At 38.8% G+C, this 144,179-nt stretch overlaps 2 protein-coding genes across 2 annotated transcripts in view; both read left to right on the plus strand.

Moving 5' to 3' along the window:
- The window catches only part of ccdc107 (coiled-coil domain containing 107), a 13,666-nt gene extending 2,216 nt beyond the window's left edge, over positions 1-11,450 (plus strand). Inside the window, exons 2-6 of the mRNA XM_036576965.1 lie at positions 1-121; positions 3,158-3,230; positions 4,586-4,676; positions 7,508-7,617; positions 9,114-11,450. The exon at positions 1-121 is cut by the window's left edge and continues 85 nt beyond it. Of these exons, the coding sequence (XP_036432858.1) occupies positions 1-121; positions 3,158-3,230; positions 4,586-4,676; positions 7,508-7,617; positions 9,114-9,469 (751 nt within the window). The 3' untranslated portion in view covers positions 9,470-11,450. The remainder of the gene's footprint in view (positions 122-3,157; positions 3,231-4,585; positions 4,677-7,507; positions 7,618-9,113) is intronic.
- A 20,465-nt stretch (positions 11,451-31,915) lies between these two features.
- Positions 31,916-81,983, plus strand: kcnc2 (potassium voltage-gated channel, Shaw-related subfamily, member 2). The gene is made up of 5 exons (XM_036576966.1): positions 31,916-32,638; positions 74,838-75,747; positions 77,895-78,067; positions 79,782-79,791; positions 81,753-81,983. Exons 1-5 carry the CDS (start codon positions 31,916-31,918, stop codon positions 81,884-81,886), a joined length of 1,950 nt encoding a protein of 649 aa, XP_036432859.1. The 3' UTR covers positions 81,887-81,983.
- The last annotated feature ends 62,196 nt before the right edge of the window (positions 81,984-144,179 follow it).

The raw sequence follows: 144,179 nt of genomic DNA on the forward strand, positions 1-144,179 counted from the left end.
GCTGATGGAGCAAGAACTGCGTGGTGATAAATATAAATCCAACAACAAAGGATACGTTTTTACCTTAATGCCCCTCTACGCAATCGGGGTGGGTATATTTGCTGCTTACAAATTCCTCAAGGTAAGGGCTTGTTTCTGTTTGTTTTGTTTTAAACAATTATCCTGTCATTTGTAAAGTGATTAATTTAGTGAAATTCTTAATTAGCCATTTTCCCCCTTGCAGTTACTCACAAAACTAATAATTTGGTTTTATATGATATGACAGCGTCTCTCGTTTTTTAGTACAGCAAAGTAACGAGTTCCAAAATCTGCCTTATGTTAATGTTTTTGTTTTCAGTTTCCTAGAAATTCCAATATTATAGAAGTACATTCTTAGGGACTTACAGTGAAGTTACAGCAAAGTTTAATCTGATCCGTTCAGGTTTCTTACCTGAAATACTAACACTACACAGAAGCCGATCCATGATGTGCTGGGATGACTAAATAGCCCCAATCTAAGTCACAAACTAAAATGTTAGTTCTAACTTAATGTGTTAGTCAGAGGCTAATATGTTAACCCCAGTCTAGCTCATAAGCTTATATGTTGCTCTTAGCTAATGCACTCCAAGTTAATATGGTAGCCCTAGCCTAACACACTAGACAAGATGCAGAGATATGGTACCACATGATTTGATTCGATGCACTATGTTGTATTGTTACTACTTTTTATCCTTTCGTCTTTTATTCTGAATATAGTTGATTATCCATTATGTTTGGTGTCTGATATTTGCTTCTTTAATTTTGCTCAAACCGAGTCACCAATGGACAAAATTCAGGCTTCAATATGGCTGCTACTGTTTTTAGCTATGCTAATGTACTGTTGTCCATAGATAACAGTATGTCATGCGGTGTCAGAAACCGCATAAGCAAGTCTCTTTGAGATTACTGAACTCAGCACAGTTTAAGACAAGTGTGTGGTGATTAGGCACTCAGTTAGCACTATCCCAGATAGTAAGTACACATTGGTCTGCTGGCTTGGTCCACCCTCACATCATCCAGATTATTGTTCTTTGTACAAGCTCTAACTAGTTTTCAATCTCCTCAAACAGAATTTAAATGCAAATAGCCTTTTATTTTGGAAAATAAACAAAGACAAATATTACAAGCTACTGAGAGGAAAAAAAGATGACTATGCCAAATATAAAATTATTTTGTTGAAAATATTGTTGCTGGATTGTTTACAGCTATATAAGCAGCTTTATTTATGATGTTGCTGCAAGATTATTTCCTAAACTAATTTACAAGTGATAAAGAAAGAAAGAAATGAAGAACAAATATATAAAATGGACTTTAAGTGGAAAATACGACTAAAAATGGTGTTTAGTCTAACGCACTGCTTAACCACCATTGGGTCACCTGGAAAATGCTGAGCAAAAAGTCAGTGGGTGGCCAGCTTTGCCATCAGTGGGCCATCAGTGGTAGGGGTGGGAATCTCTAGGCACTTCATGATTCGATTCGATTACGATTCAGAGGGCTGCGATGCAATTATAAAACGAATATCGATGCATCTTGATGCATCTTTTTTTTCTATACAGAATTTTGTCACACAGAAGTACTTTCAAAGCAAAGTATTTGTAATGATCTATAATGAATTTACTTTCAATATCTTTTATTAATAAATCAAACGGAAGTGATGTGGCAAGTGAACTGGAAGGCTCTCATTCACTGCTCTTGTTTGGAGCACATGAGATGCAGACTGCCTCTCATCTGTGATAAAATGAAAATTATGGTGAAATAAGATCCTGTGGCAATGGGTGACCACGCAGCAGATTACAGCTGTTCTACCCGTTTTCTTCAGTGATTTCATAACTTTGTTTTGGTCTCGTTGTAGAGAGTCGGGGGGGTCACTGTGTCAGTAAAATATTTTCGAGACTGGACGCTGTATCTCGGCTCCAAAGTGTGCAACATGGCGCGAAAGCCCTGGTTCTCAGCGACTGAGAACGGATGCAAATCCCTGGCAATAAAAGTTGCGATAGAGTTTGTAATTCGCTTCGCCCTTTCTGAGTTGGGTGAGAGCTTTGACATCGCTTGCTCAATGGTCTGCTGGTTGACAGCAACTAGACCAGACAGAAAACGGGTGGAAACATGTAATATGGTTTCTCATATTTGTCGTTTCCAAAATATTTTAGTGTGACACAACTTGTATATAGTGTGGTTCCTGTCCAGGTCCCTTTTCCCTTCAACTTCATAGAAACCAAAGTCCTTCCATACGCCAGCTCAGGGGTTGGAAACATACCTAGCTAGTAGTTAGCGACAAGACAAAGTTGACGATTTAAGGTGAACATCGATAATTTGGAGACGAATGGTCGTATTAGCCTTTATAAGCACTCAGCTGGTTTCCTGGTACGTTTAGTCTGCAATGAGAAATTGTCAAATGCTAGTCGCTTGCTCGAATTGTCCCGTTCCACCTTAAATGGTGCAGCAGTTACATTCAGGCGTCTCAGGCACCATTTAAGGTGAAACGGGAAAATTCGAACAAGAGGCTGGCAAATGAGAAGCAACTTCAGCCTCGTAAAAAATTGAATGTTGAGAGACATTTTACAAGAAACTATTCTACTTTTGACGAAACGTTTCCTGCTGGGGATGCGAGAATAGCGTCTATAAGTCTGCGGTTTCGTTTAACATTAACGTTAGATTTTTAGTCTATACTAGCACATCAACACATACTGAGATATATTTACAGCCACAATGGTAAAAGGGACATGAAATGTTGTGGCTCCCAATGTGGTTTGATGTTTGCAGAAAGGACAAATGGCTCTTCTTAATATTTGGGTTTCCCACTCCTGCTATAGCTTCTAATGCAGAGGGCACACGTCAGATTTCTCTCTCATCCATTCATGTTTTTGTTATGTGCTGCACTCCCGCAGTTCCGACTTTTGCATTCCGTCAGCATTATGTTATTAATTAAAATTAGAAAATCGAATTTTGACATTAGTGAATCGATTCAGAATCGCCCACGTCCGCATCGCGATGTGTCTAAGAATCGATTTTTTCCCCCCACCCCTAATTAGTGGTTCACTATCCTTTTGCTATCTGGGATGTTAATTGGTGGGGTATGAGCTTCCATTACCTGTTAGCTACATTAGTGCTGATTTTTCTTTCATTCTGTTGTGAACAGATAAAATCTGCAGAGGACACTCGGATTCAGAAGGAGAAAACAGCTCGAGGAATCAAGAAGTCTGAAGAGACAGGTGTGTGTGTGTGTATTGTAGAGTTTAATGCAGTTTAGTCTCTCTCTCTCTATTGTCTAGTCAGCACTCGGTTGTTCCGACTGTTATTATTTCTCTGTATTCACTGTGTTATACTGATTATACTATTATACTGATAGAATGTTAGTAAGATTGCTTTCTTGCTAGAGCAGTAGTACTAACTAAGCAGGGCTAATAATTAAAGCTATACCGATTTCAGTATAGTATTGTATACGCCCCTCACTCTCTTCAGAGCGTCTCTCGTTTACCATCTTTCATTAAAACCATTGTCAGTGATCAGAACTAGGCATCTGGATGCAGCCTAACGGAGTAAAGTGGGTGGGAGGGGGTGGGGTTTATGCTATAGACACTCACGCGCACTGAATTTGCAGTGCATTTTATCTGAAATGCTTATAAATTCGAAATGTCGTGATTTTTGGGGTTTTATTATTTAGAGTGCAGCATGGAAGGTGCTGAGTTTTATTAGAGAACTTTTATTTATCTGATCTAGGCCTGTGCTGGTAAAAGAGCCCTTGTATTTGGCTAACCATGTCGAAAATGACCATGGTAAGCAGTGAAACTGGGTTGCACATGGGGTGTTTTTTTTTGTTTGTGTTTTTGTTTTTGTTTGTTTCGCTTTACTGTTTTGTCCTGTAATTTTCCAACAGTCCCACATACTGAAGCGGACACAGGAGAAAAGACAGTGGTACCGTGTGAGCTGAGTCTTAATGTCTGTCAAATCTGAGATTGTAATAAAGCGCAGTTCAGTAAAAGTTGTGGTTCTAGTATATTAATATCAGAGAGTTTATTGCAGCTTAGCTTAGCCCTTTGCTTTCTTCTCTGAAGCCATTTCATATAAGGACATTTAAAACATTCTGTTTCACCATAATTAATGACAGCTGAGATATGTTTTTACTCATGTTTGTCTGTGATGGTATGGGGTTGCATTAGTGCAAATGGTTGCCTTGCACATCTGGGATGGCTGAACAATACATACAGGTTTTGGAGCAACGTATGCTGCCATCCAGATGACATCTTTTTCAGGAATGGCCTTGATTATTTCAGCAAGACAGTGCCAAACCACATTCAGCATGTCCTGCTATCGTTTGGACAAAATAAATCAATAAAGAAATGTTCCTTTTTTAACTGTCAATAAATGAGGTTTTTACCATCATGGGGACTGTTACCATGGCACCTTGATTAACCCTCACCTGAGACACATCATACAAAGCAATCTGTGAAGAATAGAATTAAAGTCAAGAATATTTTAATACAGAAATGTTAAAAATCAAAGCAAACGTGTGTGTGTGTGTGTTTATGTTTGTATGTATGTATGTATGTGTCTGTGTGTGTTTTAGAGAATCAACTGAACGAGTTGGAGCAGCGTTTGGCTCAGACAGAGAAGATGCTCAATTCCATACTGGCCCAACTGGACCCACTGACCAACTGGTGAGATCACACACAAACACACGGCAACCCCATCTGATCTTCACACAGCTGATCTGGTGGGAGGGACCAAGTGAAGGAAGAGCAATATTCAAGATTCAGTTTTATTACTAATAGGGTTGGGATGATAAGGAATTATGAAATCAATAAGTCTGGACACATTTTCACAGGTATTTTACAATAAAATATCCAGTTATCTGAAAGTCTGAGACGGTTCCCATTTGTGCTAGAGAAGTGACAAAGTCTCAAGGCTTTTTTGCATTGAATCTGAGTTCTATGGAAAAAATTAATAGTGTGTTACATTTTGGAAAGATATATAAATATATAATGAACAGTAAATACTGAAGTAGAACCAAGGCTGGGGATAGAGGATCAGAGCACAAAACACATAATTATACAAAATGGGAAGAAACAAAATTGTACATTGTCTTTTGATTTCAGGGTTGTTAACAGTAATTAACAATAAATTGGTAAGTGGTCCCAGCTCTAATTGCCCGTTGTTTGTCATATTAGTTTCCTCAGCATTTTCTAAATTGTACATCCTGTATTCTATAATTTTTCTTGTGTTGGATGTTTTCTCTGAGATTAGCTCTTCTTGTGTTCCTTATGTATTTTTTACATGACCATGTCTCTTTGTCCCTTAAACAGGCTGCGTATTTGTTAGTGTGCCTTTATAGCTGATGTATGTAAATGAACTCTGTTCTGATTGGCTGCCTCATTCAAAAAGCACTCTGGGCTGAAACAGGTTGGATATAGCAGGGCTGAACAGCTGGAGGCTGGAAGGGGTGGGGCTGAATGGGTGGGCATGAATGGCTATAGGCTGAATGGTTAGTGCAAAACTGCTGCAGGCTGAATGATTAGGTCTAACCTGCTATAGACTGAATAGTTCGGCTGAACTGCTGCAGGCTGAATGGTTAGGGCTAACCTGCTATAGGCTCAATAGTTGGGGCTAAACTGCTGCAGGCTGAATGATTAGGGCTAACCTACTGTAAACTAAATAGTTAGGAATAACCTGCTATAGACTGAATGGTTAGGGCTAAACTGCTGCAGGCTGAATCGTTAGGGCTAACCTGCTATAGACTAAATACTTGGGCTAAACTTCTATAGGCTGAATAGTTAGGGCTAACCTGCTATAGACTAAATACTTGGGCTAAACTTCTATAGGCTGAATAGTTAGGGCTAACCTGCTATAGACTGAATAGTTAGGGCTAAACTGCTGCAGGCTGACTGGTTAGGGCTAAACTGCTGCAGGCTGACTGGTTAGAGCTAAACTGCTGCAGGCTGACTGGTTAGAGCTAAAGTGCTGTAGTCTGACTGGTTAGGGCTAAACTGCTGCAGGCTGACTGGTTAGAGCTAAACTGCTGCAGGCTGACTGGTTAGGGCTAAACTGCTGTAGGCTGACTGGTTAGAGCTAAACTGCTGCAGTCTGACTGGTTAGGACTAAACTGCTGTAGGCTGACTGGTTAGGGCTAAACTGCTGCAGGCTGACTGGTTAGGGCTAAACTGCTGTAGTCTGACTGGTTAGAGCTAAACTGCTGCAGGCTGACTGGTTAGGGCTAAACTGCTGTAGGCTGACTGGTTAGGGCTAAACTGCTGCAGGCTGACTGGTTAGGGCTAAACTGCTGTAGTCTGACTGGTTAGAGCTAAACTGCTGCAGGCTGACTGGTTAGGGCTAAACTGCTGTAGTCTGACTGGTTAGAGCTAAACTGCTGCAGGATGACTGGTTAGGACTAAACTGCTGCAGTCTGACTGGTTAGAGCTAAACTGCTGCAGGCTGACTGGTTAGGACTAAACTGCTGCAGGCTGAATGGTTAGGACTAAACTGCTGCAGGCTGACTGGTTAGGACTAAACTGCTGCAGGCTGAATGGTTAGGGCTAACCTGCTATAGAATGAATACTTGGGCTAAACTGCTATAGACTGAATAGTTAGGGCTAACCTGCTATAGACTGAATAGTTGGGGCTAAACTGCTGTAGGCTGACTGGTTAGGACTAAACTGCTGTAGGCTGACTGGTTAGGACTAAACTGCTGCAGGCTGACTAGTTAGAGCTAAACTGCTGCAGGCTGACTGGTTAGGACTAAACTGCTGTAGGCTGAATGGTTAGAGCTAAACTGCTGCAGGCTGACTGGTTAGGACTAAACCGCTGTAGGCTGACTGGTTAGGGCTAAACTGCTGTAGGCTGACTGGTTAGGGCTAAACTGCTACAGGCTGACTGGTTAGAGCTAAACTGCTGCAGGCTGACTGGTTAGAGCTAAACTGCTGCAGGCTGACTGGTTAGGACTAAACTGCTGCAGGCTGACTGGTTAGGACTAAACTGCTGCAGGCTGACTAGTTAGAGCTAAACTGCTGTAGGCTGACTGGTTAGAGCTAAACTGCTGCAGGCTGACTGGTTAGAGCTAAACTGCTGCAGGCTGACTGGTTAGGACTAAACTGCTGTAGGCTGACTGGTTAGAGCTAAACTGCTGCAGGCTGACTGGTTAGAGCTAAACTGCTGTAGGCTGACTGGTTAGGACTAAACTGCTGCAGGCTGACTGGTTAGGGCTAAACTGCTGCAGGCTGACTGGTTAGGGCTAAACTGCTGCAGGCTGACTGGTTAGGACTAAACTGCTGCAGGCTGACTGGTTAGGACTAAACTGCTGTAGGCTGACTGGTTAGGACTAAACTGCTGCAGGCTGACTGGGAGGATCTACACTACTATAGGCTGAATGGGTGGGGCTCAAATGAAAATTCATTTTTAATGAAATGGGCCCTTAAAAATTGCAGTGTTAAGTGTAAATTGAGTATGTTTTGGAATGAGAATGTTTGTTGCTGAAGTTTTTTTCTGTTTGTGACAGTGTGAAATCTGTTGCTATGGAGCAGAAGAATGAGATAATGTCCCAGCTGCAGTGTATCCGAGACCTGATGAAGAAAAGAGGCATGCAGTGTCCACCCATCAACACAGCAGGTACACACATACTCGTGCAGAGTGAAAGCATTAAGAAAATGTCCAAATAAGTTGGTGCACAGGTCCACTTGCATTTGCTGTCTCCCCATGATGAAGAGCCATGATGAAGAGCTTAGCTCAGTCTTGCCCAACTGAGTACATGCAACCATTTTCAAATATGAACCATATTTAACAGCCATCTCTTAGCTTCTTATTTCCATTCCACCTTAAATGGAGCAACATTTACATTCTGGGACATGTGTGGGTGTCTGAATGTAATTGCTGCAACATTTCAGGTGGAATGGGAAATTTAAATACACTTCAGCTTCGTTGAATTTCTCAAGTCATTTGTCTCATTTGTGCTTTCCATATACTCTCCCATATACTATGCCTCTGACCCTCAAACATTGCTGTAATTAGGAAAATATTAGTCTTTCACAAGTGTGTATCAGCAAGCTGGTACACAGCTTGTTGCACGCACCAACTCGAGAATGTTGTCTGATGCAGCTGATTGAATCAGGTGGCTTTTTTTAGGGGGTATGAGAGTAAACGGAAAGGTAGAATGTTTGGCTAAAGCCAATCTCAAAAGACCAGCTTTCTTTACGTCCGCTGCCTTGAAAACAAGGTGGACTACTACAGATTCAATAGATGAGGCAGCATAAGGTGATTACGGGTCTGTTGTGTTCATTTTCATTTGAAATGTGACTGAAACATTTGCATAGCTGTTTAGCCACTTGGATAACATGTACTGTGGTTTGCACTGTTGAAATGTTGCCTTATTTGCCATTGTTTGCAGGATAGCAGAATAATGGTTCTGAGGAAGCTCATACCTGAGGAAGAATTTATTTTTATGGTATACCGGATGAACCAATATTTCACCCGCTACATCCTTACAAGTGTAAAAAGGCAGGAGTAAACTGCTTAAGGCTGAATGGGAGGGGCCAAGGAGCTGTAGGCTGAATGGTTATGTCAAACTGCCAAAGGCTGAATGGGTGGATGTATGGAAATATGTTATGAGAAAGAAATGTATGTAAATGTGTTTCTATCAGGCTTTGTTTCTTACTGTAAGAGAGATCAGTAGGAGAATTTAAAATATGCAGTATCATCATGTTAACACAGTCGTGGTTCTTCAGGACCCCCAGACAGTCCACACTTTTGCTCCAACCTAACTCGCAACACATCTGTGTGTCCCTGTGGACCGGATTGAGAACCACTGCAATAAACTAATTGCTGCTGATTCATACATTAAAATTCATGATTTGAATTTTATTCAAAGGTTGCTTAAAATATTCATAATAAGCCAGCAATAGTAACTATAACAGCTTTAAATTAAATAACGATGGGATCTCTATAATTGTATGGCTGTTCATGCACTTGTAATAAGTGATACTTTTGCTGCAGATGTTTTTCGTTGCTAAGGGACATATGAGTAAGTGTGAGTGGATTTTGTTTTTAAGTGTTAAGAGGGTCAAGCAATTCTGATTGGTTGATGCCACTTCCTGGTTTTGTTTTGGCAGATGCATCGTGTGAACGTAACCTTGACAACCTTATTGAGTCACTGACCGCGATGGAAACACTGGGGGATACGAAAGCACAAATGCACCGCAGTGGAAAAACACACCTTTACACACCTCACACACTTCACACCCAGATGGAGAGAGAGGAGGAGGAAGAGGAAAGTGGAAAGAAAGATAAAGAGGAGGATGAAGAAAGAGAAACGAAAGAGGAAGATGAAGAGAGGGATGAAGAAGCAGATGCATGTGAGAGTGACTCCAGCATGCCGTCTCTGGAGGAGCTGGAGGAAGTAGGCACGACTCCAACAGCTCCAGAAGAGTTGGGGGCGGGGTTACGCAGACGGAACCGGCCTGACTGAGTGAGAGGCGGCTTTTGAAGCGACAGTTCAGTGATGAATCAAATTTACTCAGTGTTCCCTTCTTACCCCTAATGTAAGATCAGTTAAAACATGCTTTGTGTCTGAAGTTTGCTTTAGACCAATCATGATGTCACGTCTTGTTAAAGTCATGCATGCCAATGTGAACTGTAAAATCCTGTTTAAGGGTTGCTTGTTAGAATGATGCAAAGCCCAAACATAACCTGTAAAGGTAAGACAGTCATGTACCAGGTTCTTAGTGTGAAAACACTGAAGATTTAACAACATGGGTAGAATGCTTTTTAACCAGTTGCTTTGTGGGCTGAGCTAACTTGTATAAAGCAGTGGTTCTCAAACTGGTCCTCAGAGGCCCTCAGACAGTCCACATTTTTGTTATAATTATATGTGGGAGTTAATGAAGCAAAAATGCAGGCCATCTGGGGGACCATCCCTTAGGACCAGTCTGAGAATTAAGTAGTTTAACCATAGAGAATGTGGTGACACAAGCAGCTGATGTTAGTCATGATGAATGGGGAAACTGAACATATTTTCCTTCTGTAATGCTATCTGAGCATTTTCTCTCGTAGATTAATCACAAAATTAATCTAAAACACAAAATTAAATCGCCCCAACCATCAGGTATGGCTTACCACTTATGTCAGCTGCATGCAATAAATGAAGGCTGAATGGTCCAAGTACTTCCTCGTTGAGTTAGTTGGATGCTATTGATTAAAAATGTGTTTTTAAAAATGTATTGAAATAGCAAAATGAGTAAAAGAATCAAGTTTGAAAATCAAGTTCACACAATTTTCTATTTTCCACTTTCCACCCAGATGTAGTCGATCAACAAAGACATGTTTGGAGTTTAAATTTTGCTTCTTTATTTTAGAACTAGAGCTAACACTAGAGCACACACTAGAACTCAACAGTCACCCAAATAGCACAATTCACTTCTGTAAGATTACATCACCAGAACTTCAGCCCACTCAGGTCTCCATTAAGGCCATGCAGACTTGTCAGTGTGGTTTAGAGCACAGTTTGACTTACTGTGAGCTACAAAACAAAACTATGAACAAGCTCTCTCTTTTGAACAAAAGAAGCACTTTGGACTACGTCTTGGCTGATTTACTCCATTTGGGGTAAGTGGAAAAATTGGGTAAATTTGATTTTTTTTTTCTTTAACTGTTTCTTTAAGATGCCCAGCAAGTGATAAAAGCTACTTACCAATTAGCATGGTGCTAACTGCATGTCTAAATCATCACACGCTTGCCTCAAACTGTGTGTTATTAAGCATCTCTAACAGTTGCATATGTGGTGATGTCACTGTATGACACTGTTGTCTATAAACATGGACTAAATTAAGGACAAAATTCAGACTTAAAGATGGATGCCACTCATGTATAGCATTAGCAGTATTAGATATGCAGCATAGTTTTGTTCTTGTATCGCCAGTGCTAAAACTAAAGAAGCAGACGTGAGACACCAAACATTTCTAGGCTGATCAAGTACATTTGTGGTATTCGGGGACGACTACTATAAATTTGTTATTTAGCAAAACTGTCACTTTAAATATCAACAGTCAGCCTTATTTATTTATTTATTTATTTGTTATCTACAATTTTATAGTCAGCAGTACACACTAATGAAGTTTTATGCCATGTTAATTTGTACATTTCTACACATTTTATTGTTTATTATTTTAAATTGTTTCTTTTTTTTATCATAGCTTTAGTATATGCATTGTATGCAATATTTCTTCTAAAAGCTAAATAAACACGTAAACATACTGTTAACAAATGGCTAAAGACGTTATAAAAACTGTTTCTCTAAGCATGTGTGGTTTGTGCTATGCATGTGTGCTTTGATAGTTTGGGGAAATGTTTTAATTGTTGGACTGTTTGCATGTTGTTGGTGTGTAATTGAATGACAATCATGAAATTTCTTTTCTGACTGTAGGCTACCTCATTAAAGTCTTTCTATTAAAGTTTTGAGTTAAAGTGCATGCTGATCTGTCCAGAGCAGTAAAAACTTGTTGCTAAATCCTCTACTGTACATAGCTGTTAATGTGCTTATTTGAAATGATCAGTTATGTATTTACTTTTGTAAAAATATTTAAATTTTTTTAACTGTGTGTTCTGCATAGCTCTCTATATAATGCAGCGTAGATATAGATGTATTTTCTCTTTTGCAGGTTCTAATGGTTTCAATCACAGTTTAATATTTGGTCATATTTTCTAAAAAATGCAAAATTCAAATGGCTATGGATTTACTCTATGGCACAGTTTGAGCTTTTAATACACCGTTTATTGATATCACAAAAATGCTGGTAAAAAAAGACCGATGCCAAAATTCTACTTTTATTAGTTAACATGTAACATTTAAATCGAAAATTATTTTTTAATCTAAAGAAAATTTGAATCTAATAATGTTGAAATTATTACATTATTATAAGTTTGAATTCTTACTAGTGAAATCTGAATTGTAAAAAAAATATTCAAAATAAACCAAATTCTCAAATGGAATTTCTGAAATTTGTAAATGTAAAATTTCTTTTTTTAATCAACACTTTTACTGTTCTGTTACTGTTACTGATTCAGAAGTTGGTTTAAAAAGCTAAAACTACTTGCTGTACTACTCCACCTTTGATGCTTTATATTTTAAATATATATTGTTTTATTGAGAAATGAAATGCTATAGTTTATGAGTCTGCTGACAAAACTATATTCTTCCATAGTTTAGCTGGATGTGGTAACCATTTATTCTTATCTTTGTTATTTCAGTTATGTCTGTTATTGGTCTGACTTTATTTTCACCTTATTGTCAAAGGAACAGAGCTTTATCAGTTCAGTGAATTCATGTCCAAATGGGTGTGATTAAAGCGATAGTTTGTTGAAAAATGTAAACTCACAGTCCCCCCCACCCCAAATGTAGTTGATCAGCTGAGACATGGTTGGTGTCAGGTTTGCTTATTTAGTTTTACACTAGAGCTTCGAAGCTAATGTAGCTAACGGGTTACATAAGCTAATTAACTTCATTTAGCATAGTGCTAACTGCATGCCTAAATCAAAACTCTGGCCTCTAACTGTGTGAAGTTGTTAAATGATCTCAAAAAGACCCCCGAGTAATTAGCATCATGTTAACAACCTGCCTCAAAGTTGAGAGAACTCATTGCTAACGGAGGATCCTAAATTTCTGTTATGTTAGCTTTAGCTACATTAGCCTTGTAGGACTAATGTAAAACTAAGCAAACTTCAAACAAAGCATGCAACTACATTTGGGATTAGGGTACATTTGATTTTTGGCTGAACTAGCACTTTAAGATCATAGCATTTTTATAGAGAAGCTATGGGGGATTCGCACTGAAGACAAAAAAAATTGTCTTGCTAGTGCAATCTCCTATTGATCAATTGGTTGTGGAAATGAAATGATAAATTAGTGGGACTACAGCAGTTCAGCTGTGCTTAAGTTTATTCCTGATTGCTGGATTTATCACTGAAACTGCAGTTGTTTAATATATAGATGCATGTCAGGTTTGGTTTCAGCGGAAAGTCATACAGGCTTTTATAGACCATTACCGCTCCTTTACTGCTGTTTAAAGGCGTTCCTTGCACTGTCTGTCCTCTTCTTTGACTTTTTATTTTAGCGTGTCTTTATGTTGAACCGTTATTAAGAGAGCTGGAACAGAAGCAGCGCTCGATGCCTTAAATGAAATAAATCAAATATAAATCTGAGTGTTGTTCATGTTGTGCAGTGTATTTCCTATGACTTTACTTCCAAATAGATGTCTTTATTACAGAATGTCTATATTTATAGACAATAGGATGTTATACTAAAGCAGTCAGGAGGGGCATGTTTTGCTGCGATTATATCACAGGAAGGATAAAATTGCAGTAACACGCGGCCTCAAGTGGCTTATTGCTTTTATAAAACTAGCGGGCAACATAAAATATGATAAAACACATTTTTTTATAAAATAATTTATTATTAATAATAATTGACATAAGCAAGTATTCTGCCATGCAATGTAGCTCTTTTAGAGTATGGTTTTGTTGCAACCATGGACCGCTGACGGCAGAGAACGTTAAGTCTCCCATCACTGTATACTGTAGTCATTAACTTTTTAACTTTTTGTCGTGTAACAATGAACATATGATAACACAGCACTGTTTAATACATAAACTTTCACTTCATAAGTACTTTTTGGTCACCAAATTAGCACCACGAGTCTTATATAGCACCAGTTTATCAGCACCCCTCTCCTTGTGCTATGGCTGAATCTCCAATGGCGCACTGCTCCCTACTTGGTGCCCTATGTAAGAATTTAAATACTGGCTTGTGTACCCCAAAAGTGCATAATGTAGCTAAAAATTAGGCATCAAAAGTAGTCATAAAAATCATTCGTGATTCAGCCACATCCATACTCCACAAATAGCGCACTACTTGGCTGTAGAAGCTCAAAAGCTCCATAGCTTGCACACTATTCAGGGAGTATGTAAAGTGTTTGGGATTCAACCTGAGATTGGGGCTTCTAACTGAAACTGATTCTGGTGACATTCTTCTAACTGATTCAGGTGACATTCTTTATATTGCAGTTTTAGAGCAAATCATATCATAAAAACTTTAATTCAAGCCTGTGATAATAATTGTGGAGTTGTTTAGGCTGTTTGCTATCTTTTACCCTGTTAGCTAGCTGACAGCCCAGTTTTAGTTAAGAAAATAAGTTGTTACCCCCTCTCTGTTTCAGAGCAACTGCATAAGGTGATGGAATGTATTCCACGACAACCCGTGTCTGAATTGTGAGGAGGAGAGTGTGGCTGTGAAATAGGCAGAACCAGGCACATAATTTCAAAGATTACAGATTTTTTCTCTGTCCCAAAAAGATTCCAGGTTATATTAACGTTAAATAGCCAAATCCTCTTACAGAAATCCTGAAAAATTATTAACATCTAAGACCTACCAACTTCATAAATAGTGTGTTTTTTGTCTGGTTAAGGTTTGCGGTGGTGTAGTCACAGACTAATATAAAAGCATTTAAACAGAGCTAAAATTCTGTATGTGTGGTGTAGCCCTGTTGACTGCAGCTGCTCACACCAAGCAGTCTGTTTCTTTGTACAACATGCTAGCGATTTCTGTAATATTTATGTTTTAAAATGAAAGCAGATCTTGTACATGCAGTGTGAATTTGATAGGCTTCATTTATATTTAGCTAGCTATGCTAGAAGCCATTGCTAACAGTGGCTGTTATCCCAAACTGTTTTCTGGCTAACATACAGGAGCTTTATACATAACACTTACCAGCAATTTTTGCACTCATGTTTTTAAAAAGCTGCAGGCAATAAACTGTCAACAATATAAATTTTCATACTTCAGCTTGGTATGAACAACTAACATACCTGGCAAGTTTTGTCAGACATTACATGGCTCTCCCACACCACAAATTTATGTCAAATAACCACATAACCACAATGATAAGATAGAAGCTAAGAGTTAAGTTTTCCAGTGAGCAGTAAAAGGTGGCTATTACTGAAGTGACAGTTCAAAAATTGCAGTGAAACTGATGCTGTGTGGCAGTAGCTAGCATAGCCAGCCTGCTAATTTTTGCTACTCATATGAAGCCGGTGTCATAGAAATTGTAGAGAGGAGAATTACCACTCTGCAATGTCTTCCGGTTTTCTCAAACGCTAGAGGGCGCTCCCGAGTGAGTCCAAAATGAATGGGTTGATATGGAGAATTTGAGCAAAATCATGGTTTATAAATGCTTAAACATTTTTAATGTAAAAGAATGCGATCACTGCCTGAACACAGAACAGCATAAAACATTTTAACACCGCTGTTATATTTTTACGAGCTTTTAAACTCGAGCTATAAGAGTTTAAAACTGCACCCCATGTATGTTCATGACGTCAGTGAGCGCGAACAGCCAATGAGCTGCTCCGCTCGCAAATCAATCATCACGCTCTAGCGGTAAAGCCCGCCTTCTGCTGCCCAAAACCCGTTTGCTGTAGAAAAAAGGGAATATATAGGTAAGATTTCTTTGTTTTTTAGTGAAATACATCCTTCTACTTTCTAAAATTAAAGAAACATTCTGGGCGAGTGATTAGAAACTATTTAAACTTTTCGTTTTTAGCCGTTGAGCGCCATTTACTCCCATTCATTGAGGACTCACTCACAAGCGCCCTCTGCTGTTTAGCAGTCCTGTTTTTGACATAACGGGGGGAATAGGAAGTGGTCTGCTAATGGTAGGCTATCTAATTAGTGTTTGTAGCCTACTAGCCTACCATTTTTAGCTACAAGAGAGCTCAAACAAAGTCTGTCAAATAGACTTTACATATAAAAATTTGGTTTCCTTTTGTAAAGCTATGGCCACACAGACTGCTGCTCCATGTTAGCCAGAAGCTAATGAAAGCCAGCTAACATTACCCTGCTTGGGAATAAAGCAACTGTTAGCACTTACAGATAGTGTAAGTTAGTCAGTTAGCTAAATATAAACAAGGACTATTAAATGTATACTACAAAAAAGTTCTGCTTTCATTTTAAAACATAAATATTACAGAAATCACTGGCATGTTGTACAAAGACACAGACTGCTTGAACGTGAGCAGCTGCAGCAGCAGTAAACAGAGCTACACACATACAGCATCTTAGCTCTGTTTAAGGTAAATCAGTGTTTGAGCGTTGATAACATTTGAGGTGTATTTAAAAAGAGTAACTTTATAGAAGAAGGCAAAAACACTCTTATAAGTTGCCAGTATAAGTTGAGGTCTGAAGCTCTGTGTGCTCTGTTTTTGCAGGGGATTGGAATGTTTAAATTAAGGGGCCCCCTGGTCCAAAGGCCCATAGGGAGTAGGTCTCTCACTTCCTCCATTCTTCTCTTAGTTCTAAATAGATGAGATCATTTTAAAAAGAACCATATGTTCTGTCTTCTGTTTCAACAACAAGAACCATATATAAGCAGCTGGAATATTCTGTTCTAGGGGGGGACACTTAGAATTGGCACGGATCCTCTCTCAGGTACTTCATAGTGCTTGATATGATACTGCTTTACCTTGTAATAAACATCTTTTGCAAGCATGACAGTGTCAGCAGAGTTTTCCTTCATCATCTTCACATCATCGCCACTTAATAAACAACATTTTTGGTGTCACGAACTTTGGACGTGTTGTGGCTGACTGCGTCGCCAACAGCCTTGGCGCACTTACTTCCGCACCTAGCCGGCAATTCAGGTGAGCGCTGGTTTTTTCGTTGAGGATGTTGGATGTTTGCTGTCTGGTCGCACCGTAAAGAATCATGTGTGTGTGAGCCATGCTGTGTTGATGTTTGGAGTGCTTCTCCGTTCTAAATTGGGGTTTATTGCGTTGTGCATGCCGCAATAAAAAGGGGGAGTATAATAGAGAAAAGGAAAGCTGATGTAAAAGTGTAGTATAGCCCTAATTAGTAACGATAAGGTGAGCTAAATAACACCATGCGAGATTAATGAAGGTCGGGCCCTTATCTTCTTAACAGTAAGACGTGTATATTAGTCACTGCGTCAAAGTTGGCTTAGAGAAATAGTCAGATCAGGTTAAAAAGGAAAAAAAGTGAAAAGTAACAGTCCAGGGCCCTGGGAAATTAGATTAATTGGAAAAATAAGAGGCAAGAATAAGAGAAGTTAAAGAAAATAGAAAAGAGAAGAGGTAAAGAGAATAAGAGAAGAAAGAAAATAGAGAGGAGAAGAGTTAAAGACAAATAAGAGAAGTTAAAGAGAATAGAGATGATATGAGTTAAAAGAGAAAAGGAGCCGCAGATTTGGACCAAAGCCCTCTGGGAGGCAGTTTTAGACGGGCCTAAAATCCTGGAAAATCACTAGGTGAATTTCGGGTTAGTTCTAAGGAACTGGAGGTGTGGAAGGGAAAATTCAATTGTAAAGTTCCCACTCGAACACTAGCTGACGAACAGTGTCTGAAGCAGCTTTTCATTGAATATTCACACCTCATAAAGGTAGCAAAAATTTAGAAGGAAAAGAGAAAAAGGAGCGGCAGGAAAAAGCATGCTATAGGATTAAATGTTATTTGTGTCTTCTGTGTTTTCTGAGCTCGCTGTGTGTTTCTGTGTGAGGGGGATTGCCCCCCACCCTTACTGTGTGTGTGTGTGCGCAGACCTGGGTTCTGTGTGCGAGTCGCTTGTTTTGGCTGTGTTCCAGCTGTGTGACTGGCTTTAATGTTTAAATGATAATATGTAAAAAAAAAAAATAAATATGAGCCTCTTCGAGAGGATGTTTCTTTGATTTTGTTAATATCATGAGCTTTCTTGGGGGACATTTTTAGATTTGTTAAGATTTATGAGCCTCAGAAAAAGAGGACTTTCATAATTTTACATAATATTCATGAGCCTCGTTCAGGGGACTTAATAATACTGAGCTTAATGAAGGAAGAAGGACCCAAGAAGGACGTTTATGATTTTGGAGAGGAGTGGAGAGACCAGTGAGGATGTTTGTGTGCATGGGTAAAGAAAAATTTAATAAGTATTATTAATAATGTGCTAAGGTGTTTTTAGAGTGAAATAAACTGAAATTTCTTTATTGATGATAATTTAGTATTTAAAGGAGTAAAACATTTGGTACAGGTAGAAATGAAGTGTTGGCAGATAAAGGGTGTAAATCATATTGAATTGCTTATTGTGTGGTTAAAAATACCTAGTGAGTTTATTTGATATTTAATTCTGATTTGTTTCTTCCTTTATCCACCTATGGGGTGTGTGAGAATTGGAGAGGAGAAAGAGGGAGAAAAAAAATAGAGAGAGAAGAAGAAACATAAAAGAGAAGAATAACAGAAAGAGGGGAAAAAATAGAGAGAAGGAAAGAAAGACAGGAAGAGAGAAAAGAGAGAAAAGTGTATGTGTAGAGAGAGAGAGAGAGAGAGAGAGAAAGAGAGAGGGAGAGAGAGAGAGAGGATGCAGCAGGCCAGTGCTGACACAGAGTGAGGTCTGATGATTTAGGAGGCAAAGGGGTCAGCTCATGTTGCAAGGGGGGAAGTTAGGAAAAAGATTACAGAGGAATAAGTTGCTGAATGTAAAGAAGAAAGGAGATGTTGAAGGCTCAAGAGAGCCAGAAGAGAATGTGTGGAGAGAGGGTTATAGAACTCGTAAGGTAGTAGTTATGATAGAAGATTTGAGTTCTTCTGGAGTTTTCATGGTTGCTACAAGAGTTCAGGAACGATTCACCACAGCAACCACTCCAAGGGTGAATATTGCATTAATGAGGCTATTACTTTAGCTATGACTTTGAAGGGGAAGAAGGCTACTACAGGGAAGGCGCCAATTTCTACTTTTGTTACTTCAGGAAATATTACAAGTGAGGTTAGGCTAAGGGCAACCTTTGTTAATAAAACAGTGACGACATCTCTGTCGCCTAGGAAATTTGTAAATGTGACACAGACACCTGATATGATATCTTTGAACTTTAAAGAAGGAGTAAATATAACCCAAAAACCTATGTTAAAAATAGAGCTTAGTGTGAATTGTAGTGATGAGATTTTTGAACCTAGAGAACAGATGGTGGAAGAACATGATGCAGATTCATCTGTGACAGCTCAGAGGACTATTTTAGATGTAAAAGAGGAGTTTTTTGACTTTGACTGGACACCAGAAGACATGACTGACCATTATCGTGCATTACAGAAGAGAGAAACTAAGTGGAAGGCATGTGGATTTGATTTCTAGGTGTTATAGATCACAGACCCAGGGGCAGGTAGGGACTTATGGTTCCAGCAGTTAACTCATTCTGTAAGATCGGTTAGGAAGCGGAATTGTCCATGTGTGGTGAAAGTTCCAACATCAGGCACATGGCCTTCAATTTTAGAGAGGTACCAGAACCATTAAGTGCTAAATGTCAATCTTATGCATTATAGTGGCTGTTATATTAGCAGCAATCAGCAGAAGATAAGGTAATGGCTCTGTCAGTGCATCTGTTTAGACCTAAACATAATTGTTCTTGGTTGGGAGAGTTACCATATGTGAATTTACTTGATCAGTGTAACATGACAGAACCACTCAGACGCTCGCGGATAGAGAGACCGAGGAGGTTTTACTGTTTGAATCATCAGTCAAAATTGTTGTCAGGAAACAGGCACAGGTCAAATCCAGAAAGGGCAGCAAGTAAAGAAACACAAACATAACAACAGGCAAAAACAATCCAAAAGGGGTCAGGCAAACGGGTGAGTCAAAATACAGATGAATAGTCAAAACTAGAAAACACAACACAGGAAATAAACGCTCAGTAGCTCTAGAAAGAAGCAATACCTCGCACTGAACTGTTCTAAAAGCCCAGGCTTTATACTGAAGCTGGTGAGAGGTCACAGGTGTAACAGATCTGTACTCAGGAGAGAGAGACCGGTGATAGGAGCATGGTGGAGGGTCAGGAGTCATGTGATCTCCCAGAGGATTCTGGGAGATGGAGTCCAGGGAAACCTCTGAGCCATGGGGATGCATGACAATCAGTATGAAAATATGATAACAGCGATCCCTGATCCATTGGAAGTGGAATCTGGGGGTTTGTGGTGATAAGGCATATATATTTCTACCGTATGGGTGGATAGGATGCTGTTACATGGCAACGTTGAAGCTGCCACATGAGGTTTTTACTGTCTAGAAGGGAAAAGTATCTGATGAGATTCAATCTGATGCTATTTCTGGAAGTAGGAAGAAAAGGGAACTAGCACAATTTCATAAGCTGGAGTCCTATCATTGGAGGATAAGTCTAGGAGAGAAGTGGGGTATAGGATTATTTCCATGGTATGGTGTGACATTTTTGGCAGATCACATTGATAATATTACCTACACCCTACAGGGTTTTGCAAATGAGACTGTAAGAGGTTTTGAATACTTGTCAAATACTCAAAAGAGTCACAGACTGACGTTGCTGAAACATGACATGGCTCTTGATTATCTTTTGGCCAAACAAGGTGGCCTATGTGTGGCTTTGAACTTAACTGGTGATGCCTGTTATACTTTGATTCCTGATAGTTCTGACAAGATGACTAGTGTCATAGATGCATTGAAGCATATAAGGGATGCGTTTGGCCCATCGGAAGGAGCTGGATGGTCTGCGAATGCTTGGTTGCAGGAGAAATTAGGACCGTTGGGAGCAGTGTTGGTTCAGGTTATGGTAGCAGTTCTTACAGCATTGAATGTGATGTTCTGTTTCTGTACATTGTTGTTGACTTTTGCGAAGGCTATGTAATTGAGATGGGTTGGAGTTGTGATGCCTGGAGATCAAGTTCAGATGCCATTACTACATAGGACTGACACAGACGATGATGAAAAAGTGGTGATAGAAGGCGAACTGATGGAGGAATTTTGAATATCTATTCTTATTATAGTCTTAACATTTATTTCTGTTACTATTTTGGGTATTTAGTAGTCTCTTACTATAGAGTGGGATGATAGCAGGGGGAAATGAAAGAGGTGATTTATAACTTGGAATAATGTGAAAGTATGATACTGTGAATTTCACATTTACTTATAAGGTGTTAATCCATATGTGATGTTTTAATTTGCATCTGTTGTTTTTGCAAAAGATACTGGTTGGTGGTTTTCTTTTCTTTCCTTCAAGAACGATGTTGGGGGAAGACCACTGTAAGGGTGGTTGGATCTTCGGGGACCCCGAAGAGCATGGACAATAAGACTGGACTGATACAATGTCCAGAGTCAACACATCATCGACACTACGCTGAGAGTCGACGCTGCTGAGGAGCTGCAGTGTGATACATTTTTATGTCTACATATATATATATTTCCATAGTATTGGATTTTGTTATATGGTAATGAGTGATATTGATAGAGGACATTTATAAGGTAGTGATAATCTTAGTAAGACATATTAGTTGAGTGTTTGAGTTGTTTATTGCATGAGTAGTACTTAAATTTATAATACTTTCTTTGTTTTAAATTGATTGAAGACTGATGTTTTCTGTTATGGGGTAAGTACATTGGGACCTCAGATGTTTTTTTCGGGTGCTTAGGGATATTGGTGTTAGGCAGGGAAAGGTCCATTGGGAGGTCCGATGGGTCGACCAGCCTGAATGTGGACATTGTTTTGGTTTTATTTTCTGAGGTTTCCATATGTATTTGCTCAAGTCATATCCCTACACGATTTGTCAAAATTCCTCCTTTTTAAAGTGGTCTGGAGTACTTTATGTGGTCGCCTAAGGCAGAGGAACCGTGAGAGAATTTTTCCTGTCTAGATTGTTTGATGGACATTTCAGGAATGATAGCTGCCTGACAGGTTTTTTCACTCTCACACTCCAGAAAGTTGTTGCATTGCTAAGGTTATGCTGTAGGAAGCATGTTTAGGAGGAACTGTTATTTTGTTACAACTGCAAACGTATGTGTTACTTTTTTTGTTTTTCGAGACTTTGCGGTAGTCTGGAAGGGGGGAATATGAGGTGTATTTAAAAAGAGTAACTTTATAGAAGAAGGCAAAAACACTCTTATAAGTTGCCAGTATAAGTTGAGGTCTGAAGCTCTGTGTGCTCTGTTTTGCAGGGGATTGGAATGTTTAAATTAAGGGGCCCCCTGGTCCAAAGGCCCATAGGGAGTAGGTCTCTTACTTTCTCCCTTCTTCTCTTAGTTCCAAATAGATGAGATCATTTTAAAAAGAACCATATGTTCTGTCTTCTGTTTCAACAACAAGAACCATATATAAGCAGCTGGAATATTCTGTTCTAGGGGGGACACTTAGAATTGGCACGGATCCTCTCTCAGGTACTTCATAGTGCTTGATATGATACTGCTTTACCTTGTAATAAACATCTTTTGCAAGCATGACAGTGTCAGGTGTTTTCCTTCATCATCTTCACATCATCGCCACTTAATAAACAACACATTTCATCTCTTCTGCAGTAGTTATGTGGAGCAGAAGTTTACCCTGCTAACACTTAAATGAGAAGTAACCGTGACTCCTTGTAAAAGGTTTTATACTGACGCTCTAACAGGCATTTGTAACTGACTACTTGTAACATGGTTCTGTACATCTGTACATATTGACAGTAGTTGCAGTGGCAAGCAATATCCAATAGATGGCAGCAATTTCGAGTCAATAGAAAATAAGAATGGAGATGTTATTCTGGGGGACTCCAGAATTACTCTATCAAGTACTGATTTCACAGATACTGACACACACACAGTTTTTTTAGTAAATCAATCAATTAATTATTTGTTCTCTACATGGATGAGGAAAAGAAAAATGAAATTATTATTGGTCGGAAGAAGGAAAAAAGAAGTAGGAAAAAAGATATTTTTAAGAAATTAAAAATGAGAAAATGTGCTCTAACAAATGCAGACTCACTCAAGGATTTCGCTCCAAAATGCATGGTAGACCACTAGACCATCAGGATTTTCTTTTTTTATGGTAGATGTTGTAGGGAGTTGACTTTACACATACTACAAGTATCATTGCTATGAGTAATGCTATCTTTGTTGAAGACATTAAAATATGTTTTCCATTAAGTCAGTGGTTACTGTACTCAAGAACTTGTTGTATCTAAAGCAGTTATAAACCAACATACAACATTTTGGAATGAAACATGATTTCTATACAGGCTATTGGTTTCCTAAGTGCCATTGAATTTTATACATGCTATTGGTTTCTGTACCTGCCACTGGTTTCTGTACATGCCATGGGATTTTATGTCAGCCCAGGCCACTGGAGACTTCACCAAGATATAGTCCATACGATTTGGGGCAGATATTGACAGGCACACATGGATCTGTTGGGCTTGCCAGACATGACTCACTGTTGGCTGCGGTCCTCAGAATGGGACCAAGACGCCCTGGCCCACAACTGGGCGAGGGAGCTGCTGTATGCGTTTCCCCCACTGCCTCCTAAACAGAGTTCAGAGAGAAGAACGTTAAGTCCTCTTCGTAGTGCAATGGTGGCCGATACAGTTTCCTCTGCTTCTGTCTTTATTAAGGGGTGTTCCGTGGGAGCACCCTGTATGGAAAGACCTTCTCTCTACATGCCATTAGTCTCTGTACCGGCCATTGGTTTCCTACGTGCCATTGGATTCTATACATGCTATAGGTTTCTGTACATACCATTGGTTTCTGTATATGCTATGAGATTTTATGCATGCAGTTGGTCTCTATACACACTGTTGGTTTTTGTTCCTGCCATTAGTTTCCATACATGCCATGACATTCTATACATACCACTGGTTTCTATATATGCCACTGGATTCCATCCGTGCCATTGATGTCTATGCATGTCATTAGTGTCTATACATGCCATTGGTTTATATTGAGACAGCACCAGAAGCTTACATGCCTAATGGGACTTTCTTAAGTGAATCTGTCCACACACATTTCAGAACTGTTTCTGAATTAATTGTGCTCTGTCTATCTATCTATCTATCTATCTATCTATCTATCTATCTATCTATCTATCGGTGTACAAAATGCAAAAGTTTGGTCACCCCTGGCCAATTAATATATTTTGTTGATTGTTGAAGTGAAAGAAAAACAGTAAACAGAACCTGTGCAGCAAACTATTTTTATAAAATTACATTTTTTACATTGTAGCGTGTGCAAAAGTTTGGAGGTTATTCAAAATCAGTACTTAGTAACACATCCTTTGGCAAATATAACATCTTATAAGCTGTCACACGTCCTCTCGGCTCTGATGTCCACGAAGATTCCATTTCCCAGAACTCTCTGGAAGATCACGTGACCCATGAACTTCCACGATCCACCAATCAATACTCCAGTTCACCCGAATACTAACCTGTTAGACATGTGACGTATGTCATATGACTAGCTGTAGTTTAGTATATAGGCCTCAGCATTAGTTTATAATAATTGTGTGGTGTTGCTTCTCTCCGTAGAGCTACTGAGCATTTCTGTCTGTGTTTTGCCTTCTGTGTTTCTGGACTTCTTGACTTTGCCTTTTTGTCTTTGCCCTTTCAGATCTGGTTGCTTGATATTGTTTGTTATGTTTGTCTTTTTTGTATTTTGGCCTTTTTGGATTTGACCACCACCTTTCTTTTTTTACTACAAGTATTGTCAAGTCCTTTCTCAGTACAGCCTCATTTCTTAATCTTTACCTCGAGCATCTGGCTGGTTCTGTTCTGTTACACAAGCATTTTGTGTAGCCAGCTAGGAGTCTCTCTGCTCTTTTTTGGGAAGTTTTGACTCACTCGTCCTTTGACATGCATGGGCCATCTTACATGCACAGCATGTTTAAGATATACCCACAAACTCTCAGTGATGAATCATTCTAAAAGCTTTAGCTTGTGTTTTCTTGGAGGTAGTTCACAGTGGATTTTGAGGTACGTTTTGGATCATTGTCCTGTTGTAGAAGCCTTTTCAGATTAAGTTTCTTGACTTTCATATTGGCTTGCAGAATTTGCTGATATTTAATGGAATCCATTCTTATATTTACCCGTGCAATGTCACACAATCGCAAAGCATAATCGATCCACCCCATGCTTAACAGTTAGCAAGGTGTTCTTTTCATCAAATGCTGCTCCTTTCTCCAAACATACCTTTGGTGATGATGGCCAAAGAGTTCTATTTTTACTTCATCAGTTCATTTATTTCCAAAATGCCTCTGGTTTCTTCAGATGTTGTTTTGGTTACTTCAGATGTTGACTTTTGTGATATATATATATATATATATATATATATATATATATATATATATATATATATATATATATATATATATAAATTTTGCTGCAGAGGTTGTCTTTACTACTTTTCACTTCAAAAGTCAACAAAACAGGCAATTTGGAGAAGGGGTGGACTGGCCATCTGGACGTTCTGGAAAAGACCAGAACGGTCATCCGTTCAGCGGCCTTTGGCCTAGCTCCATAGTTCATCGACTTTAAGAGCCAAATAGAGTGACGATGACATACGACAGCTGAGGGCATTAATGCAGTCATTTATTTGCTGAGCATAAACAAATCCACTGAAACCAATGCAAGGAAGAGTGGTTCATTGGTCTTTCTTTCAGTGGTGAAGCAGAACATGAAAGGAGAAAGGTGGGTGGGAAAAGTTGAAAGAAAATTAAGCAAAGGCACTGGAGACTGATGCTTCAAAAAGTAAAAAGCTGACAGAGTTGTTTGGCTGCAGTGTCACTGCCAGCAGCAGTACCATAATCGCCAAATCACCGAATGAGAGTGTTGAGCGCCAGGTGGCAGTTGAGTTTGAGCAACATCCAGCCCACTTAGACAGACAGCAGAGGCAGCAGAGAGATTTTTGTATGGGCAGGTGGTACTGGTAAGTAGCCAAGCAGGGACACAATTACATTTATTCAGGTTGCTGTTGCCCCCTTTGTCATTATAGTTAGCTTCTATCAACTAGGTCTTCATGATTAGCCTACCTTCTTGACCTCACTCCATGTATCTCTATTCAAAGTATCTCTGGTTTACTAAAATGGATGAAGACAGGAAGTAAAAATAATATTTTCTGTAAAATGATAGTCATTTGAGTTATCCAGATTTAAAAACTAAAAAAAATGTACACAAAAAGCCTCCAATCATCGTCAGTGGTATTGTGAATGTGATACCTTGACTGGCATATATGTCCATCAATATTTTCAGTGTACCTGTTTGTGTATAATGGCAATGGAGTTTAATCAAACAGACTTGAATTTGAATTGGCCGTACTAGATAGATAGGTACGCTGAGAGAGAGAAAGAGAGACAGACAGACAGACAGACAGAGGAGAAGTGTTTGGCAGCCCCTGATTTATTTGTCTCAGTGTGTTCTTGTGGCTGTCTGGTTGTGTTGTGTGCTGTTATGCACAGGCACATGGGGGGGAGCCAAAGTCAAAGTTTTAGCTTTATATTCCACTGTGATGGAGAAGATCCTCACGCACATGTATGACAGGTGTTAGGAGCTTGTTGTAAAGGGTTGGTGCATTTTTTTTATTTGTTTCTAAACTCATCGCTGACACGGTCTCTGACCATGAGGTGGAAATGACATATGTGTGAGACAGTTAAACACATTCGTGATGTGCATGATTTAGCTGTGTTAAGCTTTTAAGTAAAGTTTAGGGCCCCTGGTTTTATAATGTTTTTTTGATGAAACACATCCTCTACAGAGAACACATCTCTGCACATTTTATTGCACACTGACTTTATTTGTTAAATTTAATATATTGGGGGAAAAAATAAAACATAAAATGCGGCCTGTGCGAAGGTTATGGCACACTTTTTTTCAATACATTAAACTCAGCAAATACATTCTAATAGTGCTACAAATTGTGCACTAAAGTCATCAGAAAAATACCACATTTAAGTTTGTTCCCTGCAGATGATTTGTGAACTTCAGAAAAAGCAGGTCATTTGACTGAGGATGTTCACAACTGAGTGCACACACACACACACATGGTGTCACTCACATAGACACTACTCACAGTGCACACTCTCTAATACACACTGATACATGCACATACACTAATATTAGGGCTGGGATGAAAACTAATTTTCAAAAATCGTTACATTAATGCAAAATGATCACTTAAAATCAATATTTTCATTATTTAAAGCCACAGGTATTTTACAGTAACACTGAGGTTATCTAAGACAGTTACCATCTGTGCCAGAGGGGGCGACAAAGCCATAAAGTCTTTTCACACTGAAAACAACCCAATCACATTATTTTTAAATGTATACTTTTACACTAATTCTGCCTTTCACATCAGAGCTCATGGTGGCTCTTGTAGTTTGTTTGCTCATTTTAGCGCTCTGAGCTGAAGTAGAGCCTTTGATTCAGCCCATACATGAACACATGCACACGTAGCTTTTAAAGAGCTGTTAGCAGAATGGGCTGTTACCCAATGCCTGCATCTTTGAGTTGCATAGGCTAAAAGAAAAAGGCTCTCTTAACTGCAGTTTCTACTCGGTGGACCTGTTTCATTTTTGTCATTTTCTTCTTGCAAGTGCTAAATTAGTGAATTAGAGCAAAGACTTCAGTGCATTGAAAACCACAACTGGAGTTCCAGATAACAGATCAAGAGGTCAGAACACCTAAAATTAGAACTGGAGTTCCAGATAACAGATCAAGAGTGAAGAACGCTTAAAATTAGAACTGGAGTTCCAGATAACAGGTCACAGTGAAGAACGCTTAAAATTAGAACTGGAGTTCCAGATAACAGATCAAAATGAAAAACCTTAAAAATTAGAAGTGGAGTTCTGGATAACAGATCAGAGTTAAGAACGACTAAATTAGAACTGGAATTCCAGACAACAGATCAGAGTGAAGAATGCTTAAAATTAGAACTGGAGTTCCGGATAACAGATCAGAGTGAAGAACGTTTAAAATTAGAACTGGAATTCCGGATAACAGATCAGAGTGAACAACGCTTAAAATTAGAACTGGAGTTCCGGACAACAGATCAGAGTGAAGAACGCCTAAATTAGAACTGGAGTTCCGGATAACAGATCAGAGTGAAGAACGCTTAAAATTAGAACGGGAGTTCCGGATAACAGATCAGAGTGAAGAACGCCTAAATTAGAACTGGAGTTCCGGATAACAGATCAGAGTGAAGAATGCTTAAAATTAGAACTGGAGTTTCGGATAACAGATCAGAGTGAAGAATGCTTAAAATTAGAACGAGAGTTCCGGATAACAGATCAGAGTGAAGAACGCTTAAAATTAGAACGGGAGTTCCGGATAACAGATCAGAGTGAAGAATGCTTAAAATTAGAACTGGAGTTTCGGATAACAGATCAGAGTGAAGAATGCTTAAAATTAGAACGGGAGTTCCGGATAACAGATCAGAGTGAACAACGCTTAAAATTAGAACTGGAGTTCTGGACAACAGATCAGAGCACAGAGTACTTAAAACCAGAACTAAAATTCCGGATGACAGATCAGAGTGAAGAATGCTTAAAATTAGAACTTGAGTTCCAGATAACAAGTCAGAGTGAAGTACGTTTAAAATTAGAACTGGAGTTCCAGATAACAGATCAAGAGGTAAGAATACTTAAAATTAGAACTGGAGTTCTAGATAACAGATCAAGAGTGAACAACATTTAAAATTAGAACTGGAGTTCCAGATAACAGAGTGAAGGATGCTTAAAATTAGAACTGGAGTTCCAGATAACAGATCAGAGTGAAGTACGCTTAAAATTAGAACTGGAGTTCCAGATAACAGATCAGAGTGAGCAACGCTTAAAATTAGAACTGGAATTCCGGATAATGGATCAGAGCACAGAGTACTTTAAACCAGAACTAAAGTTCCGGATAACAGATCAGAGTAAAAAAAACACTTAAAATTAGAACTGGAGTTCCAGATAACAGATCACAGTGAAAAATGCTTAAAATTAGAACTGGAGTTCTGGATAACAGATCAGAGCACAGAACGCTTAAAAGCAGATCTGGAGTTCTGGATAACAGAGCAAGAGGGAAGAACGCTTAAAATTAGAACTGGACTTCCAGACATCAGATCAGAACACAGAACACTTAAAACCAGAACTAAAGTTCCAGATAACAGATCAGAGTGAAGAACGCTTAAAATTAGAACTGGAGTTCCAGATAACAGATAAGAGTGAAAAACGCTTAAAATTAGAACTGGAGTTCCAGATAACAGGTCAGAGTGAAGTACGTTTAAAATTAGAACTGGAGTTCCAGATAAGAGATCAGAGTGAAGAATGCTTAAAATTAGAACTGGAGTTCCAGATAACAGATCAGAGTGAAGTACGCTTAAAATTAGAACTGGAGTTCCGGACAACAGGTCACAGTGAACAACGCTTAAAATTAGAACTGGAGTTCCGGATAACAGATCAGAGTGAAGAATGCTTAAAATTAGAACTGGAGTTCCAGATAAGAGATCAGAGTGAAGTACGCTTATAATTAGAACTGGAGTTCCGGATAACAGATCACAGTAAACAACACTTAAAATTAGAACTGGAGTTCCGGATAACAGATCAGAGCACAGAGTACTTAAAACCAGAACTAAAATTCCGGATAACAGATCAGAGTGAACAACGCTTAAAATTAGAACTGGAGTTCCGGATGACAGATCAGAGAACAGAACGCTTAAAACCGGAACCGGAGTTCCAGATAACAGATCAGAGTGAAAAACGCTTAAAATTAGAACTGGAGTTCCAGATAACAGATCACAGTGAAGAGCACTTAAAATTAGAACTGGAATTCCGGATAACAGATCAGAGTGAACAACGCTTAAAATTAGACCTGGAGTTCTGGATAACAGATCAGAGCACAGAACGCTTAAAAGCAGATCTGGAGTTCTGGATTACAGATCAGAATGAAGAGCACTTAAAATTAGAACTGGAGTTCCAGATATCAGATCAAGAGTGAAGAACGCTTAAAATTAGAAGTGCAGTTCTAGATAACAGAGTGAAGTATGCTTAAAATTAGAACTGGAGTTCAGGATAACAGATCAGAGTGAAGTACGCTTAAAATTAGAACTGGAGTTCCAGATAAGAGATCAGAGCATGGAACGCTTAAAACCAGATCTGGAGTTCTGGATTAAAGATCAGAGTGAAGAGCACTTAAAATTAGAACCGGAGTTCCAGATATCAGATCAGAGTGAAGAACTGTTAAAATTAGAACTGGAGTTCCAGATAACAGATAAGAGTGAAGAACGGTTAAAATTAGAACCGGAGTTCCAGATATCAGATCAGAAGACAGAACACTTAAAACCAGAACTAAATTTCCAGATAACAGATCAGAGTGAAGAACTGTTAAAATTAGAACCGGAGTTCCGGATAACAGATCAAAGTGAAGAACGTTTAAAATTAGAACTGGAGTTCCAGATAACAGATCAAGAGGTAAGAACACGTAAAATTAGAACTGGAGTTCCAGATAACAGATCAAGTGTGAAGTACGCTTAAAATTAGAACTGCAGTTCCAGATAACAGAGTAAACAACGTTTAAAATTAGAACTAGAGTTCCAGATAACAGATCAGAGTGAAGAATGCTTAAAATTAGAACTGGAGCTCCAGATAACAGAGTGAACAACGTTTAAAATTAGAACTGGAGTTCCAGATAACAGATCAGAGTGAAGTACGCTTAAAATTAGAACTGGAGTTCAGGGTAACAGATCAGAGCACAGAACACTTAAAACCAGAACTGACGTTCTGGATAACAGATCAGAGTGATAAACGTTTAATATTAGAACTAGAGTTCCAGGTAACAGATCACAGTGAAGAGCACTTAAAATTAGAACTGGAATTCCGGATAACAGTTCAGAGTGAACAACGCTTAAAATTAGAACTGGAGTTCCAGATATCAGATCAGAGCACAGAGCAGTTAAAACCAGAACTAAAGTTCCAGATAACAGATCAGAGTGAAGACCTTTTAAAACCTTCACTGGAGATCTGTATTCATGAGATTAGAGATCTGAACGCTTAAAAACAGGATTGGAGTTTCTGACAAAGGATCAGAGCACAGAACGCATAAAATTAGGACTGGAGTTTCGACAGTGCAGAGTATTTAATATGAGGACTAAAGATTTGGATATTGGATCAGAGTGTAAAATACTTAAAACTAGGACTACACTTTCAGATCACGGATCGGAGTACAGAGTGCTTAAAACCCATAAACTGGAGTATCGGATAACAGACCGGATCGCCTAAAATCAAAACTAGAATTTCCGAAAAAGGATCGGAGTGCAGAGCGTTGATATCACATAGAAAGAAACAGGCCATAAATTCCACTTATCGATTTCATGGTCATCATGAATAATTATCAATAAATTGGTCCCCCAACTGATACACACAAATACACACTAATACACACCAACACTTGGACTCACTGAGACAAACACACACACACACACACACACACACACTCTGTCTCTCTCTCTCTCTCTCTCTCTCTCTCTCTCTCTCTCTCTCTTTCTTCTAATGTGCTCGCGGAGCTCAGGCTTCCCACCTGCGTCCGCGCGCACAGAGAAAGAGGAGCTCTTGCTCCACCCTATTGAGGTGTGCGGTGGTCCCCCAAGCACAACGTCCGAGACTAGAGCGCGCGGACCTCCCACCCTGTCTTTATGGTTTCCTGACGGGAGCGGCATGGAATGGAAGCATGGTGCGCGTGCGTGTGCTGTTTGAATATTTTACTGTGTGTTTAAGCGTAGATGAGAAACACACACACACACACACACACACAGAGAGAGAGAGAGAGAGAGAGAGAGAGAGAGAGAGAGAGAGAGAGAGAGAGAGATCCTTCTGTCTCAGACGGATGAAACTGAGTGATCCACACACTCAGTGTTGCTTTTTATCCTCCCAATCAAAGCGCGCGACTTGTGTGTGTGCATGCTTTTTTCTGCGCGCGTCTCGCGCTCCTCCTCCTTGTCCCTCCTTGCGCTCTCTCTCTCTCTCTCTCTCTCTCTCTCTCTCTCTCTTTCTCTCTCCCTCATTCTGTCCTGCTCCTCTCCTCGCGCGCGCGTCATGCCTCTCTCCGCCGCCTCTTCTTCTACTTCTTCTTCTTCTTGTCTGGAGCAGCGATGGGGAAGCTCGAGGACAACAGCAGCACAAACATAAACAATTACACAAACATAAACAACTACACAAGCGTGAACAACAACAACGAGCGGATCATACTGAACGTCGGGGGCACGAGGCACGAGACGTACCGGAATACGCTGCGCACGCTGCCTGGCACGCGCCTGGCGCTGCTGGCGTCGGAGTTGCCTTCGTCCGCGTGCGCCGTGACGGCGGCCGGGTGTTGCAGCGGCGGGAACAGTCATGCGCTCGAGCCTCAGCACCAACACCACCACCAGCACCAGCAAAACCAGCTGCAGTTACAGTTACAACAGCAACAGGTGCGCACGCGCGCCAACAACGAGTTCTTTTTCGATCGACATCCAGGTGTGTTCGCCTACGTGCTGAACTACTACCGGACCGGTAAGCTGCACTGCCCGGCGGACGTGTGCGGGCCGCTGTTCGAGGAGGAGCTCAGCTTCTGGGGGATTGATGAGACGGACGTGGAGCCGTGCTGCTGGATGACCTACCGGCAGCACCGGGACGCAGAGGAGGCGCTGGACGTGTTCGACATGAACGCACTGGGCGGGGAGGGGGAGGGGCCGGGGGGCGAGGACGGGGACGAGCTGCGCGAGGCGACGGAGCAGCGCGAGCAGGCGGACAGGGAGCGAGAGGCGGGCTGGAGGAGGTGGCAGCCCGTGGTGTGGAACCTGTTTGAGGATCCGTACTCTTCACGCGCAGCGCGGGTAAGAAAACACTCCAGGTGTGTGTGCCTGTACCTGTACCTGTGCATGAGGTAGTGATAGGAGAGCACAGTGTGCAGCAGCACAGTTCCGTTTAATCCTATAAAAGTTGCCCCCCCGTCCCACGTGTACTGTGCACACCTGTCCAGTAGGTGGTTAAAGAGAGTACAGGGTGCAGCAGTGCAGCTCAGTTTAGTTCTGGTAAATCTGTTTACCTCCTCCCCCCACCCCGTGCATTACGTGTTTACCTCAGGTGTGTACCTGTACTGTGCACACCTGCCCTCCAGGTGGTGACAGAGAGCACAGGGTGAGCCGTGCAGTTCAGTTTAATCCTATAAAGTTTAATCCTGTAAAGTCAGAGACCCCCACCCCACCACTGCATTATGTGTTTACCTGTACTTTGCACACCTGCCCATCAGCGTGCAGCCATGCAGTTCAATTTAATCCTGTACAGTCATCACTTTGTGCCTCTCAGGTGTGCATCCTGCACCTGCCCAGCAGGTGGAGTGAGAGAACATGGCGTTAATGAGCTTTACTGGTTGCTTTATTTACAATATCACTTCAGCCACTGCATAAACAACAGATAACACAGTAGTTCCAGTAGTGATGTTAAACCACTGGACCAGGAATGTGAGAGCCTGTTCATCCTGGGTTGTACAGGTAAGGGGAGGGTGGTGGTGGTAGTGGTCATGTTTGCTCCCATTGTTCCCATTTGACCCTGTTTAGCGTTGGTGTGCATAGGTATTGTGTACCTGCTCACCTGATGGATGTAGAGAAGACTGCTTTATATGTGATGCTGCCAAAGTTATTGATGTCAGGCGTTGCCTAGTGCTATTAGTGATAATGATTCATATAGAACAACAACAAAAAAAACATATATACTGTAGTACTACTGCTAGTAGTTATGCTCAAATGTCATTCATATTTCTTAAAAAGATTGTGATGTCACAAATGCTCTTTTAATAATATCCTAGAAGAACACTTTTGGGTCCCTGAATAACCATAATGCAAAAAACATATTTGTGTTTGATGAGTTCTATACCAGTTTAAGAGTTCTTCCTAGAACCAATACATTATGTAGAGGTTGTATAAACTCAAAAAGGTTCAGACTCACACATCTTTGGCCCTTTAAAAAAACATCCTTTGAAATGTGCTTTTTAGCACATTTATTTTTGGGTGTATATAAAATGAATTTATTAATGTTATTAATTAGGCTATTAAGACCTTAAAATCATTAAAAAGCAGTCACAAAACATAAAAAGGGCAGCAGTTACCTGTTGTTTGCCTAATAGTGAACCCATATTCATCTACACCAGCTGTGTCTAGTCTTATCTGCAAAAGGCTGGTGTTGCTGCAAGTGTTCATTTTAACAAAGAAGAAACACACATGATCTACTGTTTTTTGGTGAGACCTACCAATTAAACTAGTAGAGTGAAAACCTGCAGCAACACCAGCCTTTTGTGGATAAGACTGGACACCCCTAATCTATACAGGTCAACCTCATGCTGGTTACTGATCTTTCTTAGTCTTCTCTATGAATCAGCTTTATGCCTGTCAGTTTCAAGAGATAATCATATTCATCAGAAATAACAGATTACTTTAGCCATGTTTATTAATGTGTTAGATCGATTCCTTAATGATTTTGATTTGTTTATGACCTTATTAATAACAATTAATATTATACTCTTGTTCGGCAGTGGTGCCAGTTTATTTTGGTGCTAAATGGAATTAAGACATTTGGACGTTATATTAATTTATTTATTACAATAAAAACTAATGTGGGGAAAAAAAAACAAATGTGGACAGAAAAAGCTCTTTGCTTCATTTGTGCAGAGCACTTTGCTTCTGGTGTAAAGTCAGTATTACACCAAGTGCAACATTTGTGAAATTTATTTGGACGTTGATAGATTTATTTTAACATGTATAAAGGATATTTTTCAACTATCAACTAATAAGCAGGGGTGTAGTTTTAACTTTTTTTTTAATGGGGTGGCCCTAGCCCTAATCCTAACCTTAAACCTAACACTAAGCTTAACCCAGAGATATTACTGGGTTAGCACACTGCTAGGAAAAAACTAAATAAAATAGCATCACTGCATTAAATGACATACCATACCTGAAAGACAAAACTGTGTTGATGTAATATGTTTTAGTTATTCATGAGGAGTTTTTGAATTTGGATTAAGTAAATTAAAAACATTTTTTTTCAGTGCACAACAATAGCTTAATGAAATCATTTCATAGATTCAGTGGTAAATCATAGAAGTTTTATTAATTTAAACAGCACATGCATGTATTTAACTGTAAAAAGAGTGTTAGATGAGGGTAGATGTAAATGTAGCTCACAGAGCAGCGTTACTAAAGCAACCCAGCACACATCTACTTACCTGTGTTCTCAGCAAATTAGCCTATCACAGCAAGATATGCTAATTATTAAATGCAGCATCGTAACAGACTTGTTGGTACCTACCTCCATGGCAGATTTTCACATATAAGCATAATTGATGCATTATTGAACACGAATGACTGACTGATGATGCCTGACTGTCTCACTTTCCACATTTGAGGTGGCCAGAAGTGTTCAACACTGCAAATTAAATATTTCAAACAGTAAATATGTGGCAGTATTTTATTCAACCTTGCCCAATTTTTGGGAACTTCTGCAGGCCACGTGAACTCAGCCCACCACTCACTGTTGTCTCTGGTGTTGGCATGGTAACAACCAAGACAATCAGCACTGATCCACTAATCAATAATTAGCTCTTCCAGTTGAATGCTTTGTGTGCGTCTCCTTTTATAACCAGCGCAGTGTGTGTGTGCGAGTGTGTGTGACCTTGAACAAAACACACACACGACTCATGACTCAGACTCAAGACTGCGTGCGTGTGCGCGTGCCGCCACTTTAGAGGTTAACACACTCGCACGGCCGAGGATGCTGCACTCAGACCGTTCCCATGGCAACAGCATCGCTCATCGCCCGCGTTCATTCAGAGCTCAGACTGGTTTCAGAAACTCACTCTCACACAAACACGCACACACCTCTTGTATTAGTAAAACGGCACACCGCTTTTGGAAACCTAGTTTAAAAAACAAGGAGATGAGGTTAGAATTTAATTTAAGCCACCGCTGTAACTTGTGCAGAGTAGAGGCGTAAGACCAAATGTAGTGTTGTAGTGTTGTGTTTGGAAAATGTGCTTACATGAGATTATGACTGTTTTCGCATCTCTTACAGTAGCTTCACCCATGCTATGGTAGCTAGCAGTTTAGGCTGTAGTAATAACTTAGATTGCTAACAACATTTGCAAATACCTTGGAGTAACTTCTACAGTAGCTAGTGTGTAGGCTACAGTATTAAGTTAGATAGCTAGTGGAGCAACTTCAGCCTTGCTACAGTGGCTACTGGAGTAGGCTACAATGTTAACTTAGCAAGCTTTAGCAAATACATTACAATATCTTTAACTGCCCCTCCTGAAAAAAGCAGCATGCCGATTTTGCTAGTGACCAGCATATTACCTTCCATTGCTGCTGGTCAGAGTAGCAGGGATGATACAGTAGTTAATGGTGTAGGCTATGACGTTAGCTAGCTAACAACATTAGGAAATCCCTTAGAGTAACTTTAGCTTTGCCACAGTAGCTAGCAGTGTAAGCTAACTTAGCTAGCTAGCAACATCAGTCACTTAAATTAACTTATTTTAGAGTAGCATCAACTGTGCAGCAATAGGTGGGCGATAGTCAGTAACTGTAAACCTACATACCTATGTATTAGCTGTTTCTGATAAAATGGCCAATGAGTGTGAGTGTTTTATGGTGTCCTTCCCCTTTCAATGGAAGAAGTGCAAATTTAACAAAGTGATTAAATTAAATCATTACATTTATCAGTAATGGTATAATCAGTGCACTGAGGTCACTCTGTCCTCCCCCTCTCTCTTTCTGTAACTCTATCAGCCATCGCTCTGCCAGTCCTTCAGCAGGACAGGAAACTCCAGAAACATCTCTGTAGGTCTCTCTTTCTCTCTCTCTCTCTCTCTCTCTCTCTGCTGAATTGCCCTGAGTTTGTCTTTCCTCAGTAAAACTGAGTTTGCGCTAATCAATCCCCTTTCTCTCAAACTTTGCTCTCATGTCATCAAACAAACTGATCAGATATCAGTAACATTGCACCATTCTTCACATCAGCACTGCTTGTCAGCTACACACAAAAACACTGATGGATTTATTTTTCACTATTTGTACTATTTCTTTACACTTAAATGATGAAACATGATCTATAAAATGAACTACAGGGAATGGAAATTATGTATTGAATGTACTTTAATGTAATAAGATGATTTCTACTAATTTCTACACTGTGAAGTATTCAATGTTTTGAACTTCAAATAAGTTAACAGAACGTACGACACAGATCATTGGTCTGTTAACTTGACTTAACTACTTGATGTCCAGTGAACACACAGTTTTAGAGAAACAGATTGCTTACTTTTTTCAGTGAAAGCATCATTTTTTACAGTATATTGGTGATGCATGACTTTTCCACCACACTTGATTTTAACAAAAACAGTGACAGCGCCACAGTAACACAGATGAAAATTAAGCATCCTAAATGTAGTTTACCCACACTCACCAAGCCTGAACATGAAACAAAGAAGTGCTACAGATACACAAGCATTCCACACAGAGGTGTGGACTCGAGTCATATAATTTGGACCCGATACTGATTCGAGTCACAAATTTGAGGCTTAAGACTTGACTTGACAAAATCCAAAAAGACTTTGTGATTCAACTTTGACAAGAGCCTCATGAATGGGAAAGATTCAAGATCCAAAGTGGAAGAAACGTGGATAGGTATCTGACTGCAGACAGGACTCTACACAGCTGGTCACTTTTTATGTGAATGAATTCTGTTTCTGCCGTGAATTTGATGTACAGCAGCGTCCTCAAATGTCTGTTACTGTGCTTGTGCTTGGCTTATTTTATTTCAGTAGACAAATAAAGCGTTAGAGTTCAAGTTCACCTCTATAAGCTGGAAACAAGCGAAGCATTAATGCGCCCTCACTCAGCACTTAAACTTCAGTCTTACTACAGAAACTTACCAGGCGAACTCACCGTTATCCCCATGGTAGCAAAACAAAAGAAACATAGCTCTCTCTGTTTGACCAATTTTAATAGCTTCTGCAGGTAAAACAAGCGCAATTCGCCAGTTTCTTAGTCAAATTTTCTGTTCCACCTTAAATGGTGAAGCAGTTAGGTGTCGGAACGTGACAAGAAGCTAGTGAATATAAAAGTCACCTTCAGTTTTGTCAGTTTTGTCATCATCATTTTACTGTCTTTTCTGTCTTGAGCTCAGGTTGGTTGTTTTGGTTTCTGTTGTTGTCTAAATTCGTTTTAAACTAACAGCTGTTTTTAGTGTGCTTGAACTTGTTTTAGTGTTGAGCTAGTTTTTTATTTTAATCCCATGCACCCAGTGTTCCCAAAAATCATCAAAAATTATTATCTTCAAATGTGATTTAAAGTTTAATAGTGCTTTTCCTGTGTAGTTGCACTACTATGTATACCATTATGTCTGTCATGGTTATCCATGTGCAATGTGTTTTGTATTTGATTAGGAAGAAAAAATTTGAATGCAGCCACATGTTACTAACATGCTGTGATTAAAAGGCTGTATTATTGTTACCATCTTTTTTTGGGTGCTCAGTGTTGAAATAGCCTTAAATTAGCTGAAGAATGCATTCTGACTTGTTTAGGACTTGGGACTCGACTTGAAATGTATGTGTTCTGACTCGGGACTTGAATTAGACTCAATTGTCTTGACTTGTTACTTGCAACTTGTGACTTGTTGACACCTCTGATTCCACATGGCATCAAAATGATGCAGGTTCACTGATAAATAATATGTTTTGAAAATACTATTTTATTTGAGATAATGTTGAATTGTTGACTTCCAGCATTTTGACTCTTAGAAACATTAGCCAAAGGTTGATCCCAACTCCCAGATGCATTGGAGTTAAACATTTGACTCTTTGGAGTCAGCTCCCCATCACTAGCATGTGGTTGGTGAAGTGTAGTGGGTAACACCTCTGCCTTCTACGCTGTAGACTGAGGTTCAATTCCACGCCTGGGCAAGCATCCTACACTATACCAATAAGAGTCCTTGGGCAAGACTCCTGACACTACCTTTGCCTAGCTGTGTAAAATGTAAAATTGCAAGTCACTCTGGATAAGAGCTTCTGCCAAATGCTGTAAATGTAAATGACTAGCATGAAATGGATGCAGTGGGATTTTAAAATATTATATAAAAAAAATCAGCATCAACATACTGAGCAGCATTCCAAACTAGCCTAATTAACAAATATGTTAACAAACTTGCTCTATTTAGCCAGATTTCCAAAATAACTGCTTTAACACTGTTAGATCTGCTCCATTTAAACCTGTTCAGCTTTCCACACTAGCCACTTTAACAATGTGAGATTTGTTCTTTTTATCAGCATTAAAACTATCCACATTAACAAAAAGGTTAAATTAGCTCATTTTACTAGCATCTCAACACTAGCCACATTAACATATGTTAAATTTGCTCATGAAAACTAGACACTTTAACAAGAACATTAAATTTGCTCTATTTAACAGCATTAAAAACTACATTAACAAAAATGTTAAACTTGCTCTATTTAGCAGCATTTGTTTATGTACATGTTAATTAACATGTTAAGAAAAATGTCCATTTAGCAGCTACTTTAACAGGATTAAATTAGCTATTTTTGCAGCATTCCAAACTTTCCCTGTTAACAAAAATATAAAATTAGCTAATTTTAGTAGTATTAAAACTAGCCACTCCAACAGGGAAGTTTAATGTGTTTTATTTCACAGCATTCAAAGCTAGCCACACAATGGTTAAATTTGCTCTATTTAGCAGCCTTTAAAAATAGCCATGTTAGTATGTGTTAAATGTCCTCCAGTACATTCAACAAAATGGATTTATGATACTGTGTGAGTGAGACGCTTTAGTTAGTTCTGTTTGTTGTGTGCAGTATCCTGTCCTGTTTAACTTTTTCAATATAAACGGATATTATCATCCACTGTATGATCTAACAGCATGAAGTGATATGATTTGAGTTCAAAGGGTAATAACGCAGTAGTTCTACAGTAATAACAGTGAATAGTCATTAGCCGGCCCTTCTGTGTGATTTGAGCGATGTAATGTTCAGTGAGTCACACGGCGGCCCTCTCAGAACTGACATTTCTGACGTCGCTGTGTAAACGCTCTCCATTAAATGAAGCCCTCTCCAGCGTGGGGTTTATTACGCAGCTGATCTGAGCAGAGTGGAGCTGATTTCACACAAACTGGACTCAACTGGAGAGCTTTTAGCACTTACGCTAAAGCAGCCACATGAAAACATCTCAGTCCACAACTGTTAATCTGAGGATGACAGAAATGGGACAGTACTGATGTACACCACTGTTCAAAAGTCTGGAATTGCTTTTTTCAGTGATGTAAAACAATCTGATTTACACATTTACAGACTGTTGTAAGTTTCTGTTACAATGACAGACTAATTTTAGTCAGTTTCTTTTATCTTTCTACGTCTTTCTTTTTCTCAGCAGTTTCTCAGACTCTCTCAGTCTTTCCCTTGTCTCTCTTTCTTTTTCTTTCTATCACTCTCTTTATTTTTCTGTTCTGGCTCTCACATTTAGGTCTAAATTGTGTTTAGTTTAGTTTAGAACTGGAACTATGAGATTAACAATGTTAACAAACATTAGTTTCTGTAAAAAATACATCACCAATGTGGCTTAGAGAACAGTATGAGTTACTGTGGACTGTAAAAATTTGACTTTGACTTTAAACAACAGGTTGTGTATTAACAAACCACCTTAGTGCAACCTTAATGAAGACCTTAATGGATTTGAATGGTTTGAGCAAGTTAACCAGCTCTACCCACTCAAAAGTTTTGTGGAAGTATTTTCCTATATGGGAAAAAAAGAAAAAATAATATATATTTTATATATATATATATATATATATATATATATATATATTTGCAATATATGAAAATAGCCAAAACATGTATTTGTTAAATATATTTTTAAATGCCTTTATTTGTATTTGTTATTATATGTTTTCAACTGTGTGTGGTTTTGATAAAGGTTACAGATATAACTAAATATAAATGAACTCAATGAACGGTACTGACTTCTGGGTTTTGCTGTGTACTTTATGTTAACCATTGCTTGTTGGTGGATGGACAGCACTCACACAAAATGTATGTCAAATAAACAAGATCAAACCATCAAACTGCATTTTCACAGTGTATCAATACCTGGACCATATACTTTTGCCATGTTTAAGGTTCATTTGCTAATACTAAAAAATAAGATACTGGAATACAAATTCGTTTCAAAAGGTATCCAGACAGTAAAGTGCATTAGACAAGTATTTTGGCTGTTTTCATACATTTTCAAATGTATTTCATAAATATATTTACATACATTTATTTTTTGTGTGGTACATTTGCATGCGTAATATTTCCCTATGCATTTTAAAATAAATGTATTTTAAAAACATATTTGGTAAATTTGCCAGTATATTCTGAAAAACACCAGTGTGTGGAAATATTTGTCCATATGTTTTTTTCCATATGGATTTTTCTAGAAAAGATTTGGGCTATTGTGGTGACTATTGAATCCTAGAGTTTGTTAGCAACATTAGCCTCATAGCTCCTGTTTCTAAACTAAAATAAGCTAAATTTAGACTCCAAACATGTCTCAGACAATCAACTACATCTGGAATAGTATATAATTAAGTGAATTTGATGTTTTGCCAAAGTATTCCTTTAACCATAGACATTTGAACTCAATATGAAGGAAGTAGTTAGTTAGGCTGTCAGCCTGTTGGCCATCTGCCAAGCTGTTCAGCCTAGATCTAGTTAAGCAAAACCTTTCATTTCATAAACACTTTTACTTCAGTTACACCCACAATATGGTATAGTACACATTTATTTTACTTAATATACAAGAAATTTATAATTACAAACATACATGCATTAGTGAGATCCTGATAGTGTGGGTTTCCTCTCTTTCAGTGATGGTCCTACAGGCTAGGCAAGGCAAGTTTATTTACAAAGCATGATTAAAACAATAGAGTTTAGAAGAGAAGAAGTTAATCATTAAATTGAATGAAATGAGGACAAGAAAGTGCCATTACAGAAGAGAAGCGCAGTAGAGCTAACAGGGCTTAAAAGTGAGCTATAGGTTTGCTTAAATAGGAATCGTTTTAGCCCAAATTTAAATATATGCAGTGTCAGGGCTCTTCTAATGTTCTCTATCAACTGGTTCAGAGCATAATAGTAGCTAAATGCTGCTTAGTCTTTACATTGCATATTGTTAAAGTATATCAGATAAATAAACAATAAATACACCATACACTACACCATTAAGTGCCTTAAACTCTATTCTGTAACTCAAAACTGAATGCAAAATTACAGTTTCAAAAACAAATTCGAAATGGTAAAATCTGACAAAAAATGTCATGAAAGTTTGTAGCATTTGGCTCAAATAATGCACAAGAAACAAGAAAGATTTTTCAGCTTGTTCTGGGTACTGATCTCAACAACATGCTGATTGGCTGAAGGGTGGGACTTTCCTCATAAACACCATTTTGAGCGATACAAGCGTTCCCATTCATTTTCCAACCAGTGGAAAATGAATCTCCGCCTTTATAATGTCTATGTTTTCATTTCCATAGTGAACTGATCACAAACCCAAAGTAGTGAATTATGATTAAGTGATGTCCTACTGCTGAGGAGAATCAAAGCCATCCGTCAAACAGAGGGAGACAGTGTGTATATTTGTGTGTTCATGGTGTTTTTGCAGAAAGCTGAGACTGTCTGACCTTCAGCTTTGAGGAACTTCAGCTCCGCCTGTGTGTGTGTGTGTGTGTGTAAGGTGATATTGAGAAGAGCAGAGAAAGGGTCGGAGGCTCAAGGACTTTAACTACTCTCTCTCTTCTCTCTTCAATTTTTCTCTTTCTGTTCTCTCTTCTATTTTCCTCTCTGCCTTTTCTCTCTATCTTTCTCTCTTTTTATCTATCTATCTATCTATCTATCTATCTATGTATCTATCTATCACACACACACTCTCTCTCTCTCTTTCTCGAGGGCTTCTAATCTGCACACTCACAACCTCTTCACTTTTGTACAAGTACATTTTTGTTCATAAAGGCACAAATAATGTAAATGTACCTTGAATTTTCTTAGGGGAAAAGTACATATTTGTACCTTTTCATAACCAAATGTTTTAAAACAGAGCAATGCAACTCAAAACTACAATGAAGTATGTTACAATTAAGTTCCCTAACTAAAGGAACTGAAGACCCCACCCCAATGACAGTTTAGTACCTTTATTTTGAGACTGTAGCTTTACTGCCCAAACAGGGATCTCAAGTGTACTGGGCTGTCAGGTTATCCGCTTGGATATCTAATGACTAGTGAGTTACAATGTTGTGCAAAAGTCAGAGACCACCCTTCATTTATTTAATTTCCAGTCATTAATCAATGGCCATTAATTACAAGTTATTTATAATTTAAGGACATAGTTCTGGGGAGATGTATTACTTGCATAAGGAAGAGAAAGTCAGAAATTACCAAAACTGAAGTTCAAAAAATGGTTAAAAGATTCAAAGAAAATGGGACTTTTCAGTGCAATATCTGGTAGACCACCATCAGATAAACAGTACTTTAAGAAAGAAAATATTTGAAAAAAAAAATCCACAGGTGTTTCTGTCCATCCTTCCAGAAGACAACTCTGAAGTCTGAAAGAATGTGTAGCTGTTAAGAAGTTGTTACTGAGAAAAGAAAATGAAAATTTTCAAATGAAACAAAGAAGCTGCTGCTGTTCTCAGAGCAAAGGACTGACCACCCCAGAGTCCAGACCTCAACATTGCTGGATGTTTTTTGGAAACAAGTCTCCGAACAGACCTATCAAAAGATAGCTGCTTTACTGATGGAGCTGTCCAGCTGTGGTTTGAGGCATGTATGTAATAGAGTTTGTAACAGATCATGTTTTATCCCCACATTTAACATCAGTAGTATAAATTACATAGCTAGTTAAAATAGCATTTTACTGCCTTGACACTGGACAGCTTGGTCAGGCTAACTTAGCCTACCTAACTAGCTAACAAACGGTATTCACCTCTATAACTTCCATCACTCTTGCATGTTTCTTTCCAATATTTTTACTGAAAGAGTCATAGAGATTCCTCTTTTCTCCACTTAATGGAATATCTTCTTTCTATCCATTTTAAGGTGCAATTGCAGAGCAACATGACCCCTAAAAAACGGTGTGACAAATCTCACCGCATCACACTCTGCAGCTGGTGCAGACATGCTTATTATTTATAACAAGAGAATTTTGTTTTTGTTGTTCTTGCTCATGCAGCTAGCTGTTGGGACATCATGTTTACGTTTATTTTTACCTAAGGTGACCAGATTTCAGAGAATACAGAGAATACTACTAATGTAAACACTGAGTTATACTTTCACAGCAGATGGTGCACAAACCTGGAGCCAACATGTTAACATTTACAGTGTGAAGGGTCGGCGGTGCCGTGATTGCGTCATTTTTGCCGTGCGCACCTCCGTTCCGCTTACTGTGCGTCACATAGTAGCGTGTTTGCTTCAGGTTTGTGCGCCTTTTGTGGAGTCTTGCGCGACACTCTCCTGCGAAAGTAAAATGCAGCCTTTAGGACTTTCCGCTGTGTTTTTTAATTCCTGGGGACATTTCCTGGGACAGCTCCAGCCGGGAATAGGCCACCAAGAATGGGGCTATCCCCAGAAATAGGTGACTATCCTTGGAAAACGGGGAAATTTGGTCACCCTCTTTTTATCACTGTTCCCCTAGTAAAGTTCCCACCACGAGTTAAAACAGATGTTTGGGTTTTCCCATAATAATTCTCTTGGGTCTATTTATACATGTGTCTGGCTTAAAAATATTAATAAAATTTCTGTCCAGCATACACATTTTTTCTCAGTGCATCCAGTACAGGTGAATTTCTGCTCTAGACTAATGACACAGTGACCCACATTTCACATCTGCCCATCAAACCCTGTCAGATCCTGCTGAGACACTGGCCAAGCCCAGTAAGAGCAGACTGGGTGTTTTACTCTATCAACTCATAATGTGTCTTTTGCCAATAATATTCTTTTTGAACAAAACTTTCTATTAAATAAACTAAACAATTCACCAACATGAAAGATTTGGTCTGATTCTGCTAACTTGCTCAGCTTTAGTCAATGCAGTGACAATGTGCATTAACGAATCATTCTCAAACGTTTTGTTCTTTTTGTAAAAATATTTTGTCTGAACTAATTGAACTGATTCACATCCTTCAAAGATTCATTCTGATCAGCTAACTGTAGCTATAGCCAATGCAGCAATGTATAATATTTTTCTGATACCTGATTCAACTCATCAGCTAATTACCAGGTTTACTTGTGTGCTAGAACAGGCAAATCACCAAACTGTGGTGGACTATGGCCCTCAGTTCCTCACCCCTGTTCTAGGTTAAGTTGTACATTAAGGCTACATAAGGGCCAATTTGAAGAGGAGCTTTTGGAGGAGTTTTTTTGGAGGAGTGTGTAGCTGATAATGTGTTTTCACATATAGTTGTTTTTAACTGAACCAAACCCAGCTCTGTTAAAGTGAAGCTGTAAGGCGACTAGCTGTAACTGACCTCACGATGTTCACGATCTAAGCCAACCTTAAATGGGATTCTCAATCTCTCTGTTATTATTGTTAGTAAGTGCTGTCAATTCATTTCCGATTCTTGGTGACCATATGGATAGTCTTTATCTTGTCTTCCGCTTGGGTCCTTAGGCTTCTAAATGGCTTGTTCATGAGTCCTCTGATTGCATCCATCCATATCCTCTTTTATCCTTTCTCATTCAAGCATAATTGTCTTTTCTAATGAATTTGTTCTTCTCAGAATATGTCCAAAAATAAGATTTGGTTTGGTTATGTGGGCATTGTGTGAAAGGTGAGGCTTGATTTGTTCAAGGATGTTTTTGTTGCTGCCCTCTCAAAAGTCTGGTTCTCTTTAGCACTGATGAGATTTCAGACCACTTGCTGTTCACATCACAACTCAGACCCCATCTGGGTAACATTAAATTATGTGTAGTGTTGTCCATCATATAACAGATCTGAATAGCTGAGCCACATCTCAATCTGAAGTATCACTCTTCTATAGTTCTAAGCTATTGAAAGTCATTAAATGGTTTCACTTGTTGCAATAAGATATTAACTTTGTTAGCAGTTACGTTATCAGCCTTCCTTCTGCATTTACAAGCTAATTAAACAGAACAGCCCACCCCTAAATATCTACCCCAAAGCAGTCATAGGTTTTTGAAAGTTCCTCTCTATCATCAGAAGGGAGTTTTTTGAGTTTTTAAGCTTGAAAATCTCACACTGCGCCACTGCAGTAGGAGGACTGTAGGCATGTTTACAGCAGATGTAGCATTTTTTTGTTTTTCATCCTTAAGGACTTCTATGAAAATTTCTGTCTTATTTCACTTCCTTAAATATTTGGTGGGTCTCAGAAGAAACACCACTTATATGTATGGGCCCTGGCATGAAAAGGTTTGGGAACACCTGCCGTTGGGTTTGGACTAATATTTCAAGCATTCTGTGAACACTGAACAATTTATAGAGAATGAATCCTTTCAGCGAACTGAGTCAAATGATTTGAGTCTTTGAAAAGAACTATGATGCCAGCTTCATCTTTCCTTATTGACCTGAGCTAAGTCTGGCCAAGCTACCGACCCGTACAACTGCCCTCCTACACACACACACACAAACCAAGCGTAGCTGAAATTCTGAAGCTACTGAGACAGAGCTAAAGAGAATATATGACTAATTCAGCTCCAGCAGCTCTCCCGCTCTCTCTATCTCTCTCTTTCTCTTTCTGTATCTTGCTCGTCCGTTTCACTGCCTGCATGATTAATAATAGAGCAGAAAGGAGAGGAGATGGAGGAGCATTATCATCCGGATCCACTTAACCAGAATCAGCCCTAAAATACCAGCATACATCATTAATTAACACACTCCATCACACACACACACACACACACACTGAAAATTTTGACTGTATGTGTGTCACTCCTGTAACAGAAGGTCACTTTGGATGCCCGTGTCGCCGTGTGACTCGCCTTTGGGGACGACAGCACCACGCTGTCACACCTGTCCTCGTCTCCCCAGCCTATCTCCATGACAACTTACGTAACGCGGTTGCCATAGCAACCTCTGAATCCTCTGCCTCAGGTCCTTGCGAGGACCAAAGCCAAACAAAAGACAGCGACGATGACAACGAGCGCGCTTATTACTGAAATATTAACACATCAGAGCTGTTCAGGTTTCAGCATATCTCAGAGTGCCTGTCACAAGCAGTCTGGGGGAAAAAAGTAAGCTGGGCCGAGCCAAACTCAGCTGAGCCAAGCCAAATCAAGGCAAGCCAAACTGAGACAACATGAGCCAAGCTGAGACAAAGTAAGCCATGCCAGGCTGAACCAAACCGAGACAGTCCAAGTCGAGCCTTAAAGGAGATGACCCAAGCCAAACCAAGACAATCTTGAAGCAATAAGACAAGCGGCAAGAAGCCAAGCTGAGGCAAACCAAGCCAAGTCAAACCGAGGGAGTGTGGCTAAGCCAAATCGAGATGAATCAAGCCAAACTGAGCCAATCCAGATGAACAATTCAAGCTGATATGAGCCAAGACGACGTGGACTGAGCCAAGACAACTCCAGCTGAGCCAAACCAAGACGACCAGAACTGGTCCAAACCAAGACAACCTGGGCTGAGACTTTCTGAGCTGAGCTGAGACAATATGAGTCAAATGGAGACAACCTGAGCAGAGGCAAACCAAACCAAGCCAAACCAATAGAGTGAAGCTGAGCCAAATTGAGCTGAATTAAGCTTAGCCAAACTGAGACAATCTGAGACAACCTAATGACACAACCCGAGCTGAGCTGAGCCCAGGCAATCTGAGGCAAGCCAACAACCTCAGCCGAGCTTAAACGAGACAACCCGAGCCAAACCATGACAACCAGAGCTGGTGCAAAGCAGGACAATCTGCGCTGAGACAACACAAGCTGAGGTGAGACAACACAAGCTGAGCTGAGACAACCTGAGCCAAGCTGAGACAACCAAAGCTGAGCCAAACAAAGCTGAGCCAAGAAAAACTAAACTGAACCAAGTCAGACCAAGCTGAGCTAAAACGAGCTGAGCCAAACCGAGTCAGGGCAAACCAAGATAAGATGAAACAAACCAAGTCAAACCAAGTTGAGATAAACTGAGACAAACCAAGTTGAGCTGAACAAGGCAATCCTGAGCTGAGCTGATTCAAACCAAGCCAAGACTAATTGAGACAAAGCTGAGTTGAAAGAAATCAAGCTGAACTGAACTGAGCCAAACTGAGCTGAACAAAGACAAAATGAGCTAGGCCAAACCAAACCAAGTTGAGCCAAACCATCTCTATGAGAATAAAATGTTTTTTGTAAGTTGTCCTGATATTATGAAATACAAACAGAATATATTACCATATATTACCAATGTATTGCTTTTTTATGGACACTTCACTGCAAGATCCAACCACTCCTGCATTCAGAAACTCAAACATAGATCAGCGCACGAGTACTATTTTAGGAAGCGTTTTATTGTTCCCTCGTGAGAGAACAAAGAGAAATGTGTGCGAGTGTGGACATCCACACATGTTCTGTACCTGCCACTTGCCAGCTAATGTTCCTCTGAAGGAAGAGAGATGACAGAGTGTTATTTCTGCATAAGAATGAGGGAAAACAGCAGAGGAATAATTCAGGCTGCATGTACGAGGTCACTCCCTCTGCACGTGCCTGTCGTAATCAGTGTTTATTTCCGAACCTGCTATTTTACATTAGGCATGTATTTTTTTGTATATTATCTGTTTAGAGGTTTCAGAGTCAGAAAGGAAAAGCTCACGTCTACTCCAGTATATTACTGAGTTCCATTATAGTCGTTAACAGTTCTTCATTCCTTTTAATTTCATTCTGTTGGTTCAGCTCCTGGACTCCTTTACTGTTGTTCACACCTCTCACTGTGGAGCTTTAGCATTTTATTTTAGGCCAGAGGGATCTGAATAGAACCTACAAATGTTAATTGCTTTGTTTCTTCTTATTTGCTGGCTACTTTTTATATTTTCTGTTTTACCTTAAATGGTGCAGCTGTTACATTTGGCCTTTCAGCCTCATAGATCCTATGCTGGTAGATGCTTGATGGACTAAGAATTTCCACTGCAGTTATTGCACTGTGATTCAGCTACTTTAAGGTGCACCCATTGCTGATACAGGAATTCAACTGCAAACACAATTTGTATAATCTCCATATAAAACTATAGGCAATAGAATAGTGGTTCCATCAAGACGAACTGACATCTAATATCTGACATAGTCTATTCACAAATATTTTATCTTCTGCTGAAATAACACAGTAGTCATGGTCATCAGGCTCACTGTGAAGTAACTTCTCCAAATGCCATTTATTCCCTGTAAACACATGTTTTTTTTTTTTGGTGTTTTGCAGGGGGCCATTGGGTTGAAAGCTCCACTGTAAGCAATGAGAATTTGCGTGTTGTTCATGTGATCGGTTTCTTCGCAACTATTTAGAATGACTTCCTTAAATTGTTTATACACACACACACACACGTATATATATATATATATATATATATATATATATATATATATATATATATATATATATATATTTAAGTTAGTAATTGTTCTACTTTATTTAGGCTATTCATTGATTCACAGTATTTCTCTTCACGCATGCTTCAGCCCGCTCCCGCCCACAGTTGGCTGGTTTCCCACCTGCTCCCATACACAACACTGAAAATTAGTCCCACACTGCAACACATTGTGGCGGGTGCCCCTGGAGTGCAGACCTCTAGTATAAAGCTCCATGGCATTGCACTATGGAGCAGTGGATCTGGATTCTTTGGAATGATGGAGCTCCAACCAGTACCTTTGGGATGAATTGGAGTGGTGATCGAGAACTAAAAGTGGTAAACTGTAACTGTTAGCAATAGGATTTCAGTTTGGGCCATCTTAAAACTCAAACAGACGAAACATCAAAAAATGAGGAAAAACCCACCTCTACAATAATGTTGATTTCTCCTGTCACCCCATAGGATCTGTCCTAGTGTGCTACCGTTAAGCTAATGCTGCTGCACATTAACATTTTTTGGCTGTTCTAGATTAAACATGGACATCTGAAGCTTGTTAAAGATATTGCATATGTTTAATTGAAAGCTTGTAACAGACATTAACATATATTTTCCCTTTGAATGTAGCAATTTTATAGTGACTCATCCAGTAAAGAACCTTGGCCTCTATTTTTCATTTCTAACAACTGACTGAACCCTGGTTAGACTACAGCTTGTATTCACAATCAGTAGCATATCAAGACCTTCTACAGTAGCTAGAGTGAGGCCTTCTCTCTCAGAATTGGTCCCACCTATTGGAACTTGAAAAGTGATTAGTTGATTCCTCTGTAGTAGTTAATCTAAGGTGCAAGGCCTTTTAATTCAGCACCTGAAAGCCTAACCAATGGGAGAGCTCGCTTGGCTCTATCTACCTAGAAACCATAGAGGAAAAAATCCTGATTGGACATTTTTTGTTAAATATTTCGAGATTTTAACTGTTTTGTTTCCAATAAAAACTTAACAATGAAATAAGAGTATTACTGCAATACTTGCATACTTTAAACACAACTCCTAAATCCTTTTAAATAAAAATGAGACAAAAACTCCTAGAAAATTTCTCTGAATACCTATAAGATCAGTACCTGACCTCATTAATGCTATTGTGGGTGAATGCAATCAATCCTTACAGCAGTGCCCTATCATCTAGTATAGAGCCTTTTCAGAAGATTAGACACTGTTACTGCACCAAAGGGGGACAAACCCCCTATTAATACACTTAATTTCAGAAGAAACGCTGGAGGAGGAGGCGTCTACAAAGTTTAGATATTTAGTCTGTACAGAGTGTAGAACAGCTCTCAGCGTGTGATGGTAGAAGAACATAGAATTAAAACTTTCAAAGCAGAGCGTTTGAAACAGTTGGAGCTCTGTGAAAACCATCCAACAGAAAAGCCAAACACTCCAGTTACCATCACACACAGCTTCAGTCCTGCTGTGAGTGTGTGCGTGTTTGACTAAAATAGTCTAATCTTAATCTTCACATGCTCTCTCACACACACACACACACGCACAAACACAGATTGAGTGTCTTTTCAAATGAGAACAATAGGATTTAAAGCACCTCAATATCCGGACACTCTCTCCCTTTCTCGATCAAAAAATTGGCAAGAATCTTTGTTTTCTAAATTTGATCAGTTCTGAGTGTTCAATCCCTAAATGATTATTAAACATTGTTCAAAGGAAAGGTAACATAGCGGTAAACCTTTTTTTGGAATTGGGTTTGTAGGAGCTGACAGTCAATGGCACAGAGTGTTGACAGAGAGAGAGAGAGAGAGAAAGAGGCAGAGAGTGAAAGAAAAGAGAGAAAGGGAGAAAAAGAAGAATGAGATAGAAATAGAAAAGAAAAAGGGAAAAGAAGAGAGATGAAGAGAGGAGAAAGAGAGAAACAGACAAAAAAGAACAGAGAGAAAAAGTAAAGAGATCAAATCTCCATGTGCTATGTATGTTTGTGTATTCAGTGTCAGTTCCGTCTGTCTGTTTTTATTTGTATCTTTTCATTTTTCTCATCCTTCCAGCTGGCTCATACACACACACACACGTGACCTTTCCTCGTCTTCATCCGTTCAGTCTCAGGTACGGGCAGCATGACATGGATATGTGTGTGTGTTTATGTACATTTGGCGCAGAATGAGGGAAATCCCCTTATTCTGCGCCAAATGTATACACACACATGGGACACACAGTCTGGACACACACTGGCCAACACTGTGATAATAGATGATGATAATAAATTTGAGTGACACTGTACATTATTACAGTTATTATTAATATCTATTACGTTATAGTACGTTATAATCAGTTATAATTACAATATCGAAATATTTGAAATGTTAGGTTCCAAAATCTTTACATCTTTCAAAATTTATGGCGCCTTCACAGATGTGCAAGTCACCCGTGCCATGCGCACTAATGCACCCCCATATCATCATGGATGCTGTTTTTTGAACTGTGCACTGATAACAAGCTGGATGGTCCCTTTCCTCTTTATTCCAGATGACGTGTCATTAAAAATTTCCCCCCCAAAAATTGAAATTTTTGGTTTGTTGGACCACAGGAGACATTTCCACTTGACTTAGTCCAACTTAAATGAACACCAGACCCAGAGAAGGTGTCAGGGGCCTTTATATAGGGTTTCTTCTCTGTAAGGTAGAGTTTTAACATGCATTTGTGGATGCAGCGACAAACTGTGTTCACAGACAGTGTTTTTCAGAAGTGTTCTTGAGCCCATGCAGTGATTTCCACTACAGAATCTGTTTTTAATGCAGTGCCACCTGAGGGCCTGAAGATCATGGCCAGTCAATATTGGTTTTCGATCTTGTCAGTTGTTTACAGAAATTTCTCTGGATTCTCTGAATCCTTTAATGATATTGTGCATTGTAGATGATGAACTCCCCATGTTCTTTGCTATTTTACTTTGAAAAACATTGTTCTTGAATTGTATCTTGCATTATTTGCCTGCACAGTCTTTCACAGAGTGGTGGACCCCTTCCAATCTTTACTTCTGAAAGATGTCTTTTTTCTGCCCAATCATATTACTAACCTGTGAATTTTAATGATTTTCACATTATTGCATTCTGTTTTTATTTATTTACATTTTACACAGCATCACAACTTTTTTGGAAACAGGGTTATATGTATAATCAGTCGCTCACACTCATACAGTTAATGGATTATTGTTACATTGGAGGCTCTAAAGGGGAAAAGCTGTAGCTTTTGTTAGTTTGCCACTTGTTGATTTATCTGTAGGTCTCCTGCAAACACTGTCCAATGTAGTCTGCCAAAGGTGCTGAAGGTATCACTTTAAAATCCATTTAAAAGCTGTATTTGAATGAGAAGGCTACACTTATAATCTGCTATGACTCCATAACTCTTACCATGCTGATGTCTCTAGTGTGCTGTAAATGGTGGATATGAATATAAGTAACATGTCTCCATAGCAGTCATGTTACTTATACTTTTAAATTGTATAGGACATTTTTCAATACCTACTAAAATCTCTACGAGTATTCTCATATATCCAGTTATAAATCAAAAAAATGCAATTGTGGAATTACAGAAATATTCTGGTTTTAATTAGTACTTCACCCAGGCTGAAAGATAGAACGGGACGCTAGAGAGGGTTCTTAGCATATGAGGTGAACACTGGACCACTACTTTGCCTTCGCTTCAGGCCCAGCATCAGGGGGTCATTTAGTTGGGCAGTGCCCTACTATCCAGTCTTCATGCCCCATTAACCCACTACTTTTTATACATGCTTCTACTATGTGGCTTATACCAGCAGCAAAAACAAAGTGAAATTATACTTGGTGTGTGCTGCTGCTACTAGCCAATTTAAAGGGCTTACCATTACCATAAGAGGGTTTGTATGCATTATTACGTATTGGCTGTATTCAGGGCCAACTCTAACCTTTTTGGGGCCCTAAGCAGGATTTTCTGGGGGGGGCTCTAACTTGCTAGGTGATATACCATACAATTAGAGGCTAACCAATAACAATGAACACTACAAGTTGTCTAAATTATATAAAATTATAACTGGCAAATTTGCGTACTGCTGATGATAGGATACTCTGTTTGGGGATCTACAAGTCTTCTCAGCATTCTGGATCCAGGGTTCTGTCTCACCACATAGTATGTCTTGTTTACCACCTAACTTTAAGCTTAGTTTAATCTAACCCTGATTGCAGTGGAGACAGCGTTGCTTTTTCTCTGTTATAAATCAAAACAAATAGCATAGCATTAACACCGCAAAAAACAAAACATACCTTTATCTTTAAGCTTTTTCTCCTCATCCTCGCTTTTTCTTCTTTTTCACCTATTGTTAGAAGTTTTATGGGGGACCCCTGGTGACCGCGGGGCCCTAAGCAGCTGCTCATGTTGCTTATTAGGTAGAGCCAACACTTGCTGCATTTTAGGGATGTGCTGTGTCATGAGAATTCCTAAATGAGCAGACCTTTGATGATTTGTAAATGGTGCTCCTCTATCGATTTTGTCCTGACTGTGTGGTTCTAGATCTACTGTAAGTTTATCGCCCCTTTACTTTTTTTTGTGTATCAGCTGCCCAGTAATACAAGATGCAATTAAGAGTTGTTTAGTAAGCCTAAAAATAACAAACACCCTAAAAGGTACTAATTTTGAACACCCCTATTTTGGGCCCTAAGAATCGCCCTAATCTTCCCACTCATTACACTGAGGGGACACGTAATGTAAGACCTTCTATTCAGCTCTTAAAGGCCTAACCTAGAGTTTGCTTGGCTGTATCTACCAAGACCCCACCTGATTAGATCATTTTTCCATTTCACGATTACCGTTTTGTTTCCAAAAAAATATCAATTAGATGAGAATTATACTACAATACTGTAGAGTTTAAATGTAACAAGCATGATGATTAAATAAAGTAAAAAAAAAGTTCGCAGAAATCATTAGGTCTTCTCTGAACACCTAGGAGACCCTGAGGTTTCCCCTCTGGAGTATTGATCAGTGTGTACTGATGTGTAGTTTAAAGGTCAGTGTGATATTTCACATCTCTTCTTTTGCAACTGCAAGATCACACACGTGATTAAAGACATCAACAGGGAGCTTACAAGCCGATATGTGTGTGTATGTGTTTAATTCTGTCAGTGTGTGAAGGGCAGTGGGAAACTCCAGTCTTCTGCCATCACTGATGACACCCATCAGGAGGTGTGCGTGCGCGTGTGTGCGATGAACAGATGGCCTGAGAGAGAAGCGTCTGTGAGCTGAAATCTGATTGGTTGTGCTGCAGAAAGAGACGGACTTGCTATTCACACCCAAATGTCTTGTGGACATGGATTAGAAATAGAATGAAAACAAAAACAAAAACTGAAGAGTATTTTTTACAGAACACAATCAAAAACAGGAACAAATACATGTCAGCTATTCCAGAGCAAGCTTATTTTGTAGGGAAATTCCACTGCTTTTTCAAAATTTCTGCCATGCTTGGGATTCAATGACTGAGATGTAAAAAACATGGTTAGATGTGAAATGGTGAAGTGTTCTGTATAGCACAGAGGTAGAAATGTCTTTTCTTAATAAAAACAGCTTTTGACATTTCTACCTACATGACTGAAGGTTTGTCTGAGTCTGGGCTGGTTGGCTCTGGTCTGCAGATTCTGGGTCAGTTGGAGTCGACAGTTGGTAGAATAAGTTGAGTAGTGTGTGAGGGGCACAAACTGATTTTATTGTCTTTCGATCGAGGTTCAGACCAGTTGGAGAATGTCAGACGTGTGATTTTTCCTACCAGGCCCAAGTAGTGTATACTGGTTAGCAACTCAATCTGACCCGACTCCTCCAGCAGCCAATAAAAACTGAGAGGGCAAAAGTAGAAAATACAGCAAGTTAAACACTCACTTTTGTGCAGCAAAACGTTTTAATAAAGTGAGTCTAGGTATGAGCACACTAGAGTGCATTTACATGTAAAAACTACCACACAAATCACATCTTTACATCTATGACCCTCACCTAAATTAGTTTACTTGTTGTTCTTTACTCTGTCAGTGCAAACAAGCTTCTCCATGTTTTTTTCTAGTAACGGGAGTTTGTTTAGGTTCAGCAACAACTTAAAAGTTGTGTAGTTTGTGATCCTCAATATTTCAATTATCCAACAAAATCGACCATGTGTCATCGGCAAAGAGGAAAATGCAGGAAACACAGCGCTTAAAGTGAATGATCTTTTATTAAAAACAGCAGCAGTGAAGAACCACCACTCAGCTCCTTGGTGAGCTTGTGTTTATTGATGGAATCACAGACTCACAAGTGTACAAAGACATTTTAGATGCAAACCTGAAGAAATCTGCAGAGAACCTGCTAAACAATAATGCTAAACAATAATGATCAGAAAAATAGCAACCGCCACTGAAAAGAGTGCTTTACCAAAAAGAAAGTGACCATCTTAGTTTTTTGTTTCCCAACACAATGAGCTTAACAAATTTTAAGGTATGGTATAAATATTTGAATACTTTTGGGCCACTGTAGGTGTTTACAGTAGTATGCAATAGTCAGAGATCACCATTTTGTGTATTTAATTTTTCAGCTTTATGGACTGATGAGTCTAAATTTGAGATCTGTGGAAGTAACAGAAGGCAGCATGTACACCACCAAACCAGTGAAAGACTTTTCAAGCCATATCTACAGCCATCAAGCATAAAGGGGGATCAGTGCAGGTTTGGAGATGTATAACAACATCTGGAATTGGTGATTTGTGTTAGATTGAAGGTAAATACAAAGTCTATGCAGTACCCTGGGTAAACATTTGATTGGGAGTTGACTGGAAATTAAATAAAGGCATAGTGGTCTCTGTAAATCCATTGTGAGTGAGTGTGTGCGTGTGTGTGTGTGTGCTCATAAACACGAGAATGCTTTCAGAATCTGTTTGGAATAGAAGGAGCAGCAAATGAATAAAAAAAGATTTGAGCTGCAAAAGGAAGGAGCAACATGTATAATGAATACAGCGGGAAAGTATCGCATCAGTTTGAAATCTAAAGCATGCGCACACACACACACACACACACACACACACACACACACACACACACACACACACACACGTACACACTTTGTGACCTACATAAGGTTTCCACACTGAGCGTGACTGTGAGTCAGGCACCTTCTGCTGTTTAGAGTGTGAAATGACTTCCTGCACTGCCTGAGGAAGACTGAGCACACACCTGTAGACACACATATGCTAGTATCGTGCATGTGTGTGTATGTGTGTGAGTGTGTATTTATTCGTCCTAACCCAACCCTACTGTCAGTGATTTCAAATCTGAATATAGTTCATTTATTGATTTGCAGTATATATTTCATACGAACTACAGCAAGACACTAGTACCTCACACATCAACATAACCAAACTTTTAAACATGTTGGGTGATCCTCCTGTGCTAAGCACAATGTACTTTACTATCACCTTTATTGTATCTAACATAGATGTGATGGTTCTAGAACAGAGATATACAAATCTAGACCTTGAATCCAGTTGTTGCTTCTGGATTTTGTAATCGCTGGAAGTTAACTGAAATGTTGATGTAACTTATTGGCCACCTGGTGTCTAAAAACTTTATGAAGTCACAACTTTATGATAGAGGTCTAATTAATGACTAATGTTTTTTAAAAAAGTAGATATTTACCACTTAATAATGATTAACTAAGCTTTAAGGTTTATGCATCACACAGCAGCAAGATACTACACGCCTACTTAGTCATTTATAACAAGATGTAGACAATTCATTCATAATAATTATGAAAGTGAGTAAATTAATTTTGTTAGCATAAAATAACTAAAACATTATTAACAAACAATAACTGATGATTAGGTTTCTATTATTCAAATAATTATTGATCATTTGTATGTCACTAAGTAAATGGTTCATTTCAACACTTAGTGGTAATAGAGAAATGAAAGGTAAAGCAAAGATCAATCATCACATCAGAAAATTTACAGGACATGTTAATGTACACTCACTCCACACACTCCGACTGACACCTCACTGTGTGTGTGTGTGTGTGTGTGTGTGTGTTGTCTGAGCTGTGGTTAATCTCTCAGCTGTGAGATTGTGATGCTAGTCCAGCTAAAATGTGACAACACATGGGTTTGATATTAAACTGTGAGAAATGACAGTGTAAATGTGGGAATGTTGCCCAGAAGAGCTGCTGGTGCTTTTAACGGGTTCTGTCAGTGTGGTTATTTACTGCTTTACATAGTAACGTGCGTGTACACTAGTGGTCTGCTCCCCAAAGAGAGTTGGATGAGGCCTGATAAAATATAGGGTTTCAAGCCAAGCCACATTTCCTAAGCATCTATGGCCGATAAAAGCCATAGACGCTACAGCAGAAATCAGTTGGATAGTGTGAGATCTGGATAGTGTGAGGACTTCAAAGGTTGTATAGTGTATCCAAGGCTTAATGGTGGTGTTAGTGAGCTTGTGTTCACTAATGGGATCATGGACTCACATGTGTACAAAGACATTTTAGATGCAACCCTGAAGAAGTCTGCAAAGAACCTGCTCAAACAAAAAAGATCAGAAAAATAGCAACTGACATTGGAATAATAAAATAATGATAAAAAAAATACAGGGTTTCGGGCCGGTCTTAAAAAAGCATGGTACCTTCTTTAGTAAAGACAGTGGTTCTATACAGCACTGTTAGAGTTTGCTATCAAATGAGTATTTTTTATGCAGTTGATTTGTTTTTATTTGAAGGAATTGTATTGTATTTTCTCTCTCACACACAAACACTCTGGTCACCATGGACAAAATAAACAGAAAGCTCACTAAAGGGGAACTGTTACAAATGACAAATGTCTTCTTTGTGGAAACATCTTGACCTGGTTGTTACACCACACAAAAAGCACACTGGTCATGTACAATAAAGAACTTCTTCAGCGTTCTTCCCTTACGTTTACTGTGAATGCAGTTATTTCATCACACTAGTTAAACGTTAGCTACAGCAAAAGCTTACCATTAAGATAAGTGTGTGGAGTTTTGTCTTTTGTTAATCAATACGAACGCTTAAGTTACAAAGTAAGGCATTGTAAAATTTCTGCAATAATCTCTAACTCTTTTAGTCCATGCAAGCAGGATCTCTTTGGGTGTCAGATTTAGCAGTACTAGTAAGGTCTGTTTGGCTCAGCTCAGGGCCCAAAGTTGCGGGTTCATGTTGGGCTTGGGTTTTAAAGTCAGCTGTAACGGTTGGGTGTGGTTGGCGCTGGTCTCAAAGGTTGCAGGTTTGGGTCAGATTTGTGTTTCAAATTTAGCAGTACTAATAGCTTGGTCTGGGTTGGCTCAGATCTCCAAGTTGCAGGTTTTTGGGTTTGGGTTTTAAATTTGGGAATGATTAACTCAGGTCTCAAAGTTGTGGGTTCACGTTGGATTCAGGCTTCAAACGTAACTGTTTCAGTTGGGTCTCATCAACTGTAGATCTGGGTTGAGTACGGTTTTCAAAATTAACTATACCGGTTGGCCTTGGTCGGATTTTGCCTCTAAGTTGCAGATTAAGGTCGGGTACAGGTGTTAAACTTAACTGTACCAGTTGGGCCTGGTCAGGTTGGATTTCAAGGTCTCAGGTTTGGGTTGGGTTTGGGTTAGTATTACCGTTCAGGCCTGGGCCGGGTCAGGTCAAAGCAGGCATAGGTCAAGTTCAAGCTGTCGTTTTTGTTTATCACAGGATGTGAGACAGGCAATATTTCGAAAACGTGTTCTGTTTTTCCCACAGAGATGGCTTTGAACCTGAGATCATATTGTAGACATGCCACTGAAAACAACATGACACCAGAATTTTCGTGTGCTGCCTTCTTGACCAGAGTACAAAAGATTTGAATCTTACTGATCCTTATTTGTCAAAAAGAGAACAGATTTGACTGCCTTTAATATACAAACCACTCTGTGTCTGATTTTTGGAAATTTCATTTGAGATTGCAAATGGCTCGGTAACAAGCCGATAAAATGACAGCAATGAGTGGCTGGTGGAGTTTGAGGTCGAGCTATGAGTGCACTGCTTCCCCCACTGACCAGACTTTATAGTGTTAAAATTATGATGACTGCATAGAATAAAATGGGTAATAAACAAACTTTCTCTTATTTTTTTTAAAGATGGCAGAATGATGTGATAGTGTAGTGTGATTATTGTCCTAATGTAACATATTTAAACACAGTGTAAGAGATACTTCCAGCTGTGTTTTGTATTTTTATTGTTTGTGTGGTGTCAGTAGTGTAAAACAAAAGCTCAGTGTAATACGTCTTGAAATGGAATATGGAATAGTTTGTCAGTATTTGTTTTACCTATGTGCATGTTCGATTCTTATGTTGGTATTATACATAATATTGATATTAGTTTTGGTTAACTGCAAATCAAGTATGTTTTTCAGGTTATTAAATGTTTATGGTCAAATTTAGAGACACTTCCACCAGATGATCATACATGTACGCCAAAGATGAAACTGCTGAATAATAAATAGTCTAGTGTTGTCTGAGAACTTTGTGTTCTCATTTTCTGATCAGATTTGACCATACACAACTTTGATGAATAAGGGCCAGTGTGAGTACCCTGACTAAACAAAGGTGTAATAAAAACTGCGAACTTTCTCTGTTGAAATGATACGACTGCAGCGTAAATTAGTTTCTGCTGTAGTTTGTCAATTTGGTTATAGCAGAAGTTGCTGTAGTCTTATCACTACAATACTTATCTGTCACTGTGTCTGTGTGTGTGTGTGTGTGTGTGTGTGTGAGTGTGTGTGCTGATGAATATTAGAGTAGCGGACCCTAGGGTCCAGTTTTGTGTCCGGCTGTGGAGACCATATGCACAGAACTGAGGGAGCTGACCTTCACGGCTGCCAAACACACACACACAAACACACACACACACATACACACACACACACACACATACACACACACACACACACATATGCACACAAACACACACACACACACACACACACACACACATACTGCTGTAATAGAGAAATGAGTCACCCATTTTAAAGCAGCCCAGAATAAAACACTGAGCTTTTTCTCTAATTAGCATCTGCGCTCATCACACTGACAGTGCTATATACAGACACACACATGAATATGTACACTTGGGCTTTTAGATTCTAGAAATTCTGGAGTTGACTCTTGTTTCAATTCCAAGTGATGGGAGTCGATTCCTCATAAATAATTTTCCAAAAATCAAGACATAAGCCCCTGTGACAGTTTTATGCTGGAATGCAGTTTTACGTTGGAAGGTACTAAGTGTGGACACAAGCCGGAGTTCAAAGGTTCATACTTGTAGGAGAGGTAGGATTCAAATGAACCCTGGTGCGATTGGTCTGTTAGTGTGGTTCAACTCTGCCATTCAACCGCCTTGAATTGTTTAACGTATGAATGCAATACTTACCAAATACATCTAAATGGACCAAACACTGAGTGAACCACTGTCTGCTTGCTGCACACCTTCTTTGGTTCCTGTTACAGATGAGTTTCTGAAGCTGTTTTGACACGTACATGTTGTTACCACCTCTTCATGAGCTCAGAATTATAGAAGAGATTGTTTTGTTTTTAAAACGTGGCTGAGGCACGCTCGAAGCTTTATAAAGCTTTCTGGCTTCTTGTGATATATCGCTTTAGAATATCATGAGAGTTAAAAATGACATGTTAGACCAGAGAGTATGTAAATCACGATAGCAGCAAGCTAACAAAGAAGAATAAACAATGGCACAAGCAGCCATTTACCCAGGTATCAGCAGTAGCTGTCTAGTTAACACAGCTGGTTATTGAATCGTTTAGCTTTGATGGTACAGTGTAGTGAGTAACATCACTGCCCTCCGCATTGTTAGGCTATGGTTCAATCTCCCACCCAGGCATGCACACCACACTGCCCCAACGAGGCCCTGTTCACACCTGGTATTAACATATAAGCCAGTTTCCAAAAGAGTTGGGATGTTGCACAAAATGTAAATTAAAACAGAATGCAATGATGTGCAAATTTATACCTACATTTAACTGAAAATAGTACAAAGACAACATATCAAATGTTGAAACTGAGAAATTTTATTTCCTTCTTTTTTTTGTAATATATGCCCATTTTGAATTTAATGTCAGTAACATGTTTCAAAAAAGTCAGGGGCAACAAAAGACTGGTAAAGTTGTGTAGTGCTAAAAAAAAACACCTGGTGAAACATCTCACCACTAATTAGGTTAATTGGTAACAGATCAGTAACATGATTGGGTATAAAAAGTCTTTCAGTGGCTTTCAGAAGTAAAGATAAGGAGGGGTTCACCACTCTGTGAAAGACATTTCGTCATCAACAGTACATAATATCATTAAAAATTTCTGCATCCAAGGGACAAGCCCAAAAACCAATATTGACTGGCCGTGACCTTTGGGCTCTCAAGGTGGCACTGCATTGAAAACAAGACTCAAAAAGTAGACCAGAACAAGACTCTTGGAGAGGCCTCATTCAGTTATTATGCTTCTAAACTGTGGTACTCCATTCCACCTTTTATCAGACAGTCAAGCTCAGTGCACACTTTTAAGAAGCATCTAAAAACGTATCTCTTTAACTTAGCATTTCATTAAAACTCTACGTCTCTTGATATTTATTAGTTAATTTGATCTGTCACTTTCTTATATGATTCTAAATGATTACTTATAATTTCTTGCATTACTGTTAAGCTTTATCATCTGTCTGTAAAGCGCTTTGAGCTGCCATCGGCATGAAAAGTGCTCTATTAATAAACATCATTATTATTATCATTATTATTATTATTATTATTATTATTATTATTACTATTATTGTTGTTGTTGTAGTTGTTGTTATTACTACTACTACTACTGTTAGTTCTAGCATTGCGTAGCACAAATAAAACCATGAGAAAACTGTAGGTTTACATCTGTAGTATAACTAATGTGTAAAACAGATGAAGATGCATATTTAATTTCTTTTTTTAAAGTATCTGTATTTGAGAAATAATGAGTTCACTTACCTTTTAATCCCAAACACCACCATAACTCAGCCTAACTTTGCTTATGTGCCTACATACAGGCTGTGTTTCTGCCTACAACCACACTACACAGTATATTTAAAATAAAAAAATGGCACTGCTGGTGGTGAACTAATTTGACATGATATATAGCATGTACATGCGGTTTGAGACACAGCCACGGAGCACATCCACTTCGGAATTGAAAACCAACCCATGATCATGAGAGAGGAGAGAGAAGCACAATGACAGGACTAGAATGGCAATTTATCTTCTTCAACAAATGGAATGCCCTTATTGTGAGACTCGACTGGACATTTAACGGTAATTAAATGGGAAAAAATAAGTGTGGACACAAGCCAGAGTCTACAGGCGTGTTCACTCTTGTCAGGTTTGGTTAGATTAAAATGAACTCTGGTGTGATTGCTCTTTAAGTGTGATTTGTTAAAACAACTACAACAACAGCTTTCTGGGGGCCCCTAAGCAGGATTTTTTTGGGGTCCCCATCCTGCTAACTGGCTAATTGTGTACTGCTGATAACTGTGGTTCTAATAATCGTCTTAGCATTCTTGATCAAGGACTCTGTCTCTGTTTCATGCGACTATTTGTCGTAAATGACATGCTTCTTTAGCCTGAGTATCTAAAACTGGATTAACAGAGAAGGTTGTTGTAATAATTTGCTGTTGTAATACAAGTTAACTACATCTCTGTTTGTGAAGTCCAGCTGAAAGCCTGTCTAAGTTGAACCATGGAAATGGAAAAACCACTCATAAACACCTGCCATGTCACATTATTCTTTATTTAATAAGAATTTTAACTTAGGGTCTTATTTATTTTTGAATGAATAGAATCTTATAAATCCAATCAACAAACTGATGTAAGATCATTCTGAGCTATAATTCAGAATTAGGACCTCACCTGAAAGTGTGAAGATGTACCTTTTTCCTCATCAGTGTGGTCTACATCTCTAGCCTGCTGCTGTGTTTTCTGTAATGCATACAAACTAATTCATTAATGGTGACGTTCATGTAATTTAAAAATCATCACATCTGAAATTCAACTTATAGTTTAATATATCCACCCATTTTATGTTTTCTCCTGCTAGCATCCTGACTGCCTACAGATGACAGAAGCCAGCGTTTGCTTGCTTTTTAACGCCTGCTAACATGGTTAACTAACATCAATTGACATGGTTTTTCACAGTGGAAAGGCTTGTGATGTTAGGTTGCCAGCAGGTTTTCATTTTAAATCAACGTGGCTACTGGCTAGTTAGTTTACTACCTATTACTTGCGCTCTGGGTAGCGAAAAATCTCCTGATGTTCCTTTTTTCGTGTCATGATATCTACAGAGTACAAAACATGTTGGCATGGACACAATACATTATTCGTGCTGTTCAGTGCAGGCAATAGAGGAAAGGAAGTCATCTGAAAGACTACATTTTCACCCATGCTCGATGGACTGACAGCCCTGATTATTTAATATTATCAGCACACTGATCAGCCCTCATTTCATGTGTGGCAGTAAGTATGTTGTACGTTGTGACATGAGCCATCAGATAGACCCTCCGTTTCAACCAATCAATTGCTAGCATGCCTAAATTTGCCGTCTTGGAGACGTAGATTCTGGGATGGCACATCAGAATTATCTAATATAACTTCATCCAAAGATAATGTGAATGAGTATGTTCAAACAATGGTAGGGACAATTCTGGCCTCCCAAAATATTAGTAGGGACATGTCCCTACCGTCCATATACAAACCTACACTCATGGATTTGGCAGCACATTATAAGCACATGTTGAAACTCCTTTGGCTCTTTTTACTTTATTATTCTTTGTGCGCTGTGGCTTATGTGTGCTTTGCTGTTTATATGTGCTCTATGGTTTATGTGTGCAAATACTGTAAATCTCACAGCCTTTTCTTAATTTACTGCACGTAGGAAAGAGGTTAAGCTCAAAGTCATACGATTCACAAAAGACCTGGGTGTGGTTTACAAAGGGAAAGTTTAAAATAATTTCTTATTGTCTAACATTTCTAACATGTCATGTCAAAAGAAATTGCCTTATTTTGTTGTAAAATGTCTCATTTTCTCAAAATATTTATTATGTCAAAAAATATTATGTCAATAACTCATTTTTGCCATTATTTTGATTCACGGGATCAAAACCTTGACAAAACGGGTCATTATTTCAAACTAATGAGTCACAGATTGAAGTTTGAAACAGATGGGTAAAAAGTCTTTTTTTCTCCTGCCTGGCAGTAACAGGTTTTCATAGAAAAAAAGAATGTGAGTCATATTCACAGTTAATTTTGCTGGTCAAACATTAATTTATGAAGTTGTGCCTGTCTTTTTTTCTTTTTAGTAGATAACTCATAATTGGCCGCCCCCAACAACACAAAGTGTCCATAGAGTTTTGGTAATTATCACCTCTCGTAAGCCCTATTTGAGCTGGATTGGTTTTACCAGAGGAGGTCTGGTAATGTAATTTGTAAGGGATACAACTGGTTTGATTCCTACAGGATAAGGCACCCGTGTAATTTCCGCAAATTTCTTCAGATAGCCTGGATCAAAATGTCATAGCCCAGACATTCACATTCAGTATTAAGATTAGAATTAAATAGATTCAAACAAACGAACAACAAAACCTAACATCTAGTTATAACCAGATAGAATAGCATTAGGCTCGTAAAGTGGTCTCATTCAACTTAACAAATGTAACCCAACTAGACATAAATCACACTGCCTTATGAGAGGTACCTTCAGATATTTCACGTCATTCTCATTCTAATTAGCCCATCACCAAAAATGTTGTAGATTACAGTAGACCTGCTTTGAATTTAAAAATAAAATAACTGTGCCAAGAAGTGTTATTACATTACTGTAAGGTCAATTAAAACAGGACTGTTATTTCTGAAGGAGCTTCAAGTTTGATGAATAATAGAAGGTAATTCACTCTGGAATTACGCTTGGCAGGCTACAGACGTTCCAGCTTTGTAATGATTTAAAATCATGCATCTTATCAGTAATCAGTCGAATTACAGCACCTCCCCTGGTAAAACTAATGTGATTCGAATAGGGCCTTAGTAAATCTTCACCATGGTCAGCAAAATAGAATGTTTCTGTAAGGCTTTTATTTTTAACCTTAGATACACAAACATATTGACTGAAAGGCACTTTTTGTTACAGATTTTACATTTTACTGTGTTTTCCTTGCGCACAAGTGAAATATTAACTCCAGGAAGATCTAGTCATATCACACACTCGCAAACTTACAATCATGATTTCATCACAGTGAACAGTTTGGCTGTTTGTGCTCTCAGGTTTTAAATGTGAAAAGAAAAAGAGGGAAAGAGGTAATATACTTACCTGAGGCGTATACATTACAGAGCTGAGTTGGAGGCAGTGCGGATCAGTTGCATGGCAGTACTCGAGTAAGGAGCACTATATTTTCATATTTGAGTTGATTCATCAAACTTGTCATATCTCTGTGGTATACCAAACTGTGGTACATTTTAATCATCTAATAACTTAAAGAGCTCACACAAATGATTTGTCTCTGTATCAAATAGACTTGCTTATTACACAGTTATCTATAAACATGGACAGAAGTACATTAGCAATGCATTGCAGTAATAACAATAATAATAATAATAATATTAATTTAATGATAGAGCACCTTTAATGCATTTAAAATGTAATGTGTTTTACAGTGTGAACTAAAGGACCGCATAAGAAACAAATGTAGTCAGAATTAAAATAAGCTAATTATGAAACTGCAGCAAATAAACTAAATAAGTAAAAGTATGCAAAAAAATAGAAGCTAGTGAAATGCTAAAGTAAAGAACTATGGGCCTTATGGACCAATATCTTCCTACATTTTTTCTTAAATTTATTTTTGAGAAAGGTTCCAAGAAAAAGTCTACGTCAGATTCATGACGAGTTCTTAAACCACAGAATTGTTTGCCCTTTTGTGCTCTTGATTGTGTGTAGATTCTGTTCTTACCTAAGAACAAATCCCAAATAAGAAAACATTGGTGAATGTCAGAATCTTTGTAAAAACTGCATGCGTGGGTTTTAAGAAAATATTTCTTCTTAAGAATAGTTGGTGAATGAGGCACAATGTTTTAGCCTGACAAATATGTATTTGTAGTATGTTCCAGATCTCTGAATAAAAGCCAAAAGGCTGCTTCTCCACTTGAGCAACAATAGTAAGGGATTTTCTGTCCCATGGCAAAGGACTCAGTATCATGGTTTGGGGAGTTTTCTTCCTGCCAGCTGAGGAACTGTGTATGTGTGTGGGTTGTTTTGTTTATTATTGATTATGTATTTTGTTAATTTTGTAAACCATTTTTAGGTTTGAGAAAGACGCTATATAAATTAAACTTATTATTATTGTTATGATTATTATTATTATTATTATTAAGATGCAATTTGGAACACAGTGTATCAGGCCTTCAGCAATGTATGAAGGTGCTATACCATTAAGAGATTTAAGAATTAGTAGTAAAATTTTAAAGTTAATTCAATGAAACAGCCAGTCAGTGGGGTGATACTAAACCTGCTCTAAAATAATCTCAATTTCTAGTCTTGCTGCTGCATTTAGCTATCCTAAAGCCTGAATTTTGTCATTATTTTAGTCCATATTCATAAACAGTATGTCATGCAATGCCAGAAACCACTTAAGCAAGTCTCTTTGAGATTGCTTAACAATTCCACACAGTTAGAGGCCAGTGTGTGTGAGGACTTAGGCATGCTGTTAGCACCATGCTAATTTTTGCTGTGGTTTTGTCATTTATTGACACTGAAACACGCAGACAAGTCTGAAGTGCAGATGCAAACCAATCATAATGTAAAGCGAATGCAAATGCATTTTAAACTAACTAATTACCTATGTAGCCAAATTATGCATTTTAATTGAAAAGAAAAATGATGATAACTCAGATTTCTCCAGAGTTAATGATGTCAGCCTGGCCTTGTTCCTTTTCCACTGCCATAATGTGGTTCTTTAAATCCAGGGTTACCAAGGTTACCAGAGCTCAGATGTAAAACCCCACTGAGATCAGAGGTTCGTGTCCATGTGCTGTGGAAGTCGTATTAGCTGTATTAGCCTTGCTAACCGCCGTGCTCACAAGAGACATCTAAAGTCTGACAACATCATTAGCTGTGTTTACACATGTACAGCTCACAGAAGACTGAACAAAGACACGATTAAAATGTAGGCTGGGAGAAAAGGGTACTGCTTTGAGTTGATGATCCATGTTAGCTTTGGGTTAGCTTTGTGATTGAGCAAAAAGCACATTTGGACTTCAAAGCATGAAAGTGGACAGAGCTGCGGGAGGAGATTCTGCTTGCTTGGGTTTCTCTCACCAATTACAACACAACTGTTCATTTAGAACATGACCAGCTGCAGAATACATGTCTCAATAAAGGGGACCTATTATGTTCATTTTCAGTGTTCATCATTTTATTTTTGAGGTTCACTAGAATACATTTACAAGCTTCAGTGTTCCTAAAAACACGTTACTTTTCTCATACAGTACATTTCTATTCACCCTCTGTCTGAAACACTCTGTTAGAGCTCCTGTGTCTTTAAGCCCCGCCTCCCGATGAGCCTAGTGTGCTCTGATTGGTCAGCTTGCCCACTCTGTTCTAAATGGTCAACCCCCAGAGTGGTTCCGCTTCTACACATTCCGTCCCTGTCTTGCAGTCTGCAGACAGACCCTCCTCTCTTGGGCAGTTGTAAGGGCGTGCCAAGCTTGAGTTACAAGATTGTATTAAACAAAGGAAAAGTGCTGGATTTCCAACAAGCTGTTTCAGGCAGCTGAGAAAAGTAGTTTCTGTGGGAAAAAGTTGCTCCCTCTAGCGTGTACTTTGAGCTTTGCAAATTTGCAGACCATTTGCATGCACAAAAACTGCATAAAACACTAAAGGAAAGGGAAAAGCTGGGGAAAAATAGTTATCCTTTAAAGAAAGCCGAATTTTAAAATGTGGGTTTGATGTAGTATGTAAACATTGTTAAAGTTTCAAACCTTACAGTTCTTATATGGACTGTATTTTGATTTTTTTCATGTCAATAAATGACACATTTTGTCCTCTGTTCAGTAACATATTGTTCTTCCCAAAAAAACAGATTTTCTCACCTTACTAAGCACATTTATTTCTTTTCACAAACAGTTACAATTACAACCCCATCATACTGAAATAACATAGGGAAATGTGATAGGGTGAAATATTTCTTGCTAAATTGTCTGCCACATTCCCTGTTATTAAGGTTAGGCCTTCTAATAGCAGTTTTTCAACAGCAAATTATTTTCTATGAATATGTCAACAGATGTAATACAAAAAACGGTTTCCTCTGACTAATTTGTGTGACAGAGTGGACATGGATAGAGAAAACAACAAATTATCAATGTTGAATAAAAGCAAAACTTTAGATGTTGGCTCTTTAGAATTAAAGCTTTAAACACTGTGGCATCCTTTTCTTTTGTCTCACTTAGTGTGACAGAATATTATTTTTGGAGTTAAAATGAGAAGCATACCTCAGGGACACAGAAAAAATATAATATTTAATATAAATTTGATATTTTATTATATTACAAATTAAGCTGATAAACGTTAATACAAATGTCTGTTTAGTATTATTTGTGATGAAGACTGTTTATACAAATGTAAAAAGTAAGCAGTATATACTGTAGTAGTTATGTACAACTGTTTTTGGTACATAAAACTGCATAAATGTTGATCTCGAGGAGAAAACAAAAACGAGGAGAATATAGAATATGGACACCATTTTCAATGTCTCTCTTAAGACCCTTTGTAGGTTTTTCTTTGAAAAGCTTTTGTAAATGTTTATCCTGCTGCTCAGATTTGAGTGTAGCTATTATAGTAAAGCTCCCTTACAGAGTCATATAGCAGTGTTATGGCTCACTCTTTACTGTCAGGCACATGCCAGGATTGAAACAGCACTAATAATTACCACATTAACTACAGGAGCCCAGTGGAAATATGTTTGACACTGCATAGGCGTATGGGTGTTTTGACGTGTGTATATGTGTGTGTGTATGTGAGTGTGCGTGTGTGCGTACGGTGGCTCAGGGCTGCTGGATTACAGTCTGACTCACACTCCACTGTTTTATCAACACTGTAAAGGCTCTGACAGCGATCAGTGCTGGGTCTGTACCCGTCAGCTCTACGGGCTCAGATACATTTTATATGATAATTTGGAGAGGATTAGTGTCTTTTAGAGAGATTGTGAACAAATGCATTTCTGTGATGTGATGAAACAGTTATCAGTGGATCAATACCTCCTATTCATATTGGACTGTTTGTTTAGGTTGTTTATGAACTTCCTATTTTAGTGTGTAGGAGCATATACCAAGGTTTCTTTTGGACCAACATCTCCTATTGTGGAGCATTAGACTGTTTATGGAGGTTATTTAGGGACTAATATTTCCTATTGTAGCATTTAGGTTTTATTGAGCATTCGTTTATGGATTAATATCTCTTATTCTAGTGTACCATATTGTTTTTCGAGGTTATTTATGGACTAATACACTATATTGCCAAAAGTATTCGCTCGTCTGCCCTCACACGCATATGAACTTGAGTGACATCCTATTCTTAATCCATAGGGTTTAATATGATGTCGGCCCACCCTTTGCAGCTATAACAGCTTCAACTCTTCTGGGAAGGCTTTCCACAAGGTTTAGGAGTGTTTATGGGAATATTTGACCATTCTTCCAGAAGCGCATTTGTGAGGTCAGACACTGATGTTGGACGAGAAGGCCTGGCCCGCAGTCTCCGCTCTAATTCATCCCAAAGGTGTTCTATCGGGTTGAGGTCAGGACTCTGTGCAGGCCAGTCAAGTTCTTCCACACCAAACTCACTCATCCAAGTCTTTATGGACCTTGCTTTGTGCACTGGTGCGCAGTCATGTTGGAACAGGAAGGGGCCGTCCCCAAACTGTTCCCACAAAGTGAGACCATGAAATTTTCCAAAATCTCTTGGTCTGCTGAAGCATTAAGAGTTCCTTTCACTGGAACTAAGGGGGCCAACTCGAGGCCAACTTCTGAAAAACAACCCCACACCATAACCCCCCTCCACCAAACTTTACACTTCACTTACACTTTCACAATGCAGTGAGACAAGTTCCGTTCTCCTGGCAACTGCCAAACCCAGACTCGTCCATCGGATTGCCAGAGGGAGAAGCGTGATTTGTCATTCCAGAGAACACGGCGTTTTACATCACTGCATTTGATGCTGTGCATTGCGCTTGGTGATGTGAGGCTTGGATGCAGCTGCTCGGCCATGGAAACCCATTCCATGAAGCTCTCTAGGCTGTTCTTGAGCTAATCTGAAGGCCACATGAAGTTTGGAGGTCTGTAGCAATTGACTCTGCAGAAAGTTGGTGACCTCTGCGCACTATGCGCCTCAGCATCCGCTGACCACGCTCTGTCATTTTACGTGGCCGACCACTTTGTGGCTGTGTTGCTGTCGTTCCCAATCGCTTCCACTTTATTATAATACCACTGACAGTTGACTGTGGAATATTTAGTAGTGAGGAAATTTCACAACTGGACTTGTTGCACAGCTGGCATCCTGTCACGGTACCACGCTGGAAATCACTGAGCTCCTGGTTGTTTATGGACTAATACTTTCTATTCAAGTACACTATATGGCCAAAAGTATGATACCTGACCATCACATTTAATGAAGCTTGTTGGAAATCCCATTCCAAAACCATGGATATTAACTTCCACTCCCACTTCCATCCCCTTTCCTTTTGTGGTCAGCCTTCCAGAAGAGTTTGTAGTGTTGATTTTGGAGTGTGTCTGTGGGAATTTGTGCCCATTCAGTTAAAAGAGTATTTTTGAAGTCAGGAACTGTTGTTAAACAAGAAGGCCCAGGTCGCAAAAGTGTTTAGTAGGATTGAGGTAAGGGTTCTGTGCAGGCCACTTACTTTATGGACCTCACTTTTTGCACAAGGGCACAGTCATGCTGGAACAGGAAAGGGCCTTTCCCAAACTGTTGCCACAAGTTGGAAGCATATAATTGTCTAAAATGTCTTTGTATGCTGTAGCATTAACATTACCCTTTACTGAAAATAAGAGGCTGAGCCCCAACCCTGAGAAAACAGCCCCAGACCATTATTCCCCCTCCACCAAATTTTACTGTTGACACTGTGCATTCCAGTAGGGACCGTTCTCCTGGCATTCGCCAAATTCAGATTCAGTCATCAGACTGTCAGAACATGCTTGGCATTGTGTCTAGTGATCTTAGGCTTGTGTGCAGCTGCTCAGCCATGGCAGCCTATTTCATTAAACACCCAACACACTCTGTGCTGATGCTGCTTCCAGAGGCAGTTTGGAACTCTGCAGTAAGTGATTTAACAGAGCCAATTTTTTGTGCTGCTTGCTTTAGTATTTGGCAGCTCTGCTCTGTGAGTTTGCATGGTCTCCCTTTACATGGCTGAGCTGTTGTTGCTCCGAGACAATTCCATTTCACAATAAGACCACTTACAGTTGACTGGGGCAGATATATCAGGGCAGTCTTGAGTTGAGTTCAACTCAGTCTTGAGTTCACGTTACCACGAGCACATTTCTCTGACTAAGCCGATAACTTTGGTATTGGTTACTCCTCTGAGTCTTGAGTGCTGTTTTCTCAATCTTTCAACGTTATCAAACAAAAGTAAGTGTCATTTTCTGTCAACTGCTTTAGCGTTTAGTTTTCAGAAACTCTCTTTTGTTTGTGGATGCTGCTGTGAGGCTCTTTACAGCATTTCTGTGGTAGCTTAGCGGTAGCGCGCTCATCCCTGCATCATGAGGTTATCCCAGAGTTAACTGTGTTTTCTAACACAGGGATTGTCGGTTCGATTCTCATTTGGGATAAGCCAGCCACCACGTTACAGCAAGACTGAGGCAGAACATGGATACAGCTGGAGCAGCTTAGGTGTGCCCTAGCCAATCAGGGTGCTGCCATTGGGTGTCATGAGCAAGTGCTGCGGTAAATATTGACTCAGCTACAGGGTCCTTGCCTGGGCCACCCCTGTTTGGGAAAATGAGGACACCACATTCTCCTCCTCAGAACTGTTTATGGCCGCAATGCACCATACATTTGACCATCCAGTCTGTGGAGGAGTGGTTTCTTTGTAGGGAAAAAGGATAGCGGTCTCCTTCCCTCATTGACTACCAGGGTCAATAAAATCACCATAAAGAACCATTACCTCTTTCTGCTGATGTCTTCAGCTTTTCAGGCACTGCAGCAGGCCTCAGTTTTTACTAAACTGGTCTTGTGTTTGCCTACAACCTCATTAGGGTGCACCAAGGTGACAAATGAAAGACAGCATTCATTACCCTGGCAGGCCATTATGAGTACCTTGTGATGCCCTACAGGCAAATGAACACACCAGCTGTCTTCCATCATTTTATTAACGTGAGTGACCCTGAATCACTACTTGTTTGTCTACCTTGACGATATTCTCATATACAGCCACGTAGGGACGTTCCTGTCCTAGCATTCTGAGGACAACCACAAACTCCATCCCTGCTACCTCTTTTCCCACCACTATAACCCCGCTGAATGCAAATACAATGTTGGGGGTCGAGAGTTCCTAGCCATGAAACCTTTCCTGATCTGGACAGATCACAAGAACTTGGCCTACATTCAGAAGGCTAAGTGTCTTAATCTGCACCAGGCCAGGTGGCTGGCCTTCGACTTTGTTCTCTCATATCAGCTGGGGTCAGGGAACATCAAGCCAGATGCCCTCTCCAAACAGTGGGAGGCACCATCTATCAACCAACCTCCAGAGCCTAGAATTCTAGATGAATTGTCTCTGAATTGTCATCCTGTTATGCTGGGGGCTGGAAACCACCATCCAGGGGCACCTCGAGCTGAACTGGACCCTGGGGATGGGCCCCTGGGTTGGCAGTATGTTCCTTCTTCTGTCAGGGCCCAGCTTCTCCAGTGGGGGCACTCCTCCCCTTTTATTAGCCATCCAGGTTCACTGGAGTTTCTGAAGAGATGCTTCTGGAGATCCAACATGTAGCAGCTTGCCAGGACTGCACTCAGAACAAGGAGCCCAGAACATGACCAGCAGGCCTGATCCATCCCCTGCACATACCATCTCGGCTGTGGTCGCAGATTTCCTTAGACTTTGTCACCAGCTTGCCTGCGTCTGAAGGCAACATGGGGATGATGGTTGTGGTTGACCGATTTTCCAAGGCTTACAAATTCATCACACTCCTGAAACTCCCTTCACCACACTGCTATTGCAACATGTGGTGAGGGTCCATGGGTTCCCTACAAACGTATTGTTCACCAGCCGATTTTGGAGGGTATTCTGTCAGCTGCTAGGGGCCATTATCCTTGGGCTTTTACCCTCAGTCTAATGGACAGACTGAGAGGATAAATCACGACCTCAAATGAACATTCAGGTGCCTGGCATCCTCTAGGCCATCCACATGGTCCGAGCACCTGCTCTGGGCGGAGTATGCCCATAACACCTTGTGGCATTCCTCTCTGGGCATGTCGCCATACGAGTGCTGATTTGGGTACTCTTTGCCCCTGTTCCTGAACAGGAGTCACAAGTAGAGGCCCCCGCAGCCCGTGACGTTGTTCAGTGATGTTGACACACTTGGCAGAAGGCCTGCATTGCACTGCAAAAAGCTGCAGCAATGCAGAAGAGAGTAGTTGATCATAAATGGTGCCCCATTGCTCCAGCCCCTCTCCCTCCACCACCACATCTGATTACTAGGTCCCCAGCCTACACCGCCCGGCAGTTGCTGGTTGGGAACATTGAGAGCCATTCCTGGGGGTGGGGTGGGGGGGCATTATATAACATCTCAGCCACCTGCTAAGTCCCCCAGCCACTAGAGGGAGACAAAGAACAGATGTTTATTGAGGCTGTTTATAACTTAATCTACCATATACTAGTGCATGGGAGTGTTTATTGAGGTTGTCTATGGACTAGTATTTCTAATTCTAGCATACAGGATCATTTATTTAGGTTGTTTATGGGCAAATATATATTATTCTAGTGCATATGAGTGTTTATTGAGGTTATTAATGGGCTAATATGTCCTACTCTAGTGCTTAAGACATTTATTGAGGACCTTTATATACAAATATTTTCTATCCTGCTCTATAGGAACATGTTTAAAAAGGTAAGTATTTCTTATTCTGGTTTATTGGACTGTTTATTAAGATAATTCATGGACCATTATTCCCTAATCTAGCATGAAGGGCTGTTCATTTAGGTTCTTTGTAGACTAGTATCTCCTATTGGTGATTGAGGTTATTTATGGACTAACATCTCATTTGGTGTTTCAGAAAGGTTTATCTGGTTGTTTATGGACTACTGTCTCCTCTTCTAGTGTACAAACTACATGCAAGCAAGGTGTTATTTACAGTTTGAAGGATTGTGCTTACTCTCTTTCTCTCTTTTTTCCCCAGTTTGTGGCTTTTGCCTCTTTGTTTTTCATCATGGTCTCCATCACCACCTTCTGCCTGGAAACCCATGAAGCCTTCAACACCATCATAAACAAAACCGACACCTTAAGGAATGACAGTCTTCTGGAGGTTTCCCCGCAGTATGAAATCGAGACAGACCCAGCACTGACCTATGTGGAGGGTGTGTGTGTTTTATGGTTTACCTTCGAGTTCCTGGTTAGAGTGACCTTCAGCCCTGATAAGCTGGAGTTTGTGAAGAGTGTCCTAAACATCATTGACTTTGTGGCCATTCTGCCATTCTACTTGGAGGTTGGGCTGAGTGGCCTTTCATCCAAAGCGGCCAAAGATGTGTTGGGTTTCCTGCGAGTTGTTCGATTCGTCCGGATCCTTCGGATTTTCAAGCTAACCCGTCATTTTGTTGGATTGCGGGTTTTGGGTCATACCCTTCGGGCAAGCGTTAATGAGTTTTTCCTCCTCATCATCTTCCTTGCTCTTGGAGTCCTCATCTTCGCCACCATGATCTACTATGCCGAGCGTATTGGCGCTAACCCTAACGACCCCACAGCTAGCCACCACACTATGTTCAAAAACATCCCTATTGGGTTCTGGTGGGCTGTGGTTACCATGACGACTCTGGGCTATGGGGACATGTATCCACAAACGTGGTCAGGCATGCTGGTGGGGGCACTGTGTGCCCTGGCAGGTGTACTAACGATAGCCATGCCTGTGCCTGTCATTGTGAATAACTTTGGCATGTACTACTCTCTAGCCATGGCCAAACAGAAGCTGCCCAAGAAGCGAAAGAAGCATATCCCTCAGGCCATCCAGGCCGGGTCACCGGGTTACTGCAGGACTGACTTCAGCATGGCCTGCAACAGCACCCAGGGTCGTGGGCTAGAGCGCCATAGATCAGGTACAAAGTGTACAGTCAGATACAAAAAACAGCATAGATGGAGTGAAAAACCCAGATCAGGTGAAATAAAAACAGATTATGTACAAAACGTGTATTTGAGTTTGAAAGTGTTTGGGTTGGAGTGTGTTTTGAACAGAGCATGTTTGGGTCAGAGTGTGTTTGGGTCAGTGAGAAATTGGGTAATAGTGTTTTGATAAAAGCATGTTTAAGCCAGAAGTTGCTTGGTCTGCAGTATGTTTGAGTTATAGTGTGTGTTTGGGCCAGAGTGTGTTTGGTTTAAAGCATGTTTGGAACATTGTGTGTTTTAGTCAGAGTGTGTTTGGATCAGAGTGTGTTTGGGTCACACTGTGTTTGGCTCAGAGTGTGTTTTAATCAGAGCATGTTTACGTCAGGCGATGTTTGAGCTACAACGTGTTTGGGTTGTAGTATGTTTACATAAGAGCTTGTTTCGGTTAGGGTGTGTTTGGGTCAGAGTGTGTTTAGGTCACAATGTGTTTGGGTCAGAGTATATTTGGGTCATAGGGTGTTTGGGTCACAGTGTATTTGGGTTACAGTATGTTTTAATCAAAGCAAGTTCCTGAGGGTGTTTGGGCTACAGTATGTTTGAGTTATAGTGTGTTTGGTTTGAAGCATGTTTGGATAACAATGTGTTTGGTTCAGAGTTTGTTTGGATCAGAGCATGTTTGGATCACAATGTGTTTGGGTCAGTGTGTGTTTGGGTCAGAGCATGTTTGGTTCATAGCGTGTTTAGGTCAGAATGTGTTTGAGTCAGAGCATTTTTTTGGATCATAGTGTTTGGATCATAGTGTTTTTGGGTCATAGTGTGTTTGGGACAGAGTGTGTTTAGGATGTAGCATGTTTGAGTAAGAGCATTTTTGGGTCATAACATGTTTGGATAATGTGTTTTGTTCAGAGCGTGTGAAAGTCAGAAGGTGTTTGAGCTACAGCATGTGTGGGTCGGAGTCTATTTACGACATAGTGTTTGGGACAGAGCATGTTTGAGGCATAATGTGTTTGGGTCAGAACATATTTGGGACGTAGCCTGTTTGGGTCATGGCATATTTGGGTCATAGTGTGTTTAGGACATAGCGTGTGTGGGATATGGCATGTTTGTTTCACAATGTTTTTGGGCCAGAGAATGTTTAGGTAATAGTGTGTTTTGAGCGCAGTGTGTCTGGGTCAGAGTGTGTTTGGGTCAGAGCATCTTTGGGTCATAGTGTGTTTGGGCCACAGCACGTTTGTGTCAGAGTATGTTTGAGTCAGAGTGTGTTTGGGTCAGACACTGTTTGATTCACAGTCTGGTTGTGTCACAGTGTGTTTGGGCAGAGATGTTATAGAGGACAAGACAGGTCACTAGTTGGACAGTGAATAGGAAAGCTCATAACACTTAACATGGCATCTGTTTATGTAGAAAGTCTTAGCAGGCCAAAGTGCAATGTTTGTTATAGGGCCTTTTTTTTGAGCTTTTTAAAATATATTTTTTTGCTAAACTATATGCAGAGCTATATATTTGTTCTGTCAATGGGTGAGAGGGTGTGGTTAGCTTAGTGGATAACTTTCTGAAGGGCCAAAACAAACATCCTTACTGGCAGCCCTGGTTCATGCTAAAACATAAACTATATAACAAGTCAGTATTGCACCACAAATTAAGGCAATTCACTGTAAAAATCACAGCTCTTACACTGTAGTTTGATGTTTTTGTTTTACTTTGTTGTAAATCTGTTGTCAGACACTATCAAGACGCAAGGTGTGTTCTGATCAAAGTGGAGAAATTTTGTGGAAAGTGCAGATTCTAAACTTTGAATCCATTTCCATGTTTGTGTTTGTAAGAAGGGGATATATTTTATGATGATTTGAAGTTGAAAAGTTATTGTTATGTGTACAGTCTTATTTTGGGGAAAGAGAAACATCCTTTACAGGGTTTTTGTCTTTTTTTGACACAAAAAAGTCAGAAGTGCAGACTCAAACCTGTTCAATCAGAATGTAAATCAAATGCAAATGTGCTTTATTAAATAACTTTCTATGTGAATAATTACATTTAAAAAGTATAACAAAATGTCAACTGTGCATTCATATTTGTTAAAATATAATTTTTTTCTTAGTTAAATTCCCTGACCTCTTCTTCCTCACCTTTCCCCTCCCTCTAGTGTTATCTGCAGACTTTAGTGCAGGAAGCGACATCACAATGTCCCCAGAGGAGCGGGTGCCAATGCGGCGGGTTAGCATGCGTGAGCCTGATCGACACAGTGGAGGAACCTGCTTCCTGTTGGCACCCAGCGACTATACCTGCACTGCAGAGACCGCCATTCGCAAAACAGGTGCACTACCAAGGGCCAATCACATCGCAGCTCCAGTCTAACTCTAAATGACCATTTTCTCCATTGACTCTCCATCATCAGTCACTCCAGTTTCCCCCTGTGTTTCTAATAGGCCACAGTGTCTGCACATCATGGTCACAGTCACTGATACTTACTATGTGAAATATGCTTCCTTCAAACACAAGGTCAGAAGAGTGGAAAAGCTGGTCATAAAAACATCTGTTATAATTTTTGTCTTGTTTCATCTCCTCTGCAAAAGATATTCCGTTATATGTAATGTAATACAATTAAGGGTGTAACTGTTAACGTAATGTTTGTGATGCATGTTTGTTTTTAACAATTTAGCGTCAACTACCTAGCTAGCTTAGCTTAGCTTACATTAGCTTAGCATTTCTTAATAATATTCATTTTAACTGCAAGTGTTTGCAAAAGATGTTTGATGCAAATATGATGGTAATAGCAAACAATACGTTTAGTTTTAGCTGCTTAGCTAGCTGTCAATAGCTTAGCTTAGAATTTCTGAGTAGCTTCAACTGCAGGTGTTGGTAAAGACAGAGGAGAATTTCCAGTTGAAGACAGAAACAGCTAAAATAAACAAACATTACTCACCGCTGCCATCTAAAGGCTTTATTGACAAACATCAAATAAATAACCTACTCATTGTTGCCCTCTAAAGGTGTTATTACAAACATCAGATAAACAATTAACATTACTCACTGCTCCCCAGTATAGATGTTATTGCACCCATTAGAACCTTCATTATTTTCTTACATTATTTAGATTTTAGACGTGCTGGGAAGGCAAGAATTTTTTTTCCGACACTGACCACAAACTTCTGTCCCGTAGATTATATCTCTAAGGATTTCCAGCTCTAAAGAGCATGTAGATATTTAGCAGCCCAGGCTACAATGCTTGACATGCAGTGTCACTAGCATGCTAAACCTCCTGAGAGAGAGATAATGTGACCTTCCTTGAGGCAGCGGGCTGTGTTGGTAAGGTCACAATCTTTCACAGCCTCACTTCAGCCAATCAGGATAATCACGAAAGGCCACCTGAAGGTTAATTCTGAAGGTTAGTGCTTGTTCCTGTTGGCATATCACTAGCACAGCTAATGGAAAGCCCTACAATATATGACACTAAACTTCCTCTACCGCAATTTTGTAGCATGTATTCAAATTAAAATATAGCACATAATTCCCAATGATACACATCTGCTGACTGGAAATGGCAGCAAAAACAGCATGTAGCTTTGTGGTCGAGGCCTGACGTAAACAATGACTGTAAAAATATCCTTCATAATATTTTAGGACCTGATAGCTTGAGTTTTTATGTTTAGGCGAACACTGCAGCTTGTGCCATGATGTGCAAACACAAATTTAAGGCTGTAAATGTACAATACAGATAAAATAGTATCCTGGAATGGACTGTGGCCTTTATTAGGCAAACCTAAAGCACAGCATAATTCTCCCATAATCATCCATGACACATTTAATCACTAACATTATTTTCACTCACATCCTTGATAGTCATCATCACCAGGTTCATTGAGTATATAGCCACATACCATTAAATATTCTTTGAAATATAAAAAAAAAGTAGAATTGAATAAATTTGCCTTCTCACAATTACTGAGAGCATTAATACAAGAAGAAAGTGTCTAGTGGTCAAAATGAAGACGTCCTGTGATTACCAATGTTCCAGTGGAATAATAAGCAGTCATGCTGGTGTGTGAGAGCTGTGTAGGTATGAATTTTCAGTAGGTTCAGGTTGTTGTTAGGATTCTGATCATTGGACACTGCTGACAATCAAAACTGTTTGATTTGTATATGCATGAGGAACCTCTACACTGCTTTGCACCTGGCTAATGCTAATGCACTGAAAATGTTTGGAGATAAGTGTTTGTGTGTGTGTATGGTTGTGTGTAAATGTATGTAGTAGAGTTGAGGTGATATGGAATTTCTAGGTCGATAATGACAATTGGAAATTTCAGCTGATTTCAGCTAAAAAACATTATTTTTTAATACTAAACTTTGATCTGTGGCTGTGAGTACAAGAGAGCATAATTGGCCTCGCTGTCTCTGGATGTGTAGGATGACCCCCCATCAGTCAGCACGACGTGACAGAACTGGCAGTTAGCACACTCCTCCAAGTGCGTTGAGCTGTCGAATGACATTGCATTAGTGGCATTTCAAAAAATATGGCTTCACATGTCTCAGAGGAAGCATGTGCTAGCCTTTACCCTCCTCACTTGGTAGCATCATGTTTAAGGGGGATGGCTATTTAGTGAATGAAACTGGCAATGATGAAACTGGCGAGAAAATTGAGTAAAAATAAATACAAAAAATATTTAGCTAGTTTAGTAGGTCTAGCAGGTCTATATTTGTGTATTTGTGCTCAAGGTAAGAATGTTTAGCATTTTGGGTCAGGTGTTATGAGCAGTGCGTCCCCCCAAATATTTGAGAGGAAGCCTACACCAATGTTTTTCTAACCCTTCTTATTTTTTGCACGCTATATAAGGTTTTAAATATAAATAGAGAGTTGATCAATTTGACAGGCTGAAAAGATTCATTTTTCAAATGTATATTGATTTTCATGCGCAAAAGTGAAGCATGAATTATAATTATCGGCCATAATTCCAACATCAGACTATTAGTAATAACTAAACCTTCTCATTTTTCACCAAATAATATATTGTGTGCAGTTGTAGGCAAAAAATTTGGGCACCCCTGGCCAAATGGCAAATTTCTTTGATTTGTTAAGTGATAAGAAGTAAATACAACTTTTGTAGCTATTTTAAAAATAATATTTTTCTGCAGATGTTAATGCACATTTAAATTATATATTGGATTATGTTTAAAACTAATTAAGTAAACTAGTATTTGTGGCATTTTGTGGCATTTGGGTACAAAGGTTTGTATTAAGTGACACCCCCTTTTTGCACATGTTTTGTAGGCAGCTAATAGTCTTTCTAATCTTGTTCTTTACACAGTCTTCCTAGCAGAATGCTTCTAGTTCTGTGATATTCTTGCATATTTAAGATCTACCCAAGAGGGTGTTTTTAATGGTGTTCAAGTGAGTGCACTGTGAAGACCATTCCAAATACTTCAGAATGTATTGCTAATTAGTGGAATCAATTCTTACATCTACCCATGCAAACGTTTACTCGTGCAATGTGCATGATAAATCTATCTCCATGCTTAACAGTTGGCAAGGTATTCTTTTCATCAAATGCTGCCCCTTTTTTCTCCACACATATCTTTGTTGATTGTGGCCAAGGAACATTTTTCAGTTCCATTTTTATTTCATCAGTCAACAGCACTTAATTCCAAAATGCCTCTAGTTTATCTAGATGTTGTTTTGCACACTACTTACATTGGTCTGAGGTAAGGTTTCCTTCTAATGACTCTTCATTACAATTGCTAATGGTAGTTCTTGACTTGCCTAACCTGTCCTAACAAGTCAATTAACGTTTTTGCATATTCCACAATTACCCTGTTTTTTCTATAGAAAGTAACTGTGCATTAACATTTGCGGAAAAGGTTTTAAAAATAGCTAGCGGTAGTGGCTGTGTTTATGTCTTTTCACATAAAATTTCAATAAAATATGTATTTGGTGAGGAGTGGCCAAAATTATGCATACACCTGTTCATTATGTGTGTGGTAATGTTGCGTTCTTTTGTGTCCGAAGGCTGTGTGAAATCTCGAAGTTTAAACAGCATAGCAGGCTTGGCAGGTAACCTGCACCTGTCTCCAGTGACTACGCCCTACAGCTCGCCCTGTCCAATCAGACGTGCTCAATCACCTATCCCATCAACCCTCTGATCACACAGCCAATCAATAACCAGCAGCAATTACTAAGACTATGGATATATCTCCGTTAAGTGTCCAGTTTATTAGGTACTTGAACTTTGTAGTTGCACTTATTGGCCAATTCATCAAAAAAGTATTTATCAGCCCCCGTCTACCCTGTCCATGAATGGAAGGTACCACACAATAGGACCAACACTGATCAGGTACTATTTGGGTGGTGACAAAGCAGTGACACTGACATAGTAGTGGTAATGGTAGTGTGTGACATGCTGCTAAGATGTAAGTGTACCTACTGAGTAAAAACCATGTCAGTGTCACTGCTGTGCTGAGAATGAACCACCACTCACATAATATCTAGTCAGTAGTGGTCCCATTGTCTTTCTATTGATGGAAGGGGTAGGGTGGGCCTGATATATTGTGCAGTAACAGATCAACTATAGTCTGTACCTGGGTAGATATATAGATAGATAGCTATATGTTGATGATGGTAAATCTGGAAAAACATAAAATTGTTGTTTTGTCTTACAATATCTTATATGTTCCCCTCCACAATGAATGGTTTTTAAGAAAGATAGAGCTTTTTAAGACAAACTTTCTCAGCACTATCACAAAGTAATGTCAGAGTATTCATAACAATTTTATGTAATACCTTTGCTGTAAGGGAGGTTTTAGAGGCGAACCTATTCTAGTTCCTCTTACTGACAATTCTGACTCAGTAAGTTTCTCTAACATGGAGTACTTTACATCAAACCATCTGAACGACCTCATTTACATCTTGATGATTTAATTTAATTATGCAGAAATTTGAAAACTTTGGTAGAATTCCCCTTTGAATGAGGCTGCTATTCATTTTTGTGTGCAATTCATAAAATTCCTGGCAATAAAGAGACTCTCTGAGGACTTTATCAACAGCAAACATATTCAGGGAGATATGTACATAAAACGTTAGATATGATGATGTGCTTCCTTAAAATGGCAGAGTTAAGAGGAGTATGATGTTGTGTGTCTGCAAATTCTATCCATTTTAATTGCTTGTTTATTTCCAACAGACCTGCTGTGTTTCAGTAGCCATTAAAGCTGCATGTGTGCATGGACCACAAAGTAAGGGCTGATTCAAAAACCTGAAGGGTTTGATTAACTAAACTGTGTGTATACATGTGCATGCATCAGGTGTGTGTGTGCTAAAGCACTGTGCAAGTCTCTGTTACTGTCCAGCTGAACTGAATGCTCTGTTTTGAGTTTATTTTGAGATGTCTGCATGAATCCACTCTGCTTGCAAGTTTCCACGTCCTACCCATTACCATGGAAATGTGTGGCTGGTTGTATACAAGCAGATAACATTTCAGACGGTGTGCTCACTGCTTTCACTCAAGCTGAGGGCAGCGTTCTGTCATAAATTGGAGGAATGCCCTGGTCGAGGCCAACAGGTAACCCTCTGATGCACAGTATGGCCTGAGGGTAATCAATTATTTCAACTGTAATCAATAAAGTCTATTTTACCCTGTTTCCCCCCCTGACTTGAAATGTAGTGGATAAGCCAAGACATATTCAGTATGTGAAGTTCTGGTACTGAAGCTTCTTTACGTTCACTCTGGAGCTGTGAGACTAATATAGCTAAAAAGTGATGAAAGTATATACCCCACCAATTAGCAGGTGCTAACTACATGCAGGTCTTGAGCCCCTGCCCCTTTTGTCTCAAAAGTAATAATGCACAGTTTTGCACACCCTTTCACTCCATTGGTGTGCACAGGGGTGTGATGACCACAGGGGCTCGAGCCCTTGCCCTTTTTTTTGCCTGCCACATTAGTTCATGTCATACGGCAGCATCAGTGCCAACTTTAAAACACGCAGCCTGAACATGCAGTCCTAGTGGTGTTTTTACAGCTATTAGTTACTTTTGAATATTTTTTCAGATAGTAGTTCGCCTTCACAGACATTCTGATGTATTCTCTGTAGTCTTACATAAGTTTTTTGACTGCCACAGTAAAGTAAGAACGCACGTTGAGTTGAAATACTGTTAAGTATGTTGCTTATCTAATAACAGTAACAGCAGTCATCTGGAAAACAGAGCATGCTCTCACATGGCATCTTGGCAAGTGAAATTATTTAGTCTATATATTAGGAGGCTCCCGAGTGGCACAACCATCTAACATTAGCCCTGTCATCAGGAGATTCCGAGTTCTATCCCTGGTGATGCTACAGCCATACAGAGCACAATTGGCCTCACTCCCTCGCCCTCTACCCCCATCGCCCAGTGCGATGCTAGTCAGCGCAGGCGTCTGTTAGCTGACGTAACAGATCTGGCGCTTTCCTCCGAGCGCGTTCAGCTGTCCAGTGACGTTGCGTGAGCGGCAGTTTGAAAAGATGCAGAGGCTGGCTTCACAGGTCTCGGAGGAAGCCTGTGCTAGCCTTTGCCCTCCTTGTGTTGGTAGTATCGTGTGACTGGGGGAGTCCTAACTAGTGGGTGGAATTGGAGACGAGAAAATTGGGGAAAAACCCCCCAGAAAATTCAGCCTATATATCTTAATATTTCTTGTGTTAAGAAATATTGTTGTAAGCCAAGATTATTTAACTTATTTCTAGACATTTTTACTTGTTTTAAGTGATTTTATGAAGTCGAATTATCTCACTATATTGGCAGATGATTTTGCTGGTTTCAAGCATATTTCTTATACCAAGGAAAAATATCTGACAATGTAGTGAGATAATTTGACTTAATAAAATCATTTAAAACAAGAAAAAAAAGTCTAGAAATGCAAGCCCATTTCCAAAAAAGTTGGGACATTGTGCAAAATGTAAATGAAAACAAAATGCAATGATGTTCAAATCATTTAAATCCTACATTTTTGAAAATAATACAAAGACAGCATATCAAATGTTGCAACTGAGAAATGTTTTTTGAAATATATATGCCCATTTTTAATTTGATGGCAGCAACACGTTCCAAAAAAGTTGGGACGGCAGCAAGAAAAGACGGTTAAAGTTGTGTAATGCTAAAAAATCCCTGAAGGTTAATTGGCAACAGGTCAGTAACATTACTGGTTATAGAGGGAGCATCCCAGAGAAGCTGAGTCTTTCAAAAATTAAGATGGGGAGAGGTTCACCACTCTGTGAAAAACAGTGTGGGCAAATAGTACAACAATTAAAGAATAATGTTTCTCAACATAAAATAGCAAAGAACTTTTGCTTTTCATCAGTACACAATATCATTAAAGGATTTAGACAATCTGGAGAAATCTCTGTATGCAAGGGACAAGGCTGAAGACCAGTATTGGCTGGCCAAGATCCTGACATGATTCTGTAGTGGAAATCATTGCATGGGCTCAGGGAAACCTCTGGAAACCACCGTCTGTGGAAACAGTTCATCACTGCATCCTTAAATGTAAGTTAAAACTCTACTATGCAAAGAAGAAATCATACATAAACAGGACCCAGAAACGCTGCTGCCTTCTCTGGGCCTGAGTTCATCTGAGATGAAGTGGAAAAGTGTTCTGTGGTCTGCCGAATAAAAATTAGAATTTTTTTTTTGGAAATCATGGACGCTGTATCCTTTGGGCTAAAGACGATCGGGCTTGTAATCAGCACACAGTTCAAAAGCCAGCATCTGTGATGGTATGGTTGGGAATTAGTGCACATGGCATGGGAGACTACACATCTGTGAAGACACCATTAATGCTAAACACTATGTACAGGGTGACACAGTGGTAAACGTGCCCCTGTCCCAACTTTTTTGGAGTACGATGTACATTTTGCACAGCGTCCCAACTTTGGTGAAAATGGGGTTGTATGTTAAATTATCTGGACTCTCAAAATGAGAAATATTATATACATTAGGTAGATTTAAGATAATTTCACTCGCAAAAATATATTTTATATATGTTATTTATGTGCAGTTTTCCCCAGTGCCAACTGGTGGGGTATAGGCTTGCATTACTTGTTAGCTACATTAACCTTTTAGCTTAAAGCTAAAACTGAACAAACAAATTCCAGACACCAAATGTCTCAGATGATATACTACATTTGGGTTAAGGAGGGAAATTGGGCAAATTAGGTTTTCCTAAACTATTGTCATGTTATTATGAACTATTGTAATTATTAACATAAAGTATTCAAGAGCTACATGTAAACAATCATACTGTGAAAAGAAACTGTATTGCAACGTTTATTTGACATACCTAGACTGTCAAAAACAGTCATGTGTAGTTCTGTTTCATTAAAAAGGTTCATGTATATTTATTTATGACAAAATGTGTGTATATTGAAAATGTTATTTATAATTAAAGAGCAGTTTTTTCGTTCAGCAGCTAAGATTAGCAGCAAGGATTATTTTCACTTGCTAAATAACTGTCATAAATGTCATAACCATAATCATGTTTACTATCTATCGCTGAAAGTGTGTATGCAATGACATTATTATTTAATTTGTTGTTAGTCATAACTGTGCCTCAGCAATTGTGGGAGTGTCTCTGATGGAAACAGGAAGGTTGCTAAGCAACTGGCTTTGTCTGTTCACTCTCATTGCATTTTTCCAGCATAAACTACATTTCCCACAATGCATTCATGCCTTTTTCGGTGTGTCACATTTGAAATTACTGAATCTCACCTCACCCATGCATTAACATGCACCGTCTGCTCACACTGAAATGCTGTGCACTGTTCATGTTTTACTGAGAATTTCGGAAATGTGTGTATTGTTAATATATTCATGTGGTATGGATGTGAGGGGTTTCAAAATAGAGTAATGTAATGTATTTAAGATACATTTTAACAAAGCATGTCTTTTTAACCCTTAAATGCATGCCTTAAGTCACTATTAACCTGTGGCCCTTACAAAATGCAAAAAAAGAAAAAGGATTATTTTATTGTCCATAAAATGTTTTGTCGGTTTTCACTATCATTGCAATATGCAGACCAGTTTGTGCTAGATAACTACAGGTACTAGGTTGCGTACACCCAGTCATTGAAGAGTTAAACACAGGCATTTAAAGGTAAATATCTAGGCACTTAAGAGATTGACCATTCATTTAAAGGTTAAACATATGCATTTAAAGGTTATGCAGCCTCACATTTAACAGTTAAAAGCCTTTGCATTTAAAGATTAAAAAACTATGTGAGTGAAACGTGAGTGAAAATTTAGGAGGTAAACACATGCATTTAAATGCATTGCATTTAAAGGCTAAACTTTCATGTACTGGTTAAACAGACAAGTATTACAGGGGTTAAATCTTTTTAACAAGTAAACCTGCACCTTTTAAAGTGTTAAACATCCATGCATTTAAGGGTTAAACACTTCTGCGTTTAGGGCTTTAAATAAATCTGCATTTAAATATAAACCTCCATTTATTAAAGGAGTTTTACCTGTTTAACGGTCAAACCTGCACCTATTAAAGTGTTAAACACACACAAATATTAGATAGAGTTCAGTACTCATGTATTTAAGGGGTTAAATACTCATGGATTTAAGTGGTAAACACCTATGCAATTAAGGGTTACATGCCTACAAATTTAAGGGTTACATGCCTACAAATTTAATGGTTAAACACCCATGCATTTAAAGGGTAAACAGCCATGTATTTAATGGTTAAACACCCATGTATTTAAGCATTAAAAAGCTGTGCATTTAATGATTAAACACCAATGTATTAAAGCATTGAGCAGCCATGCATTTAAGGGTTAAACAGCCATGTGTTTAAGAGTTAAACATCTATGCATAAAAAGCTATTAAAGGATAAATGCTCATGTATTTAAGAGCTAAACCCACATATTTAAGTGTTAAACACCCACACGTATTAGAGTTCAATACTCATACATTTAAAGCGTAAAAAGCCAGTATTTAGTGGTTGAACACCCATGCATTTAAAGGGTAAACAGCCATGTATTTAGTGGTTAAACACCCATGCATTTAAAGGGTAAACAGCCATGCATTTAATGGTTAAACATTAATGTATTAAAGCATTGAACAGCCTTGCATTTAAGGGTTAAACAGCCACGTGTTTAAGGGTTAAACACTCATGCTTAAAAAGCAGTTAAAGGTTAATCACTCATGCAGTTAAGAGCTAAACCCACATATTGAAGTGTTAAACACCATGCATTTAGGAGTTAAGGCAAAGACATTGGAAAATAATAATAATAATACAAGATTAACATATTTAAAAATGAGTCGGAAAACAAAAATGTAACCAATGTGTTAATGAGAAGTGATGTATCTTAATGTTATTGATGTGTAAGCTGTTATTGGGTTTGCAGCTGCCATCAAACCTCTGGCTGAAGTTCAACTAATATCAGCCAGAGCAGGGGAAGGAGGGGCCAGCACAGACTCTGATGGATTCGACGATTTGGATTGGACAGTGTGGAACAGAATAACTCTGTGATTGAACAGTGTGGAAATGGAAAAAAAAATTCTGTATTTGGAAAGCGTGGAAATGAAATATTCCTGTGACTGAACAGAGTGGAATAAAATAACCCTGTGACTGGACCGTGCGGAGTAGAATAACCCTGTGATTGGACAGCGTGGAGTAGAATAACCCTGTGATTGGACAGTGTGGAGCAGAATAACCCTGTGATTGGACAGCGTGGAGTAGAATAACCCTGTGATTGGACAGTGTGGAGCAGAATAACCCTGTGATTGGACAGCATGGAAATGAAACAACTCTGTGATTAGACAGTGTGGAATAGATATGGAATCAGTAACCCTGTGACTGGACAGTTTCAGAATTACACACTCTGACTGGACATTCAGTCAAGGGGACGTTTCTGGGATCGGACATTTCTAGTTTCTTGTTGATTTGTGTGGGGAAACTAAAGCCAAACAGTAACTAAAAGAAGAAATTAAACAAACGTAACAAAAAGATGGTGGACTTTAAGTTCACCTTTCTTCTCCTGAAGCCAGCTTACTGTTTAAACGCTGCATTTGTACAGAGGAACACATGACCACACCCATCTACCTAGCGTCCCTACTGCCTTTTTGACTTCTGACCTTTGACCCCAAGGCCTCTTCTGCCTCTTGCAGCAGGTAGCGCTTAGAAAAGAAACACATACACAGACACACACACACACAAATCATATGCCCCCCCTAAACCCCGCCCACCATGGTCTACATCCTCGCAATAAGTGTATGAAGATGTGTAGAGGCACCATGTGTTTGAAACTGGAGTAAAAGTGGAGTATTAGTGTGAAGTACTCATATTAACGAGTAGAAAAAGATCAAGACTAAAATGTTAAGATTAATAAATGTGACCCTCTGTCATCAATGCTTTTATTCTTTTTTTAATATTTATGGTGGATTCTTTATTGTTGTGCATGTGTGTGTGTGTGTGTGTGTGTGTGTGTGTGTGTGTGTGCGCGTTCAACACTATTGAACCCTCCTCACATCCCATTACCTAGAAAACCACTCAAGTATGAAAGGAAGTCTGATGTGATGTGCAATAATAAGCCGAACCAAAACACACTGTGATTTCAGTTCAGTACACACACACACACACACACACACACACACACACACACACACACACACCTCCTGCTAAACCACAGGCACTAACACTCTGATTAGGACCTTTTTTTTTGTTTTAGCCATGGAGAGATTAAGACCTTGTCCACACTAATATGGTTATGTTTTAAAACACATTACTTGTTCTTCATTTTGGTCATCTGTCCACGTTTGTGACCAGTGACAACGCATCTGTTTGAAAAAAAAACTCGTGTGTCACTCGTGAACAACTCTGGTCTTTCAGGTAAATGCTGAGAGCCGACTCACATTGAATAACTAATTGGTTAGATGCCACGTTGCTGTAGCTGAAAGTTTTTCATTATTCTGAAAGTTTGTCATGGGGTCCCTATGGGTTTATTAGCTTAGCTTAGCCACTTTCAATGGCCCAACATTCCATTTTGTATAAATTACATAAACATTGTGGCTTAAGTAGCATCTGTAGCTCAATGTAGCTACGGTGTGGATGGAAAACTGTTTAAAAATAATGGAAAGATGTGAATGGGAGTGCAAAACTTTTTAAAAAGATGTAAAAACCTTAATGTCGATGTAAAACTTTTTAACAACAATGTAAAAATAATAATATGGACAGAAAACTTTTTAAATTATTTAAACATGCTAGTGTAGAATGTAAAACTCATCGAAAAGATGTAAAAATGCTAAGGTGGATGGAAATCTTTTTTGAAGATGATGTAAAAACATTGATGTATACAGAGATCTTTTTGAAAATGAGACAAAAACACTGATGTCCATCAGACTGCCAGATAAAGAAGCTTATTCTTCACTCCACAGAATGCGATTCCACTGCTCCAGAGTCCAGTGGTGGTGTGCGTACAGAAGATGTAAACCTTTTAAATTATATAAAATACTGAATTGTTCTGAAAACTTTTTGAAAACAATTTCAAAATGCTAGTGTGGATGTAAACCTTTTTGAACAGATATACAAAAAGCTAATATGAATGGAAAACCTTTTTAAAGCCATGTAAAAACACAAATGTGCACAGAACATGTTTTGAAAACAATGTAAAAATGGTAATGTGGACAAAAATCTTTTTTAAAGCAATATAAAACCACTAATGTGACAAAAAACTTTTCATCTAATGTAAAATCACTAATATGAATAGAAATGTTTTGAAAATGATGTAAAAACACGTGAGGATAACATTTTTTGAAAATGATGAAACATTGATGTGGACAGAAACCTTTTGAAAATGATGCAAAAATGCTAATATAGATGTTAAACATTTTGAAAATGATGTGAAAAGACTAATTTGGATGTAAAACCTTTTAAAGAGGATATAGAAATGCTAAAGTTACTGTAAAATGCTATTTTTAAAAGTATCCATATTACAATGGACAAGGGTGTAAAGCATTGTGTGTGTGCGTGTGTGTGTGTGTGTGTGTGTGTGTGTGTGTGTGTGTGTGTGTGTGTTTCCTTCCACCTTCAGAAACAGAGAGAGTGGTTATATCTGTGTTATATTATCTGCTGCTTAAACAAGTCAGGGCACCATTTTAAATGTGATTTATGACAAAAAAAGAAATGTAAAATGATTTATTTTTGAACCTAGAAGTTGTATTTTTTTGTGTCTCTCTGTAGATGACGTTGTCAGTCATGTTAGTGTAACAGTGTACTGTATGTCCACTCTGTCTAGAGTGTGAAATGGATGTGTATTTTTCTTCGGTGTGTGTTGTAGAGCCATTTGTTGATGTTTTGTAGTGCATGCTGACCCACGGTCATAATCTGTAAAGAAAAGCCAGACTTGAATATTTGTGTAAAAGTTCAATGCAGTGTGAGACAGTCACATAAACATATTTATCTTCATAAAGGTTTACAACAAGCAGCTTCTTCATTTTGTGTACTAAAATGATGCTTACATTTTAATTAAAATATAAAGCAAAACTATAGCTATAATATTATAAATATATCATAACAGGTGTTACAGTGAGAAGAAAAGGAAAAACTAAGTAAACGCTTAGATTTATTTTGATATTTAGGGTCATTACTAACTTCTACTCAACATTAATAACTCAACTTCTACTGAGCTTCAGCTGGCCAACAGTCACCCTAACACAATCCTGTAGGATACCTTGATAAACTAATTTTTCCCTTGATGATGGCAATCGGTCCAGCAAAGCGTCATGATGCTCCCACCACCATACTTCACCATTGGGATGATGTTTTCATATTGGTATGCAGTGCCATTTTTATGCCATGTAGCGCTGTGTGTTCTTCCCAAACAATTCAACCTTAATTTCATCAGTCCACAAAACTTCTTCCCAGTAGTGTTTTGTAGTGCTCAATGTGTTCAAGAGTTTTTATAAGTCAAAGTAGCCCTAACCCACACCTATAATCTCATTTCACTGGACTGGGACTCCAGGTTTGCTAACTCCACTCCACTTAGCTTTTGTTGAAGTCATTAGCCCAGAGGTTAACATACTTTTTCCAACCTACACAGTGAACGTTTGAGTTATGTATTTAATATCGACAAGAGTAATAACTTATTTTGTTATTATTATGCACTTATTTTGTTCAAACAGATTGTGTTTACTCTTTATTGTAACTTTACTTTTGTTGTAACTTTACATAAATGCAGGTCATTTCAAAGGGTTTACATACATTTTCTTGCCACTGTAGATACTGGGAATATACCTCTGAAAAAAATGCAAAAACAATTAATTCCCAAGACATCATAATCAATTCTAATAATAATAATAACAACAATAACTTTATTTATAGAGCACTTCTCACGATACAGAAGCTCAAAAAGTTTAAAAATTAAGGGCAAAATCACACAAGAAAATAGCAATAAAATGAAGTAAAACAAAATATTGGTGGGCATCTAAACCGAACCAATCTCCGTGGAAACAACACAAATATTGCAAATTTATTTACTATCTAAGATCACCAATCAACCCATACATACTCTGAGTTTTTGTATATAAAGTTAGCAATAGTAAAAAGTGGTAAATCTGAAAATTATAAAGTGTTCGTTGGGACTATTTTGCCTTACTACACCCTGCTTGTACCCCTTCAGTTTTAAAAATACATTCTAGGCCAAAACCTTCTATCATAAAAACAATGTTATAGACATCAAGCATTGTATCCATCAGCATTTCGTTTAATAACTTTCCATGAAGAAGCTATAAGAGGCATTAAACTTTTCAGATGTCTGATTCCTATCACCACCACTGTGAACAGTTCTGAGTGGGAAAATATTTCTGGAAGAGACCACTACACATCAAACCACTCTGAAGCACTTTGTTAACATCTTAACAATCCATCACCTAGACCTACTGATCAGAACTCCAGTGGAGCTGAACTGGAGGATGAAGGTTGCAGTAATGATAATGGTTATAGTAATGGTAAATATTATAATGATGATTAGGTCAAAGGTTAATACTGGTGATGGCTATACTAATGGGAACTGTTATAATGTTATAGATTGTGAAGATAGTAAATGTTATAATATGTAGTTTATGTTGGGAAAAGTGATAAAGGTAAAATGAATTGTCAGTGTTAAAATGATGGTAAATGACCATGATGGTTATTATATTAACGGTAATGGTTATTTTGACGTTAAATATTGTAAGAAGTGTAAAAGCTGAGGTGATAAGGTGGTATTAATGGTCAGTGTTGAAATGATGGTTAAAACTATATTAACCATAAAGATTATTTGAAGTTTAACATCTTAAAATCCCAGGTTTATTATATACTAAGGCTTATTATCCAGTAACTACAGGGACTTTAATGCAAACTGGCAGAGCTATTCTTAGGTTATAGAAGGGTGAAATAAAAGTTTGGTCCTGCTGGCAGGCCCCGACCATGTAAGGGGTTAAATGCTGCTGAAGGTTGTGTGTATATTACAGTTATAGTCTGTACTTTTGATGATGATGATGTGTGTGTGTGTGTGTGTGTGTGTGTGTACATGCATTGCTGGGATATTTTAGGAGTGTGTGCTTGAGTGTTATGTTTGGAGCCAGAAAATCAGCTTCCCACCCTTCCCTCGCATCCTCACCATCTTCACACCAATCTCCGTGGAAACCGTTGCCATGGCGGAGAGACGTAAACAGCAGGGATGAACATGTGATTTTTTTGGCAGCAGACCCCCACCCCCAACCAGCTCCTGTATCCATGACAACTGGGGAGAGGCTGTATCAGTGACCCGGGATAAAGACGACTGGATTGTGTGTGTGTGTGTGTGTGTGTGTGTGTGTGTGTGTGTGTGTGTGTGTGTGTGTGTGTGTGTGTGGAAAAGACAGAATGAATATTGCATCAGCGCTGGAGTCAGACTCCCTCAGCTTCTCTCCGTCTGCACAACCGACTGATCATCTGCTCCAACAGTGCACACACACACACACACACACACACACACACACACACACACGCACACACACACATATCTGTGAGAAAACTGTGTCTAGACGGAAAACAGGACACACAGAGACAGAAACCCTCAGATTTAAATTCATCAAATAGTCTTACTTGGTATGTAGAGCAGGTTTTGCCTAAATAATGATTTTACAATTTTACTGATATTGGCATTGCTTATTTACATGTGTGATATTCTTTAATTAAATGCTGGAACAGTTTAATTCTATATAACAATTTTTGTATAGTGCTTTTTACAACAGGTCACAAGGCAGCTTTCTAAAAATCCCTAGTGAGCGTGCTAAGCACAACAGTGGCAAAGAAAACCTCCCACAGAACAAGAGAAATCACCGTAGAGAGGAACCAAAATGTTCTATAAGTTCTATAAGCACTGAGGAAGAATGGCAGTGAAGAACCAAGACTCAAAAGTAAAAACTTCCCAAGAACATGAGGCCAGACAATTGAGAGGAATCAAGACTTAAAAGGACAATCCCCTAAAAGTATGCCCAATAATATGGTAAATTATTGAAAACCACCAAAGAAAACATGTTAATTTGTCTTTTTGTCTAATTTGTTTAACTGAAAATGTAATTTATATACTTGTAGAATAACATGATGATAGTAAAAATGCTACTTTACTACTAAAGTCTCCCAGCATTGGTGGATGCTTTTGTTGTTTTGCTGTATTCTGCGTATTAAGTGGGATGTCATGTTTTTAAGCAGTAGTAAACCTGTGATGATGAAATTCTTGGGCAGTGTACAATCATTTTGATACTCAGCATGAACAGTGTTTACCAATCTCTTATCTAATGTCCTTCGTAGAAACTGTGAAATAGTTGCTGACATTTACACTGTTAATCTGAGCTCTATGAAACTTCCCAGGCTGGTCAAAAGCTGTACTTTTAAACACTTTCACCACAATTTTATTTTCATTACCACTAGAATTGTTTGTAAAGTTTTAGATTTAACACTCTGTTGTATACCTATTTAATCACTTTTTCAAAATGTATGGCTGTAAAATCAAAAGTGCCTTTGTTGATCATTTTTGGCCAAAGGTTATTAGTGGCCAAAAATTTGGTGCATCCCTAATTGCACTATTTCTCTTTGTCCTAAACTGAGTTGTGTGCTACAGTTTCTCATTATTCTGATGGAATTTTTACCAGCGTTCTGTAAAGCTCATCCAACCGCACAACAGAAGCTATGAAAGAACAGACTTGTGGACAGTGCCTGAAGGGGAAAACTGAGTTTTTGATCAGGCCGTAACTCTGACTTGGTATTTTGGAGCACTGAACAAATAATAAATACTCATGAAAATAATGCTTTAGTTTTTGTATGTGCTGCAACTGATTACATCACCCATTCTGTAGGACATTTCTCAATCATCTTCAAAACTAAACTAGTATCTAGAACTGTTCAAACCTTTGCTGCTAACAAATTGGGAAATGAAAGACACCTTAAAAGGGCATTATCGATATTCAAAAATGTTACATTTTCATGATTGTCATTACCGTTTTATCACTCAGACCTCTTCTGATACTGAACAGACCTCCAGCTGAGCTGAAGTGGAGAGCACTCTCAAGCTGCACTCAGCACAGTAGGGGAATTTATCAGAGCAGAAGGCTAAAGGCCTTCATTCTCCAGCTCAGTTTAAACAGCACTCCAAACAGCAAACACCTCTCAATTACCCTCCAAACTAAATACAGCCATTTACACTGACTGACTGCACTCGCAGTGTGTGTGTGTGTGTGTGTGTGTGTGTGTGTGTGTGTGTGTGTGTGTGTAGGAGGAATAGGTCGTGGAGCAGCAGCTATCGCAGCATAATCGCTCACAAATGGAAATGAGGTGTGAATGAGTGGAGTGTTTCGGAGGCTCTGTGTGTGTCTATGTATGTGTGTGTGTGTTATGTTTGTAGCGTGATAGTGAGAGTGATTCATGCTCTCTGATGAATGACATTTCAGCACAGCTCAGACACACACACATCCGTCAGTCTGCTTTTCCAGACACTCCGTACGCACACACACACAAACATACACACACTCGCATAATTGGTAGGAAAACATGCCAGCAACCATTTCTCATCGAATCCAGCTCCACAATATGAGTAATTGAAAGGTTTTATTGTTGCAAGTTTAAATTCAATCTATGTATTTAATAATGCTATTAAGCAATATTACTACTACTAATAATAGTAATAGTGTTGGTAGATATAGTACTATGCAAAAGTCAGGGACCACCATTTTTTTCATTTCCAGTCAAAACAGCTATTAAGTGCAAGTTATTCATTATTCAGGGGATATTTCTACGGACGTTAGATAAGACTTATGTCTTGCCTAATGAAGGAGAAAGTTAAAGGAAAATAAGTGAAAAAGCAGGAATTTCCAAAACTGCAGTTCAGAAATGATTAAAGGATACAAAGAAAATGGGACCCCTAACAACCATCCTGACAAGACCTGGTAGACCACCAAAACTGTCACTGTCAGATAAACAGTACTTAAGGCTTTCATCTCTGAGAGAGAGGAGAAAATCAAGCTTCACTCTTGCTTCAAATCTGAAAAAATTTCTGTCCATCCTCCCACTGTTAAAAAGACAACTCAATGCTATGGGACTATAACTGTTAAACAGCCATTACTGAGAAAATTCAGCAGTTGTGAAAATTACTTACAGTTTACAACATAAATACCACATAAATTGAAGCATGAATGAGTGTCCTTTTGTTAAATATTAGGTTATGGACATCCAGAGAGCATTATATTTTTTAGCTTTGCTCTCTAATGTTCAGCATATCAATTTAGCTAGCATTAAGAATGTAACAAAAGGATAATATTGTAGGAAAGTCAGCAAATTACAAGGGGGTGTGGCTGAAACTGGACCTAAAATTAAGTTCTTTATTTAAGTAAACTTTACTAAAGTAAACTGGGAAAGTGACAGAGCTTTTGACCCTGGCAAGTAGCCTTTTGCTGCTTAGCTGTGCAGTAATAACTTTCAATTGCTAAAGCCCGCAATGACTCAGGTGCCACTCAGGCCTGGTCTCTGTTACCTTTGCTTCTGAATCTAGGCTGGGGCAAAATAGTGTTAACAGCTGGGTGTTGCCAAGAAAAAAGGAAACAAATCAAAAACTAGCAGTATTCCTCTCTTCCACCACAACCATCCTTTAATGACAGCAACCCATTTGCACTACTTGGCAGTTTAAATGACACAGTTTCTACTGCATGACCAGCACAGGATGCCTTGGCTGTTGGTGATTCCATAGTACAGATCATGAAAATTCATAACACTGTTATGTGATATTGTTGCTTTCCGGGAACATGTGTATTGTAGTGTTGTAATACTTGACAATCTTGGTCTCAACATCATTTGAACTCGGTCTTGTCTTTGTCTCAGGGTAACACCAGACGAGTGCATTGCCTCTGTCTGAGGTAAATGCAATCACCTACTCCTTCTTAAGTGCCAAGGTAAATGACATTGCATAGCAGCTTCCTAGCCTCCTCGCTAAGCATTCAGATGCTCGCGGTGTGATTATTTACATAGGCTATAACAATATCAAGGACAAAAAACCTGAACTCTTGAAGAAAGGAGTTTTAATCTCTTGCTCAATACACTCCCTGGGAAGAGGCCTGGGATGTTTTAGCCACTTGTTAACATTCCACAGTTGGCTTCAGGAAGTGTGTCTAGTGAATAAATTATTTTTTATTTTAATAATTTTTAATTTTAATAATTTCTGGAACTGTCCATCCTTTTATAGGAACGATGGGATTCATCCTAGCACACTTAGCTCACAGATTTCAAGTCACACTGTGTTATACTTAACCTGAAATGGCCACCTGAAACTAGAAGTGAGTACTTAGCTATCCCTGTAATCATTAGCACTCGACCTGGAATCAGCCACTCAAACATGGAAATAAAGTGGAAAGGTAACTCTTTCAGTAACTCAGCTAATCTTTTAGATACTAGGCCTAAATGTTGAGAATCTAAGTTTATGCTGCTTCCCAGAGCCTCTAACATTGATTTTAGCATTCTTAAAATCTCAACCCTGAAGGGATCTGACACTGAAGAAGTTAGTGAGTACAAATACCTTGGCACATGGCTAGACAACAAATACACTTTTAAATACCGTGTTAACAAGCTTACATGTAAACTGAGGCAAAAACCTGGCTCCCTGTTGAAGCAATGTTATTGTCTGCCCTGGATTACGGTGACGTGATATATAGATATGCATCCTCCTCTACTTTGAAATATTTAGACTCTGTATACAACTCTGCATTAAAATTCATTACTGGAGACCCCTACAGTACCCCACTGTTTACTGTATGAAAAGATTGGCTAGTCAGCTCTGGTTGTGTGTCAGGAGACACATTGGCTCCTTTTTTTCTATGTAGAGCTAACTGGCCGTACGCCATCATACATCACGAAAATGTTCAATGGAAATAAAAAAGTTTACCAGACTCGCTCAGTGATTTTATCAGGTGCCGAGAGCTTTTACGGAACTGGGACAATCTGCTTTTAACTACAGTGCACCAGTGAGCTGGAATTCATTACAGGAAACCCTAAAGCATCGCTTGCTGGTGCCACATTAACATTTAAAACTCCTAGTCTCAAACCACCTCCATTCAGCCTCCAACTGTTTTAGTTGATTTTGGTTAACTTTAACTTTAAAAAGTTATTTTTTTTTGTAATTTTAATGGTTATTTTTCAATCTCTGATTTTTATATTGGCTCAGCTACATTGCAAATGAGGGTCTCCTTTAATGTTCTCTGAGTTTAAATAAGGTTGATTGATTAAACAGATTTTTTTCTACCAGTTTTAAATAAAGCAGTCCTTTCTTGGCTCCTAAGCATGGGCCCTGCCATCAGGAGAGTTTGATCTGATAAAGATTGGTAGTGTTTTGTGATAGCAAATGGCAAAAAAGTCCTTACTCTCCTTGTTTAAATAAATTCCATAATGCCTTAACTGGGTATTGTTTTTTTTTATGTTTATTGGTTCCAGAATTCAAAAATCCCCAGAGAATAGAGGGGAATATTATTATTAGTGTGTTTTCATTTAATTAAAAAAATGGTTATATGCTCACAGATTTCGAGTCACACTGTGTTATACTTAACCTGAAATGGCCACCTGAAACTAGAAGTGAGTACTTAGCTATCCCTGTAATCATTAGCACTCGACCTGGAATCAGCCACTCAAACATGGAAATAAAGTGGAAAGGTAACTCTTTCAGTAACTCAGCTAATCTTTAGATACTAGGCCTAAATGTTGAGTTGCAGTTGTTTTATATTCAGTTGGCTTTAGGTGGTGATTCTGAATAAGTTTTAGAGAAGAAGGAATAACTTCACCATCAAGGAATAACTTCACCATCATTGCTTCCAAAAGTTACAATGCAAAGTTGGACTAAGACTATAATTATAACTAATAATATTTTTAGTCTATAAATTATTTCATGTTATATTTTACAAAACATATTCCAAAATGTAATATTATTTAAACATATAAAGCAATGATGTAACATAAACGTTATATATAACGTTAAATGTACAATGAACTACAAATGAAATTCAACGTTTCTCCTTTATTTGTATTTTCATATGCTGAAAAAAATGTAATCTGGTCTCGGTCTTGTCTCAGTCTTGACACTCCAGGTCTTGGTCTTGCCTCAGACTCACCTCTAGTGGCCTTGACTACCACACTAGTGTTGTGGATATTAATAGCAGATTCTCTTGGTCTTAAAAAAGCATATAGTAGGACATGCTATTCATATCAGATCCAGCAACACATCCATTAGACACTCTGAAACCTTGAAGGATCATTTTAAGACTTTGTGGGACACTGTACATTCTGATTGAAACAGAAATGCCATCTCTGGACCCCTAACCCGTTTCAGGAGGTGCGTAGAATGTTTTAGTAGGTTGTGCTATTTGGTATTACTTTTACAGAGAACTTTTTTGTGGTGGTGATCTAAACTTGCTTGAGTCAGCTATGCTGTTGGAGAGCTTTCAAAATGCTCTATAGGCCTGACTATCTTTTAGGTATTTTTGTCCCCTCACTATCCTCACCACAATCCTTCCTACTGGCCTGTGAACTGGTGTGTTTAGAGTAATTTAGAGTAATAGAGTAAAGTAGGAAGTGAATCTAGCTAATCTTCAACCATTCACCAAAGCCGGCATTGTGTACTATGGTGACTAACAGACCTCATGAATATTTGTTCTCTTAACAACACGGCACTACTTGTTAATGAAGAAATACAATAACATTGACTTATTGTGTCTGACAGAAACTTGGCAAAGGCTGAATGAGTGTTTTGTTGCTTTATCAAGCTATTCTTCTTGGGTATGTTTACATGGATTTGCCCACCCCTCCAGACTAGGTGGTGGGTTTGGCCATTATTCCTTGACACAACATATCTGTCAAATGTATTTTTACTGACAATCCAAAATCCTTTGAATGCCTGATTGTAAAACCTGTTTCTTAACAGCCTAATTTAATTGTATTGGTGGTCTTAGAGGCATCGGAAAAGATGTAAAGAATGGTGCAATGGGTAACACAATTGCCCTTCATATAGTACATTGGAGGGTAAGGTAAAGCCTTCTTCAAACAATGAAAGAATGAAATAAATCCAAACACACTGTTGTTAATACACTTAAAAAGGACTTGGTGTATGTCTCAGCACGCCCAGAACCCTATTCCTTATGCTCAGCTCAAATCTTGTTTACCAGAGCCGTTCCCGCTCATTACTTGCATTGTTAGCCATTCTTTAGCCTCAGGTTATGTTCCTGAGGTTCTAAAAAACAGCTCTCCTCTTTTAAAAAAAGCTGGCCTTGATACAAGCTTGCTTAGTAATTACAGGCCTATATCTAATCTCCCTTTCCTTAGCAAAGTACTAGAGCGCATTGTCTTTATGCAAATACAAGATCTTATAAGCTTCTAGATCCTTTTCAGTCTGATTTCAGGAAGAATCTCAGCATCTGTCAGGGTCATCAATGATCTCCTTCGTAATGCTGACTCTAGTTGTTTAAACATTCATATTCGATTGGACCTCACAGCTGCATTTGCCAGTAGAACAGGTCATAGTGAGAGCACAGTGACTTTAAACGTGCCATTGTCTTTGAATGCCACGTTTGCCACAAGTCAGTTCAAAAAATTTTAGCCCTGCTACATCTTCCTTCGTCAACTGTAAGTGCTATTATTGTGAAATGGAAGCATCTAGAAGTAACAACAGCTCAACCATGAAGCAGTAGATCACGCAACCTCACAGAGTGAGGCCACCAAGTGCTGAGGCGTGGAAGCTATCTTCTGTTGCATCACTCACAACAGCATTCCAGAGTGCTTCTCAAAGCAACATTAGTACAGGAACTGTGCATTGGGAGCTTCATGAAATGGGTTTCCATGGCCGAACAGCTGCACACAAGCCTAAGATTACTAGACACAATGCCACTGGACTCTCTCACTTCATCACTTCTCTGGAGTGATGAATCACACTTCACTATCTGGCAGTTTGGTGGGCACCAGGAGAACACTACCTACTGGAATGCGTAGTGACAACAGTAAAGTTTGGTGGAAGAGCGATAATGATCTGTGATTGTTTGTCAGGGTTTGGGCTCAGCCTAATCATATACTTACAACTCATGTGCATGAATCAAGCTCCATATAGACATGGTTTGGTGAGATTGGTATAGAAGAACTCCAGTGGCCTGCACAGAGCCCTGACCGCAACGCCACTAAACACCTTAGGGATAAACTGGAACATCGATTGTGAGGCTGGCCCTCTCATCCAACATCAGTGCCTGACCTCAACAAATCAAGAGATTAACACCTGAACACACAGTTGTTTCCTAAAACCTAACTCTAACAAAAATGAAGAAATTCTGATGACACTGCTCTTTCATTTCTGACATACTTTTTACTGTCGATCTCATTCCCTCTGTATAACTAGCTCGGGATTGCTAGTTGTACACAAGACCAGGCTTTGTTCTATGGGAGAGCTTTCTTCTTGGCTGCTCCGCATCAACCGCCTGATAGCACCTGACCAGCAGATAATTTGAAGTCTTTTAAATCTTTTTAAGGATGCATGTGGTTGTTATATAATTGATTTACCTGTCTGTGATTACTTTATCAAGCATGTCCACATTTGTCCTGCATATAAAGTGCTTCAAGCTCTTAGAGAAGAGCATTATGATGGTGCTGCAGTTGTGAATCCTTGATAGATTGTATTATTTTGGAGCCAGCTCCTCCACAGACTGCTGCTTCTACGGACGCTACAGGATATTTTTATATATATAAAAATGTAATTTAGTCAATCAGCTGTCTAGATATTAGAACAAGCATTCTTATTGGCTCACAGATGCTGGTAAGACGTTTGGTATTGTATGACACAGAATTATTCAGTACTCTGTAGACCTGAAGTAATTCAGCCCTAATCAGGTTATAATAAGAGATAATGAGAGATTTGAAATCTCAGCAGTTTCATGTGATATAAAAAATGTTTTTTCTAAAATGTTTAAAATAGTTTTAACTGGCGCATAATACGCTCGTGTTTACGGGTCTCTGTCTCTCTCACGTACACACATAGAATTAGAGGAGCTTCACTTTTTAAATCCCCACCTCACAGCCCCTCCTCACGTCGCCATAGAAACACTCCAGACTGAGACTCCAACTCAGAGTGGTCTGATGCTGCTGAAACTCTAAATGCTCTGTATGTGTGTGTGTGTATGCTAGTTTTGTCAGTGTAAGTTTATATCAGTTTAGATTTATAGTATTAATCTGATGTTCCACAGATGTTTATTCATTTATTCTTTTGTATTTAACATGTTCATGTTTTTGTGTTACAAATATTAGATACAAGTCTTCTAGACTAAAACTTTGAAGAGGGGGTAAAAGTTCATATTGTGGAAGTAAATCTCATCTAATAATTGATCTCTCAGTTGAATCTATACAAATATAAATTGTGCATCTATTGATCATGAACTTTCTCCTTTTGTCCAATCAGAATGCAGCAGTTTCACTCTGGCCCCACCCACAGGGAGCCTGTTGCTATGAAACCAGTCGCTTCATAAGAGATTTTGTGTGTGTGTGTGTGTGTGTGTGTGTGTGTGTTCTCAAGGTCAGCTCTGTGATAAACACACACACACTGCTATTGAGCCTGCAGTCTTCAGTAATTGATGATGTTGTCTGTATGATTAAGGGCTTGATTATGAGGCTTTGCATGAATCAGAAAGCACAATATCTCTGCAGAGTGTGTCTAAGCATCTGTCAAAAAGACAGTGTTCACATTCACAATTAAAACATAATATATGTTATGTCATATATTTCCCATGCGTCCACTGACCGGCCATTTCAGTGCCTATTTGTTTCTACACTCTTTGTCCGGCTTCACTTACCATTTAGGTGCCCTTTGTAGTTGTGATTACAGACTGTAGGGCATCTGTTTCTCTGCACACTTTGTTTAAAAACTCCAGCAGCACTACTGTGTCTGATCCACTCGTAACAGTGCAGCTAACACTAACACACCACCACCACATCAGCGCCACTGCAGTGCTGAGAATGATCCACCATTCAAATAATACCTACTCTGTGGTGGTCCTATGGGGTCCTGACCACTGACGAACAGGTTAAAAGAGGTCTGACAGATTATACAGAGAAACAGATGGACTACAGTCTGTAACTGTAGATCTACAAGAAGTGCATCTATATGGTAAGTGGAGCTGATAAAATGGACAAAGAGTGCAGATACAAGGTAGGTGTGCCACCACATTTACACATATGATGTCTCTTGACTCTGTACTAAAGATAACATAAAAATAAATCGTTGCCATTGGTTGAAAAGATTTCAGTAAGTAGCAGTCATAGTAAGAGTGAGGGAGATTCCTGAAGTTCTCAGGGACAACATTATTAAACACCAATGGAAAAAGCGACAGAGCCATAGCAAAGATTTTAAACATCTCTGTCAGTAATTAGTTCAAGATTTTACAACTCATTCTCAGACTAATGAAAAGAAAGGTAAGTGTGAAGCCAGCAGTTACTTGAAAAGAGATGCAGGACAACCTGAAATCAGCAGGAACAACAGGTACATGTGAGAATTTAGAATTTACAGAGGAGAATTTAATCTCATCAGCCAAGAAACTGAATCTGGGGAGCAGATGGATGTTTCAACATGATAGCAACCCCAAACATACAGCCAAAATAACTAAAGCCTGGTTTGTAAAAAAGAAGGTGAAGGTACTTACATGGCCTAACTAATTTCCTGACTTTAATCCCATTGAAGTTTCATGGAGGATATTGCAACTGAGTCCATCAGAGGGACCCTCATAACCTTAAGGAACTGAAGACGGTTTGCCAAGAAGACTGGAGCAAATTTGAACGAAAATGCTGCAAAAAACGTATACCTTCTTACCATAGGCGTCTCAAAGTTGTATTTGCCAAAAACAGCTTTGCAAAAAAGTACTAATGTTATTAATTTGTGGTGTCTGAATAATTTTCTTCCTATCAATTTAATTTTTTAAAACGTTTCTTTGTTCATGGTTATGAATACATACAGTGCTGTAAAAAATTATTTGCCCCCTTCCAATTTCTTCTATTTTTGCATACTTGTCACTCTTGAATGTTTCAGTTCATCAAACTACTTTTTTAATTTTAGACAAGAATAGCCCATGTAAACACAAAATGCTGTTTTAAAATGATGATTTAATCGACTATTGGGTTTAGTTTCACTAGCCACACCCAGACATGATTACTGCCAGACCTGTTGGATCTAAACATTACTTAAGTAGAACTTGTCTGGCAATGTGAAGCAGGCTAGAAGATCTCAAAAATCGGCACATGATGCCATGTTCTAAAGGGATTTAAATACATTTGCGAAACAAAGTCACTGAAATCTACCAGTCTGGAAAGGGTTAGTATTACATGCAGAAATGATAAAGTCAAAGATTTGATAGAAATGTTAAAATACTAAATGCGTAAAATATGCAAAAACATTTTTGAAAGTACATCCTCCAGTAAATTAACCTGCTTTGGGAATGTATTAACATGAAACCAGCTAATTTAAAGTGAAATATCCATCCATCCATCATCTAAACCGCTTATCCTTCTGGGTCACGGTGGGGTGCTGGAGCCTATCCCAGCTGTCATTAGGCTGAAGGCAGGATACGCCCTGGACAGGTCGCCAGTCCATCGCAGGGCAGACAGACAGACATACACACTCACACCTAGGGGCAATTTAGCACATCCAATTGGCCTGACTACGTTTTTGGACTGTGGGAGGAAACCGGAGTACCCGGAGGAAACCCACACAGACACGGGGAGAACAGGTAAACTCCACACAGAAACGACCCTGGTCATCCGGCCAGGAATCGAACCCAGGCCATTCTTGCTGTGAGGCGACAGCGCTACCCACTGCACCTTTTTTTTATAATAATAAATAATTGCTAATAGTTCGCCTCAGTTCAGTTATTGTTCAAGCAGTTATGGTCAGTATTCAAGAATTATAACCTGATTGAGTTTTATCTAAAAAACTATTTGGAGCACATCTCTGAAATTTTGAAAGGTGACATCAACTAAATGAAATCAATTTTTTTTCTTGAATTCTTTGTGGAGACATGACCTGCCGGGTCCTAGGTGAGTTTGCCTGGAATGACCCATATGTGTTACTTCATGGTTTTGACATCTTCCACTAAAATGTGGAAAATATTAGGAAAACCCTTTTATGGGTAGATGTATCCACACTTTTGACTGGTAGTGTACACATTCCACTCTTTTACACCCACTTAAAGATGCCGGCAGATCAACACACTGTTACACAAACACTTACCAAGGTAACATGAGAATCCAGCACTACTACTGGAACACTCAGAGATCAATATTATTAGCAGGGGAAAGTTAATATATTTTCCACTTTATAACACTTCATTGGCCCTAAATGGCTCCACACCCTCCTGTGGTCCCAGGGCTTTGAGACTGAGAGTGGATGAGGCAGGAATTGATCCATAATTGAGCCAAATAATCAAGATGGCTGAATGAAGCTCCATCACGAATGTGCTTAATTGGGATATGGTTTCCAGCCAGCATTCCAGCAGAAATATTCCCCAGCACTCCATTCTGGCACAGCTTAAAAACAAAACAGCAATTAGAGCATTTTTGCCCTCCTCCCACTGACTGAATAATGTATGGATCTGTTATTGTATCTAACAGAGGATGGACTCATTCCTGAACTCACACACACTCTTCCCAGAAGAAAACCACACTCCATAGACCACTTCTGAAAAAAGCGAGACTCTGAATAAACAGTTTTCAGACAGACTGCATAAGTAATAGTTTAGCAAAAGCACTAATTTACACGTAATTTCACTTTCCTCAAATGCATCGACATCTTTAAGTCTGAATTTTATCTGTACTTTTGTCCATTTTCAAAGATAACAGTATGTCATATAATGTCAGACTCAGTGGCCAGTTTCTGAGGGGGCCACAGTGGAGAGTAGAATCCAATGAGGAAGGTGGGGAGGATACTGTAATATTATTTTGTAACTCAAAATAGTTTTAAATGTTTTTATAGCAAAAGACTACAAAGTGCAAGAATTATTTGTAGTATTTACAGTAAAGTGCATTTATGACAAGCGTTTCACTGATACTACTGTGTAATAAATAAAAAAATATTTAAAACACTATTTCTACTTGCTTTGCTTCTGGAAGCACTGAAGTACCTATATTGAAAGGGCCTCCACCATAAACACAAGATTTTTTATTTATCAGATAGAGCTTGCACGTAAGATTTATTTAGTTAAACTATAGGATTACAGTTTAAGCTTAGCTTAGTCTGGTTGCAGTGAGTGCAGTTGTTGACACTGTGTATATAATACACTACAAATACATTTATAATGCTTTATATGGCACACATAATACAGTATAATGAGTGCCATAAAGTATTTTGTGCCTTTTAGTTGTGAAGGAAAGTTTGTTTAATTCATAATAACTTACGGAGTGTTATGAGTGCTCTTTAGTGGCTTTAAGAGAAGTGAATTAATCACATGGAAGATGTAATAAGTAATTTTCAAACAGTACATACAGCTCAACTCTTTGCATATTCAATAATGTTTAATTTATGGTAAAAAGTATTTTCTCACATGCTGTGTGCAGAATGCAATGCTAAAAAAAACAAGCTAACATTAAGCCAATGTTATGCAATTATTCAGTTTGAGGTTGGCTACTGTCACAGTCTCACCGCACCTTGAAATCACATAAGATGGAATCACATACAAAAAAGTACTTACAGTAAGTAGTTGTGTATTATCAGTATACCTTTAAATTTAGTAGGTAAAAAGTGCACTAAGTACAATAAATGTACAAAGAGGCAGTACCCCTCTTGTCCCTGGGGTGGTACCTTCAAGGGTACATCTCAGTACCTTTAGTCAGGGAACATAATTGTACTATAATCCATTGAAATTATATTTTCTAAGTTGTACTGACTCCACACACCCTGTCTCGTCTCCAGGCTTTTCATTTTATTGTTCTGTTTTAAAACATTAGGTTATGAAAATATACAAATACATATTTTTCAACTGGAAAAAAACTTATTTAAGATACACAACTGTACTTTAAAACCACTGTTGTACCTTTGAAGGAACATTTACATTGTTTGTACCTTGATGCACGAAAAATGTACCTGCACAGAACCTGTATTTCTAACCGTGTAAGGACCTTTTTTTTAACTTTATAATGTCCTGAAAACGTATCCCAGTATCTCATACCTTTCTACCAAAATTTTGTGGGTGTATCCATTATTGTGTATTCATGATGGTCATTTTCTTTGTCAAACAACAAAACAAAACTGGCACCAGACCTCAATTTTGAATGGTTGCCAAGCCCTCTGTGAATGTTGGCTGTGGCTCCTGTGTTTGTTTACAAAATTGTGTAGGTTTACAAAATGTCATTCTTTTCTTTTGCAAACAGTGCGGTGATCATGACCAAGAGCTGCAAAAGATCTGAAAGCTCACCACTCATCAGTGACAGCGCTGGTGCACCATATCGCATGTTGCATAATGAGGAATCACCAGTAAAATACAACCACTTTCTGCCAAAAGAGACCCAACTGTACTCAAGATAGATTGACAAACTTATGATCAATCAACTACCAGCTTTAGTGGAACAGCAAATTTCTGTAAGACATGCCACTGAGCAGAAACCACATAAGCAAGTCTGTTTATGATTACTTAACGACTCGACACAGGTTGATGCAAGTGTCTGATCATTTAGATTTGTAGTAAGCAATATGCCAATTGGTGGGGTAGAAGCTTCCATTATGTGTAAGCTACATTAGACTTATGGCTCCAGTGCTGGAATTAAAGAAGCAAACTTCAGACATCGCATGTCTTCCACTGATTGGAAACTGAGGAAATTTGTTGTTGTTGATGTTGTATAGCAATGTTTACTGTGTGCTTTATCTCATTAGATACTGTGGTTGTGCTGAATCTAGGGATAGGATGAGTTGTACTAGTTGATGTTAATGTAAAAAATGACATCATGACCATGCAAAACATAAATATACATTAAAGCAGTAAGGCTTTAATGTAGCACTAAAAGGGTAACATGTTGGAACCCAAAGGTAACCACAAATGTGTTTTAGTTTAGAGACAAGTTTAGAGAATGTTTACAATATAAAATCTAACCTGTTCAAATTTAGCTTTGTATTTGAGTCATAACATTGGGTTTCCAGTTGAAATTGTTACACTACTGAGTAAGACTATGTAGCTAATCAAACTAACACTAACATTAGTTCAATTACACAATAAAAAAATTACAATTGATCAATCCTAACCTTGTGACATTTTGCACACATACAAAATAAATATCATTTGAAATGAATATCTCACTCTAAATGAGTTGTGAGCTACAGTTTCTCATTAGGTTGAATGAATATCTCACTCTAAATGTAGGTATTGTGATATAAACTGAGTTGTGAGCTACAGTTTCTCATTAGGTTGAATGAATATCTCACTCTAAATGTAGGTATTGTGATATAAACTGAGTTGTGAGCTACAGTTTCTCATTAGGTTGAATGAATATCTCACTCTAAATGTAGGTATTGTGATATGAACTGAGTTGTGAGCTACAGTTTCTCATTAGGTTGAATGAATATCTCACTCTAAATGTAGGTATTGTGATATAAACTGAGTTGTGAGCTACAGTTTCTCATTAGGTTGAATGAATAACTCATTCTAAATGTAGGTACTGTGATATAAATAGATTGAATGTATAACTCACTCTAAACATGTACCAACTGTTTTATACATTTTCTTTATCGGTTGAAAAAGATTTTTTGCCAGAACTTGCAACAGTAGCTACAAAGAAACAAATCTGTGGATCTGAAAGAGATCATTTCATATTTAAAAAATATTTTGTAGTTACACGTGATACTGTATTGCATGTATTGGACTATATTATTCATTATAAAACTGTGCTCTGACTGGGCCATGTTAATATGTATTATTTTGAAGGTCTGGGGGGGCTATTAAACTACTCTGCTGAGTTGAGACTCCAGAGGGTGCTGTCTTTAGCCCTTTTGTAGAGGTACCTGATGTTTAAACAAATTAAAACATGATTAACAGAGCAGAAATGTAGAAATGGCCATCACACTTTATTTGGATGGTCCCTTATAGATGATCTACAGATACCTAAATCATTAACAAACTTCCTGGTGATAGGTGATGATCAACAACATTATGGGTAAGGTTAGGTTTAGGAGTAGGTGTAGGCTTTGCCGTGAAATTATGGTAAGGATTAGGTTTAGAATTAGGTTTACATTTAATAGAATCTTTTACACTCCACTTCAAGGTCAGTTTGATTCAATAGATGCTTAGTTAAATGTTATTTAAAGATATTGAACATCTACAAACCACCTACAGTGGACCAAATTACAAATTAAGTGTTACCAAAATGTCTCTCAGCTAACATGGCTCAGGGGCCATTAAAGATTTTTGTCTGACAGGAATTAAGCTTTTTCCAGATACTGTGAGATTCGTATCATTTGTCATTAGTTAAAGATATGCTAGAAGGTCCAGGAGGATTTAAGTGTTGAAATCAGGCTCTTAATCTAAGGGGATGGCCCTGTTTAGACTGATGACATGTTTCTCTTGCCTCTGTTGAGTTTCTGAAAATCTTACTTTAAAAAAGAAAATCCAACAAAAATCATATAATTGTAAAATTAAACAGCCCACAACTATGCTAATTTGTCTTTGTGCAAAGACCAATGCTGCCCATTAGTCACTGCATTTCACACCATCAAAAACCCTTCTTATTGTCATATTAAACATTTTTTTTTAATCTATTTACTTGAGCATGTATAAATGTTTATTACTTTTTTGACTTTCACTTAATATTTTCACTTTGATATGAAAAATATTTTGATACAGTACCCTTACTTTCACTTAAGTACACTTTCTCTGGAATTAAAATCCTTGGCATTATAGAGAAACCAGAAGACTTACAGAAACACTATTCAGTGAATTCTTTAATCTTCAGGTAAGGATACAGTCACCCATCGCTATTACATCACACCACTAAGTGCACCAGAATGGAAACTAGAATGGCAATGTGTTCTTTGATATTTATAGAAATATATCACTGTTTAGGAGTTTGCTGAGGTAAGGTTAACTAACTAGTTTGTTCATGCTAACATTATTAATATGTGCACAAGCACCATCTCATTTCTGTCAAACCAATTATATATTAACAGTTACGCCCCTGGGTGTAGCTACGTGATTATGTCTGTTGCTGTCTTAGAGACGTTTGGAGTTGCGTTGGAGGGTCATCAGGGAAGCTCCAGTATCACTGTTATACAGGAGAAACTGATTAGTCATTCAATCATCCAATGCAAATAGATGAAACTCTTTATGAAAACAGAAAAGCCAAATTCTCTGTGGGACTCCCAGCCTGCCGCTTGATCAGTTCTTTTGTGTGTTTAATTATGCAGCACATATTGACACTAAGAATATCAATGGAAAGCTAGATCTGAGGGATGTGAGCTGTGGCTGCTAGAGGAATGAAGGATGTCTCTGAAAATGACAAAGAGAAAGAAAGAGAGAAACAGAGAGTTCACAGGAACTGGACTCTGGAAACATAAATGCTTGAAAGGAAGAACATACCTTTTGACTTAGTTAGCACTCAAAAAATAATTTGAGCTATTTCAGTCTGACCCAATCCACAGCACCATGTTTAGTCTGAAACCAATTGTAGCCCAGCAAACTTCTGTCTCAACTCTGAACAGAAAATTTCTGTCTCAACTTGACTGTAGTCTGAAAAAAATGTCTGAACCCAAGTGTAGTCCAACAAAACTCAATGTGGACCCAGATGGAACCTGACAAAATTCAGTTTGAACGAAACTTAAGCCTGATGAAATTCAGTTTGAACCCAACTTAAGCCTGATAAAATTCTGTCTGAACTTGACTGTGGCCCAACAAAATGCTGTCTTGACCCGCATGTAGCCCAAAATAACCTGAACCTGACTGTATTTTGATAAAAGTCTGCCTGAACTAGACTGTAGCCAGACAAAATCTTATCTGAACCTGACTGTGGCCCAGGCAAGTCAAACTGGGGACCTTGCAGGCCAAAATGCAAGTGCTGCAGAGATTAGCGTTTACCCTCATCTAATGCTCTGAATTCAGTTCATGAAGGCCTTGCTAATTAGCTGATGAGCTGAATCAGATGTGTTTAATGAGACAGTGTGCTTGACACGTGTGCTGTAGCCCAACAAAAAATCTGTCTGAACCCAACTGGCCGACAAAATTCTGTATGAACCTGATTGTAGCCCAAGAAAATTCTGTTTGAACCTGATTGTAGCCCAAGAAAATTCTGTCTGAACCTGATTGTGGCCTGAAAAGATTCTGTTTGAACCCGACCATAACCCAACATAATTCTGTCTGAACCCGACTAAAATCCAACAATATTCTGTGCAAACCGAACGTAGCCTGACAAAATTGTGCCTGAACCCATCTGTAGCTTGACAAAATACAGTCTGCACCCAACTATAATCTGATAAATGTTTGTGTGAACCTGACTGTAGTCTGACAAAATTCAATCAGACTCCAACTGTAGCCAGACAAATTTCTGTCTAAACTCAAATGCAGTCTGACAAAATTCAGTTTGAACTCATTTGTACCAGAAAAAAATCTCCCTGAATAAACCTGTAGCCTGACAAATTTCTGTTTAAACCACCTGTAGCCCAACAAAATTCTGTGTGAACCTGACTGTAGCTTGAGAAAGATCTGCCTGAACCTAAGTGTTGCATGACAAAATTCTTTCCCATCCTGACTATTGAATATTAGGCATTTTAAATGTGCCCTGGGTGCAGCCCTCGGAACTGTTACATAGTCTCTTTATTCTCAACCTATTAGACATAAACTGTCGCTCTGATGGAGGCTGACTTTAGCCCATAATATTTAATGTACTTTATCAGTGCACAAAGATTCTACGTTGAGAAAAGCAACCTAATATTTGCAGGTTGGTTCTTATGCAAGCACTGAGAATTGTTATCCTTTGTGATACAGACATGTCATCCTCTATTTCTCCAGCATTGTTTCACAGCTGAGCAGTCTGACGCTGCCTCTGAGCGACTGAACGTTGGCCAGACAGTCAGAGCTGTTTTCCTTCTGACTGTTTACACACACTGAGTCTGACAGCAGAGACACGCTCAGGCCTTTCAGCTCACGGCCACTCAGCGTCCATCTGAGTCTGACCGTCATGTGCCCAGAAACAAAAACACTTTGGTGTTTTCTCTCTCTGAGCTTCTAGCAGCCTGTAAAAGAAATGTTTCCTCCTCCCTGAATAACACTAATACAACGATGAAAATTCATGCTATCAAAATGTTAGAGAACTCCTGAAATATGTTTATATGTGTTATAACACAAAAAATGCTGTAAACTAGACACAGAACATATAAATCAGTGGCTTTTTTCACAGTAAAAAGTTTTTGGGAAGAACAAGAACTTATGACATGGTAAATGTATATAATACATTGTAATTACGGCTATCTGATCAGCATCCTTTGGTCTTTACTTTTGAAATATGAGGCACTCTGAGTATAATTCTAGATTCTGGATATTGGATTTTCCTGTAACTTCTTTTTTAATGCTATACAGCTATCTTAGTTTTAATGGAATCATCTATATCAGCTCCATTTCCCATCAGAATTTTATTAATTTTTTTACAGCTTCCTATAATTAGTTTGAAACCTATAGAATATCCGCACTATATTGGAATAATTTCATATGTGTAAATATTCATCATTCTACTGAATTAGTTGAAAGTCAGAGTTTAGACTTTTCACTGACTTGGACTTTAGCTAGAAAATCATTTTATCAGTGACTCTATACCTTTGTTATGTTTATTTTATTAAAACAATGATTAAACATTCCATTTTGTCACTAATGAAACAATCATAACATCACCAAAACTTTTCCAAATTTTTTGCATAACTCAAAAACTCTAACCAATACATGACTCGCAAACACAGCTTTGAACAGTTGTACACACAGTACATCATAATAGTTTTCATTAAGACATAAAAAAGTTTACTTAGTTGCAGAAACAATGTGTTTCTGTAGTTTCAGTTCTTGAAGTTACATGCTGATTTTCAGACTTTGGGACACATTTACTACAAAACAATGAGATCTAACTGCTCACCACTAGGCCATGAGGGACAGGGATGCAGTCTCACTTCCTGCTCTAAAATGCAGGGGTGTGGCTAAAATAAGGCTCTACCTGTGGACTAAAACTCTTGTGTTTTGGTAAAGACATAAAAAAAGGGACAGTATTTTTTTTGTTTAAAAATGAAACTCATGATAAATTCAAATTCAAAGAAATGAAAAAAAAATAGAAATAAACATTATATTTTCAAATATCATTCATTTATTTTCACAGGCTGAAATTTAGGGGTTAGGGTTTGTGACAGACACTTCCCAACAGAAAGCACCCTATAAATGATGAATTTACCTATATTTAGCTTAGTAGGTTATAACATCATTCTTAATTCTCATTTTTAAAATAGTTTTCTTTTTCTTTCTTTCTTTCTTATGTTATATTAACTTATCCCTGTGAAATAAATTCTTTGATTAACTTGAAGCAAAGCAGAAAAAAAACATCATTCCACTCCAAATCAGTTATCTTTAAATTTATTATTATTATTATTATTATTATTATTATTAATAATAATAATAATAATAATAATAATAATAATAATAATAATATTTTCTTTACAGTGTATGGAATGGTTAGTTAACAAATCCTAATTGTGTCATATGTGTCACAGATGGTCTCATTCTCACAGCTCCCCCCACTCACAATGACAGGATTTAAACCCCATCTATCTAATTACTGACATGCCAAAAAGATCAATAGGTAATTCATTGATTGAAAATTAGCTTCATTTACAAAAGCGGAGGGTGAATTTAATTGGACCGCTGTGCTCTTCAGTGCTAAATGTGGTGTGAAAGTGACCCTTAGATGCAGAAATAACTCATAGAAGTCAGAGTTTCACTAACAAAGGCAAAAGCATGTTGTAATTTTATGTGAATTATTTCTTACTCAAACAAGTGGAGAAACTGTGTGTAAATGCAGATTCTAAACAGATTTAATCCATACTACATCTGTGTTTATAAGCAAAAGAGGAGATATTTTATTAGGATTTGAATTTGATGAAAAGTTATTGTTGTGTGTCTTATTGTGCTGGAAAAAAATTCAGTACCTTACATTTTCTGTGTTTTTGTCATTTTTGACATCGACACAAACAAAAAAAAAGGCAGAATTGTTGACTGGAGTGTAAAATAATAGTAGATGCAATTACATAACAATGTACTTATTAATGTAATTATTTTATTATATACAGTGAGTATATATATATATGTTTTCTATCATTTTATAATGGAAGCGTATGCTGCTTTCATTGTTTGGTTGCACTACAATAGTTTCTGAGCAAATGTGCGCACACATTCACATCACTATGGAAATATATATTACTGATAAACATTAGAGAAACAATAAAAGGACAGTGGAAAGCGAAGTATATTCCTATTCATGCGTATGCTTGTTGTAGACTCTATTTTGTTCTTACATATCAGAATAAACGAGAGGACAGCACTGAGAAATCACATCATTAAAGGAGAAGAGTAAAAGTGTTAAGAAAAAGGGTTAAGGAAGCTTTTTTAGATTGAAACACTGTTAAGCACAGAATTTCTCCTGCATGCATGCTGCTGTTTTGGAAATATGTTCTATTATCAGTTTTCATTATTACCAAATTAAGGATTGTGCTGGTGTATGGTACGTTTTTTTGGTCATGATAGTGATTTGGGCACTTTCACACCTCCACCTCATTAGACTGTGGTGTAAAAAACAGTAACACTGTTGGGTTTAGTGGGTGCAGATGGGACTGCATGAATTTTTTAAGATAAATGCATATTTCTAGGAAGAGTGAGGGCAGTTGAAGTAGCAGGCCGCAGATGGGAGTTGTGTAAGAAGGAGAAACAGTCTAACCCAGATAAAGAGAGAGAGAGAGAGAGAGAGAGAGAGAGAGAGAGAGAGAAAGAGGAGAGAAAGCGAACACGTCTTTACCCGTGCAGCCACACCGAGGAGATTCAGAGATAAGTGGCATTTTAGATACAATCTGAGCATGGAAGCCAAGGGCAGGAGAGGGAGAGAGACAGAGACAGAGACAGAACGAGAGAGAGAGAGAGAGAGAGAGAGAGAGAGAGAGAGAGAGAGAGAGAGGGAGAGATTATGAGGTGGATGTGGAGGAGTTGCTTTAGGCAAGAGAAGGTCTGCTTCAAAGCCTTCCAGCTGCTGAATGAAGAAAAGCCACACTCTACACACACTATAGGTTTTATGCTGCCTTCTTGTGCTGTTGGAATGAAGCCCCATTCACAACCTTTGGGATGAGCTGGAGTGATTAAACTCCCCTGAACTTGTTTGGGATGACCTGAACACCTTTGTGGTGCGTTGAATGATGAAGTACTTTGGAACACCTTTGGGATGAGCTGGAGCAGAGGAATTACATTAAACTTCTCTGGGATGAACTTGAGTGATGAAGTTCTACTAAACAGCTTTGGGATGAGTTGGAATGATGAAGCTCTACTGAACACTTTTTAAAGTTTATTTCAATTCTACTCCATAACTTCAGAAGGCCTGCAGTGCATGAACTGCACAAGTTCTAAACTCAGACTGGAAGATGTGGACCATTAGCCAGAGAGAGAGAGAGAGAGAGAGAGAGAGAGAGAGAGAGAGAGAGAATGAGAGAGAGAGAGAGACACACAGAGAGAGCACACAGGTTCTTTGCTGGAGGCTTCAATTACACCACCACTCCCACGCTCGGGCCTCGGTAGAAGCTTAACAGAAAAAGGAGCTCATCAGGCCAACAAAGAGAAGAGAAACTGATGGTCTCTGTCAGTGAACACTGACTAGAGGTGTGTTCTAATGGGAGAATGGGTGGCATCCTCCCTCTATAAGACTAATATATAAATAATGAAAGAAAGCAGAAAATGCATTAATTGAGACATGCAGTGGGTCGAGACCTATCTACCTACCAATGGGAAAGACCTATCAAATAGAAAACAATCTTTTAATAATCATTCATTTCTCCTCCAGATCTCTCTACACGATTTCAATTCTTCTCTGGCCTTTTTTCCTCTTGTAATTTTAGGAGGTGGAAATGGAGGGATAATTTTGGTTTTGACAGTCACTCTAGCTTTTAGCTTGTCTGATGTTCTGTAAAATGATCCAGGAAGTTGTGTGTATGTGTGTGTGTGTGTGTGTGTGTGTGTGTGTGTGTGTGTGTGTGTTTGCCTATTTGAGGCAAATTCACAGGAACAAAAGTCAGGCATATTATACCAGTGGTGATATATCACAGCCACTCAGCAGAGAAACTTCCTCTGGGTGGTGCCACCACAGGACCATATCTGGTCAGAGGTGCCCTGTGTCATGCACATTAAGTGAATTTTACACCATCAGTCTCACTGTAAGTTATTTTCACCATACGTTGAGATGTACAGGTGATGTATAGAATTTCACTGCATGCAGCAAACAGAAACACTATCTGACATAAACAGAGACTACTACAGCCATGATCTTCACACAGTGAGGTAGCTACTGTTCCTCTTTCAGTGTTATGTATGTAGTTCAGGTGGCTTTTAACGATGCACTATCATAGGATGCCTTTGCCACGTGAAATTTCTGCCCTCAAAAGAAAGTTCTATTATTGTGAAATGGAAGCATCTAGGAGCAACAACAGCTCAGCCACGAATCAGTAGACCACACAAACTCACACAGCAGGGCCGCCGTGTGTTGAACTGCGTAGTGTGTAAAAATCACCTCTGGAAGCAATGTCAGCACAAGAACTGTTGTTGGGAGCTTCATGAAATGGGCATTCTTGGCACAAGACGAAGATGCACAATGCACAATACCATGCGTCGGCTGGAATGGTGTAAAGCATGCTGCCACTAGACTCTGGAGCAGTGGAAACCTGGGGCCATATTACAGAAACTTCTTAAGACTAAAATCTTATCTTATCTATTTAGTCACAATGACAGGACTGAATTTAGGACAGAAGCTATTACTGAACAGCAGTTCTTAAGTTCATAATCTTATCCTAACTCCAGATAATAAAACAGTACTACAGAAACATCCTAACTAGACAAAATGTCCTAAATTCTGTCCTGTCCTTAGGACAACCCCAGAGCTGTCTTAACCTTCGTTTTAACCATCTTTTTCTATCATTTTGTGCAGTGACATTAACACTGAAAACTGTGCTTTGACTTGTGAGGTTTTTTTAAAACCCCAGACACTGCAGACACGATCTCCACCGTCCACTCTTAGTACCTTTGTGTGTTAATGTTGATGAAAACTCCTCAGATAAAATATTACAGTGATAATGGAGAAAAATGGGGAGACAGAGCTGAACGTGTCCCCCATTTATGGCTGTTTATTAGGAGGAATATCGTTACCGCAGTCAGCTAAAGTGTTTGGGAAATGAAACTGAAACTGGAGAGCGGCAACACTCTGAAAAACAACACAAAGCGCTGTCAGAATATTCTTAACTTTCAGTTTATCACTCTTTAGTTTTGTTTGATTTTTTCTGTGCATCAGTAATGGTTACTTTACTTGTTTTTACATTTCAGCTGTGCGCATATGGTCGGTTGCTAGGTAACAGACATGACAGTTGATTGTCGACTTCGATCGAGTAAGTTAAGATTTCTTAAGATGAGATGCTGTAAGATAAGATAAGATTCCTAAACTAAGATAAGATTTGCTTCTGTAATACGAATTTATGAAAAATCTTATCTTGACCTGTCAGATCTTAAGTTAAGACAAAAAGATAAAGAATAAGTTTCTGTAATACGGCCCCTGATGTCTAGAGTGATGAATCATGCTTCACAGTCTGATGGATGAATCTAGGTTTGGTGGATGCCAGGAGAACGTTATCTACTAGAATGCATAGTGCCAACAGTAAAGTTTGGTGGAGGAGGAATAATGGTCTGGGGCTGTTTTTCAGGGTTTGGGCTCGGCCCCTTAGTTCCAGTGAAGGGTAATGTCAGACGTTTTAGACAATTTTGTGCTTCCAACTGTGTGGAAACAGTTTGGGGAAGGCCCTTTCCTATTCCAGCATGACTGTGCCCTTGTGCAAAGAGCTTAATGTGGAGGAACTCCAGTGGCCTGCACAGAGCCCTGACCTAATCCAAACTGAACACCTTTGGGATGAATTAGAATGTCGATTGGGAGTCAGGCTTTCTCGTCCAGTCAGTGCCTGACCTCACAAATGCTCTTTTGACTGAATGGTCACATTTTCCCACAGACACACTCAAAATCTTATGGAAAGCCTTCACAGAGGAGTGGAGGCTGTCATAGTCACAAAGGGAGGAGGGGGTGTGGACTTCATATTAATGCTCATGGTTTTGGAAAGGGATGTCTAACAACCTCATGTTTGAAGCCACTGAGTCGCTCTTTCCTGTCTGTTCTGTTCTAGCACCACTTTGACACATGCCTGCCTCTGCATACAGCTCAACAACAACAGTCTGTGCTAGTCACTTTGCATGTCAGTCAAACAGCGTCTTCCTGTAAAAGTAGGCAATTCGCGGCCATGTTAAACAATTATACGGATTCACAGACGATAACCAGATGGACAACAAATCCAACAAATAAATCCAAATGAACTGCACTTTACAATAAAGTAGTGTTCTCAAAGTATTCCTCATCTCTTGTGTTTGTACTTCTGTTCTGTTGCTTGGGGTTCTCAAAGTGAAATTGTTCAAACTGGTATTGGTTTGTGTCACATTGAACAACAAATTAGCAGCTGACAATACTTATTACCCTGCACCTGAATTGGTATAATTACGTTTTTTCCTTTCTCAAACTGCACAGATGTGTGATTTTTTTGTACAGTGGACATTGCTAAAGGAAAGGTGTACATTTTAAGTTAACTTTAAAGCTGCCATGAAACTAGAGAAATGTTTGAAATCACTCCCTGTTACAGAAACCATGTATTATATAGTATGTCAGCCATTTGGTAGCTTTTGGTGTTGTTATTCTCAGCAATAAATCTTTCAGCCATTTAATAGTCTATGTCTCTACGGTTCTACTGTCATTCTCTAGTCAGTTCAATATATAGCAAACGTCATGTAATAAATGGTGAATGACTCAACAAGTGAACCATTCTGAGCACAATGTATGTTACTTGGAGCAGCCGTTCAAATTTTTGGAGAGGGTTCTGTCCTTGCACTCTCAGTACTGCATATGATGTGACATAGAGGTTGAGAACCTACTAGAGGTGTTATAATAATCTTTTTACATTCAAAAGACTGGAACAAATTAAGCTGCTCTTTAGCTTGAGGCTAGGGTGTTAGCTCACAGAAAGTGCATTAGCTTGTGGCTGCAGTGGCATGTCAGCTCATCTACACAATCATCCTGCACTGTCAGTGAAAATAGAAGACAGTTACTTAGTTCAGTGCTATGATTCTTAAGGTGAGATGAAACAATAGCTGTTAACAACTTTCTCTGTTTATTCAGGTTTAGACACTCAGGCTGTGATTAATCCAGGTTTAGATAATAAGGCTATGATTAATCCAGGTTTATATACTCAGGCTGAGATTAATCCAGGTTTAGATACTTAGACTGTAATTAATCCAGGTTTAGATACTTATACTGTGATTAATCCTGGTTTAGATACTTATACTGTGATTAATTCTGGTTTAGATACTTATACTGTGATTAATTCTGGTTTAGATACTCAGGCTGTGATTAATCCTGGTTTAGATACTTATACTGTGATTAATTCTGGTTTAGATACTCAGGCTGTGATTAATCCAGGTTTAGATACTCAGGCTGTGATTAATCCAGGTTTAGATACTTATACTGTGATTAATCCAGGTTTAGATACTTATACTGTGATTAATCCTGGTTTAGATACTCAGGCTGTGATTAATCTGGGTTTAGATACTCAGGCTGAGATTAATCCAGGTTTAGATACTTAGACTGTAATTAATCCAGGTTTAGATACTTATACTGTGATTAATCCTGGTTTAGATACTTACACTGTGATTAATCCTGGTTTAGATACTTATACTGTGATTAATTCTGGTTTAGATACTCAGGCTGTGATTAATCTGGGTTTAGATACTCAGGCTGTGATTAATCCAGGTTTATATACTTAGGCTGTGATTAATCCAGGTTTAGATATTCAGGCTGTGATTAAATATTCAGGCTGTGATTAATCCTCGTGCGTGTGCACACGAAAGCATGATGTCTCATGCGAAACATGTGGAGGAGTTCCCAACGAGGGAAAAAAGAAATCATACTTCCAAAATATGTAGTAAGTAAAGCTAAAATTTATAACAATAATAAAGCAACGCTGTCTCCACTGTCACCAGGGTTAGATTAAACTAAGCTTAAAGTTAGCTGAGTAAGCAAGAAATACTGCATGGTGAGACAGAGCTCTGGATTTCTAGAATGCCGAGAAAATGTTCTGTAATTCACCAAAAACGTAACATAAGAATTTTAAACGAGCATCTGATCATCAGTAATACACAAATTATCCAGTTATAAATATACATGGCACTTTTAGTTGTTATTGTTTTTAGTTAGCTTCTAATTTCACAGTATAACAGCTAGCATGATGGAGGGCCCCACAAAAATCCTGTGTAGGGTCCCAAAAGGCTTATTTTTTACAGTTTTTTTGCTACATTTTTCTAACCTTTTGGAAAGATATTAATATAAGTCACATTTACCAAAAAGCTGAAAGTATAACTGCAATTCCAAAATATGTCACAAGAGGTGTATGTGTAAGCGATCTGAAGTTGAAGCTGTTGGATCCAACTGAATTTTAGTAGTTCACAAACTCAAAAGTAGGTGAAGTTTATATTAAAACTAAGCTGCTATCGATCTTAATGCAGCTGGCTACTGGAGTATATGGGTGAATATTCTCATTGTGTGTTCGAGCGTGTTTGAACTGAATGCTGATCATCTCTGTGAAATGCCTTCCAGAACTTCACAGAATTAAATTAGTTTATTTCATTTAAGAAAAGCTTAGTGCTTCTGAATCTGAATCATTTCCACCTTAACAAACAGGTTTATGAAGAATTCAGCACACTAAAGTAGTGGGTGTGTGTGTTACTTGTGTAAATTCCTTACACATTCATACGTGTCTGCTCGAGAATTCTGCTGGAAACGATGAACAGCAGTCCTCCGTTCAGAGGAGAGAGGAAAGTGGATCTTTCCTCTTTTTACTCTCTCCTCTGTCTCCCTCATCTCTCTCTCTTCTCTCTGTACCTCTCTCTCTCTCTCTCTCTCTTTCTCTCTCTCTCTCCCCTCTCAGGTTTGGCTCTTAATGGGTGAAGAGTTATTGCCCTGTTATATAAAACACTCTCTCAGGCACAAACACACACCATGATGCTTTTTAATGGGTGGGGTGGAGAGGAATAGTCCCACTGCAGTGTTCAGTGTTCATTCCTAAAGCCTGTTAAGTCCAACATTACAACATTACACTCAAAGAAGTGTGTGTGTGTGTGTGAGGCTACATTAAGGTGATGGGGATCCCCCCCTGTCAACAATAACCTGCAGAAAACACACACTGACACACGCTCTAAAGAAACAAACATCCGCGTTGAACTTCCACTCACTGGCCACTTTATTGGAAACGCCTACTTTGTACATCCACTCACTGGCCACTTTATTGGAAACGCTTACCTTGTACATTCACTCACTGGCCACTTTATTGGAAACGCTTACCTTGTACATTCACTCACTGGCCACTTTATTGGAAACGCTTACCTTGTACATTCACTCACTGGCCACTTTATTGGAAATACCTACCTCACTGGCCACTTTATTGGAAACACCTACCCTGTACTTCCACTCACTGGCCACTTTATTGGAAACACCCACCTTGTACTTCCACTCACTGGCCACTTTTTTGGAAACATCTACCTTGTACTTCCACTCACTGGCCACTTTACTGGAAACACCTACCTTGTAATTCCACTCATTGGCCACTTCGTTAGAAACACCTACCATGTTCTTTTACTTACAGGCCACTTCATGTGCTCTGCCTACCTTATAGGTCCATTATGTACTGCTGTGCCTGATACACTCAAATCAGAACCACATACACTACCATATCACTGCTGTGCTGAGAGTGATCCACCACGCAGATAACATCTGGTCCTGTGATAGTCACTTTACATTGAAAAGTGGGGTAGAGGGGGGCTGATAAATTGTGCGACCACAGATTGGCTGCAGTCTGTAGCTCTGATCCTACAAAGTGCACCTATATGGAAGGTGTTTCTGCTGGGCAGTGACTGCGAGTAATTGTTTCATATGATTTCTGTTATTTTGTACACCTTCTGTATTTAATTGGCAACATTTTTGTTTGCTCATCAGCTAAAATTTGTGTAACAAAATAGCTGAACATAATAAAGCATTCCAAAAGCAGTGCAGATGGATCACCATTTTTAGTTTGATGCATAAATGTGTTTTTACTGCTACAGTGGTGTGTGTGTGTGTGTGTGTGTGTGTGTGTGTGTGTGTGTGTGTGTGTGTGTGAGACAGAATTTTACACATACACACGCTGATTTAATGATATATTCTCAGTTACATGGAGAGCTGAGTGAGATAACACTGAATTCAGAGAATATGGCTTAACAGATGGTAAATCCCAGTGATGAATAAGCAACACACTCTATTAATGCAGTAATACACACACCTGCATGACACACATACACACAAATGCACATACTGCTCTGCATTAAACAGTCCCAGATGGTTTCCGACTGCGCTCACTATGTCAGCCTGTGGTTTATTCTCAACACAAATCAGTGAGAAAAAAAGAGATGTTAGGCAGCAGATGAAGGAGAGAAAAGTTTGTTAATTTACGACCTTTTCTGTCCCTGAGTGTGTGTGCATATGTGTGTGCACACATATATGTGTGTGTGTGTGTGTGTGTGTGTGTGTGTGCATGTGTGAGTATGTAGCCAAAGCAAATTCTTGATAGTGTGTGTTAGCAACACAATAAGGAAATTAATCTTTTGAACTCTAAAGTTAGTATTGTTGTTGTTTACCTTTAGACTACTACTCAAATGTACCTTATCATTATTACATAACTAACTGCATAGTTACAGAAAGAATGACCTTTCTGTTCAGTTTACATTCTGTATTGACAGGTTTGATTCAGCACTTCAAAAGGTCAAATCAAAAGGTCAAAAAGAGCAAAAAGGATGTGTTTTCTTAAAACAAGACTGTACACACAGCAGTTACTGTTCATCAAATTCAAATTATGATAAAACATCTCATCTTCAATTTATACAAATGCGCCATGGATTTAAAGTTTAGAATCTGCACTTTCATGTTGTTTTTCTGCTTGGTTCAATAAGTGATGAGTCAGATATATATAAAGTTCTATCTATCTATCTATCTATCTATCTACAAATCCGAAACACTGGGACAGGAGCTAGTTTTCCACCGTGTTACATCACTTTCCTTTTAACAATATTCAGTAATTGTTTAAGAACTGAGGATGCCAGTTGTTGTGGTTGTGAAAGTGTATATTTTTCTTTTCCATTCTTGCTTACTATATTACACCTGCTCCACAGCCAGGGCCTCCATTATTGTACATTGCACTTTATAATGCACCACACATTTTCAATGGGAAACAGGTGTGGACTGCAGGCAGGCCAGTCTACCACATGCATTCTCTTACTACGAAGACATGCTGTGTAACATGTGGCTTGTCATTGTCTTGCTAAAACAGTAAGGGACATCTGTACCCCTCAGCCTTAATGGTGCCTTTACAGATGTGTATGCCCTGCCACTGGCACTAAGACACCACCATACTATGTCAGATGTTGGCTTTTGAACTTGTTAATAATCAGGATGGTTCTTTTGCTCTTTGGTCCAGAGAACATGACATCCATTATTTCCAAAACCAATTTGAAAGATGGACTAATCAAACCATAGCACATGTTTTCACTTTGCCTCAGTCCATCTCAGAGGAGTTTTAGCCTAGAGAAGTCGGCGGCATTTCTGGATGTTGTTGATACATGGCTTCTGCTTCAACTTGCATTTGTAGATACAGCAACAAACTATGTTTACTGATAAGGGTTTTGAGAAGCATTCCCAGGCCTATATGATTATGTTCATTACAGTAGCATGTTGGTTTTTAATGCTGTGCAGTCTGTGGGTTGAAGGTCATAAGCGTTCAGTATTGTTTTTCAGCCTTGACCTCAACACACAGTGATTTCTCCAGATTCTATGAATCTTGTAATAATGTTATGGACTCTCTAAAGTTCTTGCAATAGTTTGCTGAGAAACATCAGGCCTCATTCACCAATTATTCTTAATAAAAACCCACGTATGCAGTTTTCACAAAGATTCTGATGTTCACCAATGTCTCCATTGGCTTGCTCATGGGGGCTTGGAACTGGATTTTTCTGTAAAGCTGCTTTGTAAGAACAATGTTGTAAAAAGCGCTATATAAATAAACTCTGACTTGACATTGACTTTGACTTTGACTTCTTATTTGGGATTTATTCTTAGGTAAGAGAAGAATCTACATACTCAAGAGCACAAAGGTGTGAACAATTCTATGGTTCAAGAACGTGTCATGTCAACAAATTTAAGAAGAAACTAAAAGAAAGGTATTGGTGAATGACTCCCATTGTTTTTTAACTGTTGGACTATTGGACTACACAGTTTTTTGTGGTGACCCTCGACATATCCTTGCTAGTAAACTACTCAGCCTTTTGTGAATGTTCCTTTTATACCTAGTCACGATAGCAGCCCTGTTACCTGTTCACCTGTGGAAACACCTGTTCCAAAACAAGTGTTTTTTGTTCATTCCACAAACTTCCCAGTCCTACATTGCCCAACCTTTTTGGAATGTGTTGCAGGCAATGAATTTGTAATTAGCATATATTTACAAAAATCAATAAAGTTGATAGGATAAAACATTAAATATCTCTTCTTTGTGCTGTTTTCAATTAAATACCTATAAAAGGAATCGGGTTTGTAGTTCATATAATATTATAACGTGTTTGGTATTACTTCTAAGTTGTAATACATAAATGGAATAGAATTGGTATTTTTTTTCTTATTTGACTCCTAAAATATTTAATAAAGTTGCAAAGATGGAAGATAAACAAATTTAAACATCGTCCCTGTCCAACGAAAAACAAGTATCTCCAAAATAATAACTTTACAGGAGAGGGCAAAAACATTCTTTACTTTCAATGTAAGTTAATGGAAAACGTTTTTATTCTAACAAATTTTGGAGCATTTCTATTGGTCCAACTATGAAATTTTCACACATTGTAAAGGACAGCTGCTGAGCTCAAATGGTCTATTTTCTATTTTGTCATCTGTGCTCAAAATATGAAAAAGAAATTAAGGTCTTTGTGTACACTCTGGCTTTTCATACCAAACCATGGTGCTTGTGAAGGACAGACAGTGTTTGTGTGTGCTTTCAGATTCTAGAAAAACCACACCACACATGGACAAATAAAAACATTTAACCATAACTTTATGTGATTTCTTTTTTCAGTTTTAAGTTTTGGATTTTTTTTTTACATAATCAATATAATATCTCACAAGCATATTAATAGTGTGTGTGTGTGTGTGTGTGTGTGTGTGTGTGTGTGTGGCCTGTTTTCCTCACAGTTGCTGCTCAATGGCAGGTTCAGGTCATCAGTCTAACACTCTGTGTCTATTTCTACCCTGACCTGCCCAACTTCACAAGTACAAAAAGACACAAACAACACAGTACTGCAAAACACATCACTTTAGTCTGGGTGCTTTTCTGGAGGGGAGTGAGGGGAGATGATGAAACTGGTCATGATTTGTCTAGTCACCCTTTTTAAATAATTGAAGAATCAGATATTATCTCAATTTGCTCACTGGTTAACCCTAATGGACACAAAACACACAGACCTAAGACTTAGTGCTGTATTTACAAAAAACTTTATCCTCTTCACCTTCACCTATCATAAGCATGGTAATGGGTTTAGCATGACAATGCAGATGGGTGTAAATAATGGAAATAAATGGACCATAACAACGGAAATATGGGTGTAGCATAACAATGGAAATGTGTCAAGTAAAGGATGTAATGTAACAATGGAAACGGTGTAGTGTAACCATTAAAATGAGTGCTGAGTAAGAATGGAAATGAGTGTTCTTAATCATGGAAATGGGTTCAGTGTAAGATGTTTTAAGAAGTTTTGTAAAATATACCTGGTTCCCAGTGAAAACTATGTCTTTGAGTTATGTAACCATATCACACACAAAGACATACACACACACACACACACACACACACACACACACACAAACACACACACACACACACACACACACATTCACACACACACAAACACACACACACACACACACACACACACTGAGCTCATTGAGTTTCTCCCAAAAAATCCTGAAGGTCAGAGAAAGACCTTCACTCCCTCAGTCTCTCCTTCAGCTCCATTTCTTATCTTTTAGCTTCGTCTGGTCCAGTGTGTGTATGTGTGTGTATGTGAGTGTGTGTGTGTGTGTGTGTGTGTGCATGTGTGTGTATGTGTGTGTATGTGAGTGTGTGTGTGTGTGTGTGTGTGTGTGTGTGTGTGTGTGCATGTGTGTGAAGGTCTTCAGTAATCTAACTCCTGTAATCAACATTTAAGTCTTTTATGGCCTCAGTCACATTCACATGAGTTGAATTGAATTGCTCTCAGCTTCATTCCTATTCCTGTGAGCTTTAATTCTCACTGGAGCAAAACCCTTAGCACACATTTCCATTTACTTCACACACACACAGATTATATATTACTATACTAGATCCAGTAGCGCTGCACAATATGGACATGAAATGAAATGGTTGATGAAGTTGTTATCGCAGTGACAATATCTCAGTGAATATCACAACGTTGATATGAGAACTGATAATTATAATTACTGATTTTTTTTTTTGCATAAATAGAAATCTAAGCAAATAACAAATAATACGTAATAAAATTACAAAGCACCCTACACTAAAAATAAAATGAAAATGAAGCATATTTAACTTATTTGCACATCACTCATCCAAACCTCGCTCACACAAAAATCAAAAGGCAGAATTTCAGACAAAAGTGTATACATCATAGCTTGGCAAGAATATAATCAGCAGTCTATGATGTGATTGGTTAATGATTCAACACATGATAAGTTGGACACGTGTCATTTTTTCTTCCTCATTTGAACACATATTTAACCAAGGATTAGGGACGTGAGGGTGCTGGATTGGATTGGATTGTTTAATTACAACTGCTAAACATGATTTAAAAAAAATCTAAACTTCATCTAAACTTTAACTCTAAACTAGTTTGACCACAGACAAGACCTTTGTGCGCTTGTATTAGAGCAGAGTTTGTATTTTTATGTTTTACTAATATATTTTCGAAATCTGCAGTATCCATGCTGTTTAAGTTAACAATGTCATGGCAAATTAAAATGGTAAAACTGAATTTGAATTTTCATTTGAGACCAAAATTGCATATAAGAGTGAGAAATTTAAATTCAAACATAATTCATTGCCATTAATAATTCAATGATCTTTTTTGTCATTTTATGCCACTCTAGAGCAAGGGTGTCCAATCCTGGTCCTAGAGATCTACCACCCTGCAGACTTTGGCTCCAATCCTAATTTGTCATTTCTAATCCATGTAATAAAGGCCTTCAGAGGCATCTAAATAACACAACCAGGTGTGTTGGATTTGAACTGTCCAGGATGGTAGGTCTCTTGGATCAGGGTTGGGCACCTCTGCTCTAAACAGTTTAGTTTGGCAAGTTGGCTTACTAGTTAGCTTAACATATTGGCTAATATTTAACAATATGAATGCAAATAGAGTTAGCTTCTTATGGCTTATGTTGTCTTTTATCAAACTCTCTACAAAGTAATAGTTCTAAAAATAGCAATCAACACCCCAATATACTGTAATAGTTTACATTCTGGTGCTCCAGCAGTTTAATAATTTTTTGGCATCAGCTATAAGTATTACCAAAAACATTGGATCCCTCAGTGGAATAGCAGCTCTACCTGCCTTTGTAAGCTGGAAAATGGGAAAAAACCTACATACAATCCATTCTATACTTGGGTATATTTGACATCCTCAGACACAAGATTTTACCCTATTGCCAATATTTAGATATTATGTTTGTATTTATGGTGAATTGTGCCATAAATCAAAGCTTCTGGATGCTGACTTAATGCAAGTTATCCACCTAGAAGAACAGAACTTTTACATTTACAAACATTCTGATTTAGCCTATTACTTTTGTCCATATGTGCAGATAGATTAGCTTCGTAGTTCCATTGCAAAACCAAAAGAAATAAACTTCAGACACCAAATATGTCTTGGCTGATAAGACTACATTTGGGGTGGGGTGGAGTGAGGGCTGGGGAATTAGATTTCCTCCAAAGTATTGCTTTAATAGCCTCTACAGTCCTGTCATATATCCTCTTTAGCAGGGTTAGACCACGGCTCTCTGATCACACTCCATCCTCACAACCCCAGACTCATAAAGGGCACGGCATCGTTTATCAGTAGGCGGACATTACTGTCACACACACACACACATGCACACACACACACACACCTTACTCCCTCCATTACCCACAGCACCTTCATCCTCTGTGACGCTCCTCCTTCATCGCTCTGAAAACCACAAATCATCATCTAGACCATATCCTGCCATAAAGGTCCAGATTATAACCCTATGGGTCACTATTAACCTCAATGCTTCAGATAAATCTACAGAGCAAGGCTGTAGAGCAGAGAGCAGTGCTCAGTTCTGATCTCATGTTAGCACAAAAACTAATTCTGTTTGATCTGCAGAATATGTAGGTTTTGCAATAAATACATTAGTGTTTCACTTACGGACTGTTATAAAAAGTTTGCAGGAATTGCACTGTCACATGTGACACATACAGCTTCATTGCATGTATATGTTGATAAAGACTTTTCATAGAGATTTATAGTTTATAGACTGTTTCTAGAATATTATATTTTATAGAATGTACTTTATGCTGTTCTATATTTTTATTGATTTTGGAGCACTGCAACTAAAAATTAACCTCTCCATGCTCCACCCACTTTTATGTGTTTTTTCATAGTTACTGCTGTGAGGACGGATAGAAGGCTGTTAAAAATCACATTTGACCTAATAAGAATCTGTAACACACTACTTTTATTGACATTTATGTCACCATATTTACACGGGACACGACTGGACAGTTGACACCTTAGACCCTCATCTTTTTAAGTGCTGCTTAAATGTTATCAATTGACTTTTTTGCAAAAAAAAGATTGACACAACTCTCAAACAATCACTGCTTTTCAACTGTGTCTGAGCACTACTTCCTCCATTAAATAAAATTAAAACCTCAAACAAAGCTCCTTAGAACAAACCTCCTGTGAGAAAAGCAGTGACAGTAAATTAGAAGAATTATTACCCCAGGAGAGGTGAAAAGGTTTTGCTAGGAAAATATAATTCAAGTATAATAACTGATGACTTTTCACACAAAGAAAGATAGCATAAAAATAAAAATCAATTTCAATGAATAACATATTCTAAATTGAACCCCTTAGATTTAACTGCCAGCAGGCCCAAAGTTTTATTACACACTTATAAAACCTAAGAATAGCTCAACCAGTATGCACTGAAGTCCCTGTAGTTACTGAATAATAAGCCTTAGTATGTAATATGCCTGGAATTTTCAGATGTTAATGGTGTAAATGGTAAAATGGCTGACAGGAAATCAATCAATACATCTATATTCTCAATGTGTTTCAGATGCATCTGTCTAAAGTCATGCAGGTTATTTTTGTAGAGTCAGCAAGAACAGCCATTAACTCAACAATTGGGGGCTGTGGACTGGGGCCTGTTTGTGGTGAGACAGGCACAGGCATGACAAGTGTGTGCTCAAAGTGTCAGGGCTAACTGGGCTCTTTCACACTGTGTAGCTTTCAGTGCAGCTTCCAAGATGACCACCCCATGCTAATGAATTTACGTTGAAGGTAAGGGTCCAAAATGGCAAAACATTCACCACTCAACAGCTCATAATGGGGAAAAGCCTCAGCCACTAGGTTAGTGAGATGAGCAGCATAAACCTCTAGAGGTTCCTGAAGTCTGTAAGGGTGGGCATAAAAGTATGTGCCAAAAAGGGGGTTCGCCCCAAAATTGTGCTTAATTGAGCTTTAAGCCTGATCATGGTCGGCTTTCATTTGGCGAGGTAAATTAGCACTACATCCCAAGTTTCCAACAAAAATACAAAAAACATGGATATCATGGTCATCACTGCCACCAATGTGAAAACTCTTGCTGTCATGGTCTTACCAAGACTCAGCGAAGTGGGTTAGTTCAGTTGGGGAAAGCAGTGTCAGCTCTACCTATTAAATGACATAAGCAGCTGCTTAGGGCCCCGTGGCCAGCAGGGGGTCCCTCAACATCTTCTGCGTTATTATTGTACCATTATCTAAGGCACATTAGTTAGGGGAAGAAAAACAACTGGCTAATCATTACTCAAAAAAGAATGTTTGCATCAAGAGCTGAAAAATGTAAAAGAAAAAGAGAAGAGGATAAAGATTATAGATAAAGGTATGTTTTTGGTGGTGTTAATGATGTGCCATTTGTTTTTGCTTGTAGCTGAACAAGAAGCAATAGTGGATCTGATTTCTGTCTAATAAAGCAGGTTTCTAGCTGTTTCCTGACTGTCTAATTTATACAGTTTCCTGGTTGAGTTTCAGCTTCACAAAACCCAACAAACACAGACAGAGGTTACCTCATTTTACAACAAGGGTTCACAACTTGTTCTGTTTATCCTGGTTTAGATACTCAGGCTGTGATTGCTCCTCGTGCTCATTCACACAAAAGCGTGATGTTTATGATGAACAGCTAATCGTGTGAAACATGAGGAGGAGGATCCAAAGAAGGAAAAAGAAATCATTCTACCTAAATATGTAAGTAAAGCATTTATAAAAAATTAATGTTGACACCACGGCCACCAAAGTTAGATCCACCTAAGCTTTAAGTTAGCTAGATATGCAAAAATTACTGTGTTTTGAGACAGGCCCCTGGGTTGAGAATGCCAAGAAGGTTATCTGTTATTTAAACTGTAACTTAATAGAACCCCAAACAAGCATCCAATCGGTAATACACAAATTAGCCAGTTCAAAATGTACTTAATTTACACAGCTTGTGGTAGTCATTGCTATTTGTTAGCCTTTTGTTTTACAATACATCAGCTAGCAAGATAGAGGGACCCGCAAAAACCCTGCTTAGGGCCCCTTGTGCAAAAGATAGCGAGGTCAAGGTAACAAATAAGTAGGGAATTCAGTGCTACAGTTTAGTGGAACAACTTTTTAATGAAGAAAAATGCTTCGGCTATCTGTTGCTGCAGGCTAGGCCAAAACCATAACATCGCTGTGCCTTCACTTTTTACTCTCCTTTGAAGCGCAAACACAAAATGTAACACTGACATATCTTTTAGCAGTTTGGCACTTGTTAAAGTGATGTCTAGATCAATGGAGCTGATCCTAGATCAGTCCTCAGCAACTCACTTTCAGGCTAATGGCTGGCATCATGAAGCAGGTGGAGGTCACACACTGCCCCAAGTGACCGATCAGCTCTATGGGATGGTTCACATGGGAGGAAAAAAGCTTCTCCTGCTTGCATTAGCATTATTCATTCATACATCCACGCCCTCATAAACAGACACACACTTTGTCTCCAAGCTCCATTAGCATTATTCATTCATACTCACTAAAACATGGTCAAACCCAACTGAGCTCAAACCTGTTACCCATGGCAAATAGCCCCTATCACTCACTCACACACACACACACACACACACACACACTTTCTCAGTTCATTTCACCTCTATGGAATTAGCCTAAAGAGGTAACTATGGACTGTGTTTCCTGCCTTCTGCCCAGTGAGCACTAGAAAAAGCTCCAACACGCTCCCCCATCCGCCACCCCCACCCCGCAACCCAGGAGGATAAGCAGCTTAGATGATAAGTGAGTGAGAGATAACTATGGGATGAAATGGAATTAAGAAATAATTAGAACTAATCAATCTTCTATCATCTATGTTCTGCCCATAGCTCAGTATCACCAAATCACAGAACTGTGAGAGTGAACCATATAATTGAGACTTTTGAGAGTTTGTAATGCTTCATCACCATTTCTTAATTCTGTTCCCAGGTACAATCACTGAGGCATTATTGGCTCACATTGAGCACCATATTGTTAAGCTAGATCAGTTCTCACAATTACCTTTTGCCTGGCAACTCAATCCAGACTAAGGCAATTGCATTATTTACAGTTGTACTACTTCAGAAGGTGAACCCCTCTTGCACAGCCTGCTAACAGACATGACAGCAGATGATGTGACTCCTCCCAAACTTTTAAATATACCTATCTCCCTTTTTCATCCGTATGCCCTCTTAGAAGTAGAAATATGAAAACATATTGTGCTATAATGAAGATATTATCACTTGCTCTATGGGCAGTGTTTGAAGCCACAGAAAAAACATCAAGCTAAAACCAACTTAAGTTTACATTTTAACTTTCTAATGTTAGCACAAATAGGAAGAGATTGGACCCAGAAGTATGCTAGAAAACATGCAATACACTTTTATAAATATAATGACATAATGTGGACTTATCAAATTTTGGTATATATAGGTGTATATTTGTATAAGCCAACTTTCAGCTGAACGATGTTGACTTCCCAAGCCTTTACCTCACTAATGGAAATTGGTCTCCAGCCAACATCAGGCCAAAGTGTTGCCTGCCCAGTGTAATTTGCCAAAATTATGCCAGGCTTGTCAATGAGACAATGCTAGGCCAAAGTATACCTGCTACCTGGGAATGATCAATTACTTTTAGCTACATTAGCCCTGTAGCTCCAGTGTAAAACTAAATAAGCAAACTTCACACACCAAACATGACTTGGCTGATCAACTATATTTAGAGGAGAATCTGGGTAAATTATGTTTTTGTGTGAACTGTTACTTTAAAATGAAGAAAAGGAACTGGTGTTTGGATGAGCATTAAAAAATGGAATAGAAGGGAGATCTGCCATCATGGCCAGGTAATGGAGAATGTTTCAGCGTTTCCGTAGAGACGGATTTGTCTTCACACTCAGCAGTGTGATTGATATGCAAATGAACTGTGATTTGTAAAGCCTGCTTCCATCCAAGAGCATCACCACATGGCTCCTCAGAAACAAATAAACAAATAAACAAACAAATCCATTTGAATAAATAACCATGATATATCAAATGGCTTGGAATGCTCCACACATGACAAATATACAGTCAAGTAACTAGATTATTAATGATGTACTGTATGAACTTATTATTATTATTATTATTATACACACACAAACACACACATCTCACTGACAGTGCAGTTTAAAGATATGAAGCAAGATAAGAGAAAATGCAGCATTCATATGACCCTGAAATGATTCATTTATTTGCTTTGTAGGATTTATGATTTATCAGTTTAATTAAATTTATATGGACATGAAAAATTATTTTCATTTCGGTGTGTTTTAGTGTTACCTCCCTGTGTAATTGAATGTGTGTGTGTTGTTTTACTTTCTTTTTGGAGACAGTATGTGGGTGTATGCATGCTGTTTTACTTCCTTTGTGGGGACATTGAACATATTTATTACTACTTTATGTGGACTGTGTAGGTGTGCTGTTTTACTTCCTTTTTGGAGACACTGTAAGTTATTTTTTAGTGACTTTGTGGGGACCATGTGTTATGTTATGTTGCACTACAAGCAGTTCTGTAATATTTCAGGCTTGATTTGTTACAGTATCAGATTGAATTAATCCTTATTTTTCCACCGATATCGAATCAAATATTTTCTACTAATATCAATTAAATACCGATACTTAATATCAGATCATTACCATCTCTAATGTGTGTGACTGTTTTACTTTTTTGTGGAGAACTCTGTGTGTGGGTTTATATGTGTGTGTGTGTGTGTGTGTGTATGTGCATGTGTGTATTGGGCTTGACTGCTTGTTCGAATGATATTTTGTGTGTGTGTGTGTGTGTGTCTGTGTGTGTGTGTGTGTGTGTGTGTGTGTGTGTGTGTGTGTCTGTGTGTCTGGTGTGTGTGTGTGTGTGTGTGTGTATTGTATCTGATGATACACTTCTGAAGGAACTGTACATAACATTTATGAGCAGGAAGCAGAGGTTGGTCTACCTCACACATTCAGACACAATACAGAAAATGTCCATATGAACAACAGTGAAAAATAAATTGTTTATTTCTTATACTAGCAGGCAAACACGGTAGTAGATAATTCCATCACTTTCTAAACAGTAGGTTGCTGTTTTGATGCTCTGCTCTGATGTGAACTCTCTCATGTCAGTACGTAACTCTATGTTAGGTTGCCTTTAAGAGTCTTTGGGTGAGATTCCAAACAGTACCTTAACCTGAAACATGATTAGACTGACTCTCCGGATGGGCGATTCCATGATTGTTGTTTTGTGCAAACTTGGCTACTTGCTTGATGTAATTTAATGTTAGCCATACACAGGGATGGGGGAGTAGCTAAGTAGCAAGCTACCTTTTGTAACTAACTACAAATTTTTGTAGCTAATAGCTGTAGCCGCTACAGTTTTATGAAATGTATGAAAGTTTACTTTATGAAAGTCACGAAACTTCCGTGAATGTAGAGTTTCTTGTAAAATGTCCTTGTAAAGTGTTCGACTCTTTACGAGGCTGAAGTCACTTCTCATTCACCAGCTTCTTGTTCTAATTGCCCTGTTCCACCTTAAATGGTGCCTGAGGCACCAGAATGTAAAACGGGATGTGGAATGGGATTTGAACAAGAAGCTGGCGAATGAGAAGCTGACTTCACGACTTAGTGTTTGACAGTTTCTCATTCAGATTAAATGTGTCAGGAAACCAGCTGGAGTGATTATAAATGCAAATAAGTCCATTCGTCTCCAAATTATCAATGTTTGTCTTAAATCTTTCTTTGCCATTTCGTTAGTTTCTAGCTAGGCAAGGTTGTCTGTCTCGTTGTGTGACCAGCAGTCTGCGCGTCAATCTTCAGGGTTAAAGGGTGAATTAGAGTTTAAGACCATTTATTGTGAAAACTGTTATACGTGTGTGTTACAACAATCAACAGAGCTTTATTTACAGCAAAGGAGGATTATGTTATTTTACCTAAAAATCTAGTTCTGCTGTGGAGCCGCAACAGAGAACGGTCTGACTGCAGAGCCACGGAGCCGCAGATTTACATCCGCAGGTTCACTCCAGCGGTTTCAGGCCAGTGGAACGCATGCGCAGTAGGACAGCGCAACTGTGCCATGTAAACAAAGTCTCTCAGTCAAACATCTCTGGTGTAAACAGCGACTGTTTGTGCTGGTTGTATGTGTCGCCATGCATATTACCATTCAGGAAGGGATATGGTTGCCAATATACGAGCAATGCCACCCATTTTGTTTCGTAGAATACTCCTGTCAGATTTTGGGGTGTCTACAAAACCCATTAGCTTACCCAGACCACATAAGCTGTAGTTTGTTACCATGTTGTTATTTACCATGTGAATGTCTATCCTGCTGAAAAGGAACCATTAGAAGCCATTAGGATTAAAACTTTATGGTTTTGCTTTCTAATGGGAATTGGCATGGTTTTGCTTTCTAATGGGAATTGGCAGCCATTGGTAACCTGTTAAACCAAGATCCATTAGGTTCCTTTACATTGTGATATTAACACATTTAAAAACCCAAAACATATTACAAACCACCAGAAACCAAAAGAAACTCTTAATGGTTTCTATGGTTTTTTCAGCAGGGATGCATTCAAAAACCACAACTTGTTTTAGCCTAAGCCTTAAAATATAACGTTAGCCCAATGCAAATTTGTCAAAATATATCAGAAACCCACCTAAAATGACTGGATTGTTAATTAGCCTAACATTCACTAAGAAAGACCAAAACCGCGGCTGGCTCTGCAGACAGATCTTATTGGGGGGACAGCAACAGGGGAGTAAAAGAGTGGCGTGTTGCCAACCCCTGGCTTAGCTACAGCAGAAAAAACATTTTTGTAATAGACTATTATATTAATATTATATAATATTATCCCAACCCTGGCAATACAGCTAATGTGACCAAGCTACCATCAACAAATATAACATTATATCTTGTTTGTTTACAATTTCACAGCTGTAAAATGTACTGGCTGATCTCCAAAATGGCGGTTTTACAGGAGAGGACAAAATATTATTTACTTTTAATAATGTAATAATGTAAATAGATTTTATTCCAAGCAATTTTGGAGCATTTCTATTGGCCCATTCATCATGACTTTTATACAGTGTAAAGGGCAACTACTGGGCTCAATTGATATAGAAATAATTTCAAAGAAAAACAGTGATAATATACTAGTTGACATTTGTATGTTCCACTGATTATACACTGACCAACCACTTCATTAAATACACCTCCTTGTATCTACACTTCCCACAAAGGAGCACTTAATAGTTCTACAGTTACAGACTGTAGTCCATCTATTTCTCTGCATACTTTATTAGCCCCATTTTACTCTTTAATATTTAGGACCCCAACAGGACCACCACAGAGCAGGTATTGTTTGGCTGGTGGATCATTCTCAGCACTGCAGTGACACTGACGTGGTGTTGGCATGTTACTATGTGCTGAGCTGGTACGAGTGGATCAGACACAGCAGTGATGCTGGAGTTTTAAACATCTCAGTAACATTTCTGGATGACCAGCACAAACTGTGCAGCAACAGGTGAGCTACTGTCTCTGACTTTGCATTTACAAAGTGGACCAAACAGGTAAGGTATAAAAACACATACGTGATGTCCTGGCAGGTAACAGTCTAACAGAGTGGACACAGTGTTTAAAAACTCCAGCAGCACTGCTGTGTCTGATCCACTTGTACCAGCGCAACACACACTACTACACTGCCATCATGTCAGTGTCAATGCAGTGCTGAGAATGACCCACCATCCAAAAAATACCTGCTTTGTGGTGGTCCTGTGACAGTGGTGGTGTCACAGTGTGATAGATGAATGATGGTTCTTGGTGCAGTGCCATTTGAGAGCAGTTATTCAGCTTAGGCTTGCGCCTTCGCCCACTGAAATTCCTCCAGATTCCTTGACTCTTTTAATTAAGGTATGCACTGTAGAGGGTGGAATGTCCAAATCCCTTCCCATCTTTCTTTGAGGAACATTGTTTTTAAACATTTCAATCATTTTCTCACGCATCTGTTGGCCGACTGGTGATCCTTGGCACATCTTTGCTCCTAAAGGATTAGGCCTTTCCTGGATGCTGCTTTAGGTGACAGCTTCATTGAGATATTGTTTGTATGAGATATTATTCCAGAGATAGGCTAATACATTTTTGAATGGTTAAGTGCATCTTTTATTAGAATCAATGCTGAAATATGCTGAAGAACAAAAGTTATTTTTTAATGGCACCCCCAATCATGAAAGCACGTTCAGACGCCGTTTTTTCCCCTTTGAGCCTCTGTCCTCTAAAATATCTGTGGGCCTGACTATTGCTATAATGTTGTTGGAGAAGACTGACTGAACCGGATCCCGTCTGGAAGTGTGTGCATGTCTGTGTACGTGTCGTGTCACAGAAACCTGAATGAATTCATCATTTCACACTCCTAAAAGTCGGGGCCGATTTCGGCGGGCTGGTTGCCATGGTGACGCGGTCGTGCCCCAGCTATAAAAAGCCACGTGTTCGTTACTTTACATAATTCCCATAATTCCCGTCACTTCAGATTTTCCGCGTTTCACTCTGACACACACCGGATTAAATTATTGAAGAGTTTTTACTGCTGCTTTAATGTGACATACACTCCACCTTAACCAGAATAGGACCAGAGAGAGCCAGAGAGAGTGAGAGTGTGTGTGTGTGTGTGTGTGTGTGTGAGAGAGAGAGAGAGGAGAGAGAGAGAGAGAGAGAGAGAGAGAGTTAGAAGTGTGTGAAAGATTTCATATGACACAACATCTGCATAACTGAACATCTGTACTGTAAAGAATGCCAAGTCTGAGAGAGGCAGGGGACATATATATATATATGTGTGTGCGAGAGATAGAGAGAGACTAAAGAGAGAGGGGAAATAGAGTGAGAGAGAGAAGAAATACACACAGAGAAAACAAAAGAAAGAGAGACAAGAGAAAGACAATACAGATATTTACACACAGTGGGGTTCAACAGTCTGAGATCACTGGTTAAAACTTATACACTTATATTTCGCATTATTTTATAATTATATTTAATTACAAATGATATTATCAGCATAACAATTTGAGTAAAAGGAATCTTTGAAATATTTGCATGAATTTCTGAATTTCATAGTATTTGGTAAAGTACGCCCCCCTTTTGCTTTAATGACAGTGTGCACTGAAGCTGGCATGAACTCAGTAGATCAGTAGATCAAATCCACCTAAGAGTCGTCTGAACACGAACTTCAAAGGACGGAATGAGACTAAAAACATCCGACCTTTTTGTACAAAGGCCTTGACACGGTCAATTTCACAAACATAGTCAAGAAAGAGAGATTCTTAAATATTTCTTCATTTTAACTGTCATAACTTTTCTTCATTCAAATGTTTCAGAAATTCTAAACTCTCTGTTGTTTATTTACAGGTTTAAATAAAAAAAATCCCAGATCTTCAATGTGGTATCAGAATTTTAGACCCCACTATATATAGGTGTGTGGGGGGGGGGTTGCAGAGATGGTCACGGCTGATTACCTGCCGATTGTTCATGCATGAGATATAGAGTCTCTAGATGCACAGAAAAGAACATGCTTAATCAGCACAAGTATGTTGTCTGAAGTTTGCTTCTTTAGTTCTTTAGTTTTAGCAGTGGAGTTTCTTTACAGTGGTGATGAGAACAAGGGATGAGAACAACACAAATATGGCCATTTTACTTACTATCCAAAAACACCAGTGAACCTACACTTGTCTTCTGAGTCATTATATTCAATGTTGATGATGGTATATTAGCAGTAAACCTGAAAAAAAACATTTCCTCTGGGTATATTTTGCCTTACAGTGCCCTGCATGTACCTCTCCACCATGAATGAGTAATTATAAAAAAAAACAGTTTAAACCAAAAGCTAATCCCAAATCTATTGTAAAACAATGTTTCAGGCGTCAGGCAGTGTCTTCATAACCATTTCATACCACATAACTTTCTGCAAGGGAGCATTTAGAGGCATTAAACTCTTCAGTCTTCTGGGGGACGAAAACAGGGGGAATTAGATTTTTCTCCAAGCTATTCTTTTAATAAAATTACAGTGGAATTCTGCTGGTCCTCAGAGAGCTCCATATTTTTTTCAGGTTTTGAATCACAAGTTGCTTTCAGTCTGTGTCCATCACTGTCTGAGTTTCTCTCAGTGAAGGTTCCTTCTCTCGACTCGTGCCTCAGTTGTACTCCAGAGAGCTCCTGTTCTATTTATAACGTGCTATTTATAGTCAGGAGAGAGAGGGGATTTTCCTTCAGCAGCTTTATCACCAGCACACACACCAACACACACGTGAGTGACTGCTGGAGGATAAACTCCGCTCTGACATCACTGCCTTGGCCCCGGCCCGCAGGCTCCAGCAACGCTGCTGCACAGCTTTATCTAAAAATTACAATCTCTACAGCGGAGAGTTTCAGTTTACTGAGAGATCCTCTCACACCTCAACTGAAACAAACCCTAAAAGGACAATTTAGAGGAAAATCTAATTCACCCAATTTTCTGATTTAAAGGAATGTTTATTTCAAGTAGAATTAATGTTTCTGCACAATTAAACTAGCAAACTACAATTCTTGATGGAAGAATTATAATTATCCTTAAAAATAAATTATTGAACGTGCATTTTATGGTATCGTATTTTGTGACCATTTTATAAAAGCAATAATCCACTGTGGGCCATGTGTTACAGTAATATTACTTTGCTTCACATTTGCTCTTATTCATCAAAGTTAAACACGGTCAAATCTGATTGTAAAATAAGCGCCTGCAAATTTCACAATAAGACAATATTCTTATTTACAGTTCATCTTCAGCACATCTATGAGATCAGTCTCGCATCTGGTATAAAGTTGAGCAAAACAGTTTTAAAAGCTTGATTTGTGGTTAACTAACCAAAACTACAAGCAATATCATCTATAATACCAATAATATGATTAAAATAGAAAATAACAATAATTCTGATCATTTGTGCACATGGAAACCATTAGAAAAGTGGATGCACTTATTTTCCATGCATACTGATATAATTCAATAATTAAACTACTCCATGTTCCATTTAAGGACATTACACTGAACTTTTGTGTTATTTTACTGACAACACCCAAAAAATACAAAATAAAAACACAGCTAGTGCAGAAACATCTCATATGCTACAATATTACCGTATTTATTTATGTAATATTAGGAAAATAATCACCCTAAACAATCCAATCATACTACTGTACAAAAAAAATAAGACATTTTGTTTATTTCCCATTCGTTGTAATTTTCAACATAAATTGAAAATGCCTTTTGTTCTTTACATTGTATGTAAATTTTATGATTAATGAACCAGAAATGCCCCAAAATGACTAGGGAAAAAGTCATGTCCTTACGTTCAGTATTACGATATCAGTATCCAAAACACAACATATTCTGGTTTTGCTGGTGGCCACGGTTGTGTTTTCTGTAGCTTCATCAAGTGTACAACTCCGAACATTAAAACATTTAATATAAAATGGTTTTATGATTTTATAAATTCTCAAGCCAGTGACAATGTTAATGACACACTGTATTCACCTAAGACGGCTAGGGTACACAACATGATGAACATAATGAATTTCTCATCCTGTGCAAATCAGTCTTAAACATTAGAGATGTCCTGTGGTAAAACTGCATTGCCACACCTCTCTATGATGAACTGCCCCTGTCCAGACAGTAATTGTAAAGGTCAGTGTAAGAAGTCATCATACACTGTTTTCTCCTGCACAGGTACCGACCGTGCCCCAGAAACAGTGTTATTTATTGTCTGATAGCGTCGTGTCTCTCAGCATGCGGTGAGCGTCTGCTGGACAGCAAGGACGGAGACGCGCTGTTACTATGGTAACAGGTGGAGGATCTATGTCATGCTTCGAATGCATCTGAAAGAAGTTCAGAGTGAGCGTAGGGCATCCACTTAAAAAGAGAGAGATGCAGCTCACAGCACAGGCTCAACAGTCTGAGAATGAAACAGAAGAACACCAAAGGGAATGTTTAAAGGGCCCATATTTTGGAGAACTGAATTTTACCTTTTTTGGAAGGTTTTTTGCTGGAGTATATAAACACTGAAAAAGTTTTAAAACATACTGTTCACTGCTAAGTCCATATATGGAAACTAAGCTGCAAAAACAATGCAATACGAATTCATCAATTTTGTGATGTCACGGAAACCAATGTATTTACACATATTCACCCATTCCACTTGCAGCAGTTTAGCTCCGCCCATTCATTTTAAGATTATTAGTGAGTTCCATTCTGGAGGCAGATGTCTATCTAGTCACTGCCTTAAAAGGCTCCTCTCTCATTGGCCAGCATTTTACCCAAAAAGAAACCTTAGCAGGCATCGCATTCAAGACACTCTACATAACTATCATAACTTTCACTGCGCTGTACATGTTTTATCTGTTTACTCATAGTCACTTGTAGGCGATGTATAAATTCAAAATGGCTAAATTTTTGAACATTTTTAACCATAGATTCATCAGAAATGCACTATAGATAGTAAATTAACTATATTCCAGTTTTATCATATGAATATTTGCTGCTCTACATTGTGGAGTAAAATAAATTTGTCACCGCCACTTTCATTAGTCATGCTTATTTTGATTTATCTATGTTAGAAAGCTTGTCTGGTTCAATCAACATATAATTATACTGAATTAATTGTGTTTTGCCAGTTTAGCAGACTTTATCAGTGACTGTTACAACAAGCCCCTCATTCTGTCACATTTGAGTTGTCACACATGCACTCGCACTACTTTAGGCTAAATATTTCACAGACGGTAGGAGCCTAAAGCTCAAATGTTTATGTTTTCATTTGTAGCAGATGTACAGGTTGCTTGTACAACCTGAGGAGTCTTAACACACATACATTTTTTTCATCCACTTATGACTTTTATGTGTTTTTTATGCACCAAAATCAGTCATAACTCATTTCATTAGGCCATTTTCCAACCTGTCTTTATCACTTAGAATTACACAGCCATTTTTGTTACTGTGCCCTTAAGACTAATACATATAAATGAGCTCTGTTTTGATTGGCTGCCCTGTAATGTGCCTGATTCAGAAAGTAGCCCAGGCTGAAACACTTCTTACATGGTGCAGTCCAATTAGGAGGCAACTATCTAAGTAGGCAGCATTTTAAGGCAGCATTTGCGCACTCCCAAGACGAAGGCTGTCCTTTTTGAAGGCAGCAAAAGTCAGCTCTCTTCTAAGGAGACTTATTTTGAGCAAATCTGAAGGCAGTATTGCATGTATACCTCTCGAAGAAGGCAATCCCGTAATACTGTTCACCAGCCAAGAGGACCATCGCCTCAGTTTGAAAAACCATTTCTGTCGACCGAGGAGTTTACAAATGAAACAAACAAACTTTTTTAGATTTAGTCTCCTGCGGTGAACTGGGACTATTGGAGCTAGGCCTTCATATTGAACATGAACATTTTTTGACCGTTTTGACTTGTTAATCTAACAAGTTGTCGCCCATAGGAGCGCTTGCTTAGTTACATCGACCTAGAAACCATGACGAAAAACTCCTCACTTGTCAGTTTTCCACTGGGTGTTTCAAGAATTCAATCCTTTTGCCTTCATCCAAAACTGGAGCCAGGCCTGGGGATAGCGTCCCCCGGCGAGCGCCTGGTGGCCGGGCAGCCCACGTAACCCGGCCAGGCTCAGCCCGAAGAGGCAACGTGGGGGGACCATGTGGGCCCACCACCCGCAAGCTCCAGCATGGGGGAGCGGTGCAGTGCCGTATAGGCAGTGGGAGATTGCGGGGAGGCCCCTGGTGGCCTAGGCCCCTGCGGCAGAAACTGGCTCTTGGTGCGTGGAATGTAACCTCACCGGGGGGGGAGGAGCCAGAGCTTGTGCGGGAGGTTGAGAGGTACCAACTAGATATAGTTGGGCTCACCTCCACCCACAGTGTCGGCTCTGGAACCAAACTCCTTGATAGCACAGGGTGAGAGGCACGGTGGAGTTTGTCCCATTGGACGAGAGGGTCGCCGCAATGTGAATTAAAATCACAGAGAGAGGAAAACTCTGACTGTTGTGTGTGCTGATGCACCAAACAGCAAGTCGGAGTATTCAGCCTTCTTGGAGCAAGTGGGTGGGGTTCTAGAAAGGGTCCCGCCTACAGACTCCATAGTCTTACTGGGAGACTTCAATGCTCATGTTGGCAGTGACTGGGAGACCTGGAGAGGTGTGATTGGGAAGAACGGCCTGCCCAGTCTAAACCCGAATGGTGAATTGTTATTGGACTTCTGTGCCAGGCATGGATTGTCCATAACGAACACCAAGTTCGAACACAAGGATGTTCATAAGTGTACATGGTACCAGAGCTCCTTGGGTCATAGGTCAATGATCGACTTTGTTGTCGTTTCATCTGACTTGGGACCATATGTTCTGGACACTCGGGTGAAGAGAGGTGCTGAGCTGTCAACCGATCACCATCTGGTGGTGAGTTGGATCAGATGGCAGGGAAGACCGATGGTCAGACCCGGTAGGCCCAAGCGAATAGTGAGGGTGTGCTGGGAACGACTGTCGGAGGCCCCTGTCTGGAAAGATTTGACTCTTCAGTTGCAAGGCACGGGGGGTGGATGAGATTCGTCCGGAGATGCTTAAGGCTCTGGATATTGTGGGGCTATCGTGGCTTG

Source organism: Colossoma macropomum, unplaced genomic scaffold, assembly GCF_904425465.1.
Source record: "Colossoma macropomum unplaced genomic scaffold, Colossoma_macropomum, whole genome shotgun sequence".
NCBI classification, from domain to species: domain Eukaryota; kingdom Metazoa; phylum Chordata; class Actinopteri; order Characiformes; family Serrasalmidae; genus Colossoma; species Colossoma macropomum.

Bases quoted from the DNA above. Each gene is read 5' to 3' on its own strand.
- kcnc2 (XM_036576966.1), top strand. From the start codon at position 31,916: ATGGGGAAGCTCGAGGACAACAGCAGCACAAACATAAACAATTACACA. The intron at 32,639-74,837 runs GTAAGAAAACAC...TTTTTTCCCCAG, and splicing joins ACTCTTCACGCGCAGCGCGG to TTTGTGGCTTTTGCCTCTTT. The intron at 75,748-77,894 runs GTACAAAGTGTA...CCCTCCCTCTAG, and splicing joins GCTAGAGCGCCATAGATCAG to TGTTATCTGCAGACTTTAGT.